Source organism: Bos taurus, chromosome 8 (genome assembly GCF_002263795.3).
Source record: "Bos taurus isolate L1 Dominette 01449 registration number 42190680 breed Hereford chromosome 8, ARS-UCD2.0, whole genome shotgun sequence".
In the NCBI taxonomy this organism is placed as follows: Eukaryota; Metazoa; Chordata; class Mammalia; order Artiodactyla; family Bovidae; genus Bos; species Bos taurus.
In genome coordinates, this window is record NC_037335.1 from 67,337,449 (window position 1) to 67,481,627 (window position 144,179).

The 144,179-nt window shown below is 47.2% G+C and overlaps 1 protein-coding gene across 2 annotated transcripts; it reads right to left on the reverse strand.

The window, feature by feature from the left end:
- Nucleotides 1-24,289: 24,289 nt before the first annotated feature.
- On the reverse strand, nucleotides 24,290-91,401 carry LZTS1 (leucine zipper tumor suppressor 1). 2 transcript variants are annotated; one of them, XM_024995895.2, is made up of 4 exons: nucleotides 91,172-91,401; nucleotides 33,628-34,105; nucleotides 31,473-32,261; nucleotides 24,290-28,071 (listed from the first exon to the last, which is right to left on the reverse strand). In XM_024995895.2, the coding sequence occupies exons 2-4, from the start codon at nucleotides 33,970-33,972 to the stop codon at nucleotides 27,418-27,420; spliced, it is 1,788 nt and encodes a 595-aa protein (XP_024851663.1). In that variant the 5' UTR covers nucleotides 33,973-34,105; nucleotides 91,172-91,401; the 3' UTR covers nucleotides 24,290-27,417. The 2 variants fall into 2 exon arrangements, with proteins under 2 accessions (XP_024851663.1, NP_001179216.2); NM_001192287.3 differs by lacking the exon at nucleotides 91,172-91,401 and having other exon boundaries at nucleotides 33,628-34,107.
- Between the last annotated feature and the right edge of the window lie 52,778 nt (nucleotides 91,402-144,179).

Below are 144,179 nucleotides of genomic sequence, written 5' to 3' on the forward strand. Positions count from 1 at the left end.
ACCGCAACTGGAAAAAGCCCACTTGCACCAACAAAGACCCAGCACAGTCAAATTAAAAAAAAAATGATTTAAAAACTCATGATCTCAAAACGAGGAAATATTAAGGATCCATGTTTCTTGAAAGAATTTCTGATCTTAAGATGCTTTAAGGGACTTCCCTGGTAGTCCAGTGGTTCGGTTCAGTTCAGTTGCTCAGTCATGTCCGACTCTTTGCAACCCCATGGACTGCAGCATGCCAGGCCTTCCTGCCCATCACCAACTCCTGGAGCTTACTCAAACTCATGTCCATTGAGTCAGTGATGCCATCCAACCACCTCATCCTCTGTTGTCCCCTTCTCCTCCTGCCTTCAATCTTTCCCAGCATCGGGGTCTTTTCAAATGAGTCAGCTCTTCACATCAGGTAGCTAAAGTATTGGAGTTTCAGCTTCAGTATCAGTCCTTCCAATGACTATTCAAAACTGATTTCTTTAGGATGGACTGGTTGGATCTCCTTGCAGTCCAAGGGACTCTCAGGAGTCTTCTCCAACACCACAGTTCAAAAGCACCAATTCTTCAGTGCTCACCTTTCTTTATGGTCCAACTCTCACATCAATACATGACTACTGGAAAAACCATAGCTTTGACTAGACGGACCTTTGTTGGCAAAGTAATGTCTCTGCTTTTTAATATGCTGTCTAGGTTGGTCATAACTTTTCCTCCAAGGAGCTAGTGTCTTTTAATTTCATAGCTGCAGTCACCATCTGCAGTGATTTTGGAGCCCATAAAAATAAAGTCTGTCACTGTTTCCCCATCTATTTCCCATGAAGTGATGGGACCAGATGCCATGATCTTAATTTTCTGAATGTTAAGTTTTAAGCCAACTTTTTCACTCTCCTCTTTCACTTTCATCAAGAGCCTCTTTAGTTCTTCTTCACTTTCTACCATAAGGGTGGTGTCATCTGCATATCTGAGGTTATTGATATTCCTCCCGGCAATCTTGATTGCAGCTTGTGCTTCATCCAGTCCAGTGTTTCTCATGATGTACTCTGCACATAAGTTAAATAAGCAGGGTGACAATATACAGCCTTGACATACTCCTTTCCCGATTTGGAACCAGTCTGTTGTCCCATGTCTAGTTCTAACTGTTGCTTCTTGATGTGCATACAGATTTCTCAAGAGCCAGGTCACGTGGTCTGGTATTCGCATCTCTTTAAGGTCTAGTGGTTAAGACTCTGCAATCCCAATGCAGATCTGGGTTCAATCCCTGGTCCGGGAACTAGATCACACATGCAGTAAGTAAAGACCCTACAAGCCCTGATGAAGATCTAAGGTCCTGTATGCTGCAACTGAGACCTGGGGCAAAGTTAAAAAAAAAACTACCAAAAAAAAAAAAAAGGAAGTCTTAAAAAAAAAAATACTTTGTGTATCCAGGGGAAGTTACACTGTACTGTGTCTATTATGTGTCTGTTGAGATACTTTCCATTTTGTTATGGTCAGTACTGAGGCGAGATACTAAATGACTTGCCCGAGGTCACAGAGATGGTATGATTGACTTGGCTATGACTCACAGCTTGTTCTTCAAAGACTTTTTTTCAGGATATAAAGGTCATGTCCAGGCCCTTAAGTCTTGTTATAGAAATGAGACCTCTAGCCATAAAGATGGGCCACACACAGACTTGGAAGAGCCCCATAGGGCTCCTGGAAATATTTGTTGTTCAGTTGCTCAGTCATGTCCAACTCTTTGTGACCCCATGGACTGCAGCATGCCAGGCTTCCCTGTCCTTCACTATCTCCCGGAGCTTACTCAAACTCATGTCTGTTGAGTCAGTGATGCCATCCAGCTATCTTACCCTCTGTCATCCCCTTCTCCTTCTGCCCTCAATCTTTCCCAGCATCAGGGTCTTTTTCAGTGAGTCAGCCCTTCGCCTCAGGTAGCCAGTACTGGAGCTTCAGCTTCAGCATCAGTCCTTCCAATGAGTACTCATGGTTGAGTTCCTTTACAATTGACTGGTTTGATCTCCTTGCAGTCCAAGGGACTCTCGAGTCTTCTCCAACACCACAGTTCAAAAGCATCAATTCTTCAGTGCTCAATCTTCTTTATGGTCCACCTCTCACATACCGTAAGCAAATCTGAGAGATGATGGGCTCAGGATTGCCATCTTTTCCAGAAAAGCAAAACAAAATAGCAAACCCTCCTGACCCTGTACTGCCTTCTCTCCTTATCCACCGTCACTGCTCCCAAATGGATCAGGAGAGAAGCCTCCAGAGGCCTGGTGAGAGGCTGGTCACCTGGCATCTGTGTGGTCCCATCCTTCTCGCCCACGGGGAGTATGTCTCATTTCTGCTGTGTGCTATCCACCCAGGAGTAGATCTCAGAGGACAGGGTGGCCGTGATGAGGGAACCCTTGAAGCCTCAGGACAAGACAGGTTCCCGTGCTTCCAAGAAGGCATAACCCTGCAGGCTACGGAGTCTCAGGGCACATCCCTGTCCTCTCCAAGAGAGGTTCCCTTGCCCAAGGCGAAGCTCAGGAAGACAGCCTTGGCATCACCCCTAGGCAGCAGCTGAGTGGAGAGAGGCATCCTGAGACAGGCACATCTGAGAGCTGAAGTGCTCCTGAACTCAGTGCCCCAAAAGCGGAGAGGGCTTGCCTCTCCTCAGCCCAGCCTGACCAGTTTATTGAGATGTAATTGACATACAGGGCTTCCCTGGTGGCTCAGTGGTAAGGAATCCACCTGCCAGTATAGGAGATGTAGGTTTCATCCCTGCATCAGGAGGATGCCCTGGATAAGGGAATGGTAACCCACTCCAGTATTCTTGCCCAGAGAATCCCATGGACAAAGGAGCCTGGCTAGCTACAGTTCCATGGGGTGGCAAAAGAGACACCACTTTGCAATTGAACAACAATTGACATATAACATTGTACAAGTTTCAGTTCAGTCGCTCAGTCGTGTCCGACTCTGCGACCCCATGAATCACAGCACACCAGGCCTCCCTGTCCATCACCAACTCCCAGAGTTCACTCAAACTCATGTCCATCAAGTCAGTGATGCCATCCAGCCATCTCATCCTCTGTCGTCCCCTTCTCCTCCTACCTCCAATCCCTCCCAGCATCAGGGTCTTTTCTAATGAGTCAGCTCTTCTCATGAGGTGGCCAAAGTATTGGAGTTTCAACTTTAGCATCAGTCCCTCCAATGAACACCCAGGACTGATCTCCTTTAGGATGGACTGGTTTAAGGTATAACAAAGTAAGAATTTATGTATCTATTGTAAAAACATTGCCACAATAAAAGATCCTTCACGTCACAGGGTTATAACTTTTCTTCCTTGTGATGAGAATTTTGAGAGTTACTCTTTAAGTAACTTTTTTTTTTTTTAAGCAACTTTCAAATATGCTGCTGTTGACTACAGTCATTGTGTTGCACGTCAGCATCCCCAGGACTTACCCTGAATGGGAGCTCAGACCCTTGGATCGCCTTCCCCCAATTCTCCCTCCCCACCCCTGCTTTTGGCAACCACCTTCTAGTCTCTTGCTTGTAAGAGTTCAGTTTTTTTTTTTTTTTTTCAATTCATGTATAAGTGAGATCATGAAGGAGGAAGCAGACAAAACAGGCTTCGTCTTGAAAGCAGGACCCCATCTCAGGCCAACTGTGGACTTTGAGCTATATGCCCAGTATCTATGGAAACGACATACTAACCGGAAAACCAGGCCCCCTGATGGAAGAACCCCAGGGATCGTACCTATACTCTCTGTTGCCTCAAAGAATACGCTAATTATCTGTGTAACTGAATAGAATCATAAATTCTATTATGCTTATTGGGGTATGACCACAGGCCTATTGATAATTGTCCACTGGTAACTACCTAGGCTTAAGGCATATGAATCATGGGTTAACTTTGATTGTATCTTTCTTTTCCTTTGTTCAGACTAGTTTCAGGGAGTTTAGGGAGGTGGGTTTGGGCACGTACACTTAGGGTATGTAAGGTTTTCAGAAAAACTGGTCGGGGTCCTTGGCTAAGAGGAGACTCTGCCTTGGGCCCGCCGGTGTAATAAACTGCACTCCACTATCTGCATTGTCCTGAGTGAGTTTGTTTCCCAGAACGCATAGCTAGAACAATCACACAATATTTGTCTCTTATTTCACTTAGCATAATGCCCTTCAACTCCATCTGCATTGTTGCCAAAAGAGCCTGGAATTAATTCTGAGATAGCTGTCTGACAACATCATAGCATCCCCGTGCGTGTGCATGCTGAGTGGTTCAGTTGTGTCTGACTCATTGCGACCCCATGGATGGTAGCCTGCCAGGCCCTTCCATCCATGGAATTCTCCAGGCAAGAATATGGGAATGGGTTGTTATGCCCTCCTCCTGGGCATCTTCCTGACCCAGGGATCAAACTGGCATCTCTTATGTCTCCTGCACTGGCGGGCGGGTTCTTTACCAGTAGTGCCACTTGGGAAGCCCATAGCACCGCAGGGAATACCAATTCCTTCACAGGTTTTCTAGAAAGGGTCAGATATATCCTTCTCAAGCTGTTCTCTCTTCACGTGTTCTCTCCTCCCCTCCTGTCTCCTTCTCCCCAATCTACACACTCGTCGCCAAACAGTTGAAGTGAGATGTCAGTTCTGACTCCACATTGGAACTGCTTCTTTGACTTGCTTTCCATTGCTTTTGTTACTACAGTCATACATGATGGCCTTCCTCAGAGAATCCTGCCCCTCTGCTTGACTGTTAAACTGCCTTTGTTCAGAACCCTGTCCACCTGTATGCACATGGCAGGAAGAAAGAAATTAACACATCTCCCGGCCTGAGGCTTGTCACTCTAGGAGATATTTGCAATAATTAAATGGTCTTTTTACTTTCTTTCCTCACCTCCCCCCATCTCTGATCTATAAAACAACTTGGCATCCAGACCTTGACAAGATGGTTATTTTGAGACGTCTGCTCAAAATAGTCTGCAATCTTCTCAGTCATCCCGCTTTCTGAATAAGGTCGTATTCCTTGCAGCAACACCTGGTCTCTCAGACTCATTGGTCTGTTGTGTGAGGCGAGCAGAGCAAGCTTGGCCTCAGTAACAAAATTAACAGCTGTGACCCACACTGCAGGCTTGGGAGTGCCCGTTCAGCCAGCGTTTCTTATGCTAGTTGGAGGGCATGAGGCAAGTAAAGTTCATATCAGGCAAGCAACTGAAACTTCTACTTTAGAAAACTCTCCAGAAAGCACTGACTCTTTTTTTTCAAATAGATCAGATCAGATCAGTCACTCAGTCATGTCCGACTCTTTGCGACCGCATGAATCGCAGCACGCCAGGCCTCCCTGTCCATCACCAACTCCCGGAGTTCACTGAGACTCAGGTCCATCGAGTTGGTGATGCCATCCAGGCATCTCATCCTCTGTCATCCCCTTCTCCTCTTGCCCCCAATCCCTCCCAGCGTCAGAGTCTTTTCCAATGAGTCAACTCTTCGCATGAGGTGGCCAAAGTACTGGAGTTTCAAATATATACAGTATTATTATTTCTTAATCTTAGTTTGACCACATTCCTTGGCATGTGGTATCTTAGTTCCCCAGCCAGGGATTGAACCTGCACTCTCTGCAGTAGAAGCAAGGAGTCTTAACCACTGGACTGCCACAGAAATCCCAGGAAGCACTGACTCTTTTCTGAAGCCTGTTCTGAGGCTGGCATGGCCTGGGTTGTGAGGAGAGGCTCCTCAGCTACAAACCCATCAAGAACCAGGACTTGAACTCCTCTGCACTTTGAGGTCCATGTAGGTCACTCAGCGTGTTAGTTGGGAAAACAGATTAGCCATATGCTATTAGAAGAGGTGTCTGTGAAGCGGTAAATGTCCTCTAAATGCCGTTACAGGAAGAAAAGCAAACTGGAAAACAAAAACAAAACCCTAGTGGTTCTTGGTGCATTTCCAGTATCCACCACAAGGTGGCAGTGGGCTACAGGAAAATAAGGGGCTCTTAAGGGCAGGTGTGCTTCCCTTGTGGCTCAGCTGGTAAAGAATCCGCCTGCAATGCAGGAGACCTGCATTTTGATCACTGGGTTGGGAAGATCCCCTGGAGAAGGGAAAGGCTACCCACTCCAGTACTCTGGCCTGGAGAATCCATGGACTGTACAGTTCATGGGGTCCCAAAGAAGCAGACACGACTGAGCGACTTTCACTTTCACTTTATGCGCTGAGCCTATCAGTCTGGATGTTATTGAAGAGCCCTACTGGGCACTCATATCCTTCTCCCTTCCCCTCATGTGGGAGTCATCCTAGGCCCCTCCTTCCCCTACCCTCATTCGACCCCTGGGTCTCACCACAGTCCCAACAATCCTACACCCCAAGCTCCCTTCTGTGTGCATGTTTTTTGTTTCTTGGTTTTTTATTTTTTTAGGGATTCATCTCCTCCCCTAGGACTGGGTAGCAATGGCTGAAATTTATATATTTACTCTGTGTCAGGCAGAGATGTAAACATTTACCCAACTCATTTAATGATCACAACAGTATGATGCTGGCATGAGTCACCCTGTTAGACAGATGAAGTGGGTGAATGGAGATTAAGAGCGGCTTTCTTGATCACATGGATTAAAAGCCCTGGGTGATTTCCCTGGTCGTCCAGTGGCCAAGACTCCATGCTCCCAATGCAGAGGGATCGATCCCTAGTCAGGGAACTAGATCCTACATGTTGCAACAAAAGATTCTGCATACTGCAGCTAAAATTGATGATCCTCATGCCACAACTAAACCCTGGAGCAGTCAAATAAATATATATTTTGTAAAAATGCCCAGAACCCAGGCTTTACCAGAAGCTGTTTCCCCAGAGGTGGAGCCCCAGCCACAGAGTAATCCACACCTTCTTTCACAAACTCTTAACTCTCTCACAGCAAAACTTCCAGGGGACTAACACAACATTGTAACGCAACTATGTGCATGCATGCATGCTAAGTCATTTCAGTCTTGTCCGGCTCTGTGCTACCCATGGAGCATAACCTACAAGACTCCTGTGACCATGGGATTCTCCAGCCAAAGATACTGGAGTGGGTTGCCATGCCCTCCTCCAGGGGATCTTCCTGACCCAGGGACCGAACCCACATTTCTTATGTCTCCTGCATTGGCAGGCAGGTTCCTTGCCTCCAGTACCACCTGGGAAGCTGAAAAACAACTATACTCCAATAAAAATGAACAAAACAAAACCCTCCCAGGAATTCTCAGTTACCATGTAACAAAACCCCAACACAAGCTGGCCTTCCATCCCTCCCCAAATGGCAGACAGTGGACTTAAGGCAGTGAATTTTCTGGAGGCAGCTCCTTCCCACCTCCTAGGCCCTGGGGTCCCAAGCGTGCTTAGTTTCCCTGCCTTTTCCCAAGTAGGATGCCTGCCTCTAGGCTCAGATCTTTATCTGGTCAAAATCCTATTCTACCCTCAAGTCCTATCATGGGATGAACAATGGCCTCTCGAGAATTCATATATTAAAATCCTAACCTCCAGAGCCTCAGAATGTGACCTTATTTGGGAAATGAGTTCATTGCAGATGTAATCAGTTAGATGAGATCATAGCAGAATGGGATGGGGGTCAGGGAGGCTGGCCCTAATCTGATATGACTGGTTCTTACCAAAAGAACGTGAACGTGTTAGTCCCTCAGTCCTGTCCCACTCTTTGCAACCTAGGCCCCTCTGTCTATAGGATTCTCCAGGCAAGAATACTGGAGTGGGTTGCCATGCCCTTCTCCAGGGGTTCTTCCTGACCCAGGGATCTATCCCAGGTCTCCCGCATTGCAAGCAGATTTTTTTTTTTTTTACCATTTGAGCTACCTGGGAAACCCGTCTTACAAAATGAAGGCCATGTGAAAGCAGTGATGTAAAGAGAATGTCTTGTAATGATTATGATGATGTAGCTACAAGCCAAGGGATAGTGAGACGGCCATCAAGCCCCCAGGATCTGGGAGAGAGATACAAAACAGATGCTCCCATACAGCCTTCAGAAAGAACGTACCCTGCAAATATCTTGATTTGGGGCATGACTTTAACATGTTGAATTTCTCACCCTCAGAAATGTGAGGCTGTACATATCTGTTCAGATGCACAGCTTGTGGTACTTTGTTATGGCATCCTTAGGAAAAGAATACAAGATTCCAATACTTCCTCTTCAGAGCCTGCAGGCATGTCCCCTGCTGTGGATCAGGACTGTCCTCCGGGGGGGCCCGAAGGGAAGGGGCAGTTATCAGCTGTAGGAAGCCTTTAGTCTGCAGGCTCCAGAGTCTTGGTGGCCCAGCCCTGTGCCCTCCCAGAAAGGTGCCCTCCAAGGAGTTGCCTTGGTAGCCTTGGTATCACCCCCAGGTCACAGCTGGGCATGCCCTCGAGGGGGAACCCCACATCCTGGCTCTGGCTGAGTTTTCAGACCACAGGCCAGCTGCCCCTGCTCATGGCTTGGTCACCAGTGACGTCAAGTGTCCGAGGGCCTGTCTACCTTCGGGCTGAGCACGGTGCAAGGACAGTGTCCTGTTAACCTGAGCCAAGATAGATCCAAACTGGGGACCTGAATGAAGCAGGGGACCTGGGAAGTGGCTGGGGCTGAGAAGGGCAGATCAGTGGGATAGAAGGAGGAAGAAGGAAGGGATTCCATATATATGCATGAATATATGATACTTGTTTTTCTCTCTGACTTACTTCTCTCTGTGTAATAAGTTCTAGGTTCATCCACCTCATTAGAACCGACTCAAATATGTTCCTTTTTATGGCTGAATAATATTCCATTGTATATATGTACCACAACTTCTTTATCCATTCATCCTTTGATGGACATCTGGGTTAATTCATGTTGATAGGTCAGAAACCAACACAACCTTGTGAAACAATTATCTTCTAATTAAAAATAAATAAAAATTTAAAAAGCCATGAAAATGAAAAAAAAAGAAGGAAGGGAATGATCAGATTTTACTTGGTCTCAGCACCAAGGATGGCCCTGAGGCTGCTGGGTCTGCAGTTCCAAGTTCCACACTGGCCTGCCTTCCCCAGGGATAGTGCTTTCTGAGGTCCCTTGGGTCCTAGTGGGGAAAGACCTTGTTTAAAAAAAAAAAAAAACACTTAATATTTATTAAAAAAGAAAACACTTAATATTTCTATAAAGAAAGCTGAGCACTGAAGAATTGATGCTTTTAAACTGTGGTGTTGGCGATGACTCTTGAGAGTCCCTTGGACTGCAAGGAGATCCAACCAGTCAATCCTAAAGGAAATCGACCCTGAATATTCATTGGAAAGACATGCTGAAGCTGAAACTCCAATACTTTGGCCACCTGATGCGAAGAACTGACTTACTGGAAAAGACCCTGATGCTGGGAAAGACTGAAGGCAGGAGAAGGGGATGACCGAGGATGAGATGGTTGGATGGCATCACCAATTCAATGGACATGAGTCTGAGTAAGCTCTGGGAGTTAGTGATGGACAGGGAAGCCTGGCATACTGCAGTCCGTGGGGTCGCAAAGAGTTGGATACTACTGAGCTACTGAACTGAATATTTATTTATTTTAAAACTTTATTTATTTATTTTTGGCTGCTCTGAGTCTTTGTTGCTGAGCATGGACTTTCTCTAGATGCAGAGAATGGGGGCTACTCGTCATGGCAGTGCGTGGGCTTCTCATTGCAGTGGCTTCTCTTGTTTCGGGGTATGGGCTCTAAGGCATACAGGTTCAATAGTTGCAGTGCTCAGGCTTAGTTGCCCCACAGCATGTGGACTCTTCCCAGACCAGGATCAAAACCGTGTTCCCTGCATTGCAAGGCAGATTGTTTACCATTGGACCACCAAGGAAACTCCCTGCTAAGTGTTATTTATCTGAGATCTACATACACATTCTATGCCCGGCCCTAATGACTGATCCAGGGGGGTATTGTGATTCCCATTTTACAGATGAGAAAACTGAGACTTGCATTCCTTAACTTGACCACAGTCTCATGGAGGCTGGGTTGACAGTAGTCACCCTATCTGTTCTATGATTCCCAAGCCCTGGATTATGGAGCAGAACCCTCTCTCTCCGCATGTTGGCTGTAGGCTGTGGCCTTGGTTTTCTTTTTCTTTTTAGCTGCACTGAGTTTTCATTGCTGTAGCGGGCTTCCTCTAGTTGCAGTGCTCAGGCCTCTCATTGCAGTGGCTTCTCTTGATGTGGAACACAGGCTCTAGGCACTTGGGCTTCAGCAGTTGCAGCAAGCAGGTTCAGGAGTTGCTAGTCCTGAGCTCTAGAGCATCTGGGCTTTAGTTGTTGAGGCACTTTGACTCAGTAGCTGTGGGTCCCAGGCTCTAAAGCACAGGCTCAGCAGTTGTGGTGCATGGGTTTAGTCAATCCACAGCACGTGAGATCATCCGGGATTGGGGATCAAATTGGTGTCTCCTGCATTGGCAGGCAGATTCTTTACCACTGAGCCACCAGGGAAGCCCTGTGGCCCTGGGATTTGAGGTGGAGTCACACGGTGTCACTGGACAGCCAGGTGGGACCCCCTTCTGCCACCCCGGTGCTCTGAACCTCCTTATCACCAAGCTTGCCCAGGGCCGCCTGGAAGTCAGCTGCCTTGAAACAAAGGGCCGCCCCGTGCCCTTCCTCCCCTCCCCCGTCACACACACACACAGCCCCGCGGGGACAGCAGGTATCAAAGCAAATGGGTAACAGGACGGCAGCTGCCGCCGAGCCTGGGCAACACTCGGTTTTCTTAATTCCCTTTCCCGCTAAGTGGTGATTACGAGACAGCCTGGGGCCTGATCCTTCCAGCCACCTGACTTCAGCCAGAGGGGCTGTGGGAGCGCTGGAGCAGCTGGCGGGGCGCATTTCCGGCGGCAGGGAGAGTGGCAGCAGCAGATGCCAGGCCCGCATTATCCCCGGAGGGGCCGCATTTGCACTTCAAAGGGGGTCAGGCCCCAGCGCCCCGTTCTAGGGAGCTGGGTCTATTCTGGGGAAAATCCAGTTGCTTTGAGTGAGTTCCCCACCCGGGTCCACCCTCTTTTTAACAGGAGGGCGGGTTTAAACAACCCAGGGAGTTACAGCCCACCCGCTGGGCCCTCTCAGGGACCCTCTGTCTGTCAGCTCTACTTCTGGTGGGGTCTATTCCAGGCTAAAGGGCTCTGGCGTTTAGCCCCCACTGTTTGAATGGCCTTTCATCTCAGTCCTCCCAACATCCCTCTTTAGGGGATAAATCACCAGCCCCCTATCCCCCACCCCACCCCACCCCCGCAATGTTGACGTCCTAACCCTCAGTACCTGGGAACATGAATTTATTTGGAAATAAGCTCACAGCAGACATAATTAGTTAAGATGGGACAGACCTCTAATCCAAGATGTCTGGAGTCCTTGCGAGAAGAGGAGCGAGACACAGATGGGAATGGCAGGCAAAGACAGAGAGGCGCAGGGAGAACACAGCCAGGGGGAGATGCAGGCAGAGATGGGAGTGATGCTGCCACCAGCCATGGGACACCAGGGAGGCAGAAGCTGGGAGAGGCGGAGAGCAGGTCCCCTAGTGCTTTCAGAGGGAGCATGGTCTTGCCAACACCTCAATTTCAGAAACAGACAAGACATGAACTTGCCCAGTTCTATCCCCCACTGCTAAAAAGCCACTGTCCTGGTTAGCCTCTGGGCAATGGGGCTATAACAGGCACACCAAGCTCAGGTGTGAGGGTCTTTGCATGCTGTAAATGCTGTTGTAAGCAGATAAGGATGTGGGGGCGGGGGGCGGTCCCTAGAGAAAGAGAATCAGACATGGCTCTCTCTCGACAGAAGAAAGGCCATTTTGGGGCTGAGTCATTTTGTGATCCAAGCCTCCCACAGTGACACTGTTGAACCATTTCAGTCGTGTCTGACTCTTTGTAATCCCATGGACTGTAGCCCATCAGTCTCCTCTGTCCATGGGATTTCCCAGGCAAGAAATCTGGAGTGGGTTGCCATTTCCTTCTCCGGGAGATCTTTCCGACCCAGGGATTGAACCCGCATCTCTTACATCTCCTGGGTTCTTTATGACTAGTGCTACCTCGGAAACCCTTAGGTCTCAGTAATTAGTGATTTTAAGGGAAGTAAGGGAATGGCAGAACAAAGGGAAAGTAGTCAAAGAGCAACAGTCCAGTGATAAAGCAGAGTCCTAGTTCCTCCTCAAAGAACATATGTATTTTTGAGTTCTGCAGGGACTAAGACCCACACCCAAGTAGAAGATGGAATGATGATGCTGACCCTCCAGACTCTCATCAGCTAAAGCCTGGATTCTGTTCATCTTTGCCCCAGTTCTATGCTGAATTCTCTTCTGCTTAAGCCCCTTAGTGAATATGCATGTATCTTTAGCGTAAGTGTTAGTCACTCAGTTGTTCCTGATTCTTTGTGACCCCATGGACTGTAGCCCACCAGGCTCCTCTGTTCATGGGATTCTCCAGGCCAGAATACTGGAGTGGGTAGCCATTCCCTTCTCCAGGGGATCTTCCTGACCCAGGGATCAAAATCGGGTCTTCTGCATTGCAGGAGATGTGATTCTTTACCTTCTGAGCCACCAGGGAAGCAAAATTTCCCCAATTTTGCTGTTCAGGGAGGCGCTGGTTTGGGAAACATGCCCAGTGTTCTCCTGACTTGCTGTTAGAAATGGGGCCTTCCTTCTCCTGCTCCTTGCCTCGGTTGCCTTTGGGCTCCGCATCCAGCAAGAGGCAAACCCCATTTTCAGGTAACACTGAGTCCTGTGAGACCCCAACCTACTCCCGGGAGTGGGTAACCTAACAGATGGGGTTGTGTCCCTACCCACAACCCAGCCCCCCACCCCCCAACCCCCTGGCTATGGCAGAACCGCCCTCCTCCTGGTCCTCCCCCGTCCTGGTCCTCCCCTTCCGGAGATGCTGGCCATCAGCTTTCCAGGGCAGGGCTAGTCCAGCACTCAGACCTGCAGAAGTTGCTAACATTTTTAAAATATATATATATTTATTTGTATTTATTTGGCTACATCTGTTACAGCATGTAGGATCTTCATTGCAACACACGGGCTTCTCATCGTGGTTCCCATGCTTGCCTGTGGCATGTGGGATCTTAGTTCTTGGACCAGGGATTGAACCCGCATCCTCTGAATAGGAGGGTGGACTCTTAACCACTGGACCACCAGGAAAGTCCCACTGCTAGCATCTTGGCAGGGTAGGGCAAGAGGCTGTAGAGCTAATATTTCTCAAAGTGTCTCTGCTGGCCTCAGAAGGTGCAGGAGAGATGAGGGGGACCGACAGACAAGCAGGAACCAAAGGGAAGTGTTGTTCCAACAGTCACTCGCCGTCTGGGTGACTAGACCTCATCCAGGGCACCAATGAAGTGGGGACAGCATTCCTCACAGTGCAGGGTCACTGTGCATCCTGGGAGCTATGGACCGGCAGCTGTACCACCAGCATACTTGCCCAGCAGAGTCTGCAGTCATCGGCCTCTCCCCACCAAGAGAAAGGAGGGCCAGTTATTGTGCTTGCCCTCACAGGGACACAGAGCAGGAGGACCCCGTCCCAGCTTCTTTGCAGGATGCTGCAGCAGCCTTAATGACCTCTGCCTCATTAGGCTGCTGAATGGACATTCGCTGCCCTCCCCAGGCCGGCCTCCCCATTGTCTGGCCATTTGTCCCCTGGCCTTTTCCCTTTCCGTTATGAACAGCACAATAGCCTGGAAATGGCCACTTCCTCTGTCATTTACTGTCTGGGACAGCCTCACCAGGCAGTCTGAGGATGAGAGCTTCGCCAAGTACTCTCCAGATCATCAGGGCCAAGGGGGTGGGGGACCCAGACCCTTGGAGGTTAAGGGGTTTGATCAAGGTCATTGTGAATTGTGGTGCTGGAGAAGACTCTTAAGAGTCCCTTGGACAGAAAGAAGATCAAACTAGTTGATCCTAAAGGAAATCAAACCTGAATATTTATTGGAAGGACTGATGCTGAGGCTGAAGCTCCAATCCTTTGGTCACTTGATGCAAAGAGCCAACTCACTGGAAAAGACCCTGATGCTGGGAAAGATTGAGGGAAGGAGGAAAAGGGGGCAACAGAGGATGAGATGGTTAGATATATCACCTACCCAATAGACATGAATCTGAGCAAACTCTGGGAGATAGTGAAGAAGAGGGGAAACTGGTGTGCTGTAGTCCACAGGGTTGAAAAGAGTCAGACCAGCTTAGTGACTGAACAACAACAAGGTCATTTAGGGGAACAGGCAATTGAGACCTGCGGGAAGTCTGACCCCCATCCAGAGCCTCCCTCTGAGCACTTGCTGTGGCCAGAGAAGTGCCCAGCCAGTTTCAAAGGCCCCTGCCCAGAAGTCACCTACAGCTGAACTGGTGGGCTGGCTCTTGGGCAACCCTCAAAACACAGAACACAGCACTCCCCAAACCCCCTCCCTTGCCAGCCCCAATTCCTCCCCATTCTGAAAGTCCCAACCCTGGAGATTTGATTGGGACAACCCAAGGGTCCTTAAAAGTGCCCACCATCAGGTACATCAGACATATCCAACCAGTTTTCCTTTTCTTCTCTGTAATTGACCCAAATGTGTAAAAAAGTATGGTTCTCGGCAGGCTTCCCAGGTGGCGCTAGTGGTAAAGAACCCATCTGCCAATATAGGAGACAAAAAGAGATGCAGGTTCTATCCCTGGGTTGGGAAGATCCCCTGGAAGAGGGTATCTCAACCCATTCCAGTGTTCTTGCCTAAAGAATCCCATGGACAGAGAAGCCTGGTGGGCCACACTCCATGGGGTTGCAAAGAGCCAGACACGACTGAAAAGACTTAGCACACATGTATGGTTCTCAGTAGTGAGTGTTGCTGAGCATCTACAGAGTTGTATTTTGGATGTGGAAAGAGCAGAGTTGTGGATGTAACCTGCACTTGAGCCTTGCCAGCTCAGGACTGTTGGCTTGATCTTGGTGGCATCCATGAGGGCTTGGAGGCTGTGATGGAATAAGCTGGGATGGAGGCCCCCATCCATGAAGCTTTAGTTGGTGGTACTGGTGTTGCAGAAAGGGAGACCCCTTCTAGGACCCAAAAGTGGCCTCTTGCCTGACACTTGGAAATAAATTGTCCGAGGAGACACACATGCTGACAAAACAAGAGACTTTACTGGGAAGGGGCACCCAGAGGGAGAGCAGGAGGGTAAAAACCCAGGAAAACTGCTCTGCCATGTGGCCCGCAGTCTCAGGTTTTATGGTGAGGGAACTAGTTTTGGGGTTGTCTCTGGCTAATCACTGTGACCCAGGGTCCTTCCTGGTGGTGCACACATTGCTCAGCCAAGGTGGATTCCAGCGAGTATTCTGGGAGGATGCCTATGGGGTCACACAGAGTCGGACACGACTGAAGTGACTTAGCAGCAGCAGCAGCAGCAGCAGTAGGAAAGGTGGCCTCTCCTTTTGATCTTTCCTGAACTCTTCTGGTTGGTGGTGGCTTGTTAGTTCTGTGTTCCTTACCAGGACCTCCTGTGTAAAGTAACACACACATGGTTACCGTGGTGCCCGGCCAGGGCGGGCTATTTCCGTCAGTGCTTTCTTTAACACAGGGTTCTGAGGTGAGGGCGGGCGGTGAGGATGCAGAAAGGGAGGGGGGAGAGAGAGAGGAGGGGGTGTGGTGATCTGGTAGCCCAGACCCCTCCCCCCACCCCCCACCACAGGAGGAGCCTCACCCCTGTCCTGTCCAGGGTGCAGTGGCTGCCAGGCTCAGCCGAGTCCTTCTCTGAGTCTTGCCTTGTGTCCACAGCTGCAGTTCAGCCCAGGAGTGGGAACAGGAGTAAAGGCCCAGCCCTCCTGCTCCACCATGCACTAAGATTAGCAGAGACTCACAATGAAGTCTCCCTCCATGCCATCCTGCTGGCTTTCTTCTCTGCCATGCAGCCGGGAGAGATTCCTCCTCCAGGGAGACCTCTAGGGGAAACTCGTCTGTGTCAAAGGCACTTTTTGGAGGTTGATCTGTGCCCAGATGAGAGGTGAGGGTGAGAGAAGAGACCTGCAGGGCCTTTCCCCATTTAGAAGTGGCCTCCATCTCAGCCTTTCCCCCACACACCTACATACTCACACCTCTCGAGCCTTAATTTTCTTTTCCTTCATTTTTTTTTTTTTTTGGCTGTGTGGCATGGGGGATCTTAGTTCCTCAAGATTAGTTCCAGGGATCAAACCTATGCTCCCTGCATTGGAAGCTCAGAGTCGTAACCACTGGACCACCAGGGAAGTCCTGGGTCTTAACTCGCTTTTTAAAAATATTTATTTATTTATTGGCTGTAGTGGGTCTTTGTTGCTGTGCTCGGGCTTTCTCTAGTCGTGGCGAGCTGGGGCTACTCCTCACGTGGTTTCTCACTGTGGTGTGTCGGTTTCTCATTGCGTTGGCTTCTTTCGTTGCCTCCAGGCACGCAGGCTCCAGTAGTCGCAGCTCTTGGGCTCTGTAGCTTGGACTCTGTAGCTGTGGCACACGGGCCACACGTGGGATCTTCCTGGACCAGGGATCAAACCAGTGTCCGTTGCATTGCAGGGTGGGTTCTTAACCACTGGACCACCAGGGAAGCCTGTGGGGTCCCAATTTTCAACATCAACTTTAAAAACATCTAGAAACCAGAGAAAAGTAGCACTGTTTTTTTGCTGCTTTAACCTTCTGCGTGTGTGTATTTGTGTGTTTAAGAAACGTAAATTAGCTTAGTAGGCATTTCCTTTTCTGTTTTTTGGGGGGGCAGTTATAATTAAATTTATTTATTTCTAATTGAAGGTAAATTGCTCTACAATATTGTGTTGGTTTCTGCCATACGTCAACATGAATCAGCCGTAGGAATACCTATGGCTTTTTCTTTTCTCATAGAGGTATGCCCTTTGGGAATCTGTAGAATTCCCTATGAAGCAAAGATATTTGAAAGAAGATGGCAGTGTGAAATTGAGCCTGAGAACGTCTACTTTTCTCGGGTTCAGGAAGAAGGAGGAGGGAGGGAGTAACCAGATTGAGAAAGACAGGCTTTGGGCTGGGGTGGGGGTGGGGGTTGGTTTACTTCAGTTTTCCCGGAGCTGTGTCTCTTTGCAGTGCCAGCTCTCGTTTGGAGCTGGCCAGTTGGCATCGCCGTGGCCCCTCCCGCTTTCTAAGTATAGTCTTTGAGGCCCAGCCAGCTGGGAGGTAGAGCCAGAATTTCCCTGGAAAGCATTTGCTTTCACAGGCCTGGGTAGGGGAAGCTGGTACAGGAGGCTGGGGGTCTGGATGGTTGGCAAAGGTGCTCAGACTCCTCCTGTTTCTTGTTTTCTTGGGTGGGCCTGGTTTCCTTGGGCCCCCTGTCTGTACAAGAAGGGCTTGGAGGGATGGTCCTGGGGCTCCTTCCAGGCTGGACCTCTGGGTGGGCAGCCTCTCCTCCCATCTGCATGCTTACTAAGTCACTTCAGCGACCATATAGACCTCTCCTCTGTCCATGGGATTCTCCAGGCAAGAGTACTGGAGTGGGTTGCCATGCCCTCCTCCAAGGGATCTTTCTGATCCAGGGATGGAACTCGTGTCTCTTATGTCTTCTGCATTGGCAGGGGGGTTCTTTAGCACTAGCGCCACCTGGGAAGCCCCTTCTCCCATCTGATGGTGACCAAAGCAGAGGCCAGGAATGGCCGTGCTCTGTGCTGCTCAGACAGGCATTTGCAGGGGCTGGGGGTCAGGTGGCCCCCAAGGGAGCCTGAGCCACTCAGATGGGAGTGAGGGAGAAAGGCAAGGTAGCCTTGAGCAGCTGACCCCCTTGCTGAACCCCTGTCCCATCTGCCCCCCATCCCAACCCTGAAGCCCAGCAATCTCACATGACCTCACTCATCTCCAGTTTGGGAAATACTTCAGAAACCAGTTCACTTCCTCTGGGGTCCCTCTCATGGGATATTGATACTTCTGAAAGCCCAGCCTAAGGACAGGCATTGCTAACAGTGGAATTTCAGGACTCTGTAAGGGACGAGCCTGATTGAGGGGAGGTGGGGAAGAGGAGCTCAGAACACAGCCTTTTATGGCGCTTCCAGATCTGCCTGCTGGTAGAAAGAAGGGTGAAAGGAAGAGACAGGCTCATGCCAGAGCGAGAGACTGGGCAGTGGCCACAGTCAGGCCTGATGCATTGGGGCAGAGGGTAGGGGGCTGGCTTCTCCGAAACACAGCTGGTGTGTGTGTGCTCAGTCATACTCAACTCTTTACAATCCCATGGACTGTAGCCTGCCAGGCTCCTCTGTCCATGGGATTCTCCAGGCAAGAATACTGGAGTGGGTTGTCATTTCCTTCTCCAGGGGATCTTCCCAACCCAGGGATTGAACCCGTGTCTCCTATGACTCCTGCATTGGCAGGCAGATTCTTTACCACTGTGCCACCTGGGATGCCCAAACACAGCTTCTTCATGTATAAAATGCAGCCTCCAGTGAGGGGCAAACTTCATGTGGATTTGGGAAGTCATCCAGCCCCCACCCAGGAACTGGTAACTTCCCTTTTGGGAGTGGACTGCACCCACTGGTCCCCACCCCACCGTCTGCTTGCTCCGTTGTTCTCCTCGTTCAGCCTGGAAGAACCAATTAAGCCAAGGGAACGCTGGGCCTTGAACCCTCCGGCTACATACTGCCTTGCACTTGGCCCCACAGCCCAGGAGGGTGCCACCGGGTGACGGATGCTGGCAGGCAAATTGTCCTGTTATTTTTTGGTGCAAGGAATTTAATTTGCCTCACCTGTCACTGGTTACAAAAGCTGGCGTGAGCCTACTTACCGCTCAATTAGCCATAATTAAGGCAGTGGAGTTGGGAGCATGGGGAGAGTGGAAGGGAGAATACGATGGGGACTGTGTGTGTGTCCATGGGGGCACATGCGCATCGGTGTGTGCAGGGTGGAAAGAGGGGAGGGGCTGTGAGAGCAGAGGGGCTGCCCTGGGGAAGGTGGTGAACTGCCTTCTAACTGGCTCCCTCCAGGCATGGGGTTTGGCCTTTGTCACAGTCTGGCTGGGGCTCAGGCCTGCTCCATCATCACCTCCTCCCCCATCATCACCCCCAACCCCCCGTGCCACCCCAGCAAATCCTTCTTTGTTCCTTTCTTCCCTCAGCTGCGCCCTCTGTCCCAGGAGCTTCTCCCCACAAGTCAGCCTTCTGGAGTTTAGAGCTGGGGAGACAAAGCTGCGGGGTGGTGGGGAGACAGCTGACCAGAGTAAAGTCAGCTGTTCTCCAAGGCAGGGAGCTTTGCTGGGGCTGCAGGAGCCTGGGCCACCACTGCAGTTTATCCCAGCTTGAAGCAGTGACATTATATTAACAAATAATAATAATTATGGTGGGCTTCCCAGGTGGTGCCAGTAGTAAAGAACCTGCCTGCCAATCCAGGAGATGAGTTGGGTTGGGTTGGGTAGATCCCCTGGAGAAGGAAATGACAACCCACTCCAATATTCTTGCTTGGAGAATCCCATGGACAGAGGAGCCTGGTGGGCTACAGTCTATAAGGTTGCACAGAGTCAGATATGACTGAAACGACTTTGCATGCACACACAAGCATGCAATAACTATGGTAACAATAAAGTATGATAGCAGTATAAAAATAATAGCAATGCTCGAGCTAACTTTTATTGGACATCATCTCACTGAATTGTCAAAACCACCCTTCAAAGCACAAGGAGGTTAAGTCACTTATCCAACATCACACAGCTCAGTAGCAGCAGAGGCTGGAGGTGAACTCAGCTAGCTCTGAGTCTGCATTTGACCCTTGCTGTGCTGCCTCCCATTGAGGCTCCTTGGCGGGGTCTCAGGGTAGAACACAGGACTGGGCAGCAAAGTGTGTTTTATTTATACACTTATTTATGGCTGTGCTGGGTCTTTGGTTGCTGCATGGACTCTGTCTAGTTGCAGTGAGCAGGGCCTACTGTCTAATTGTGGTGCACAGGCTCCAAGTTGCAGTGGTTTCTCTTGTTGTGGAACTCGGGCTCTAGGGCATGTGGGGTTCAGTAGTTGTGGCATGGAGGCTTAGTTGCCCTGAGGCACATGGGATCTTAGTTCCCTGACCAGGAATCGAACCCATGTCCCCTGCGTTGGCAGGCAGATTTTCAGCCACTGGACCACCAGGGAAGTCCGAATGGGTTTTTTACTTTTCGTAAATATTGTGTCTGACAAGAAATGTCTTCATGTTTATTGAGCTTATGATGGTAGTTGTGATGTTTTAGGGCTCTGCACTTTGACCTGTGGTTAGTCAGGTTTGCTGAGATAGATGTTGGAACCATAAAAGGCAGAGACTTAAAGCCAGCTAAGGGGGCTCAGCCTTATCCTGAGGTTTGAGGGGAGCCCCTGAAGGTTCTGAGCAAGTGGGGAACCTAGTGGGAGCAGCACTGGGAGTATAAACCCGAGTGTTGTGTGTCCCTGGACTTAATGGACCAGAGTTGGGAGGGAGAAACCAGTGGGCATCTGAGAGTCATCAAGGTGACTACGCTCTGTCATTCACTAGCTGTGTGACCTTGAGAAAGCCCTCTCCCCTGTCTGGCTAGCCTCTCTTTTGCACATTTGTAAAAGTGAGGTGGTTGGAACTAGAAGACGTCTAAGATGTCTTGGGCATTCTGTGATTCTTTGGATGACCTCTGCTGGGTCAGTAGATGTTGGAAGAAAAGAGGACAGGAGGAGGGCTTTAAAGAGGGGACTCTAGAGGATGTGGGATCTAACTGGATAGACAGGATGATGGAAAAGCGGTGGTGGGGATCAGTGATGGCTCCAACCTGCAAGGATATATTGAGAGAATAGGGACATTGTGGGAAAGCAGTTTGGATTATACAATAGGCTGATAAACTTCTGCTTTCACACCCAGTAAGGCAGACCTCTCCCACCAAAACAAACAGACCAAAAAATACATAAATACATAGAGAAAGAGATGGCTAAGTTAATTGGCTAAGTTAGTTAAAATTGAACATTTCTCTATCAAGTTACATGGAAAGATGCTCTTTTAGCACTTATGTAAGGATTGTGCTATTTCACAAAATTTGGTTTTTAACTTTTACATGTGGAAGAACAGCTTTTAATGCTTCAGACTTCTCAAGGGTCTTCATGGGACGTGCTGGGCGGAGTTGTTTTTGAGTGAAAGGAAAGGGAGGTTCAAGGTTCCTCAGGACTGGGGATGTTTGGGGCCAGTTAACAAGTGGATGCTAAGGTTATGGGAGCATGGTGAGCCACCTACCAGGAAAAGGTCTGCTGAGACCCTGCGAGAAGGTGAAGTTCCCAAGGGAGAGAAATTGGGGTGAAGAGGAGTCCTTGTTAGGAAAGGACAGTGGTTGGCACAGTCTCCCCAAATGTTGAAATGAGGGGATAATTTGGTTTTCTGATCTTCTTTTCCTGAACCAATTCCCCCCACCCTTCCAGACACAGTACCACCTGGGTCCCACTGGCTCAATCACCCTATTTACTTCCTTCATCTCATTTCTCAGAAAAATCACTTGATTTTATTAGTTTAGTTTTTTATTATTAGTTTAGTTCCAGAGTGTGAACTCCATCAGGAGAAAGAACCTTGACTATATTTGTTTGCGGCTGTATAATTCTTGGCCTTTAGAACAGGGCTGGGCATAGAGTTGGAGTTTGGTCAACATGTGTTGAATAGATACATGCATGCAGGCTTTCCAGGTTGCGCTGGTGGTAAAGAACCCACCTGTCAATGTAGGAGACATAAGGTTGCGGGTTCAATCCCTGGGTCTGGAAGATCCCCTGGAGGAGGGCATGGCAACCCACTCTAGTATTCTTGCCCGGGGAATCCTGAGGACATAGGAACCTTGCGGGCTACGGTCCATGGGATCACAAACAGCTGGACACAACTGAAGCAACTGAGCACAGCACAGCACAGCAGATACACGCACGCACACGTGAATAAACGCAATGGTGATATTTCAGGCCTTGAGAAGCCTGGGCTGGGAAGAAATTTAGGGCAGCATGACCTTCCTCATATAACTCAGAAGGCACCTGCTGCGGGGGCTGCTGGGGACTTTCGCTGGTCTGCCTCCCTCCTGATGGGCACAGCACACACAGTCTGTCTATGGCTCTGTGAGAAACTCTGAGAAGCTATATATATAGTTCCCCTTTTGTTCTATTTTTTCCTAAAATAATAAGGAGATGAGGTGTGTGTGTGGGTGCTCAAGGAAGGCTTACAGCCTTGACAGCACTCCAGAGGAAGTGGGGTGGGGAAAGTCTTCCCCCCCCCCCCTCACTTGGCTGCCCCAGCTGTAGCTGAAGCGGTTTCCCATGGCCCTGTCCCTTTCCAGACACCTGGCTTTTCTGTTAGCCCTTTGGGGCTTCCCAGATGGCTCAGTGGTAAAGAATCCACCTGCAATATATATAGGAGATGCAGGAGATACAGGTTCAATCCCTGGGTTGGGAAGATCTCCTATAGGAGGGTATGGCAACTCACTCCAGTATTCTTGCCTGGAAAATCCCATGGACAGAGGAGTCTGGCAGGCTACAGTCCAAAGGGTGGCAGAGTCAGACACGACTGAGCACGCGCACAAGCCCTGTGAACGGAGAGGGGGTTGCCACGAGATGTTTCTGTGAAGTGAAAGTGTAATTTTCTCAGTTGGGTCCGACTCTTTGCGACCTCATGGACTGTAGCCCACCAGGCTCCTCTGTCCATGGGATTTCCCAGGCAAGAATACTGGAGTGGGTAGCCATGCCCTCCTCCAGGGGATCTTCCCAACCCAAGGATCGAACCTACATCTCCTGTATTGCAGGTGAATTCTTTACCATCTGAACCACTAGGGAAGCCCACCCTTTTCTGTGCCACATGGTAAATCACCCCCGGTTTACTAAGAGGCTTAAAAACAGTGCCATTCCATGTGCTCTGGTAAAGACTCTAGAAGGGCTGAATGGGGGAAGTGAACCTCTGCTTCATGAGGGTTAGCTGGGTCCTGGTCACTCGCAGGACAATAGGGCCTCTCTTGCTCCAGGGGGTCTCCCAGCAGACTTGAAGTTTTCTCACATGGCAGCTTGGGGGCCCCGAGTATATGTAAAAGTGGAAGCTGCCAAGCTAGGCCGAAACTGGTGGAGCGTCACTTCTGCTGACTTGGATTAATTTAAGTGAGTCCCAGGGTTTGCCTGGACTAGAGGGGAGAGGGCTACACAGGGTCATCAGTGCGGGCATATTCCCATGGGTGTCACCAATGCAGCGGCCTGCCAGCCTTGGGCCAGGTCCAGGAGAAGGGGAGGGGTCACCCAGGCCTGACATGACATGCCCCAATACTGGGGTTCTGGATTTAGATGTGGGCTCCTGTCCAGGCTTGGCCAGCTGCCTGACCTTCTTTGCACTTTGATAGCTCACCCCCTACAACCCCCCCCCCACACACCGACCCCCTGCCCACTGGTGGGACAGGACATCACCTTTCTTACTTCAAATGCAGGAGCTCCAGGGAGCTTCCAGGACACAGCCAGGGGAAGGAGGGTAGCTTGCTTGGGAGGGTGTGACTGCCTCCCCCGCGCCGACCCCCTGCACATCCCCATCGGCCTCGTTGGCCTCATGTGCTCCTTGCTGGCCTGTCACCTATGCAGACAGGCAGGGAGACCACAGCTATGGGAAGGCCGCCCTGGGGTGCATTTCTTGTCTTCCCTCTCCTCTCCACTTCTCTAATGTTCCACTCATGCTACCAAAGCCCCCTCCACCCATCACCTTCCCGGAGACCCTGATCTTTCCCACCCAGAGGCACTTACATCTACCCAACACATGTTCCACAGGCTGCCTCGTATTTTTAATTCCCTCTTTACAAGTCCCTTCTGTCTCCTGCCACCTGAGTAGAAAAGCCCTTTGAGTTTCAAATCTGGGCCCAGAGCGGTAGGGATTGCTTGTCAGTGAACAAGGCAGGCTGGCACGGAGAAGGCTGGACAGATGGCCATTGTGGTGACTGCACCTTCCTAGCTGGGAGGCCCGGGGGTGGTGACAATAGCCACCCTGGTCTCCAGCCAATGAGGCCATATGTAATAGGCCAAGGAGCTGGCTGGCGAGGTGAGAGGCTGGAGGGAAGAGGCAGGGAGGTCTGAAGTTGGGGCTGGGGGAAGGGGGCTCTCTTTCGGAGAACCCTCTGCCTTTGCAGGGGACCACAGCCCTTGGTTTCCTTTCCACCTCCTCAGGTTCTCCCCAAGACCTGGTCACACAGATAAGGTCACAGGGTTGGTGAGGGGCAGGGACCAGCTGAAGGTCTATCTGATGCCAAGGCCCCTGCTTTCCTACCAGCCAATACAGCCACTATCAAAGCTGTCCCTACCCCTCCACCCCACCCCCAAACCCCTCCCCCAACCCGCTGCAAACCATCCCCACCACTGGTGGGAAGGGACATCACCTTTCTTACTCCAAATGCAGGAGCTCCAGGGAGCTGCCATGCCACAGCCAGGGGAAGGAGGGTAGCTTGGGAGGGCATGAGAAATGGCATTCTTTATTCATAAATAAAAACATAAAATTACCAGAAATAGTTTACATGGCCAAAAGGGGGCATCAAAAATAAATCAAAGCTGTCAAAAGCAGAGCAAACCAAACAAGACACAACCAAGAGAAAAATAACTCTGTACATAGTCTTCCAAATGCTAGTCCATCCATAGCCAGCCTGGGCCGGAGTTCCCGCTTAGCCTGCAGAGGAAGCGCAAGGGGGAGCACAGATAAATGAGGAAGGCGGAGCATGAAAGCACACAGGTGCATACACAGGTGCGTGTCCTCCTGGCAGGGACAGCTGCAGCTCTGACCACCCAGCCTGCCTGACCCCTAGGATCTCTCTCCCAAGAAGTGGCCCAGGCTAGGCCGGGAGTCGAGCAGGGGCAGAGGCTCGGTGGGTGCTTCTCAGGGGAGAGGTACCCCCCAACGCAGTCCCCATGGAACTCGGTATTCATGGGGACCGACTGTGCCCAGCAGGGGTTAATCCAAATGCAGAGACCAGAGGATAAATCCAGGGTGGGCGCCACATGAGAGTCTGGTCACTCTAAAGCCCAGAGGCAGAGCCCCCCTCGGTGTGGCTGCCTCCTTGCTCACAGCAGAGAGCTTCACCATCCTTTGGCTAGCAGAGCCGCAGCTCTGATCCAGCGAGCATGCGTCTTAGCAGCCACTCTCGGGGGAAGAGGCGGCGAGCTCCCGCTGGCCCTGGGCCAGGCCGCCTGTTCCGAGGCCTGCGTGGCCGACTTCTCCAGTCCTGCTCAGCCTCTGCTGCTCAGAGGCTCCTTCCGGAGAGAGGCTGGGTCTGGCAAGGTCCAGGAATAGCATGGAGGTTTTAGCACAGCGAAGGGAAGGGAAACCACACCGCGGCGAGGTCGCTATGTTATAGGACACTCTCATTCTGGTGCAACTGGGCCACCCTGGAGCCTTGGGCTGGTGGCAACCCAGGGAGGGCTCCATGGGTTGGCCTGGGGCAGAGATGGGGACAGGGGTGCAGGGCACTATCACACTGAGGTGGAGCTGCTGTGCCCCTGAGCGCCCTCCCCTGGGGCTTAGCACCCACCTCTTTGCAGCGAGGTCTTGAGGGCAGAGCAATGGGCTTTTGGCTGCCCTTTGGGGGGGTGGTCTCCAGCCCGAGGAGGGGGCAGCAGCCTCTTTCTATCCATCAGGACAGCCTCTGGGAGGAAAGGACTCAGACAAGGCACAGGCTGGTAGAGATGAAGCAACCAGGAGACAAGGGGTGGGAAGTCTTTGACTTGGGGAGTGGGGGTGATCTGCCTGTGTCCTGTGGAGGGGACTGGCCTCCAGGCAGAGAGGGAGCTCTGGGCCTGTGGATTCCGGGTTTAAGTCTAGCCTATGACTAAGAGTAATGGCTTGAAATTCCAGAGAGGCTCCTCTGTCACGTGAAGGCAGGACAGGCACAGCCTAGCTTGGGGAATGGAAGGCAGAGCCAGCATCCGGGAAGGCGGCCCTGCTCTCAGTCCAGGCTCAAGGAGGGACTGTGGGGGGACCCTGGCAGGATGGGAGGCTGGAGGAGAAGCAGCTCCCCACTACCACCTGGGGCCTGGAGGGGTCCACAGTCGGGGACAGAACTGGGGAGCAATGGCCTGGGGCTGCTGCATACTCAGACATTCAGTTAACCCCCCTCAGCATGCGGGCGTGAGCCCAGGAATCCAGCCGGGGCTGGCTGTCCCAGGAACAGCAGCTGCAGCTCGAGGCAAAAATAGAACATGGAACAGCCTGGCTGCCTGCGAGATCTGGCTTGTGTCTGAAAAGACAAGAAAGGAAAAAGAAGAAGAAAATTCCCTGAACCAAGCAACTGAGAAACAATCTTTTCTCCGCACATCTTTGAAAAGGAAAACCAGCCTTCTGCAGGCCAGGAGTCCTTGATTATGGGGCTCAGGTGGGGCTAATGCAAGCAGAGGGGGGTGCAGCCGGGGGCCCCAGGGCTGTTCAGAGGCTGTGTTTGAGCCTCTTACTGTCTTTGGACACTGGCACTTTGGGGCCCCTCCCTGACCTGTAAAGGCTCTGTCTGTACTTAGCCCTGGAGGTGACAAGGGACATGACCGGCAGCAGGATGGAGCTGAAGGTGAAGGGGGAAGGCCTAGCCCAGATGACCCTGTGCCATCTCAGTGGACAAAGGTTATTCTGAGTTCAAGCAAAGACTTGGTTCTTAGGAATCAAAACCAATGCTGAGCAACTTGAACAGGAGGGGAAATCCCTATCTCTGGTCTCATGATGAAAAGATCTGGGGGCTCCCCTGGGGACAGCTTGGAGTCACACACTCCCTGCATCATCTTTCTTCCTCAGCACCCATCCCAGGGCCTTGGGGCTATGGCTTTAAGAAGAGATCAAAGGCCACCAGTCATCCCGAGGCTGCTCACGTCCAGTCAGCAGGGCTAGAGGGTCTGGCTGTCACCACCTAGCTTCTCCTTCAGACACCCTCTGGTCTGGCTGAGTCTCGACATCCGCCGGGTAGCCCCAGCTCTCCCCTCCTTTCTGAGACCTACAGTGTTGGGAAGCTCTGATTGCTGTTCAGCCAAGTTCTCCACATCCCACTCCAACCCCTGTCTCTCCATGGCTGGTGGGAATAGATGAGGTATGACCAGGTCAGATTCCAAAGCTTCTGGTCATAAATGCTTGTGTTCTGTTCCCAAGGGGCAAACCCAGTGTGTTGGGAGCGGGGGTGGGAGTCAAGAAAAGTTGTAGGAAAAGAGGTGGAAGGGAGCTTCCGTCAGTCACCACCCTCTCTGGGAGAGCATTTAGGGAACCCTCTAAATGCTTAGAGGGTTCAAAATCTCTAAGCATTTTGAACAAAGACCAAGTTTTAGGAAGCCAGTAACCAAATCTTGATGATCCCAGGACTCCTCTCTTGGCAAAGCTGGAGGTCTGGCCGGCTGCAGGGTTGCTAAGCGCTGGATCTTGGGAAAGGCCAGGAGAGGCCCTGTAGCAGCAACCGTTCCCCACCCCCACCCCGCAACCAATCTCCTCGCCTTGAAGTCTGTACTTCTCTCTGAGGCCTGAGCAGGGAAGCAGGGCAAGGGAGCCCCCATTGACAGACTCAGCACCCCTGCCTCCCAATGCCAGGTCCCCGGCCCTCTCCCAGGAGGCCCCTCAGATCTCGGTGGCGATGATGTCCTCGTAGGGGATGTCAGCCCCTTCAAGGTCGATCTCAAAAGGCTCCCCTGCGCCGTCCCCCCGGGCCAGCTGCTGCAGTGCCTTCTCCAGGCGCTGGTTCCGTTGGTACATGGCCAGGTAGCTCTGCTGCAGCTGCTTCTGGTACTGGATCACTTTCTCCTTCTCCTCCTTCCACACCAGCCGCTCGTGCTGGAAGCCAGAGGACATCTGGTCATGCCCCTGCCGCTCCTCCTTGAGCTCTGCGCGCAGCCTCTCCAGCTCGCGCTGAAGGGCGGGCACGTCGTCCGCGGAGGCGGGACCCAGGGCAGCCGCGTCCCTGCTCCGCTGCAGGGCGGCCTGGGCCCGCAGCTCCAGCAGCTCCTGCTCCAGCAGGTTCACCTTCTCCCGCAGGAGCTCCGCCTCGTTCTTCTTGCGCTGCAGCTCGTTTTCGCACACCTCCAGCTCCAGGCCCTTGGTGCGCAGCGCGTTCTCCAAGTCCTGCGTCTTCAGCTCCAAACTCTCCAGCCGGCCCCGCGTGTCCTTCAGCTGAGCCTTCAGGTTGAGGATCTCGCTGGCCTTGGCGTTGATCTCTGTTTGGGACTCCTTCAGCTGCTGCTTCAGGAGGGAGATCTCTCCGGACTTCTGGCACACCTGCCACGAGGCAGGGCAGGGCAGGGACAAGAGAGAGCCAAAGGGTGAGAGTCCGCACGTACGGGGCACCTGATTGCTTAAAAGCACTTAATCCTATGTGATCCAGTGATTGGGACTCGTGGTTTTCACTGCCGAGGACACGGGTTCCATCCCTGATCGGGAAACTAAGCTCCTGAAAGCCACCCAGCCCCGCCAAAAATAAAAAGAACTAAACTAGTCCTCACACAGTGCCTGGAAAGAGCCCCCAGCATGGTGGTCTGGGCGACCCACGAAGGCCAAGCCCTGCTGTGAGGCTCCTTTCATTCTGAATCTGGCTGGGTCTGTCCACAAGCCTGCCTCACCCCCCATTCAGTCTAAATCTCAGTCCATACCCAAACTCGTGTCCCTGTTGTTTGGTCGCTAACTCCTGGTTTTGAGACCTCATGGACTGTAGCCCGCCAGGCTCCTCTGTCCATGGGATTCTCCAGGCAAGAATACTGGAGTGCCATTTCCTTTTCCAGGGGATCTTCCTGACCCAGGGATTGAATCTGTGTCTCTTATGTCTACTACTTTGGCAGGTAGATTTTTTTTTTTTTTTTTTACCACTGGGGAAGTCCACCCAAACTTATAGCTATGTATATATTAAGGGCCAGTGGTTTAATCTGCTCACAGCCGGTAGCTCCACTATCTACATTAACATCGATGATGTCAATTTTGGGTCTAACTTCTATCATCTGTGTATATGCTCACACCCTCTGGCCTCACCCCTGCACATATTCTCTTCTCTTTCCTCTTGGGATAAAGACAATATTCACACAATCATGGCTGCACCCCAGCAACCTATTGGGCTCAGAGACAGTGCCCAGCTGGCATCTGCCAAATGATGAGCCGCTGTTCTCCCCAGTGCCCTCCACCATTTCTGCTTCAGTCTCCATCAAAAGTTGGCTAAGAGCAGCAAACAAAACTAATGACACTAATGAGACTGACTCAGACCCGTGTGTCTATGGAGTCCTGGCCACTGGGGGTCACGTGTCCAGGGCCAGTCTGGCTGGCTGTGTCACAAGAGCATTTTCTGCCAGCCTGCAGGAAAGATGGCCAGAATGAAGGCCAGGGTCTGGGCCTCCACAGAATAGATTCTTTGAGCAAGACTGGAAGTATTAATATTTCCTCTTTTCTTCTTGAGGCAGAACCACCCCTTTTTCTCATGCACCACCTCTGAAGTGTGCACAGCCCTACCACCATGCTTGGCTGGGACTGAAACAGCCTTCCGAGGGTGAGCCTGGATTTGCGTCATGCAGGGGGCAGCAGAGCCGTGGCTGAGGATGGGGCCTCGCTTTGAATCCTGGCTCTACCAGAGTGACCCGGCCAATTCTGCATCCATTAGCACAGTAGCATTATGAACATAAAACTCTGAACTCTGGGACCTAATTCAGGATCAGATCCTGCCTCTGATATCTGTTATGTGGTGACTTTGGCAAGTCATCTAACAAGCTCTTTGCTATTATAATTGTTCTCCGTGCTTCAGTGTCTTTAACTCTAAATTGAGTTTCACAGGGCTGTTGTAAAGGTTAAATGAAAGAACCTGAGGCCTGGCATTAATAAACACTCTATGAATTATTGTTGTTATGTTTGTAATATATTTCTATGTTTTTGTGAAAATTTACTTCATTTATTGTTTTACTAATAGTCTGACTGGACAACCTGGGAATGAGGTCACAGCCATGTCCAGGTTAGTTCTGGATTAGACAAGCAAGAATGGATGCATAATGCTAGCGTTGGCTTATGTTCTGAGATGGGCCAAAGTGTTCCCAAGTCCTGGCTGAGAAACCATGGCTGGGAAAGGGTCTCCTGAACCAACACTGATGAGAAGAAAGGCACTGGTCCCATGGATGAGGTCCTTTCCTCTTTGGGAAACCTGGCAAACAGAAAGTGACACTCCCTGCCCACCTGTCTAGCGCCTCTATCCATCACTTCCTCAGAAAGGATCTTTTTTCTCTACCCTTGATAACACCTGTCACTCTAATTTCCAGAATAAGTACAGGAGATCAGTTCAGACAGATGGCTGCATGGCTGATGGTGTGTCACCCCTACCTAGGGATGATGCTGGTCTAACCAGACCCAGTGAGTCCTCAGCCCCTTCCCAGGGCAGCCCCTTCCCAGTCTTTGAGGTGACTGCCATGTACACGCCTCTTCTGGTCCTTGAACCATCTTTAGAGGCCCATCAGGTGAGAAAAGTGAGCAGGATATGGGGGTTAGGCTGTTCTCCAGTGAGACCAGGTGCAGCCACCTAATTTCCAGGTGTGCCTGAGGATGTGCATGTGTACATGAGTCCTCTTTCTTCCTGTTCTATGCTTCCATCTCAGTCCACCAAACAGAAGCTCCACTTGCACTTCTATGAGGACTGGCCAACTCTGTCCCTGAGACCTGCACAGATGTGACCACTCCCACCAGTGGGTGAAGTCCCCTTCCTCAAATGTCACAGATGAGGGACTTCCCTGGTGGTCCACTGGTTGAGACTCCATGCTCCCAATGCAGGAAGCTTGGGTTCGATCCTTGGTCAGGGAACTAAGACCCCACATGCCGTGTTGTAGCCAAAAAGTTAAAAAAAATAAAAAATCCCACAGCTTTGGAACTGTGATGTTTTCAGAGTGCACACAGAACCTTCCATAAAGAAAACAACAACAAAAAGATGAAGAAAAAACATCGCAAATAGTGCTATGGTCTCTTGTGGCTTTGGGACCATCAGGAACCAGGGATGGTTTGCGGTCCTGCAGAGCCTCTGCGATGCACAGAGGTGGCCCTCAGACAGCCTGGCTGGGACTTGGTTCTCTTGTTCTAGTTTCTCAGCCAATGACTCAATTAGTAAATTCAATTCTGGCCATGAGGCATGGGGTTGGGGAGATGAAGAAGCCCAGGCTAAGAAAATCTTCAACATGGTTTACTGGGAAGCCCTTTCTTTGGGTCAGGGAGCCATCAGTCCAGCCCAGTTTTCCGGGGCAATTGTGTTCCCACCCCTGTTGCTCCGGTAGCTCAGCTGGTGAAGAATCTGCCTATAATGCAGGAGACCCCGGTTTGATTCTTGGGTTGGGAAGATTCCCTGGAGAAAGGATAGGCTACCCATTCCAGTATTCTTGGGTTTCCCTGATGGCTCAGATGGTAAAGAATCTGCCTGCAGTGCAGGAGACCTGGGTTCGATCCCTGGGTTGGAAGATCCCCTGGAGGAGAGCATGGCAGTCTGCTCCAGTATTCTTGCCTGGAGAAGCCTGGTGGGCTACAGTCCATGGGACTGCAAAGAGTCGGACATGACTGAGTGACTTCACACTTCTCCCTGTTGCTTAGAGCCTGGAGGAGACCTGGAGAAAGTGGTGGGGAATGCAGGCACTGAACCCCTGCCCGTCCCCTGCCCACGCCCTCATCCTCACCTCCCACTGCGTCTCCTCCAGTGCAGGGGCAAAGCTGGTCTTCTCTTTCTCGTAAGACCTGAGTTTGGTCTCCAGCAGGTCCTGCTCCTTCATGAGGCTCTCGAGTTCCTGCCGGAGCTGCCGTTTCTCCTGCTGAAGCTGGAGCACCTGGAGATGCAGGACCTGCTGAGCGCGCTGGCTCTTCTGTGCGGCCACCTTCATCTTGCCCTTGGCCTCCAGCCCCTCCAGCTCGTCCTTGCAGCGCCGCGGCCGCTCCTCGTAAGGTTGGCTGGCGGCCAGCTCCTTCTCCTCGAAGCTGCGGTGCAGCCTCTGCAGCTCGCCCTCCCTCTCCAGCAGCTGCTTCTCCAGCTCCTGGATGGTGCACTGGTCCGTGGAGATGGGGGAGCGCACAGAGCCCTTGTCTTTGCTTGCGTGGGCCAGCTTGCTGCCCCCGTCAGAGAAAGACAGGGCCTTTAGGCTCATCATGTTGCTGTCTTGGAGGACAATGCCCTGTGTGATGTTGTGGGCTGAGCCCCCAAACCGGCTGGCGGGCCCCACAGGAGTGACCAGCGGGTCCAGCTGGTAGCTGCTGCTGGTACTGTGGGTGGGCAGGCTGGACATGGAGTTCCGGCCGGAGTCGGACAGTGCCCCGGAGCACAGGCTGGGCTTCAGCTCCTGCTCCTTGGGCTTGTCCAGAGGCGCAGGATGCAGCTGGTGGCCGGCGCTCTCAGGGGATGAGTGGAGGATGGCGCCTGACCGTGGCAGCACCGGCTTGAAGGCCGTGGGTCTCACAGCACCCTTCTCAGAACCCTGGGGAGGAAAACAGCCATACTGACCCTGTGTCTCCCTGCGATGAGCCCTGAGTCAGGTATGCAGGCCAGCTACATGGCACCTTCCTGGTCAGGGGCTGCAGGTGACCTCACCTGTTACTCTGAAGGGACCAGAAGTGGTGAATCTCCCTCAAGGAGGAGGAATTTCTCCATGCCTGTCCTTAAATATCATTAGGCCCTTTGTTCTGCAAACTGCCAACCAGTTTGTCACCAGTTTCTCCGAGATGACAGCCCTTTTAGGTTCACTGGCTGAGACCCCTGTGCCAGGGTTCTGGGGCTCGGTGTGCTGCAGGTAAGGATGCTGGACACACTTTCCTCGGGGAACTTCATCCCTGCTTCTTCCCCATTACTTCCAGTTGGCCAGCAGCTGGAACTCTGGCTGTGGCCTCCCCCAATGGTTGGGAGAACCACTTGAAATAACAGTCTTTTCCCTAAAGCCATCATTTTCTTTATTAGAGGACTTCAAAGTTTACAAGCTCTTTACTTTGAAAAGTTGAAACTCTATCCAACATGTGGGCTGTTTCCTAGCATATCAATGCATAGATTCATCCTCCCAGGTGAGGCCAGGGTGCTGAATAGGAACAATACTTCTAGCACCGACTGGCAGGACCCATGAGAACTTAAACTGGGACGTGGGCTGGATTTCTGAGCACCTGGGACTCTCTGCCCTCATCCTTGCTAGATTGGTGATGATAACAAACCCGAGGGACTTCCCTGGTGGTCCAGTGTTTAAGACTCCATGCATCTACTTCAGGGGGTGCGAGTTCCATTCCTGGTCAGGGAACTAGGATCCCACAAGTCACGCAGCATGGCAAAAAACTAACTACCAAACTCACAGCTCTTATCCCAACAAAGATGCTTTAGGGCTGGTTTGAGTGAGAGCTGCTGTCCCACCAGAGAAGCAAAGGAGGAGAAAGCCCACCTCTGTGAGTCCTCTAACAAGAGAGCCTATCAGATCTCTTCAGGTGGGCTCTCCCCCTGCTTTTCCAGATGGTAAGGGAGCCCTTCCTGCTTCCCATGCACTTGAAAACATGGCTATGGGTCCTGCCTTGGCAATCCTGAGTTATAGCCCAGCAGAGTTCAGAAAGGCTTGCATTCTCTTATTGCTCTGTGCTAAAAAGCTCACCCAGGACTTTTGCATTATGAGACTGATCAATGTGTTCATTCCTTTGTCCAATCTTGCTCTCTGGTGTGGCTAAGTACTCCTGCCCTCTCTGCATCATTCAGTAATGTAAGCGTTCTCAGTGATGTAAGCACTTAAGACCTTCCCCACCACCGCTCTCAGCCCCAGGCCTCTTCCCTGCCTTTCCAATCCAGCCACCCACACCAGAGACCCCTCCACTTACCATCTCTAGCTGATTGGAGAAGGGCATGAGCTTCGGTGGGGTGGATGGGTCAAAGTCCACTCCTGCCTGGCCCCCTAGGTCCCCACTGGACAGTGCCGTGTAATCAGGGCGGTGGGAGCCCCGGGCCTTCTGGCTGACCTTGATGTAGAAGAAGTCTTCGCTCTTGCCCATTTTGGAGCTGGACTTGCCATGTCCCGAGTCTTGGGAGAAGCCGAACCTCAGCAGCCCGTCTGAATAGCGGTTGAGCTTCTTGAGGTGGGAAGACTTGCGCAGCTTGTACTGCGAGGCCCGGCAGTGCTTGCTGTGGAAGCCGTGGCCAGAGATGAGGCTGCTGACGCTGCCCATGGCGACACGGGGGCCGAGGACAGGTGGGGCAGAGTGGGGACCTGGCGTGGCAGGGGCGGCGAGGGGCAGTCCTGGCTCCGAGAAGAGACTGCAGTCATAGCAGAAGCCTCACAGAGCCTGGGAGAGCTGAGACCTGGAAGAAGACATAAGCAGAAGTCAGCCTGGATGGGGTAGTCATGGCACGTCCCCACTGGTGACCAACCTCGAGATCTGGGCAGCAGAAAAATGCATGTTTCCCTTAACAGAGGCTCAGCCCTGTCTCTGTCTCAATGAGCCCCCCTCTCATTCTTCCTTTGTTCTCTAATTCAGCAAACATCTGCTAGAAGCCTACTATGGGATGGCTCTCTTCTTTTTTTTTTTTAATTTTTATTCTTTTTTTAACACCCAAAACATTTTGTATTGGGGTACAGCTGATTAACAATGTTGTGATAGTTTCAGGTGAATAAAAAGGGACTCAGCCATACATATGCATGTATCCCTTCTCCCCTCAAACTGCCTCCCATCCAGGCTGGCACATAACACTGAGTAGAGTTCCATGTGGTATACAAAGGTTTTTGTTGGTTATTCACTTTAAATATAGCAGTGTGTACATGACCTTCCAAAAGTCCGTAACTATCCCTTCCCCCCAGCAACTGTGAGTTTGTTTTCTAAATCTGTTAGCTTTTTTCTGTTTTGTAAGTCAGCTCGTTTGTATCGTTTCTTTTTGGATTCCACATAAAAGGGATGTCATGATATTTCTCCTTCTCTGTCTGATTTACTTCACTCAGTATGATACTCTCTAGGTTTATCCATGTTGCTGCAAATGGCCTTATTTCATTCTTTTTAATGGCTGAGTAATATTCCATTGTATCTATGTACCACATGTACAATCTTCTTTGAGATGGCTCACTTCTCAGCACTGGGATGCAGGGGTGAACAGTTACAGTCCCTGCACTCATGGGGCTTGTGTGTGGTGTAGTGTGGACTGGCCATAAACAGATCAACGTATGTGACCTCAAGCGATCTGTGTGCTACAGGGGAAATAAAGCCAAGTGAATGGGATGGAATTCTGTTGTTGTACTAGTTGCTCAGTCAGACTTCTTGTGACCCCACAGACTATAGCCCGTAAGGCTTCTCTGTCCATAGACTTTTCCAGGCAAGAATACTGGAATGGGTAGCCATTCTCTTCTCCAGGGGATCTTCCCAACCCAGGAATCGAACCCAGGTCTCCCACACTGCAGGCAGACTCTTTAGAGTCTGAGCCACCAGGAAGAGGAGGTGGTTGTTTTACGCAGGAAATACAAATGAAGCCTCTCTCTGTTTGGTGTTATTTGAAGAGAAATGACACCAAGAAAATGAAGAAGAAAGCATGTGGAGACCTGTGGGGAGAAATAGGAAGCTCAGGGGTAGACCCAAATGCAAAGCCCTGAGTCCCTGAGTGCAATGTGTTGGGCATTTGTGAGATCAGTAAGGAGGCCAGTCTGGCTGGAGGGTAGTTAGCAGTGGGGGTTTGGAGGATGCAGACGTCAGAGAGATAGTAGGTGCCAGGCAACAGAGAGCCTAACTGGCCATAAAGGTTTTGGCTTTAGTCTGAGATAAGAAACCCCCAGATGGCTTTAAGCAGCTGACAGCTTGATCTGACTTGGGTTGTGGAGGGTCGTTCTGGCTGCTGTATGGAAAAGAGCCACTGGAGAGCTTGGGTGGAAGTGCTGGGCCTGTTATAGCAGGTGAGTGACTAACATGGCTAGGCTAGTGTGGTAGCTGTGGATTCCATTTTTTTTTCAATTGTATTTATTTATTCTTGACTGTGCTGGGTCTTCACTACTTTTCTCTAGTTGTGGAGAGAGGAGGCTATTCTCTAGTTGTGGTGCACGGGCTTCTCAGTGCAGTGGCTTCTCTTGTTGTAGAGCATGGGCTCTGGGTTGCACAGGCTTCAGTAGCTGTAGCACATGGGCTCAGTAGTTGGGCTCCTGGGCTCTAGAGCACAGGCTCAATATTTGTGGCACGTGGACTTAGTTGCTCTGCCGCATGTGGGTTCTTTCCAGACCCACATGGGTCCAGGAATTGAACCCATGTCTCCTGCACCACTGAGCGAGCAGGGAAGAATTAAATTTTAGATGTAATTTTAAGGTTGAGCTGATGGTACTAGTTAAAAGACTGAATGTAGGGAGGGAAAGAGTGGAATCTAGGATGACTTCAATGTTTTTTATCCAAGTATCCAGAAGAAGTAAGTTGCCATTTATTGAGATGCAAAAGACCACAGAAGGAACCAGTTTAGGATGAAGAGGGGGTGGAAATAGGACTTTGGCTTAAGACATTAAGATTGCAAAGCCCATTAGAGATCCAAGCAGTGATGTGGAGTAGGATGGGTGTGGAGCAGGGCAAGCTGCAGATTTCCCTGTGTGAGCTGTTTGTGCATAGTCTCGGAGCTAGGTCTGAGACTAGATGAAAAAGCAAGGGCAAGAAGGCAAGAGAAATGTGAGGACTGGTTCACTGAGGCCGGGAAGATGAGTGGAAATGAGGAAGAGACACTAAGGGGTCTTTGACAGACATGCAGGAGATGCGTGAAAGGTAAGGATGAAGATGGTGTCAAGTGATGCTGAACTAAGATGGCGACTAAGAATTGGTCAATGGATGTGGCTATGTGGAGGCACCAGTGACCTTGACAAGAGTGGTTTTGGTGGAATGGTGCGAACAAAGGCCTGACTGGAGAGGGCTCACAGGAAGAAGAGAGAAACAACTGTACCCCTGAACAATAAATAGTAACTTGGCTGACTTGGTTTGGATTCCTAGTTATGCTCCCTGCCAGCTATGATGTGGGAGGTAAACTCTCTTACGTCTTTACCTTCTGTGTCACAAACCAATTCTAAAATACACTTAAAGTTTTTTTTTTTTTTTTAAGTAATAGGACTGCATCTTATAATCAATGCTGAAAACAATAACAATGGCCTTGCCGGTCACCAGACAGAGGAATGCGATAGAAGGCAATGTGGGCACCCTCGTGGATGTAGGCAAATCGCTCAAGCCTGGGTCACCTGATTGTCAGAGCTTGGAAATGCTGTGTGATTGTCATGCATTGAGAAGGAGTATTTCTTAGTCAGTCAAAAGACAGATGATTCAATTAAGAAGCGGGGGGAGGGGAGGCACACGGCAAGTTTAATAAAATAGGAAATGCAGAAGGAACCCTGCATTCTTTATTCTGCTCTAAATTACCCTGTCAACTGAAAGGGGCAGAAGACATCCCAGGTGGGTGATAAGGGGGTATTATGACTGAGGGAGCCAGAAGACTCTTCAGACTCTGAAGATGAAGGCTCAGATTCAAACATGCATTGTCATCTTGAAGAATAAAGTAGCTATGACATGAATAAATACATCCTATATTCCAATCATAAGAGCAACCACACAACAAAACAGCGTTCCATAAGTGTAATATATACTTTTCTATGAAAAGCTTTTATTATATTGATGGTCTCTTAGAATCAGGGAAACATGATGATACCTCATGGGGCCATTACAAGCAGTTTATTGGATCTTACTGGAAGCTAATAGGTCTGATACATTTATTTGAAGCCTAGTATATAGTAGGCACTCAGTGAATAGGAGGTATTTTCACTGGCATCTATGATTTATATTATCATTATTGTTCTCTCCAGGCATACATCAGCCCTGTGTTATCTTCAATGGCCACATCTCATTTTCCAGAACTAGTTCTCTCCTCTCCAAATGCAAGTTTCCTGCATCCCATTCCCTGACAGCACTACTTAGGTGCATGAAGTTCCTCTGCTAATTTAACAGCTGACAATGACAAAATGTGTTTCTCATGCCCCAGGTCATCCATCTCTTGCTTAGTTGAGGCCCCAGGGGCCTATGAGGCAATATTTTACTGCTGTCCATATATTGGGAAGCTATTTTTGGCCAAAAGACTCTTGCGCACTCTGCATGCTCTACCAGTTGGACAACTGGTGACTTACTTTTTGCTCATCCAGTTACACATTTATGAACATCTGCATGGACAGTGTTGTAGAGATAATACCATAGGCTATGGCATCAGAGAGACTTGGATTTGAAAATTAACCTCTCTGAGATTTCTTTGCCACAAAATGGAAATAATCAGAATTTCACAGGCTCAGTATGAGGATGAAGCAAACTCACAGAAGTCAAGTGCAATGCCTCACACATGGTAGGTACTGTCCAGGGAGTCCATGATCAACTGAAAGACAGGATTAGGGTGCCTTCTAGAAGTATAATAGCTGGAACAGAACTATAATACCAGGAAGACATGTGAAATGAATCTGTTTGCAGCTCATATAATTCAATAATAAAAAATGAACAAACTTAATTGAAGAATGGGCAGAAGATCTAAATAGACATTTTTCCAAAGAAGACATACAGATGACCAACAGGCACACAAAATGATGCTCATCATTGCTAATAATCAGAGAAATGCAAATCAAAACTATAATGAGGTACCACCTCACACTGCTCAAAAGGACCATTATTAAAAAGTCTACAAATAACAAATGCTGTAGTGGATATGGAGCAAAGGGAATCTTATACTGCTGATGGGAATGTAAACTGGTGCAGCCTCTATGGAAAACAGCATGGACGTTCCTCAAAAAATGAAAAATAGAGTTGCCATATGATCCAGCAATCCTGTTACAGGATGTCTATCTGAAGAAAACCATAATTTAAAAAGATACACACACCCTGGTGTTCACTGTGGCACTATTTACAATAGCCAGGGCATGGAAGCCACCTAGATGTCCATCAACAGATAGGAATGGTTAAAAAAGAGGTGGTACATATATACAATAGAATATTACTCAGCCATGAAAAGGAATGGAATAACGTCATTTGCAGTAACATGGATGAACCTAGAGATTATCATCCTAAATGAAGTAAGCCAGACAGAGAAAGACAAATGACATATGAATAACACTTATGTGTGGAATCTAAAACATGACACAAATGAACATATCTACAAACAGAAACAGACTCTCAGACATACAGAACAGACTTGTGGTTGCCAAGGGAGGTGAGGGAAGGATAGATTGGGAGTTTGGGATTAGCAGATTCAAACTTAGTATGTATAGGATGGATAAACAACAAGTTCCTACTGTATAGCACAGGGAACTATATTCAATATCCTATAAACCATAATAGAAAAGAAAATGAAAAGAAAATAAATACAGATAACTGAATCATTTTGCTCTACAGCAGAAATTAACATTGTAAATCAACTATACTTCAATAAAGTTAAAAAAAAAAAAAAAGAATCTGTTTGCAGCTCTCCTGATGCACCGCCATCTCCTTTCACTTGGACCCTGAGACAGCCTCCAAATTTATCTTTTCCCCATCTGCTCATCCTAAGCATCTGAAGTGTCAAAGTTCTTCCGCTCACAGGTGAAAACCTTTCAAGGCTTCCCATTACTCGTAGAGTGAAGCAGGCTCCTCATGAGGTCATTGGGTTTGGCTGATTTGCCCACCACTCCAGACTCCTCACCTCAGTGACGGCCACACTGTTGCTTTTCTGCTGGTGGAACACACCAAACCTCTTCTCATCAAGGAGCTTTCATGCCTGCTGTTGCCTCTGCTGACAACTCTCTTCCCTTAGCTCTTCCTCTTCACACAAATTTCCCTTTCTCACCCTTTAGTTTTGAATTTGAATATCACCTCCATGGCTTTCCTAGTTACTCATAGAAAAATCCATTTCTCCCCTTCCTCTCTGTTAGAACCAGTCTGTTTATTTCCTTCACAACACTTGATTTAATCAGTCGATTCTAAAGAAAAATCAGCCTTGAGTATTCATTGGAAGGACTGATGCTGAAGCTGAAGCTCCAGTATTTTTGCCACCTGATGCAAAGAACTGAATCATTGGAAAAGACCCTGATGCTTGGAAAGATTGATGGCAGGAAGAGAAGGAGGTGGCAGAGGATGAGATGGTTGGATGGCATCACTGAATCAATGGACATGGGTTTGAGTAAACTCTGGGAGATGGTGAAACACAGAGGAGCCTGGCATGCTGAAATCTGTGGGGTCTCAAAGAATTGGACACTGAGCAACAACAAAATCTTTTAAAACAAAACTTTTTATTATATATTGGAGTATAATTGATTAATAATGTTGTGTTAGTTTTCAGGTGTATAGCAAAGTGATTCAGTTATACATATACATGTATTTATTCTTTTTCAAATTCTTGGCCCAATTAGGTTGTTATATAATATTAAGTAGAGTTCCCCGTGTCATACAGTAAGTCATTGCTGCTAACCTATAATAATCTGCTGCTAACTTATAATAATAACCACCAGAATTTCAGCTCTGTGAGAGCAGAGACTTTGTCTCTAGACTCCTAGGGTGAAAATGAAGCAAAACACAGAGGGGTTAGATGACTTGGCCTTTGTCATTCAACTGGCCAGTGACCAAGGTGGGATTTGAACCCAGACCCAAATTCCATGATATCCACATGTGAGCAGATTGCTGAGGACTATAGGTAGAGGCTCAGAGATAGGGTGCCTAGTTACCCAGTCGCTGACTCTTTGTGATCCCATGGACTGTAAACTGCCTGGCTCCTCTGTCCATGGGATTTTCTAGGCAAGAATACTGGAGTGGGTTGCCATTTCCTGTTCCAGAGATCTTCCCAACCAAGGGATCGAACCTGCATCTCCAGCAGCTCCTGCATTGCAGGTGGATTCTTTACCACTGTGCCACCTGGGAAGCCCCCAGAGATGTTAGGGATCCTATCCTGGAAGGCAGGTCAGTTTCAAGGGTTGACAGAAAGAAAGTCAGGAGGGGAAATTAAGCTCATGGCCTCCAGCCATAGCTTCATTTCCCAACTGGGCAGGAAACAAGGTTCTAGGTATGGGTGAGCTCCTTCACTGACCTGAACGGCAGCCTGGAAGATGTGCGAAGGGCAAGCACTGTGCTGGGTCCCAGGGGACCGAGAGGGAGAAGACAAATGATGCCAGGGAGCAAAGGCATGGAGTGGGTGAAGGATGCTGGCTCTGATCCTGAGAGCATTTCTGTCCCTTAGCCCTGGAGCCTCTGCTCTCCATTCCCCAGGTCTTAACACACAGAAGAGCTTTGAAGTTTGAGATTCTCCCCCAGATATATTTGAAGCTAACCTAATTACCTTTAAATGTCTAGACTTGTTTGGTTTTCAACTTGGAGAGAGCATCACAGAAAACCTGGCCATGATCCACCCTAGTTCCCAAATCTGGGGTCTTCCCACCCACCCCCTACAAGACTCATTGTCTCTGCCCTCAGGCAGGCAAGGGGAAGGGCACATTTTTCTTCCTGGGAAAGAAATCCTCACTGGCCCAGAGTGTGGGATACGGGATGAAAGTGAGCAACCACACAGATCTTGGAGACTGCAGGAGGGGAAAGGAAGAGGCAAGAAGGACTGGAGAGGAAAAGGTAAAGAAGCTACAGCTCCTCAGGCTGGGCTCAATTACGTGAGCTCCATGATCTCCATGGATGTTACAAAAGAAATCCAGCAAACATTAGACTTTATGAGAGGAAAGAGAAGGACAGCCAAGAATAGGTGGTGGTAAAGGAGCCCCTAGGATACACGTCTCAGAATCTGGCCCCAGGGAACTGAGGGGACTTGCCTCTAGGAGTGCCAGCGCCTCCCCACCCTGCCACGTGACCTTCCCCACCGAGGATGGCTTCCCCACCAGGAATGCAAGGACCTGGAAGCCCTGGACTTTGAGCTGCTGCTACTCCCACGGCAGCTGCTCCCTCCCCATCCATCTTGTACTCTTTTAACCAGGGCTCACACCAGGGTGACACATTCCTCCCTTTCTGGAATATGGAGCTAGAGACACAAACATGAAAAGGGGTCTGTCAGGACTCAGGAAGGTGAGTATTACTGCATCCCCCCTCATCTCACACCAAAGGGAGAAGCAGATATGGCCTTTTGTTGTTCAGTTACCATGTCGTGTGGACTCCTTGCAATCCCATGGACAACAGCACACCAGACTTCCCTGTCTTTCACTGTGTCCCAGAGCCTGCTCAAACTCATGTCCACTGAGCCAGTGATGCCATCCAACCATCTCATTCTCTGTCACCCCTTCTCCTCCGGCCTTCAATCTTTCTCAGCATCAGGGTCTTTTCCAAAGAGTCTATTCCTCACATCAGGTGGCCAAATTATTGGAGCTTCAGTCCTTCCAATAAATATTCAGGATTGATTTCCTTTAGGATTGACTAGTTTGATCTCCTTGCTATCCAAGGAACTCTCAAGTCTTCTCCAGGACCATAGTTTAGAAGCATCGATTCTTCCGCTATCAACCTTCTTTATGCTCCAACTCTCACATCCATAAATGACTCAGGAAAAACCACAGCCTTGACTATACGGATCTTTGTCCACACCAAACCCAGACTTCCTGCCTGGGGAAAGTGAGGATACACAGCTGCCCTCTTGTTTGCCCTCTTTGTCTGGAGAGATCACCTACAAGATCAGGATGCTAGCCTCCAGCCACCCTGCTCCTTCTCATGCCTCGCTCTTTCTCAGTCCAGGTCATTCCCTGACTTCTTTCCTTCCTTTATCCTCTCCCCATCACCACCCAGGCCAAGCTATCGGGCATCTCTATGTTCTCAGCACTCTCCCACCAGGTGCATCCATCTGGGGCATCCACTGGGCTGTGCTGCTGCTGATGGAGCAGGGGAAGCCCTTGCTGAACCCTGAGGAATTCTGCTCCAGCACCCATGGAGAGGGGGAGGGCGCCCACACCAGAACACACTCCATGGGGTGTTTCCTCAGTGAGCACCAAGTAATCTCACCTGTGGCCTGAGCTGACGGGGTTGCTGTGTAGGGGTTCATTGGGTCACTAATTCAACAAATATTTCTTCCTCATCTGACAAGGGCCAAGTACTATGCAAAGTGCAGGTGGAAGAGGGTGAGGAAGGAAGGAGAGGAGAAAATGCATAGAAGGAAAAAAAGAAAAGCCAGGGATAAGTGTCAGTCGTGTGCGTCTGTGTTCATGTGTGTGTGTGCATGTGTGTGTGTGTGTTCTCCACTTTAGTTGCAGCATCCAGGGAAGATCTTGGAGAAGATGGTATTTAGGAAGAGCCAGGCTGATGAAGGTTTTGGTAGAATGGCCCCTCGGCTCTGATGCAGGAATGGGCATAGGGGTTTAGAGCAGAGGGGTCTCCAGGGTGGTGACCTGGCAATATGTGAAGAAAAGACTTCTTTGACTGTCATGACCAGGGGTGCCACGGGCATCTGGTGGCCAGAGCACAGAACAACTCTCAGGACAAAGAATTATCTCACCTGAACCCTCAATAGTACCAAGGTTGAGAAACCTGGATTTAGAGGAAAGGAAAGAAAATATGAGATTTAGAGCCTCAGGTCTGCCACTCTTGCGGTGTGACTTTGAGTAAGTGGTTTAAGCTCCGTGCCTCTGTTTTCTCACTTGTAAAATGGAAGTGGCCACATTTGCCCTGCCACAGGGCTTTATCATGAAAGGAAGTGAGAGCTTAGAATATACCAGAAAAATCACCAACGCTGGTTATTGTATGATTTCTCACTGTCATCCGGGACAGTTCTCTGAGATATTCTATTATACAATATGGTTTATTTGAGAAGCACCATGGAGCTGCACCCCCAGTACAGACCCTGGCCTGGACACAGAAGTCTCATCATGATGGCTCGTCTTGCACAGCACCCATGAACTGGGGTGTAGACAGAGACTGGGCTGCAAGATGTAACAATCCTCCCCTCAGTTGGTGCAAAGCTGGGCTCAGTTTCCAACCAGAACAGGAGGGGCTGGATTCAGTTCAGCTCTTCTCTGAGATCTGAGAATTTAATCTCCTAAAATCTCGTGAGAGCTATCCACACCCTCCTCACAAAAATGTCACCTCCCACCCCGACTCCCCCGCACTCCAACATTTTGACTATCATGTCTTAAAATTCCTTGACCCCAAACACCTCTCGATGGACCTAGTTTAGAAACAGATGAATACATCCTGCTCTGGGGGATCAAACATGAGCTTTGGAGTTCCAGGTAAAGGGGCAATTGCTAAGTCATGGCCAACTCTTTGTGACCCCGTGGACTATAGCTCTCCAGGCTCTCTGTCCATGGAATTCTCCAGGCAAAAATAGTGGAGTGGGTTGCCATGCCCTTCTCCAGGGGATCTTCCTGACCCAGGGATTGAACTCAGGTCTCCGGCATTGCAGGCAGATTCTTTACCATCTGAGCCACCAGGGAAGCCAGAATGAATACTTTGCCTTGGATCATTGACTTAACTAATGACTCCCTGCTTCTCTGTAGAAGCAGGGGAGGAAGTGAACTAAAAGGATTGTGTGTCACCTCAGGGCAGCCCCCCACCTCCTACACTCAGGACCCATGACTTGGACATATCTCAGACCTACTACAAAGGGAGTCATAAGGTAAAAGGCTAGTTGTAGTGGGCAGCTACCTACCTACCTACCAGGGGATGAACAATGCTCCCCCAGGTAAGATTTTCACCAAAGCTTACCCTAGTTCCTGATGGGCCATTATTAAAACTTTCTTCTATTCAATTCTAATTTTAATTGATTTTTACAGTACTGAAATCCTATAAAAATCACCTAAGTAACTCATGCAGAACTAACAACTTTGAAAATGTTGTCATATCTGTTTCAGAAATAAAATATCTGCAAGTGGAAATCCCCGTTCCCTGCTCTTTTTCCTGCCCCATCTCTCTCTCCCCAGGGGGAATCCTTATCGTGACTTCTGTGGGTACATTTGTTTATCATTAAATGCATTCTTCACATAAGAGAATATGTCTATGTACTGCTTTGATTTTTGCTTTATAGAAATGTTATCCTGGGACCTAGCCGGTGGTCCAGTGGTTAAGAATCTGCCTTCCAATGCAGGGAGTGAGAATTCAATCCCCGGTGGCAGAACTAAGATCCCACATGTCACGGAGCGATTAAACCCGTGCGCCACGACTACTGAAGCCCAAGTGCTTGCTGCTGTTGCTGCTAAGTCACTTCAGTTGTGTCCGACTCTGTGTGACCCCGTAGACGGCAGCCCACCAGGCTCCCCTGTCCCTGGGATTCTCCAGGCAAGAATACTGGAGTGGGTTGCCATTTCCTTAGTGAAGCCAAAAGAAATCATCTCCTGTTGTGTGTGTCACTCTGAAACCGTGGTTGCTTTATTCAGTGCTTTATACTCGGGATCCATTTGTATCTTTCCTTTGGGTTTCTATGTGGCTCAGATGGTAAAGAATCTGCCTGCAGTGCAGAAGACCCGGGTTCGATCTCTGGGTCAGGAAGATCCCCTGGAGAAGGGCATGGCAACCTGCTCTAACCTTGCCTGTGGGGGCAGTGATCCTCACATGTCCTTCACCAGTCTCTGCTTAGATGTTCGCATTTCATTACAAGAACCCTGTTAGGTGATTACTTCTCCACATGTGTGGGAATTTTTCTAAGGTTCATTTTTCTCTGAGTCTTGGAAGCTATTTAGTTTTTAAAGCCACTCCCCACCCCCTTAAGTTGAAATCCTGGAGGAGAGGAAGCATCTGAGACCCTTATGGGCCAAAATATCAGAGGAGGGCGCCAAGAGTGGGAGGAGCGCCTCCAAATCACACTTGGAGTGTTACCCTGGGGTGGGGGAGGGGCACACCCGCTGTTATTAACAAGAGAGTGTCACCAGCGCAGCTGAGGCGGGGGAGAGGGACCTGGAGGAGCCTTGGCCAAACAGACAGGTCCTCCGCTGCAGGTGATGAAGCTGCTCTTCCTCGCTCAGAGGCAGCCTGGATGCCAAGGGTAGCATCTTCCCTGATCAAATCCCAGACTCTGGAGCCACATGGGACATTTACCCCAATTCCTTCACCGCCCAAAGGTGACATGGAAGTCCCAGAGCAGGGAAGGGTCACGTCACAACTTCCGGACCTGAAACTAATATCCTTTCCATTCTATCCAGAGCGCAGGACCAGTTGGAATCCATTTTCCAGATGAAGGGTGGGCAGTTCCTGCTTTATGTGGGCCACGTGTGTAAGGAGGAGGTATGGAGTGAGTGTGTGTGTGTGTGTGTGTGTGTAAGGCTGCCTGATACAAATGAGATTCTGTCCTGTGGGCGGGCGGCATGCTCCATTCAGAGATGCCCAGCCCGTGGGTTCAGTGCCGGAGAAGGCAGAGCCTCAGCCGTGGGTGGCAGGGCTGGCTGGCCTCCAGGAATAGCTGGAATAGCTGGTAGCTGCTGGGCTGGGACTGGAGCTCTGCCTGCATCACCAGCCCAGGACAATTGCTAATCTTGGGAACCACACCTTTGCGTTCTTATGTTCCGTTCCATCTGTGGGACTTAGCAAACTTCACACTCACTATTATTCATCCACATGGTCCTCAGGGTACACCACGTGCAAGCATTGAGTGCTGAGAAGGAGGGGACAAGTCCTCTCACAAAGAACTTGAATGTGGTTGTGAAACCTCAGCTTCCTTTTCTTTTTTCCTTTTTTTTTTTAAGGCTGCAACATGCAGCATGCGGGATCTTAGTTCCCTAACCAGGGATCGAACCCATGCACTCTGCATTAGGAGCATGGAGTCTTCACCACTGGGAAGTCCCAACCTCAGCTTCCTTTGAAAGGAAGACTTGGTTTCCAGACCTGGCTCTTTTCTCTCTACTGTGAGAAGCCCCACTGACCACCAGAAGCCCCCCACTCTGGGCCCAGAGCTGCTACTCAGCTCACTTGGCACTCAGCCTGTAGAGCCTGCAGACAGCTCTTGCATTACTGAGTTTTTCAGAATCTTAGGGTCTTTAAACTTCCTTAAAGGCTGGGATGGCACCCCAAAGCTTCCTTGTATCTCACATGGTATGGTGAACAGTGCTGAGAACACAATACATATTTTTAATGAAATCAGCTCCCAGAGGGCTCAGGCTTTACTGGCCAAGCTCAGTGGGGAGGATAGGTGACTTCAGCTGGGGTCCCATACCTGCAGACTGGAAGCCAAGTCTATAAAACTAGAATCCAAGTCTGTTTTCAACCCAAACTTCCATCTCTTGGACTTCATTGGAGCCAACTGGTCACCTTGGGAAGAAGGAAATTTACCCTCTCATTGACCTCCCAGTCCTGTTCAAACCTAGGGCCAAAACAAAGAAATACTGGGTTGCCCAAAAAGTTCATTCAGGCTCTTCTGCAATATGAACTTTTTGGCCAACCCAAGAAAAAGCAGAGTTATCTGGTTTCAATTGTTGAGTTGAAAGATAAGACAGAGACACTTAAAGAGAATTTAAAAGGTAGCACCAGTTTAACTAAAGATGCAAGACAAACCAGCAGGAGTTTGCTGGATTAAAGCCAGCTCTCTGACTCCAGCATATGATAAATTTTAAATGTTTTCTCTTATATAGGAGTGAGATAATTGTCTGCTGTGAATGCTTGTGTGCATGCGTGCTAAGTCGCTTCAGTCATGTCCAATTCTCTGTGACCCCATGGACTGCAGCCCACCAGGCTCCTCTGTCCATGGGATTTTCCAGGCAAGAATACAGGAGTGGGTTGCCATTTCCTTCTCCAGGGGATCTTCCTGACCCAGGGATCAAACCTGGGTCTCTTACATCTCTTGCATTGGCAGGTGGGTTCTTTACCACTAAAGCCACCTGGGAAGCCCTTATGAATGTCTGTGTCCCACTAAAATTCATGTTGAAGCCAAAAGTGATGGTGTTGGGAGGTAATTAGTTTTAGATGAACATGTGGGTGGGGTCTTTAAGATGGGATTAGTACCCTTATAAGAAAAGAGAGAGTACCTGTTTTTGTCTCTTTCCCATTCCCTTGTCCCCCACCACAACCAACGTGAGGATACAGTAAAAAGTCAGCCATCTAAAGAAAAAAAAAAAAAAAAGCCATCTATAAGCTAAGCAGAGAGGTCTCACCAGAGACAGAATCTGCCAATGCCTTGATCTGGGACTTTCCGGCCTCCAGAACTATGAGAAGTAAATGTCTATTGTTTAACTCCCCCAGGCTTTGGCTACTTCATTCTAGCAGTCTAAGCTAAGATGGGCTTCCCAGGTGGCACTAGTGGTAAACAACCCACTTGCCAATGCGGGAGACATAAGAGATGTGGGTTCAATCCCTTTGTGGCAAAGATCCCCTGGAAGAGGACAAGGCAGTCCACTCCAGTAGTTTTGCCTAGAAAATCCCATAGACAGAGGAGCCTGGAGGACTATAGTCTATAGTGTCACAAAGAGTCAGACATAACTGAAATGACTTAGCATCCATGCACAAGCTAAGCTACTGTCCCTCTCCCTACCCTCCAGACACCCTGGCAGAAGGTGCTGTCTGGGCTGTCAGGTCACCCCATTTCTGGCATTGTCCTTTCCTTATATTCTTCCCTCCTGCTTCGCGGTTCACATGGTGCTGGCAGCCTCACAGCCTGCAGACATGCCATGCTCTGTGGGGAGCTCCATAATGGACAGACACTTGCTGAGAAGTTCAGGTACTCTAATCCTGGTTCTGCACTCCACACCCCTCCACCCCATCCCCAGCTCTCGGACTCCAGCAACCAGGTTACTGTCTGGCCCCATCTGCTATGACTTGCCTGCCCCTTCAGGTTGTGGGTCCACAGGAGAGAACCTCATATATGATAATATATGATAAATACACATTTATCAGATCCCATCCATGGAGCCTGTTCTACTTGCATTATTGTGTTAGGCCCTCAACAGAGAATCACAGAGTGATGGGTCTGTTTTGTCATCTGGCAGAAGAGTGAACCTTTCAGCATCTCTACTTCCTTCTGTTAGATAAGCACAGCTGATTCCCACACCTCACAGAGCAACCGTCAGGATTAAATGAAACCACATTTATGAAAATGCTTGACCACAGTAAAAACAGTACACACAGGATGAATTTAAACCAAGTGCTTGTGGAAATATAAAGCAGTATGGAAAGGTGCTAGAACTAGATTCTCTGAATCTTTAAGTTAAAAGGGCGAATCTTTAGGGAAGGACTACAGCACCCCCACCTTCCACCTCCCACCCCCACCCCCACCTCCTGCTATCTCCCTGTGGCGACAGGCTGGTGTCCTGGGGACCTGGCAGCCGCCAGACCTGCCTCTCAGCCTCCAGAAGGGCAGCTGGGGCTTGCAAGGATGTGAGAGCAGTCTCGTGGCATCTGCCAGCTGGGGCTGGGAGGTGGCGGGGGGAGGGGGCAGCGGGGTGGGGGGCGCGGTTGCAGGCTGCACCAGGCTGGTGGGAGGGCTCCCAGCCAGCTCCCCAGCAGAGGTCTCTCGGGGCTAAATGGGGCACGTGCCCAGGATTAATTGACTCCCCTTTTAAGATGCCTCTCCCCCTGGCCCCTCTGCCCCTCCCCACAGCATGTTGCCTGATTCAGCTTTCCTTATCTGGAATTCCAGTGCTAGTATTCCTGTCCTTGACCTCTCCTCCCATTTGTCACTCCTAAAGGAAGGTTGGGCAGGGGCTGGGGCCAGCGCTGGGGCAGGGGTGAGCCAGGGTGCTGGTTAATCATCTCAGCCCAATCTGTAAACCTCCCAGCACTCACTTGGTTTCTTCTTGCCTGGAGGGCTCCATGTGCAAAGCACAGTACATCTTTTTTTTTTTTTTTTTTTTGAGTGAATGGATGAATGAAAGAGAGGTGAGGATGAAGGAGGGAGGGGGTGGCGAGTGTGGGCAGTGAGACGAGAGGTTGAGGGGGAGCAGGGGCCCACGCAGCTCTCAATTAAGTGTACTTGGGTTCCGTGGAAAGGCAGAGAGTGAAAGAAAAATCGCTGGCAGGCTGAGTCACACCATCGGGGTGAACAATCGGAAGCAATTCTCCTTCCCACTGCCGGGGAGGAATCAAAAGCCATTTTGCCCCGCCGCCTTTTGTGTGCAGGCTGGGGCACTGCAGCTGAGCCTTCCTCCGTCCTCGGTGGGCAGCTTGTGTCTTAGCAGTGCTGATTGACGGTTCTCCCCAGGAACCAGATTACCCACCAATCCCAACCTGCCCTTCTCCCTTCCAAAAATAAAGCCACAGTTACATGCAAAGCTCATGCAAATTTAACCCCACAGCTGCTAGAGCAGTGGCTGCTCCCACGTGAGGGAGCAGAAGGCGAGCCTCATGCACATTCATGACTCGGGTACCACCGAGCCCCAGGGCCCTGTGAGCTGGGCAGTGCAGGGGTGAGGGGAGCCGCTTTTCCTCTTGGTCAAGGGGGTGGCATGTAAAGAACCAGATCTTAAGTAGAGGAGACATGAGACATCCAGGAGGGCTGGGAATCTGGCTAGACTCCTTCCCGTCCTCTCTGGTCAGAGATTAAAAATCCAGGACCAGTTGGGCTTTGGAGGCCTGAACGAAAGGGACAGATGGGTCCCCCTGTCTGCCAAACCCTTGCCAGCCTAGAGTACAGACTAAGTGGGTACCTCCTAGAAGAGTAAATTTGAAGGTACTAGGTCTGTGTCAGAACCAACTGGGTCTTGGACAGGCATTCAAACTTAGGTTTGACCTATTTATCATCTCCGAAGTGTTAGTCAGTTGTGTCCGACTCTTTGGAACCCCATGGACTGTAGCCTGCCAGGCTCCTCTGTCCATGGGATTCTCCAGGCATGAATATTGGAGTGAGTTGCCATGCCCTCCTCCAGAGGATGTTCCCGACTCAGGGATCGAACCTGAGTCTCTTACGTCTCCTGCATTGCAGGTAGATTCTTTACCATCTGAGCCACCAGGGAAGCCCTACCTCCCATCTTGGTGGCTGTCTAAAGGATACTGAGTCAGATTCAGGTTCAGTATGGACAGATCTGTGTTAAATCAGCCACGTGGGTCACGGGCTTGGAAAAGGGCCGTGGGGACACGCTGTTAGCTACGTGACACCCCCGGTACATGTGCCAAAGTTGGTACCTGGTTGCTGCTGTTGTTCTTTACTTGCTGACTTCTGTTCAGTGCTTTTGCAACCCCATGGATTGTAGCTTGCCAGGCTCCTTTTTCCGTGGGGCTTCCCAGGCAAGAATACTGGAGTAGGTTGCCATTTCCCTCTCCTGGGAATCTTCCCAACTCAGGGATCAAAACTGAGTCTTCTTCATTGCAGGTAGTCTCCTGCATTACAGGTGGATTCTTTACCACTGAGCCACCTGGGAAGCCCTGGAACCTGGTTAGTCTTTGGCAAATCAGGTGACCCAGCATCTTGAGTGGGAGATGTCTCGAGTTCTCTCAGGATCTCTGACACTGTGGAATGCCTTTGTGGCTCCACCTCTCCAGAATCATGACCCTTCCTTCCCCTGGCCCGGCTCCACACTGTGGTCCTCCTTCACTCTCCAGACCAGGTTCCTGGGTTCTGAGGAAATCAGCAAGGGAGTGACCTCACATTCCATTTCATCCCAGGAGCCAGGGAGAGGGAAATGCAGGGAGCCTCTCACTAGAGGTGCCATTTGAGCAGGAAAAGGGCTTCCGGGGCATCATAGATATACCTACATAATCACTCCACCTGTGCATGAGGTCTATCCTAAGACAGTGGGAGCCCCCAGGGAAATTGGTAGGACAAGAAACAAGTTGGTACCAGACCACAGAATGAAGAAAAGCTTTTAGAGACTAGAGGTGCTGCTTCAATGCTCCCCAGTAAGAGGCCAGAGAGGTGGGGTGACTTGTCCAAGGAAACACAGCAAGGCAAGTACAGAGCTGGGGCTCAAAGCCTGGCCTCCTAACTCCCCAGATGGCTTACTTCCCACTTCCAGCTTTCTCTATCAAGAGAGAAGGAAGGGCAGGAGTGAAAATATCATTCTGTACTGAGAGGTACTGATTTAAAAATACTCAGATTAGGGACTTCCCTGGTGGTCCAGTGGTTAAGAAGCCACCTTCCAATGCAAGGGATGCAGGTTCAATCCCTGGTCAGGGAACTAGAATCCCACGTGCTGCAGGGCAACTAAGCCCACCTCCCACAACTAGAGAAAGCCTGTGGTGTCACAATGAAGACCCAGCACAAAACAAAAAACAACAAACTCAGATCAAAGGATCCAACTAAAGATGAGATGAAGTTCCCCACCCCACATCCCAGCAACCGGCGATGCGTCACCATCAGCCATAAACAGGGGCTGAGGGCAGGTAATAAGTGGTATTTCTCCATGAAAAATCAATGGCAAACTGGAACTTGTAAGTTTGGCTGGTGCAGGGCTGTGACAAGGACTTCCCTGGGGGGCTCAGTGGTAAAGAGTCTGCCCTGCCAATGCAGGAAACACAGGAGATGTGAGTTCAATCCCTGGGTTGGGGAGATCCCCTGGAGGAGGAAAAGGCCATCCACTCTAGTATTCCTGCTGGGAAAATCCATAGACAGAGGAGCCTGGTGGGCTACAGTCCATGGAACTGCAAAAAAGTCAGACACAACTGATCACACACATACAGAGTAGAAAGATCTTGACCACCTACAACACCCTAGGGAGAGCTCTGCCTCAGGAATAAAAGAGGGAGATCTTACAACAAAAGGCTCTGAGTCTTCTAGAAGGTTGGTAGGTGTGAGAGAAGGATGGAGGGTCAGTGCAGGAGGAGACTGCTTGATCTAAATAAGCTCCCCTTCCCTCCTCACCTCTCCCCTCATCCCCACCACTGACTGGCTTTTATACCCATTGAGTGAATTCAGTACATGGGCTTCCCCAGGTGCCCCTAGTGTTAAAGAACCCGCTGGCCAATGAAGGAGATGTAAGAGACGCAGGTTCAATCCCTGGGTTGGGAAAATCCCCTAGAGGAGGCATGGCCACCCACTCTAGCATTCTTGCCTGGAGAATCCCATGGACAGAGGAGCCTGGTGGGTTACAATCCATCGGGTTGCAAATAGTTGGACGTGACTGAAGTGACTTAGCATACACAGCACTGAGTGTATTCAGTATGTGTGAGTTTATGCATGGGGTGGGAGTTGGGGTGGGCATCTGATAAGTTTCAGAACTCAGGAAGGAATTGGAATTGAGGAAGCCCTTGTTCTGGATGCTGGAAATGACCTAGAGGAGCTTGAATAATTTAACCTGGTCCCTTAGGGAATGTGCCCCTCAGTATTTGGAGTTGTCTGTGGGCATCTGACTGTTCTTTGTGGGCTCAAAGGAATGGCCTGTCTGTTGAGATCTCTGTGCATAGCAGGGGAACCTCCCCAAACCCTGATCATTTCTGACGAGTCTCTACAGGTCCTGAGTTAATCCTTTCTTCAGAGCATCTGATGTGTCTGGCTGGGGAGTTTTGACTTCTGCGTCAGTTCTGCCCTGATCTCTCAACCTTCTGCTTCTTCCTCCTCCAGGGCACATTCCTGGCAGTGAACTAGGAGCCAGAATAGGAGCCTCTGGTGAGCATGAAGCGCCCCCATACCTTCTTGGAGCCCCTGGCCCACACTGGCCCTGACATTGAGATAGGTAATCTCTCTTCAAAGCCCAGGGATCCCACAGGGCTGGCCCATGGCCGCCCCCTAAGTCTTCATTACTGTCCCCCCCACCACTGTGACACTGTACCTGGTAGACGTTACCACCTGACAGCCACAGGTGTGCAGAGAGGCTCCAAAGTACCACGTGGCGATGCTGAGCCTTGGGGGTCTCTTCCACTGCGCTTACGACCCTCTTTGCCCTTTGTGCCCCAGAGATGTTGCAGAGCTCCTGGTTGTCCAACTTGCCCCTTAGGGCTTTCTAGCATGCTCCTCCCTCTGCCAGGAGGACCCCCCCCCCCCACCCAACCTTGGCTGCTTCGAGGGGAAAGATGGACAAGCACCCTTCCTTCCCCACTGCCTTCCTCAAATTGTCTGAAGGAAGCAAGGCCAGTTCTGTACCCTGCTAGGAAATCACATTCAAGGACACAAATACCCACCCCCTGCACTCTGGGAAGGAGGAGGGCTGGGTACCTGATTGCTGCTGGGGATGTCCTAGCAGATGCTGAGATCTGGGCTGGGGAAGGGATTTAGATCAGGAGTTTAAGATTATTGCCCCTGCCCCAGGACTGTCATGAAGACTTCTCAGGCTGAGCTGTCCTCTCAAAATGCAAAACTGGGGCACAGGGTTCTGAGTCCCATTTCCGCAGCCCACAGATTCCTTCCAGGGTATCCCTGAGCAGCCTGTGTATTGTAACCCACTGCACTGTACCCAGGTGGAAGAAAGCAGAGGGTATCCGGACTTCCCAGTCCCCACTGGGGCTTTGGGGCTCCTTCCCTGGGGCCTGTGGGCAGTGTCACTGAGAGACCAGGGTGACTACACCCGAGGAGACTTGTATGCAGCAAACATGCCAACCAGACTTGGTTCTCTCTGTATCCAACTAAAGCCACTGACCTGCAAACATAAGCTTTCCCAGGGACACGCAAACTTTGAACAGAGCACAGGCTCTAGAGAGGGTAGCCATATAATCTGGACACTTTCATAGTTAGTGGTTGGGAGGGAGGCTCTAGAGGGAGGGGCTATATCTATACTTATAACTGATTCATTGTTGTACATCAGAAACCAACACAACATTCTAAAGCAATCATCCTTCAATTAAAAATAAAAAAATAAATAAACAAATAAAACAGATAACAATGACAAAAAAAGTTAACGGGATCACTAGAATTAAATAGACTACAACAATGTAACTAGGATGTGTTTACCTATCAACCATATTTCTCATGAGGGCCAGACCAGGGGTAAGGATGTCAAGCAGGAAGTCTGACATCTCTTGACCTCCTGTCCCCTTGCCTTAGTCACTTGAAATTTTGTTGACTACATAAGGGACAAGGAAAGGGAAGCAGCTAGGAAGCAGAGTCCCAGCTAAATGGACCACTTACCAGGTGCTTTGCATACAGTGGTCTGTAGGGAGCTATGGCCCCTGATACTTCAAGCTGCTTTGAATTGGGTCCTGATCTCATCTGTCCTTCACGGCCCTATACAATCTCCCTTCTCTCTTTACCTCCCGTTATAGCACTTCCCAACTGGTCAGGGCACAGGGTCGTTGACACTCAGGGGTGCATCTGACATTGAGAGTGACCTCCTCGCCAGCATCCCTGATGCCCTAGAAATTTTCCTGTCTCCATGCCTTTGCTCATGGGGCTTCTTCCTATCTGAGGTTCAGATACACACACACACACACACTCTCTCTCTCTTGGGTCCAGTCCTCCCTGGTTTCTCCTGTTCAGTAGACTTTGTACTTTTGGGCAGTACTTTTGTCAACCAGATAGTAAATGCCTTTTGAGCCCAGATTCTCAGAGACACACCAAAGAATCAAGATCTCCTAGCAAGCCTGGACTGTGACTACTGCCTTTTGAGCTTCTCAAGTTACATCTATTAAAGCTTCTCTACTCCAAGCCCTGTACGCACTTCTGCATCTTACTACCTGCAGGCAGCTTCATCTCTACAAGCACTGGGAGGAAACTCCATCAAGTTCTTCAACTCCTAAACTTACATGCGATTGACATGATTCTTGCCTGTCTGTGTCTGTCACAGTGAACTTACATCAGGCTAATCTTTCCAGCCCTACTATGATTCCACCAAATCCAACCATCTCAGAGGTCCGCCTCTAAGAATCATGTCCTTTTCTTCTATTTCTTCACATTCTTGCTTTCTGTTATTCTTAACAAAGAGCACTCAAATATGCAGAAGTCTGCCAACTCCAAAGCAACATCTGAACTCCATTTTCCCTCCCCAAATCATCATCTTTCCTCCTGTGCACAGCCAGCTTCTGCTACTTCTTTTGTGAAAACATTTATTTCTTTGGTAGCACCAGGTCTTATTTGTAGCACAGAGCATCTTCCATCTTCGATGCAACATGTAAGATCTTTTAGCTGTGGCATGTGGATTCTTTAGCTGCAGCACGCGGGATCTAGTTCCCTGACCAGGGATTGAACCCAGGCCCCTTGCATTGGGAGTGCTGAGTCTTAGCCACTGGACCACCAAAGAGGTCCCCAGCCAAGCTTCTTGAGAAAGAAGGTTATTCTCTCTTTTTCCACTTGTTCCTTCCCACTTGGCTTTAGTCCACAAAAGCTTGGCTTCTGTCCCTCCCAATCCACTAGAATTTCTCTTCAGAGATGTTGCTCATCCAGCTGATACTTTTCAATAGTTATCAAACTTGACCTCCCAGTCACTCCATATTATTTTTTAACTCCATCCTTTTGGGAACACTCTTTCCTTTACTTGCTGTGCTCAGTCACTCACATGATATTGTATCCCTTGACTTGTCTCCTATCACCTTCGGCTACTCCCTCTGTCGGTCACTTTTATTTCTTTCATCCTGAAAAGCTGGTGGCTCTTAAGGGGTCCACAGTGGACCCTGTTCTCTGCTCCTGGTTGGCCTGTCTTTTACATGGTTTCAGCTGCCCCCACACCATGATTTCTGGATTCAGGTCTGCAGCCCAAACATCTCTCCCAAGCTTCTGACTTGGAACATCCAACTGCTCACCTTCACTGGGATGGGCCAATGCATCTGAAACTAACGTGTCCACAGTGGAACTCGCCACTCTCTCCTCCCTGCTGCTACCCACCTCCCCACAACAAATAGGTCGCTCCTTCTGAGTTGCTAGGCTTGAAGAATGGTACAACCCACCCAGACCTCTAATTCTGAGAAATCTGACCAAGACGGGAACCCTTGATCCCTTCTTCTCCTTTCATCTTGTATCTGAGCAGTCACTATGTCTTATTTAATTTTTTTAAAACTTAAAAAAATTCATTGCACATCCAGGTGGGATCTTTAGTTGTGGCATGTTGGATCTAGCTCCCTGACCAGGGATTGAACCTGGGCCCCCTGCATTGGGAGCTCAGGGTCTTAGCCATTGGACCACCAGGGAAGTCCCAATCCCATTTTTATTATTGATTTTCCTCAAAACCATCATTTCCCTCCAAATCCACAGCATTGTCTTAGTCTGTTTCCATTATATTTCCCTTGGGATATTGGTAGGCCTGTATTTTGCGCTTTTCCAAGCTTTCCCAAGGATTCCCTATTGCCCAAAGTTTAAATAAAGTCCAAAGTAGCAGAGAAGCCCTTTGTGATCAGAACTATCTATCTTGTATCTTCATATTATATAGCACCATGCCCTTCCTTCCCTCACCTCCATCCACTTTCTATGGATTTGTTTTGGAAACGTATAGTATTGTCCAATGACCTTCATCCAAGTTTTCCCACACTGATCCCTCTACCCAAGTACCCAGGACTTTGCTGAGCTAGGACTTCCAGTCTGAGGCCTTCCTGCATATCCTCAATGTGTCCATATTCCTATCACGGCTTCAATCACCCCACAATGCAGGTCCTCTTCATTCATGTCTCTTTCTCAACAGACTTTTAAGACTATGTTTCATTCAATGCTGTATTCTTAACTCCTAGCATTGTGCCTGATCCAGAGCTTTATAAACATTTTCTGAATGGAGAAGCACATGTTTGAAAATCAAATTCTAGGGACTTCTCTGGTGGTCCAATGGCTAAGACTCTGTGCTCCCAAAGCAGGGGGCCAGGGTACAGTCCCTGGTCATGGAACTGGATCCTGCATGCCTCAGCTAGGAGCCTTCACGCCACACTAAGACGTGGTGCAGACAAATACACAAATAAAATAAAAACCATATTCGATTTCAGTGCATGGATTCTGTGAGCTGCAACACCACAGAACATTTCACAGTGATGTTTATAAACATTTTCATCCTAAGCCCGACCCTGGGGGGCTCCCTGGAACACACTAGAGCAGTCTGGAACACAGCTGTGACCATCCCCGCTTGGCCACACTCCAGAGAAGGCTCCTTTGGATGGCACTAGTGTCTCAGAGGCACCACGTCTTGAGTGTCTGGTGGGTACATTGGAGTGTCTTGACCTGCTAGGCCTAAGTGTGTGCACCATATTCAGTGCCCCTATTGGCATCAGGTTTTTCTAAGTCATCTGCACTCTGAACTCCATTTGTGAAGACTGTGGGATTCACAGAGTGACCACCCATCCTGTTGTGCTTGGAACTTCCCTGGGAGGTGAGACTGCAGCACTAAAACCCGGAAAGTCCCAGTAAAACTGAGATAAGTTGGTGGTCTCATCTAGTCTGGAGGGTGGGATTAGTACAAGAGAAGACTGAATTAGTCCTGGCGACACCCTGAGTTTCCGCTTGGCCTCTCACTGAGTGGCTGCTGTCTGGGGTGATGTGACAGGAAACCAAGGAAGGACAGCTGCCTCAGTACCTCTCAGGGCTGCGATCTTGGGCTCCTGGAGGGAAGTGTCTATAGGGAGGGCTGAGTCATGAATTGGGGTGGGGATTGGCAAAGAAGAATGTACGTGGATGGGATGGGTGATTCATTACGTTGGAGGGAGAAAGAAAGGGGAGAATTGAGCATATGGGTTAGCCCTCATGCCCAACATTCCAACAGACCTCGGAGAGACAGGGAAGCGGCAAGTGGAGGAAGGACCTGAGAGGGGAAGAAAGGGTGATGAGGAGGAGGTCCAAGAGGATCTGAGATGGGGAGGGTCCAAAAGGCTGAGGGGGACTCTCGAAAGGGGAAAGAGCATGGAAAGGAGACGATGGAGAGGGCGGGAGTAAGACGGGAGTGCCAGTTGGTCCAGTGTGCAGCAGCAGAAGGAAGGACCAGACAAAGCTGCTGGGTGAGGGTGGGGCCTCATTGTGATGTAAATGCAGCGATGGGGAGGGGGAGGCAGCTGCGGAAGGAAGGGGGAGGGTCCACTGCAGAAACAGCAGTGGAGATGAATGCAGAGATTATATCAGAGCTGCTGCTTATGGAGATCTAATTTCTTTTGTGCAGCTGTCACAGGCCGGGTGAGCTGTTATTAACTAAAAGAAGTCAGGGCTTAGCAGAAAGGAGGTGTGTGGTTGAGTGTATCTTAGTATGGCAGGAGAAATCATGTAGCCTGCAGAAACGAAGCTTTCAGGGACAGAGGCACATTTTAATAGCAAGAGACTTCTGAAAAGCTAGTAGCTACTACTCTCTCCCCCACTGCCAAAACCCAAAACATTTAAGAGTAAAAAATAAAGAATAAAGTCAAAATGAATCTTCAAAATCCCCTAAATTAAAACAATTTTTAAATTAAAAGATAAAATAAATTATAGAACCCTTGAAGATACTTGTTTTATTTGGTTTAAACCACAAAATGACTTAGACTTCCTTGGTAGTCCAGTGGTTAAGACTTCATGCTTCCAATGCAGGGGGTGCAGGTTTGATCCTTGGTCAGGGAAGCAAGATCCCACATGCCTCAAGTGGTGTGACCAAAAAGAAAAAAAAAAAATACAATGACCTGATAAGTAGATAACTATTAAAGGTATTTCCAATACTGGACATCAGAAATGAAGGTAAGTATACAAAAGTGGTGTTTTAACAGGACAAAACCAAGAAAAGAATGGTTTAAGAACAAGGCTTTTACCTGGGGGTTTTCATTCTTGAAAGTCGTTGGGTCAAAGAGAAGAGGGAAGAGCACTAGAAAAACCCCAGGAGCCTTGGAATGGCAAACTACTAAAAGCACCATTTTCCTCTTGGGCTTCCCTGGTGGCTCAGAGGATAAAGAATCTGCCTACAATGCAGGAGACCTGGGTTCGATCCCTGGGCTGGGAAGATCCCCTGGAGAAGGCAATGGCAACCCACTCCAGTACTCTTGCCTGGAAAATCCCATGGTCTGTGAAGCCTGGTAGGCTACAGTCCATGGGGTCGCAAAGAGTTGGACACGACTGAGAGACTTCACTTCACTTCACTTCTCCCCACTGAAGAGCCAAGAATCTCACGCAAGCTCCCAAGCCACAGGATGTGTCAGGGCCATCTGTGTCTACTGCTAATCCTGGTTTAGCACAGAGTTTGGGGATGCTGGGGCTGGAGGGAAGAGAGCAGTAAGAGGTTATGTGTGAGAGCCCCTCCGTAAACCAGGCGGGTTCTGGTGCCTTAGCAAAGAAGGGTAGGAATAGCCCCACTGACTGTGAGTCCCTTGGAATGTGTCACCACTGTGTCATTGAGCATAGTCCCTGGCACACAGTTGGAGCTCAATAAATGTTCAATGAATATATACATAAAACAGATAACCAACAAATACCTACTGTATAGCACAGGGAACTATACTCAGTGTTTTGTAATAACCTATAAGGGAAAAGAGTCTGAAAAAAGAATATATATACATATGACATGACTGAATCACTTTACTGTATACCTGAAACTGACACAAGCTTATAAATCAAATATACTTCAATAAATTAAAAAATAAGTTTAAAATAACATGTTTTCAAAAAGTTCAATGAATGAATGAACTTCCTACCTTAGAACTCTCCTAGTGCAAATGGATCTTCCCCATTCTAGCAGCTTAAGTTTCATTTCTAAAACACAGACCTGATTGCTTCAGGTTGAGATTCTTTACAGCCTCTCCCCCTTGGCAACAACTGTCCTAATTTCCTTCCTCGGAGACTTGCACTCCCAGGGCACTCACGATTCCACACGACCTACTCCCAGCCCCGCTTTCCAGCTCTGTTTTGCACTTCACCCTCCACTGACTGCTCACCATTTCCTCCAGACACCTCTCAGTACATCCTACACCCAGGGCTTTGCTCAGGCTGTTGGCTCAACCTAGAATCTCTTTCACCACTTGCCCCTGTCTCCCCAGCCTTCAGCCTGTGAGAACCGCCTCTTCAAGGTCCCACTCAAATATCACCTCCTCAGGAAGTGCTCCTGTGTCTCCCTTGCTACTTTGTCTGTCATTTCACAACGGGGGTGCCTGGAGGAAGATGAAGCCCTGCACTGGTTTCCTTCTTTCTCTTTAAGTCCTTTATTCTTTACTTACATTCTGCCCTAATCTTTGGGCTTCTTGAAGACTAACACTGTTGTCTTTGTCTCCATAGACTCAGCTATATGACTCTTAAGAAAGGAGGGAAAGAGAAAGTGTCAGTCGCTCAGCCATGTCTGACTATTTGTTACCCCATAGACTGTAGCCCACCAGGCTTCTCTGTCCATGGAATTCTCCCAGCAAGAATACTGGAGTTGAGTTGCCATTCCCTTCTCCAAGGAATCTTCCAGACCCAGGGATCAAACCTGGGTCTCCTGCATTGTAGGCAGATTCTTTACCATCTGAGCCAACAGGGAAGGAGGGAGGGAGCCAAAGAGGCTCAAAGAGGTTGGAAGAAGAAATGTTAATGGGTTGGTGTATAAAATGGCAGATTTCCCAGACTTCTCTGATAGTCCAGAGAACAATAAGACTCTGCATTCCCAATGCAGGGCCCCGGGTTTGATCCTTGGTCAGGCAACTAGATCCCACATGCCGCAACTAAAGATTCCGCATGCCATAACAAAAATCAAAGATGCCACATGCCACCAAGACCTCGTGCAGCCAAATAAGGAAATAAATATTTTGTTTTAGGGACTTCCCAGGTGGTCCAGTAGCTAAGACTCTGCCTTTCCAATGCAGGGGGCTGGATTTTGATCCCTGGCTAGGGAACTAGATACCACATGCAGCAACTAAGAGTTGACATGCCACACCTAAAGATCCTGCATGCTGCAAAAAAATAAAACAAAAATAAACCTCAGGTACTTATTCACCTCTAAAATATATAAATATTTAAAAAATGACTAACTCCCTAGCTTTTTGCCGCAGAAATTGCTGTCATCGGCACTGAACTTCCTTCTCCTGACACAACTTCCATCCCAAGAGGTACAATTACTACTGAGGGGAGCCGGAGGAGGCATGGACCACCCTCCTATCAGGGCAAGAGTGAAGATGCTCTCATTGCCTTAGGCACCCACCTCCATTCTGAGTTTCATCAGAGAAAAGATGAGGGTGGATTTCCCTCCTTTTCTCAGTTCTTTCTTTGGAAGAATTGGCTGTGATCTTCTTAGAGCATCCTACAGCTGGCCTGTGCCCTTCTTCTTGCTTTAATCTAGCCAGTAATAGCACTAATTGGCAGGACTTGGGCTCTTTCTCCAGTCTTGTTTTGTCAGGCGTAAAAGTCCTCTCTAATTTTCTGGTCGTGGACACTGTTCCCGCTGGCACTCTTCCTTGGGAGCTCCATTGTCACTTGGGCCTCATGAAAGGCCCCTTGCAGCTCGCTCATTTACTGTACCTCATTGTCCACATCCATTCATTGACATTCTTCAGGATAATTCCTTCTCCCTGCTGCCACAGGCAGGGCGGCACGTGCACATGTGTTCAGATCCCTGGTCCCATTAGCAGCAGGGACACTTGAAGCAAAGGACAGTGCTGCCTGAATGGGGAACGGCCCTCCCCCTCTAATAGCTGAGGAGTCCTCTGTGCTTGTGTGATTTCAAGAAGTATCGGGAGGATTGGTATCCTCTGCAGAGCAGGCTGGGAGGAAGGGGCAGGGGGGCTCCTAATCTCAAACACTGTCAGCTACATCAGTCTAGACAGATAGCTTTACCCTCCCATTCCTCCCAGAACCAGCTAGTTCTGTTAGGGGAAACATTGAAACTGTCCACCCTGGCCAGGCACCATAGTAACTTCTCGCCCGAGTTATCTTACAACAGGAGGTTCAGGTAAAGAACACGGAACTAAAAGCTACCACCAACTAGAAGAATTCGGCAAAAAAGAGAGGAGATGCCAGTCCCTATGTCCTACCAAACTCCCAGAATCCTCCTCGCTGGAGTCTATCTTGCCTGAGAGATGCACACACCACCAGGAAGGACCCTGAGTCAGAGTGGTTGACCAAAGATGACCTGGAAACTAACCCCATCACTATAAAACCTGAGACTGTGAGCCATGTGGCAGAGCAGTTCTGGGTTCACTTACTCTGCTGCTCTCTGCCCAGGCCCCCTTTCCCAATAAAATCTCTTGCTTTGTCAGCACGTGTCTCCCTGGATAATTCATTTCTTAGTGTTAGACAAGAGCCCACTCTTGGGCCTTGGAAGGAGTCCCCCTTCCTGCAACAGTTCCAGAGACTCAATCTTCACCTCCCTCTTGGCTGTCAGCCTGGCATTCAAGGCTCCAGAAGACAGCTCTCAAGTGCCTTCCAGGCTTTTCCTCTGTTTCTTCCCTACACTGAATTCCATTCCAACCCAGTCAAGTCTGCTTCTAGGATCTGTGGCTCATACTTGGCTTATGCATTCTCTCCAATCACTGCTTAGGGACCGGGTGGTTGTGATGGCAGAATGGCTGTTCTATCTCAGTAACTCAGCAAAAACAGTCTTTCAACAGTTTTTAAGGTAATGGGTAACAAGATGGTTATTAGGACTGTGGAGAAAGTCATTAGAGGAAGCAGAGCAAAAGTAAATCTCTTATATAGGAAATAAAAGAGAAAATAATCAGTGGACCGGAAGGGCTTTCATTATGACCTAACTCTGTCACCTCCCCAGCAAACTATAGGCCCAGCCCCTCCTGACCTGAACCCGGAATCAGGCTTGTTTCTCCCTAATTAGGACAGCAATACTCCCCTGAGTACTGAAATCCCACCACCAGGCCTTCCAGGACCTACTCTAGGCCTGCCGTTTCATGAAAGAACACACTGTTCTGTTCCCCACCAGGGCCTGCAGTCCTTCTGGTGACTGTGGGCTTCATGGCAGTGCCCTCACGCAGCACTCAGAAGGGTCCTGCTTGTGCTAACTGAGTAGGACCCTATGGGGCCTGCCCCAGACAGACCTTCCCGCTTATCCTCGGCTTTAGCTCGTCTGGGAAATACCTAGATAATAGTATTTGATGCACATTTCCTGAGTTGTTTTACTTATTCGAAGCCTCTGTTATTTTACTGCATAATAAACTTGTGAATTAGTTGGAGAAGGCAATGGCCCCCCACTCCAGTACTCTTGCCTGGAAAATCCTATGGACGGAGGAGCCTGGTGGGCTGCAGTCCATGGGGTCACTAGGAGTCAGACACGACTGAGCGACTTCACTTTACAGATGTGACCTGCTCCCCTCCCCCCAAATGGAGGAACTGCTTGATGACCATGAGCACATAGCCCCAGGCGTCCTGGAGCCCAAGGACAGAAAATGCTAAGCCCCATGACATCACCCTCGCCATCAGCCAATCAGAAAACTGTGCACAAGCTGATCAAGCAGCCTGTGACTCCCCACCCCACCTCCACCTGGCTTTTAAAAATGCTTTGCTGAAACCTTTTGGAAGCTCAAGGCTTTTTAGGGCATGAGCCATTCGTCTCCTTGCATGCATGCATGAGAGTATATCCAAATGCTTCAGTCGTGTCCAACTCCTTGCCTCCCCATGGACTGTAGCCCACCAAGCCCAGAGGTCCATGGGTTTCTCCAGGCAAGATTACTGGAGTGGGTTGCCATTTCCTTCTACAGGGGATCTTCCCAATTCAGGAATCAAACCCGTATCTCCTGCATTGCACTCAGATTCTTTAATACTGAGCCACCAGGGAAGCCTGTCTCCTTGCATGGCCTTGCAATAAACCTTTCTCTGCTCCAGACTCAACATTTCAGGTTGTTTGGCTTCTCTGTGTGTCGGGTACATGAACTTGTGTTAACACATGTGCACACATAGCTATTCAGATGACAGCCCTGATGTCTGGAGGGAAGAAGCAGGGGCTCATAGCTCTGTGATTCCCTAGAGAACCCTGTGGGAAAAGTCTGCACCACAGCAGCTGCTCCCAGCCTCCCTGGCTGGCGGCGCAGATCCGTGTTTGCTTGCCTAGAGAAATGATGACGTTTGTTCTGCTGGAGATAGGACCTGGTGGGTCACTGCTTTTGCATAGGGGCATTTTGTAGTCAAAAGATCACAGGCTTTCAGATCACACTGATGTGGACTGTACTGTCCCTGGCCATGGACTACTAGCTGTAAGGCCTTGGGGAAGCTCCTTAACTGCTTTGAACCCCCAGTCTTTCTGTTTTTGAAAATTGCAGTTGAATTTCTTGGGCTAAAGAATTCTTTATTATAAGCTGCAGTCCCATGTATTGCAGGAAGTTTAGCAACATCCCTGGCCTCTATTTACTAGATGCCAGTTGTACTGGCTCTCTGCCCCACCTCCCCTGCCCAGGCATGACAATGAAAAATGTCTTAGGGACTTTCCTGATGATCCAGTGGTTGAGAATCCACCTTCCAATACAGGGGAGTAGGGTTCGACCCCTGATTGGGGAACTAAGATTCCACAAGCTTGGGGGTAACTAAACCTGCATGCTGCAGCTAGAGAAGACTGTGTGCCACAACAAAGACCCTAGCACAGGAGGAAAAAAAAAAGGCTTAGATAGTGCTAAATATTTCCCATGGGAGGAAAATGGATCCCAGTAGAAAAGCACTGATATATACAGCCTAGGGTTGTTCTGAAGTTTGTGCTTAACTGCTCAGTTGTGCCCAGCTCTTTTCGACCCTATGGACTGTAGCCCACCAGGCTGCTCTCTCAGTGGGATTCTCCAGGCAAGAATACTGAAGTGGGCTGTCACTCCCTTCCCTAGGGCATCTTCCTGGTTCTGAAGATTAGATGGTGTGATAGTGAATGTAAAATAAAGTATCTGCATAGAATAGGTGCTCAAAAAACTTTAGTTCCATTTGCCATTGTAAGTAGAATTTGGCATTTCCCTTCCATCCTTTGGGGCTTCAGAAGTGGGTGGAGTGGGGATGGCTCAGCTAGGTGGAGGATGTTTGAGCCCAGGGACCTCCCCCAGAAGCTTCCTAGGTCTCAGAGGAGACCTTTCATGCATGCTCAGGTGTGTCTGGAAGTATCTGATGGGAAAGGGGCGGTAGACCCGGAGGTCCAGAGATGGATGTGGGTTCAACAGTTTTCTCTAGAAGACTTTTCCAAGGAGACAGCCTGTTTCGGCTTCAATTTCTCCTCCCCACCTGGTTGTTCTGGGGAGACACATGGTCAATTCTAGACAAAGGACCACAGCACACAAAGAGAAGCAGTTCATAGCAGGAAGGACTGTGGAAGTACTGCTGAGATGCTACATTGGGTGGGGCACAGGAAGGCAGGACTCGGAGCCTCCTGGCTGTACTGCAGACCCCAGAGGACAGACTGCCAGCCTGCCTTGGCCTCAGCACATCTGGCCAGTGCAGCTACCAAGTCCTGCCTGCCCAGCTCCAGGCCTTTCCATGGAGGCAGGAAGACAGAGGAAGGAGAGAACTCTCTAGAGGCTTCACTTCCTTCTGGGCCAGAATCCATGGAAATCTTTCAAGTTCACAGTTGGGTTCCCATGGCAGGCAACACTGACCCAATATAGGGAATTTCAGAGTTGCTCATTATACATACCCCTACCACCCGCCTCCCCCCAACTCCTGTGAGAGTTTTTTGGATCTTTTGTTGATGTTGTTGTTTAATGGTGGAGTAGTAAATATTCATCAGAAGGAGTGAAGCTGAAGCTCCAATACTTTGGCTATTTGATGCAAAGAGTGACTCACTGAAAAAGACCCTGATGCTGGGAAAGATTGAGGGCAGGAGGAACAGGGGGTGACACAGGATAAAATGGTTGGATGGCATCACTGACTCAATGGAGATGAGTTTGAGCAAATTCCTGGAGATGGTGAAGTCAGGGAAGCCTGGCGTGCTACAGTCCATGGGGTTGCAAAGAGTCAGACAGGACTTAGCAACTGGACGACAACAACAGCAAGTAATGACAATGGCCTAGAGGCTTAAACTTGCTCCCCTGGGCTGTTGACTAGTGAGGTCTTGCGCGTGGTTCTGAGTGAGTAATTCTCTCCGAGGCTCCTCTCCATCCTCTGCTCTTGGGCATCGAGGTCAATAGTCTCTCTGATACAGACACTTTAAGAGAATCTGATGAGATCAGAAACCAAAGAGGCTTTCAGTGGAAAGACTGGACTGTTGGTGTATACCCACTGCCAAGTTCAGCCTCATGCTGAGAGCAACAGCCTGCAGCAGAGCCATTTAAAGAGAGTCCTGGGATGAAAGAACCAAGTTAAAAGAGTGAGCACAGACCACAGCTGGCCATCTCTGAGAGACCAGAGCAGACTGTCCTTGGAAGATTAACGAGGTCAGTGTGCTCAGAGGTGGGAGCCCACAGCCTTCTGCTGGGAAAGGGGTCCAGCAGAGCAATGGGCAAGGTGGGGAGAATTTATTGTGTTTGGATTGGCTTTAATCATGAGAAGGGCTTTCCAGGTGGTGCAGTGGTAAAAAATCTGTCTGCCAGTGCAGGAGATACATGAGATGTGGGTTTGATCCCTGGGTCAGGAAGATCCCTTGGAGGAGAAAATGAGAACCCACTGCAGTATTCTTGCCTGGAGAATCCCATGGACAGAGGATTCTGGTGGGCTACAGTCCATGAGGCCACAAAGAGTCAGACATGACAGCACAAAACACAGCAACAACAAGAGAAAGGGTAAAAGAAAGGGACATTACACAGGTTTTTTTAAAAATGGGACACTGAGCTTCAGAAGCCCCAAAGGTACTTTCTACAAGTGGATCTGTCCTACGCAGAGGGAGCTGTGGATCTGACTGGGTGGGTAACTGACGCATCCTCACTCTGTACCCACTCTGCCCTCCTTGAGCATCTGCATCGTCTCTCCCTGGCACGTGGCATGACCTTTAAGAGGGCCTGCTCAGGGACTTTCCTGGGGGTCCAGCAGTTAAGATCTCATGCTTCTAGTCAACGGGCTCAGGTTTGATCTCTGGTTGAGGAACTAAGATTCCACATGCCACATGGAAAGGCCAAAAAATAATAATAATAACAATTGTTAAAAGGACTTCCCTGGTGGCACAGTAGTTAAGACTCCACACTTCCACTGCAGAAGGTTTTGGTTCAACTCCTGGTTGGGCATGTTCTGTATGCCATGTGGTGTGGTTGGGGGTGGGGGGAGGGGAGAAAGAGGACCTGTGTCTCTTTCAATTAACCCATCTGAACAAAGGTCTTCTAAACACAGATTTCAACACTCACATCTTATCTTCCTGATAACCTTTTCCTACTCCAAAGGCTTATCTCATCAAGACCCACAGCACCATCTGATAGTATCAGCAAACTTCTGCCTTAAGAGGGGAAATCAAGACTTGTGCTTGATGCCTATCTTCCCACTGACTTCCTCATGGACAGAGCTTGGCCAAGAGTCTTAACTCTCTGAGCCCCTTTCTTATCTTTGAGAAGGACAGAAAGATCTTAGTCAGTCTAGTTCAGTCCCTCAGTCATGTCCGACTCTTTGTGGCCCCATGAATCACAGCACGCCAGGCCTCTGTCCATCACCAACTCCCAGAGTTTACCCAAACTCATGTCCATCGAGTCAGCGATGGATCCAGCCATCTCATCCTCTGTCGTCCCCTTCTCCTCCTGCCCCCAATCCCTCCCAGCATCAGAGTCTTTTCCAATGAGTCAACTCTTTGCATGAGGTGGCCAAAGTACTGGAGTTTCAGCTTTAGCATCATTCCTTCCAAAGAACACCCAGGACCTGTCTCCTTTAGAATGAACTGGTTGGATCTCCTTGCAGTCCAAGGGACTCTCAAGAGTCTTCTCCAACACCACAGTTCAAAACCATCAATTCTTCAGGGCTCAGATTTCTTCATAGTCCAACTCTCACATCCATATATGACCACTGGAAAAACCATAGCCTTGACTAAATGGATCTTTGTTGGCAAAGTAATGTCTCTGCTTTTCAATATGCTATCTAGGTTGGTCATAACTTTCCTTCCAAGGAGTAAGCATCTTTTAATTTCATGGTTGCAGTCACCATCTGCAGTGATTTTGGAGCCCCCAAAAACAAAGTCTGACACTGTTTCCACTGTTTCCCCATCTATTTGCAATGAAGTGATGGGACCAGATGCCATGATCTTAATTTTCTGAATGTTGAGCTTTAAGCCAACTTTTTCACTCTCCTCTTTCACTTTCATCAAGAGGCTTTTTAGTTCCTTTTCACTTTCTGCCATAGGGTGGTGTCATCTGCATATCTGAGGTTATTGATATTTCTCCCGGCAATCTTGATTCCAGCTTGTGCTTCTTCCAGCCCAGCGTTTCTCATGATGTACTCTGCATAGAAGTTAAATAAGCAGGGTGACAGTATACAGCCTTGACGTACTCCTTTTCCTATTTGGAACCAGTCTGTTGTTCCATGTCCAGTTCTAACTGTTGCTTCCTGACCTGCATGTAGGTTTCTCAAGAGGTAGGTCAGGTGGTCTGGTATTCCCATCTCTTTCAGAATTTTCCACAGTTTATTGTGATCCACACAGTCAAAGGCTTTGGCATAGTCAACAAAGCAGAAATAGATGTTTTTCTGAAACTCTCTTGCTTTTTCGATGATCCAGCGGATGTTGGCAATTTGATCTCTGGTTCCTCTGCTTTTTCTAAATCCAGCTTGAACATCTGGAAGTTCATGGTTCACATATTGCTGAAGCCTGGCTTGGAGAATTTTACTAGCGTGTGAGATGAGTGCAATTGTGTGGTAGTTTGAGCATTCTTTGGCATTGCCTTTCTTTGGGATTGGAATGAAAACTGAACTTTTCCAGTCCTGCGGCCACTGCTGAGTTTTCCAAATTTGCTGGCATATTGAGTGCAGCACTTTCACAGCATCATCTTTCAAGATTTGAAAGAGCTCAACTGGAATTCCATCACCTCCACTAGCTTTGTTCATAGTGATGCTTTCTAAGGCCCACTTGACTTCACATTCCAGGATGTCTGGCTCTAGGTCAGTGATCACACCATCATGATTATCCGGGTTGTGAAGATCTTTTTCGTACAATTCTTCTGTGTATTCTTGCCATCTCTTCTTAATATCTTCTGCTTCTGTTAGGTCCATACCATTTCTGTCCTTTATCGAGCCCATCTTTGCATGAAATGTTCCCTTGGTATCTGTACTTTTCTTGAAGAGATCTCTAGTCTTTCCCATTCTGTTATTTTCCTCTATTTCTTTGCATTGGTCGCTGAGGAAGGCTTTCTTATCTCTCCTTGCTATTCTTTGGAACTCTGCATTCAGATGTTTATATCTTTCCTTTTCTCTTTTGCTTTTCACTTCTCTTCTTTTCACAGCTATTTGTAAGGCCTCCCCAGACAGCCATTTTGCTTTTTTGCATTTCTTTTCCATGGGGATGGTCTTGATCCCTGTCTCCTGTACAATGTCACGAACCTCCGTCCATAGTTCATCAGGCACTCTATCAGATCTTACATCCATGAAATTAAAAAGATCTTACATCCATGAAATTAAAAGACACTTGCTCCTTGGAAGAAAAGCTTTGACAAACCTCGACAGCATATTAAAAAGCAGAGACATCAGTTTGCCGACAGAGGTCCGCATAATCAAATCTCTAGTTTTTCCCGTAGTCACATATGGATGTGACAGTTGGACCATAAAGAAGTTTGAGCATCATAGAATTGATGCTTTGGAGCTGTGGTGTTGAAGAAGACTCTTGAGAGTCCCTTGGACTGCAAGCAGATCAAGCCAGTCAATCCTAAAGGAAATCAATCTTGAATATTCATTGGAAGGACTGGTGCTGAAGCTGAAGCTCCAATACTTTGGCTATCTGATCAGAAGAGCTGTCTCATTGGAAAAGACCCTGATGCTGGGAAAGAGTGAAGGCAGGAGGAGAAGGGGGTGACAAAGGATGAAATGGTTGGATGGCATCACTGACTCAATGGACATGAGTTTGAGGAAACTCCAGGAGACTGTGAAGGACCAGGAAGTCTAGCATGTTGCAGTCTGTGGGGTCACAAAGAGTTGGACACAACTTAGCAACTGAACAACAACGACATAGCTATGCAGTGAGGATCAGTTACTCAGTGGATAAAAACTGTAAAGTGCAGTACCAACATTACATCCTGTTCAGGCCTCTGGGACCTTTCTCAAGGTTGATTCAAGGTGGTGTTCTGGACTCTTCTTGTGTCCCAGTGGCAGTGAATCCACCTAACAATGCAGGGGACTCAGTTTTGATCCCTGATCCGGGAAGATCCCACATGCTGCAGAGCAACTAAGCCCATGCACCACAACTACCTCTAGAGACTGGGAGCCTCAGCTACTGAACCCACATGCCACAACTACTGAAGCCCGAACGCCTTAAAACCTGTACTCTGCAACAAGAGAAGCCGTCAAATGAGAGGCCTGAGCACCTCTACTAGAGAACAGCCTCAGTTCACCACAACTAGAGAAAAGCTTGCCTGCAGTAACGAAGACCCAGCATAGCCAATAAATAAATAAATAAAATTAGAAGGTAGTTTTCTTATGGTTCTTGTGTTATTTCTCTCCATATGGATTCACCTTCCTTCAGTTGGCCCAGCAAATCCTGCCCTCGAGAGCTCACTGACTTTCCCAACCTGATGGCCTCATCCCCTTACTAAACGTACCCTTAGTAGCGAGTCCCTCACCCGCCTCATCTTTGGCACACAGATAGGAGTTGGCTAGCTCCGACAATGTGCTGGCGGTTTACCCATTATCTCATTTAACCCTTGCAATAAATTTAGAAAAGTCTCTGGATACAAAGCCAGTATGTAAAAAACCATTGACTTCTGTATACTAACAATAAATAAAGAAAGAAAAATTTTAAACATTTTAAAAAATGTGTATGCCTGGAAACAACAGAAGGTATACATGACCTCCACACCACAAACTGTAAAGTATTATTGTGATAAATTAAAGAAAGTCTGAATGAATGCAGACATATGTCAAATTCATGGATTAGAAGAGTCAGTATCGCAAAGATCCGAATTCTTTCAAAACTGACTGATACGATCCCAGTCTAAACTCAGCAGTTATATATATCAGAATGCAAAAGACCAAAAATAACCAAGACTACCCTGAAAAAGAACAAAGCTGGAGGGTGCATGCAGCCAGATTTCAAGATTTACAAAATAACAGTAATTAAGACAATGTAATTGACATAAAGGCAGGTAAATCAACAAATAGAATAGAGTGGAAATATTCTTGCACATGTACAATTACGTGATTTATGACAAACAGGACAATGCAGAGCAATTGAAAAATAAAGATCATTTTTAAAATTGCTGCTGGATCAGCTTGTATCCATCTATTTAAAAAGTGAATCTTGATTCCTACCTCATACTGCACACAAATAATTTCAGATGAACTGTAGATATAAACGCAAAACATCACACACTAAAGCATCTAGAAGGAAGCAGAAGAATAACTTCTTGGCTTTGGATAGGCAAACATTTCTTTACCAGGACAGAAAAAACAGTAACCATAAAGAAAAATTACTGAAAAATGAAGAATCCATCTTCATCCAAGGTCTCCACTGACAGTGAAATGGCCAACCAGAGAGTGGAAGAAGGTATTTATAATACACTTAACTGACAAAGAACTGCTATCAAAACACAGAAAAAAACTCGTACAAATCTCTAATAAAAAGACAGAAGCCAGGGGCTTCCCTGGTGGTCCAGTGGTTAAGACTATGCCTTCCAATGCAGGGGACACAGGTTCAATCCCTGGTCAGGGAGTAAGAACCCACATGGTGTGGAGAAACAAAGCCCACGCACTGCAACTACTGAGCCCACGCACGATAGAGCCCGCACACCACAACTGGAGAGAAGCCTGGTGCCGCAAACCAGGAGCCCACACTGCAGTGAAGACCCAGCCCAGCCAGAAAAATAAAAAAACAGCAACCAAATTAAAAATTAACACCAGATTTGAATTAGGCACTTGATAAAATAAGATATGGAAATGGCCAAAATGTATACACAGGTGCCCACCATGACTGGTTCAGGAAAATGCAAATTAAAACCATAATTGCGTGTGTTTAGTCACTCAGTTGTGTCTGACTCTTTGTGACCCTTAAGACTGTAGCCCACAAGGCTTTTCTGTCCATGGAAATCTCCAGGCAAGAATACTGGAATGGGTTGCCATTTCCTCCTCCAGGGGAACTTCCCAATCCAGGGAATGACACCTCTCCTGGTGTCTTCTGCATTGCAGATGGATTCTTTACCCATGCACTATAAGTGAAGTGAAGTCGCTCAGTTGTGTCTGACTCTTTGCAACCCCATGGACTATAGCCCACCAGGCTCCTCCATTCATGGAATTTTCCAGGCAAGGGTACTGGAGTGGGTTGACATTTCCTTCTCCAGGGGATCTTCCTGACCCAGGGATCGAACCTGGGTCTCCCACATTGCAGGCAGACGCTTTACCATCTGAGCCACCAGGGGAGCCTATAAAGGCAAATGAAAAAGTCCTCCTGACAACATCAAGCATTAGTGATGATGTAAAGCAAGTGACATCTCCTATACCATTGGTAAAAGTGCAGATACGTTTAGCCACACTTGAAAAATACTTGGCAAGGTCTATTTAAGTTGGACATATGCACACCTAATGACCCAGAAATCTCACTTCTAGATGCACACCCAGTAGACGCAATCACATGTGTTTCCTAAAAAGTCCTAGCAGCACTGTAAGAGTCCCAAACTGGAAATACCTGGAAACCTACATTCTATCCAAAGTAGAATAAATGAGCCATGACCTATTCTTACAGTAGAATGTTATGGAGCAATAAGAATGATGGAATTACTGCTATATGGACCTGTCCCTCAGAAATGAGTGCATACTATTTGATTCTATTAATAAGAAGTTTAAAAAGAGGTACCAATTATGGTGCCATGGTGAGTGACTGGTAGGGGGACCAGAGGTGTTTCTAGAATACTTCTAATGCTCTATATTTTAACTTGAGTTATATTTGTATGAAGTTTTTGAAGTTCACCTAGTTGTTCATTCATGATTTGTGTACACTTCTGTATATAAATTATACTTCAATAAAATTTTCACTTAAAATTATTCTCATAATAACTTCTCCAAGATGGTTCTTTCTTTCTAACTCACCAATGAGGAAATGAAACTTGGAGAAAACAAAGAACTGGTCCAGTGTCACATGGGGATGAGAGGCAGATGAGGATTCAAATCCACCCTGTGTGCATTCCTGATTTTACATGCAGTGCTGTTCTCTTCCAAGTGTTCCTCACTGGGGCTTTGTCCCCTCAGAGGCAGGAACCCTCATTTCTACTGGTCTTGTGCTCCAAAGGCTGGACACTACAGCCCAACATACGCTCAGTGCTATGGACTGAATATTTCTGTCCCCTAAATTCATGCATCAAAGCCATAACCTCACATGCGATGGTATTTGGAGGTGGGCCTTCGGAGGTGATCAGATTTAGATGAGCTCATGAGGGTGGGGCCCCCATGATGGGATTAGTGCCCTAATAAAGAATAGAAAGATATTAGAGCTTCTCCTTCTACCACTCAAGGACACAGCAAGAAGGTAACCATCGGCAAAGCAGGAAGTGAGCCCTCACCAGACACCAGATCTATAGGCAACTTGATCTTTGACTTCCTGGCCCCCAGAACTACGAGAAATGAATGGTCAATTTTTAAGCCATCTACACTATGGTATTTTGTTATAGCAGCCCCAGCTGACTGAGGCACCCAGTGAGAAAGAGAGGAAGGCCAGAAGCTAAATCTATAAACCTGGCCACCTACTCTTTTTCTCTCCCTCCCTTCTACTCTCCTTTACTTCCTGGTTCCCCAAAGTGCTCCCGAGCTTGCCTGGTTCTTGACTTGGCCTCCCTACTTGGCAGAGCGATGTCATCTTTAGGACATGGGAGGCAGGGTGACCTCAGCAGAGCTCCACAGTTGGAGTGGTGGGGGAGAAGGGGGAGGAAGAATGCTGTCCTGGCTGCCTGCCTCTCCCTCAGGCCACCTGCACCTCCCACCACCAGGCAGGATAGGGTCTTTTCCACTCAGCTGCTCCCGGGCGAGGTCCTCAGGGTGAGGGGAGGGGCTGGACTGACCTGCTCAGCTCCCCTTTCTGGGCCTCCAGCGCGTGGCCCTGCCTCTTCCACCTCCAAGTCAGCTTTTCTCTTCTGCCCACAGAGAAGAGGGAGTGAAGCTGCTGTCTGTGATGGCAGATTACCAGAGCAGGGATTCCTTCCCTCCAGCTCCCTCCCTCCCCTGCACAGTTTGGGGGTGTTTGAGTTTCTGCCTCGCTGAAGAATCAGGACCTGGATATAGTCAGGAGCCTCCTCTGAACAGACTGATCACCAGCCTCCCACAGCTTAGGAAGGGAGTCGCTGCCAGGAAAGGCTGGGGGTGGGGGACAGCCGGCTTCTCCTTCCATTTCCTCTGGCCAGAGGAGAGCGCTCAGCTGACATGCAGAGTCTGAGGATGTCCAGCAGGAGGACTGGTTTCCTCCCAAGCTCCCACTGCTGTCTCCTCAGGTCTTGGACTAAGCACTATACATACATGATGGGCTGCAAGCTGCACCCCAAGGTGCCCTGAGAGGGCACCATTATTATCCCCATCTGACAGAGACAGAAAATGAGGCCTTGGGTTTGAAACCTAGCAAGTGGCCATGCCTGACTTTAAACCTGGCTGAGGCCAACAGAGCACTAGTTCTTTACCTCCAACGGCGTCAGGGTCGAGCATGCAGGGCCTGGCTCAGGGCAGACCTCACCGCCAGTCAGGGAAGCCAGCTCCCACCCAGGCTTGCAGGCTCCTCTAGACCTCACCTTAACTATGTTTGCTCTTTCACCAACCCCTGTACCCCGGGTTGGTCTATAATCTCCTTTAACCCCTTTCATCCCTAGTCTTGGGACCTTGCTCTAAGCTTCTTCCTTGCTTGTAAACTGAGGCTGACCTTAGTACCTACTCCATAAGGTTTCTGTATGTACTGACTGACTTTTTTTTTTAAAGATCAAATGAGAGTTTGTTACAATGCAATTGACAAGAAAATTTAGTTACTTCTGTGTCACACAACATTATAGGATAATAAGAATTACAGTAACATTATACCAGGACATATCATATGTTCTTAAATTTCATGTAATTTCTAAAATACTTACATTAATAATGTTCATCCATACAATATAACCTAAGACTTTTTCCAGGTAATATAAAGTACCAGATAAACCTAATTAACGTAATATGTCTCTTTCTCTCTCTTGTGATGTTTTATTTGCAAATTAGTCAGGATATAATTAAAAGCTTAGTAAATGGCAGCTAGTTTTTGTTTTTGTTTATTCAACATTCAGGATTTGGTAAATCAAGATACTTTGGGGGGTCTAACCCTAGGCTCAAACTCTTGATATATTTTTCTCCAACTTTCCCTGGGCTCTATTTCTTTTCCTTCATTATCTAAGGAACTGGAGACACTTCCATTTTGGACCTTTGGAGACTGTGTGTGCTGTGTTCAGTTGTGTCTGACTCTTTGCAACCCTGTAGACTGTGGCCCACCAGACTCCTTTGTCCATGGGATTCTTTAGTAAGAGTACTGGAGTGAGTTGCCATTTCCTCCTCCAGGGGATATTCCTGACCTAGCAATCCAACCCACAAATCCTGTGTCTTCTGCATTGCAGGCAGATACTTTACCTCTGAGCCATTAGTTTTTTTTTTTTTTTTTTAAGGTGAGTAATCAGTATCCGTTGTTAGTCAATATTGTTCTTAAAGTGCTTAGAAATCACGGATCTGACCAATAGATAGTAAACTCCCGAGGACACTGATATCCCTGGGGACTTAGAGTCTGCCAGGCAGGAAGAACTCAGCATATTCAAGGAGAGGAGGAGAGTCAAAACATGGTTCAGTATGTCCAGCATCTTGTTAGGGTGATACAGAAGGCCAGAGGTTAGGGTGCAGCTGGAGCCACCTCCTTGTGCCCCCTGTAAGCCCCCTGAGTCCCAGCCAGGAACACCTGCTCAGGCCCAGGGATGGATGAGATGAGACTTCTCTGCCTCCCCTGGAGGCATTTCTGGGGTCTCTGGCTTTGATGTTCCTTTGGGCCACCCCTTATCTTTTGCCTCCATGTTCAGCTCAGGTTGTTTTCATCACCACCTCCTTGTTGTTTAGCACGAAGTTGTGTCTGACTCTTTGCAACCCCATGGACTGCAGCACAGCAGGCTTCCCTGTCCTTCACCACCTCCTGCAGCTTGCTCAAACTCATGTCCATTGAGTCAGTGATACCATCCAACTATCTCATCCTTTATCTCCCCTTCTCCTTTTGCCCTCAATGTTTCCCAGCATCAGGGTCTTTTCTAATGAGCTGGCTCTTGGCATCAGGTAGCCAAAGTATTGGAGCTTCAGTTTCAGCATCAGTCCTTCCAATAAATATTCAGGGTTGATTTCCTTTAGGATTGACTGGTTTGATCTCCTTGCTAACGAGAACCCTTGTGGGTTTCCTTTTCACCTGAGTCCAGGGAGGGGAGAGGGGAGGACAGAGCTGAGGAATCCAGGGTACCACCCCCACTTAGCAGCTGAGGGCACGGAGAGTGACATGGAGCAGTGCCAAGGCTGCACCCAGCAGCAATGCTCAGTTTCCCAAGGGATCTGGTACATGCTGAACACCCTGAGATGAGATTTTCTGGCCAAAGAAACCTTTACAGTTACCTCTCTTAGAAACCAGACTCTCCCTCGTGGTGGCAACATATTTGTCGCAAAGATTGAGATCTTAAAAGGCCTTTCTGGTCCTCAGAAGCGGCTGATCACTGGAGTCCCTTTGCTCCTGTGGCCTCAAAAACGCTGAGCAGCCTGGACAGGCCTGTGCAAGGCAGGGAGACAGTGCTGTTGCTCCCAGAAACCGCCATGGCCTCCTTGTCCCTATCATTCAGCCATTCCTGGGCCAGGCAATAGAGCACGGTCCTTGTTGCTGGTGGAAAGGATGGCAGGGAAGAAAGTGAGGGAAGAAGGGTTCTGGGCTAGTGTTGTCATCTCTTCATCTTAACTTCCTGTCTTAGGACACATTTCCCTGTGGCCCTGCTGGGTGGAGAATCTTAACATACACCACTATATCCAACTCTTGGCAGACTTCCCTAAAATCACATCATGCCAATGAGACAAGACCTAATTTTGGGTTGCCTCATGTGGCTTTCACAAGCTCTACATCTCAGCTTCTGAATCCAAGAAGCAAGGTCAAGTGGGAGTTTAATAGCTGCCGGCCGGGATGGTGCAGAGGGCAATCCTTTGAACTACGTCTCCAAGGTTCAAGGGAGGTTCCCACCATCCCTTAATTTAAAGGAGGAGACAGAGATAGCCTGGAGGCAAGTCCCATGGTTTCCTTTGTTCTAGGCAGCTCACTGAGGTCTCTTCACGTTCTCTAAGTCTTAGCACTTGCTGGCCCCTCAGCTGAGTTAGCATCCCCTCTCCCAAAAGCTCCTAAAAACCAGGTGCTCTGTCCTCAACAGATCCCAACATGCTAGAATGGAGAAATTGCTGGACTCTGAAGATAAGACCTAATGTCAGATCAGGTACAGGAAGTCACCTCAATTTTCTGGGTCATGCCATTACCACGGGAAAGCTTTCTTCACTAAACACACACACAGGGACTTTCCTGGTGGTCCAGTGGTTAAGAATCTGCCTTTCAATGCAGGGGACCAGGGTTTGATCCCTGGTTGGGGAACTAAGATCCTACAAGCCTCAGAGCTACTAAGCCTGCACCATAACTAGAGAGCCCAGGCACTACAAGGAAAGATCCACAGGACACAGAAAAATCTTCATGACAAAACTAAGACCTAATGCAGCTAAAAAAATGAATATTTACACACAAACACACACACACAACCACAGAGGAGGAGGATAAAGAAGGCAATATTGAGCTCTCCTGGAAGGAGCATGAAACACCAGTTTGCTTGTTTCACTAGAGAGGACTCAGGTATGGGATCCTGAAACTGACTCTGTCCCAAAAAGGAGCCATTTTTCCTGGGTCCCCCCAGGCTGCCTGCTCCCATCTTAAGTGCCATTTGCGTGCGTGCATGTTCAGTCACTTTAGTCATGTCCGACTCTTTGCAACTGCATGGACTGTAGCCCACCAGGCTTCTCTATCCATGAATTCTCCAGGTAAGAATATTGAAGTGGGTTGCCATGCCCTTCTCCAGGGGATCTTCTCGACCCAGGGATTGAAACTGCATTTCCTGCACTGGCAGGCAGTTTCTTTAACCTCTGAGCCACCTGGGAAGACCTAAGTGCCACTGCTGCTGCTGCTGCTGCTAAGTCACTTCAGTCGTGTCCGACTCCGTGGGACCCCAGAGACAGCAGCCCACCAGCTTCCTCCGTCCCCGGGATTCTCCAGGCAAGAACACTGGAGTGGGTTGCCATTTCAATAAATGTCCCTCAGATTCTCCAATGTGGAATTCAACCCCCTCAGCCTTTTGCATCCTCTTATGGGAGTCTCTGCCAGACCTGGACCGTCTTGCAGCTGTGCATCTCCCACGGACAGAGTGCAGAGACAGAAGTTTCATTTTATTTGTTTTTCTTTCTTCCCCCTTTCCTGACCATACGTGCTATCTAATCCAGAAAACATCCAGATCGTAAAAACATTGCCTTTGAAGCCAGAGGCAGGAGAAAGAAAGGGATGCAACCTAAACTGCTTCTCTCCAGCCATTCACCCTGGGGAGAAATCTTCCTCTCCTAAACTCTGCCCCACACACGTGCACAAGATGGCTTTGTGGGGTCTTCCTGAGGCAGCAGAAAATCCCAAGGTTTCTGAGTACCCCCCTCGCCGCTCATCCTCCTCTGCACACACATTTGGTACACGCCAATGTGAGCATCAGGGCTTACCTGGTGGCTCACAAGGAGAAGAATCTGCTTGCAATGCAGAAGAACCGGGTTTGATCCCTGGGTGGGGAAGATCCCCTGGAGAAGGGCATGGCAACTCACTCCAGTATTCTTGCTTGGGAAATTCCATGGACAGAGGTGCCTGAGGGCTATAGTCCATGGGGTCTCCAAGAGCCAGACACTATTAAAGCGATTTAGCACAATGTGAACAAGAGATTTACTTTCAGTGCTGAGCCTTGATGTCGGAGCAGTCAAAGATGTCCTGTTCATCTGTTCTACATAATTTTATAAGTCAATTTTAATGTAGTCAATTTGACAACGGCGGTGGAGATCCAGAGTGACAGAGGTGGTAGGGATTCCCTCCCATCTGTTTTCGGTTACAATTACCCCCTTTCACCAGAGTGAGCAGACAAGAGGGAAGCTGTCATAGGCATCATTGCCTGACCCCTTGGCCATGTACCTGGGCCAACGGTTCACGACGCTTCTGCATGGACAACTCAGCCTCCTGCTGGGTTTCTGCCGTTGGAGCTGATGGAAAGGGGATGAGACTGACATAAATTGAGCTCCTACTATGTTTCACATGCTTTGACTTATACTCACTCTTGTAATTTTCATAAAAATTCTATGTGGGACACAAAAAATCTTACAGATGAGACAACTGAGGCTCAGAGAGGCTAAGTGACTTGCCCAATATCACACACAACTCTTATGTAGCAGAGGTGAGATGTGAACGCTGGTCTGATTCCCAAATATACATTCTTTCTGCTGTCCCCTCCCAGACTCATCCATAGTACTGGCAAGCATGAAAAAAATCTATGCTTTACCTCTATTAGGATTTACCTACTCTCTCTACTAGAGCTGAAGGTTGCCATCCAGGTGAGAAAGAACTGCTTTGGGAGCCTAAGAGCAGGTGGCATAGGCTGGAGTGTTTTGGGAGAAAGAATCTGTGTCCCGGTGACACCTCACTGGAGACGTCACAGGACACTGCCACAGCCTTGCCCCTCCCTTGGCTAGCCAGGTTTTAGCAGGTAAGAGGTAGCTAGCTCTTGGGTAGATATCTTGCTTGAGGAACCTTCCAGAGGAAGATGGGGAATGGTGTTCCAAGAGCTTCAGAGATAAGGGCAGGGGACCCCTGGCATCCTGTCCTTCTGAAACTGAAGGAGGTCCCTGATTGATGAGACCGGCCTCTCCAGGCCCTGGAATGCACACCTGCCTCCTGTCCAGGAGTCTCTCCTGATGTGGCATCAAACATGCTGGGTGGCTACAGTGACTGGTGGCACCTGCAATCTTCCCATTTAAATGTCCCAAGCTGAAACTGAGCTCCAATCCTTTGGACACCTAATTCGAAGAGCTGACTCATTGGAAAAGACCCTGATGCTGGGAAAGACTGAAGGCAAAAGGAGAAGGAGGCAACAGAGAATGAGATGGTTGGATGGCATCACCAACTCAATGCACATGAATCTGAGGAAACTCTGGGAGATAGTAAAGGACAGAGGAGCCTGGCGTGCTGCAGTCCATGGGTTGCAGAGTCAGACACGACTTAGCAACTGAATAGCAACAACAAATCTTCTCATTTAAACTGAGCACATGTGAGACAGAGGCAGAGACCTCATTTCTCATTTTTGAAAGACGGCAACTGGTAACTACAGCCAATGGCCTCGTAAACCTTACTCTCATGTTAGCCAGGAGCCCCTCAGAACTTTTAAGACAAAGGAACCATCAGAGGAAGAGAAGGAAATAAAGCAGCTGAAGCACTCAGAGAAACAAGACAAGAGAGAAAAATGGAGACTGTGGGTATCAGCTGTCTCTGGCATACAAGGAGAAAGCCTCAAAGACTGAGAGCATCCCACTACTGATAAGCTCTCAGACGTGCCCTTGGGCAAACCTTCCTGACGCCCCAGGTTGGAGGACCTGATGCATCCTACTAGCCCCCAGTCCTTGTCTACAATTAGCAGTGGGTGAATGAAAGGAGTCTGAAGTGGGAGCACCAGTCCTGGTTCTACACAAACTAGCTGTGGGACCCTGAGCAAGTAAGTCCCTTTCCTGCCTAAGTCTCTGTCTCCATCCATTAAAAAACAACAACAACAAAAAGCCCTGGGCTTCCCTGGTGGTCCTATGGTTAAGAATTCATCTTGCAATGCAAGGGACACCGGTTCGATTCCTGGTCTGGGAAGATACCACATACTGCGGAGCAACCAAGCCTAAGGGTCGCAACTACTGAAGCCTATGCACAGAGCCTGTGCACTGAAAGAAGAGAAGCCACTGCAATGAGAAGTTCGCACACTGCAAAGAAGAGCAGTCCCTACTCGTGCAACGAGAGAAAGCCCTCATGTAGCAATGAAGACCCATCACAGCCAAAAGATCCCTCCCCCTCCCCCACCCACTCCCTCATCCTCCTTGATTTCTTCCAGGTCCAAAGCTATGAGGTGTTGCCTGTATCTTCTGTCATAAATAAGGCCTAGACCCTGCACACTGACCTCTGACCTTTGAACCTGGACTAGGAACTCCTCTTTCCTTGAAGCCTCGGCCACACTATGTTTCCAGACTGCGTGGGATCTCTGGGAATGTGTTCCATCAACTGGGACATGGGAGGAGACTAGAAAAGCATTCTAATAAATGTTATTTCTAGAAAGAAGCCTCTCTACCTCAAATCCATCCTACACTCCGTTGCTAGATGAACTTCTCAAAACCAAGGTCTGTTCAATGTCACTCTTCTCCCTAGGACTTCAGTGGCTCCACGCTGCCTGCCGAACTCTGAGCCAGGCACACAAGACCATTCTTGATCTAACTCAACTTGCTTTTGTCTCCCTGCCATTTCGGGTCCCTATCTGTGCCACCCACTCCCCCATCTCTTTGAATCACACCCAACCCACAGGGTCCTTCTCAAATCTTCCAAGATGATTTTAGACCAGCTGGGCTTTGTACTGTGGTTTTGTAAAATGTGTCTGTCTCCTGTCCCAATACAGGATGCTCCAGGATTCAGCAGAGTATTTGACACGAACCTAGCATTCTGTGACTTTAAAAGAATGAAACTAAAAGAGAATGAATTGTGTTCCTGGATTCTGATACAGCAGCTCTTAGGGGTAAGTAGAAAAAAGACTTGAGGAAGGTTTTGTTGCAGATAGATTGGGATTTAAGGAGATTCCCTAGCGGTCCATTGGTTAGAACTCTGTGCTTTCACTGCCAAGGGCACAGGTTTGATCCCTGGTCAGGGAACTAAGATCCCTGTAAGCCCTGTGGTGTGGTAAAAAAAAAAAAAAGATATTTAAGGGTCCTTTCCACCCAGAGACTTTGTGTTTTATGCAGAGTAGGTTGCACTTCTTCAAAGAAGGCTCTTTAATTTCCTAATAAATCTTGGAATGCTGGCCTTGATGGTCCTGTGACAGCTCTACCTAGAAGTGAGTCTATCATCTAGAGAAGGTTCTAAGTCAGCAGATGGCTGAGGCAAGGCTAGGAGGCCTGGGGACACTGACAGCCCTGCACTCCTGGTTATCCTTGTAGATGAGACATCGGCTCGGGAAAAGCCAAGCACCCTGTCCTTGCCTGACTGCAGCTGGCCCAGAGCCTTTGAGCAGGGCAGCTGCAGGCCCTCTGAGGGGAGGGGCGCCGGCAGCTGGGGTGCCTTCCTGGGTCCCTAGGCTGGGGCCCTCCCTTCTCTGTGCAGGTGGAGGGCTGGGGACTCTGCCCACTGGCTCTTGTTTTCCCCACCTGCCTGCAGTGCGGTTTGCCTGCCGGCGCCGACAAGGCGTAGGGGCTGGGGGAATTTGATCAGCAAGGAGGGGGAGGTTGTCTCCCTGAGATATGAGCACAGTCTAATCCCTCCCTCCCTCCTCCAGGGCAGGCAGGCTTGCTGCTGAGATGCTGGGCAGGCAGGGGAGCAGACAGGAGCTGAGGCTGAATTAGCTGAAGGTTACCATGGGTCAAGAGGTACCCTGGTTGCCTAACTGTCCTTCTGAACCTGTGCTGCCCTGACCTCTTGACTGCTAAGGTGCTGAGGCAGATGTGGCCCAGGCATCCTCCAGGCGCTGTCTCTGAGCGATTGGTGGAAGGTCAAGGGCAGGTTCAGGGCTCCTTCACCCAGACTTATGCCCTTTGATATTCTCAGCATGGTTCCCTGGTGTCCCTACCTCCCTAGCTGTGCAGAGGCTTCTGTTCACAGGGTTTTCCCATTATCTTTCTTGAGAAAAGGGTGGGAGGGAAAGGAGGCCGGGTCATGGGCCCACCAGGTTTTAAGCCAGCTGGGGTTGGCACTGAGTTCTTCCAACCTCTCCCAAGAGACCAAACAAATGTTATCAGTGACTCAGAGAGCCTCCTGTCAAGGTCACTCTGTTCTGCCTGATGCTGTCTCTGCTGTTTGACGAGAACTGACTCTGCTGTCCGCCTCCCACCAGCTCCAGTGCACTGCCCAGGCACTGGGTGGCCTCTCTCCATGACAGTCTTGACCCCTGGCTGGAGATCACGGGGCCTTCCATGCCAGGGCAGAGGGCCTCCAGCTTTCTGCTTCCTTCGCTCTTCTGTTCTTTTGTGGTATTAACCCTTTCCCTCCCTGAAACTTCCTCACCCAGATAGGAGACCAAGCCCTGAAAGCTCCCTTGGGATTCCTCCTCTTCTCATGTGCCTGAGATCCCAGACCCTATGGTCCTAGGGCAGCAGGTAAGGAAGTGTTAGTCTCTCAGTAGCCCCCCATACTCCTCTGTCCATGGAATTCTTCAGGTAAGAATACCTGAGTCGGTAGTCATTCCCTTCTCCAGGGGATCTTCTCCACCTAGGGATCAAATCTGGATCTCCTGAATTGCAGGTGGATTCTTTACTGTCTGAGCCACCAGGGAGGGAGACCTGAAATGGCTGGCTAGGAAGGACCACCATAGCCCTCACTACCCTCAATCTCGACTATGTGGGGCTCAGCCCCGAGTATGTCCAGGGCCTGGTGCTAGGCACAGGGGGCATGACACACTTTCCTTTTCAAGAAGTTTATCTCTGAGAATTCCTGGGCAGTTCAGTGGTTAGGACTCCAGGCTTTCACTGCTGAGGGTCTGGGTTCAATCCCTGAGTGGGGAACTAAGATCCCACCCTTGCAATATTGCTAAAAATAAAATTTTAAAAGTTTATCAACTAGGCAGGGAGGAAGGATATATAAGTTACATTTTAATTCATGGGAACAGATGTTCAAGGGAGAAATAAAGGACCAGACTGGGCAGGGCAGCCCCAGTAGTGAGCATACCCCTCTTACCCTGGAAGGCCTGGGTCTCCTAATAGTCCAGCACCCACTCACCTATGGCCCATTGCCCCACCACCCAGGGTGGCTGGGGTCACAGGGACAGGTGCTGGCAAGCCTGAGCTTTGTTCTCCTGCCTCCCTTGCTTTCTCTTACCTCCTTCCCTCTCCCCTTTCCTTGCATGCCTATGCTCAATTCTCTCTCTCTTCAGCAGGAATATAATGTTCGGCTGCTTTCCACCCACTCTCTGAATGCTGCCAGCGAATAATGACTAAGGTGGTGGGTGGAAGTACAGCAAGTTGAGACCAATTTAGCAGTCCGGGGTGCCAGGAGGAGGGTGATTTAGCAGCAAATAGCTTTGCAAACAGCAAGGAGAGTGAAGATGCCCCCAAAGCCAACAGACCAGTGAGCCAGGTGCACAGCCCTGCCCAGGTGCCTAGGGCAGGGACTGCCTCAGCTGCCTGGCAGCCTGTGCAGGGAGGTTAGGTCATGTGAGGGGCAGGACTTGTCCTGAAATGCCAATTCATTTTCAGAGTCATGCCCACCCCCGATCTCAGCTCTATTTTGGACGTCTTTGAGGGGTCCACGTTCCTGTACACCCCTGGGGCTGGCAGTTTCACTAGTTAGGTCCTTCTTCTAATGGATGCTGGGGCCTCAGAGGATCTACAGCCCTGAGGGGCTGATGGGAACTGGAAAGACTGCTCTGGGCATGGAAGAAACAGAGGTCCTGTGGTTTTGGGGGAGGGGGCTGCCCCCAGCATGCTGTGGACCATGCCCCAGAGAGAGGCCAACCCAGGTGGACACTGGTGTGGGGCTTGCAGGGCAGGCCAGCTGGGAGTCTTGAGGACTGGTATTATGGGATATGACTGCAAGTGTGGTGGGTATCAGAGGAGAGCTTACCTGAGATGAAGAGATGATGAGAATGCATGGGATGTGTGTGTGTCTGTGTGCGTGTGCGCGCGCGCGTGCATGTGTGCACATGTCTGCCCACAGTCATCTTAAAGGCAGTTCTCTTCTTCCACAGTGATTAGCTGACATGGAAGCAAATCTGTGGGTGATCTGGGGAGGGCGGCTCTTTCCTGCCTTTGTTCCAGACGCTGGACGAAACCCACATCACATCTGTTCAGACACCAATTTGGCCTGTCACTTATGAAGAAAAATCACCTCTCTGCTGGACTGATTAGGACAATTAGTTTTAGCTGTTAGGGTACGTATGCACCCGCACATAAACACACACACTCACTCTCTCCTCTGTCTCTTTCACCCTCTCCCCATTCCCTGCCCCGCCCCGCCCCCCCCCCCCCCCCCGACTCCCTTGCCTCCCCTACTTGGAGCCCCACTGCACTCTCTTGCCACCAACCCTCCATCCAATTCTGTCATCTGGGAGGCAGCCTCCGTATGTGACCACCCCTGAAGTCTGGTTTCCACACGCTGCTCACACTACCAACGAAGAGACCGCTAATCCCATTTTAGTTTAGGACTTTGTTGCATATGGATAAGGTGGGAACACTGAATTAGATTATAGATGAAAACTCGGTATTCCAATGAAACGTCATTAATTCAGACTCTGTGAAGACAAAATCTGCATAATTTCAACATGGCATGTACTAAACCTTATGAGTTGACTAGCTATAAAGAGAAAGAACCGACATAAAATACATTTCATTCCTTAAAGTGCATCTCAAGTAGAGATGCCATTATGCCAGATACTTGTTTCTTGTTTATTGAGCTTAAGCTATATGCATAACAAGTGCTTGGGGATAAGAAGGGGGCGAACAGAAAAAGGGGAGAAAAGTCTAAGACTTTCAACAAGCTTAAATTATAATAAATATGGAAGTAAACAAGTTCTTATAATTTTAAAAATCTTTCTTCTTTCCGTACGTTAAACACTTGACAACAATTCACTGAACCTAAATCTATTTACTTAATTCGGCTGCGTGGTTACTGCTCGGATTGGGAGTCAAGATAGAGCAGTTCAACCCTGAGCATTCCACTTAAAGTCTTGGGTAAAACTCCTTTACTTCTCATCTAATTTTCTCATCTGTCAAATTGCAGAAGAAATCTCAGAGTTGTAAATAATAATAATAATCCTTTTGAAGTTAAAAAGTGCTATTAAAATCATTACAATAGGAAACCCAGGGATGGTCAGGCTGTCTGGTGGGAGCCTATCATCTGGCAGGAAGTAAGAAAGAGAAGTAGGATGAAGATTGCAGGTACACAGGCAACTATGCAAAGCAGCAGCAGCTAGAAGCCCAACTCACCCCACCTGACTCTGGATGACAGTCAGCAGGCCGACTTTTCCGCACCCCTGGAAGAGCCCATCCGTGGCTAAGCTATACACTCACTCTGCTGGAGGCAGTTGTAAAGAGCAGAGTTACCTCCCACCCGGCATTGCCCAGTTTTGTCTGGTCTGCATGGCTGGTCAAGCCAGTTAAAAGGAGGTAACAGGCTCCCTCCAGGGGCTCCCCTTGGAGAGAGAGACTCATCTCCTGGACTGTGAACTTGCATCTGGGAGCTATGACCTTGTTGCTGCTATGCTTCCTCTCTATAGGAAAGGTATAAATTCCTTCCTTAGGTTCAACTTCAAGGTCTCATTCACAGCCACCTCCACCCTAGAGTCTTCTAGCTTACCTCCCTCCTGGGGAACAGCTGCCATATTCAAAGTTGTCCCGATCTAGTTTTCAACGTACTTGTCACTGACTCATGGGGGCTGGCTCCTCCTCAATCCTCATCACAAGTTTTATTTAGCAAGACCATTATTTAGTCATTTTGTTTATCCTCCATCACCTTGGCACCTTGCATGGATAAGACTTTTAATAATGAAGCAACTTAGGACGCATGCACCTCCATATAAGGTGCCAGGGAGATGAGGGATAAACTGGGCTTCCCTGTTGGCACAGTGGTAAACAATCTGCCTGGTAATACAGGAGATGCGAGTTTGATTCCTGAGTTGGGAAGATCCCCTGGAAAAGAAAATGGCAATCTATTACAGTATTCTTGCCTGGAAAATTCCATGGACAGAGGAGCCTGGTGGGTTATAATCCATGGGGTCATAAAATAGGCAGACATGACTGAGCACAAGAATGAAAGAACGCGACACATGAGATTTTCAAACTTGGGTGATGATCTTTGAAAGGAAAATGAAAATCATCAAGGATCCCTGAGAAAGCATGTGAAATACTGACATGAGGAATAACGGGGTGGTGCAAAGAGCATGGGAAAGGAGTCACCGGACTCTGAACCGTGTGACCTTGGGCAAATCACAGCCTGATGACCTCCCCAAGCATGGGAGCAACTCATACTCCCAGCAGAACTGTGAGAGTGTCCATTCCAGAACAGTGTTTTTTAAACTGCAGCAGCACAAAAATCTATTCAAAAGCCAGATCAGTGACCCACCATGTAAATCGTCTAAAGATGTCCCAGGCAGTTGGAAAGATTTCCCAGGTTTGTTGGCCAGACCCCAGAAACACCTCATCACTGCCCTGGAACCACTGCCCCCTGGGGGTTCCAACTGCAGGATTTTGAAACCTCAAATCTAGATCACACCTATCACCTCCTACTTGTATAATTATACTTCTCGGTCGAAGGACCTGGAGATATAGTGCGTAGGCTGGCAGGGTGGGTGGAGGCTGGGTTTTCTTTAGGCTCCCAAACTACTGGAGGCAGGAATCAGGATGGAGGAGCTCCAGTTAGACAGAAGCCCTGAAACAGCTGGCCCAGTAATACAGACAGGAAAATCAGAGGTCATGCCAGTCAAGTGTCCTTCAGCAGAAACCTGATGCTGGGAAAAGTGCTCCCACCAAGTCTCTGATACCTCTTTTATGTCCAGTTATTTTATTAAACACGCATTTCCTAAGGACTTCCTCCTAGAAGCCAAACACTACTCTGAACTGGGAATTGATGACACAATCTCTGCCTGTAGGAACTTTGGAGGCTCTTCAGGAGCCTGTGGGTAAATGCCAGGAGAGCAAGGAATGACGGGAAGGCAGGTGACCCAGACTTAAAGAGAGAAGGGACAAATTGTTGGAGGAGTTGCTCCTGTATGGTTAAAACCTGAAGTACAAACGGGGGCTAGTTGGGTGGAGGTAGAGGAAGAGGGCAAGAATATTTTGCACAGAAGAAACATGTTCAAAAGTAACAGAAGAATGTGCAAAGAGCCAGGGTCAGCGCTAAGCTGAGCTGAGACCCTTGCTTCTCCATTTCCTATCCTAGCAATGGGATTGACGTCGCCTCCTCTAATAATCATACATACCCTGTGGGGCTGTGCTGAGAATTAAAGGAGATAATGAGCCAAAAGTACTGGGCACACAGGGTACTTAGTGAAGGGTATTAAATGTTGCTAAATATTTCCCACTACACTAGTCTGTAAGCTGTGTAACCACTGGCTTGCCATCACAGGTTTATTCATCCTTGTAGACTCACTTTCAGGCCCAGGGCCTTGCCTTTTGTAGACACCGAATGAATATTTTTAAAATGAATGTTGAAAAAGTGCAAAGGAGTATATCTATGTTTTGGGGATCAAAAAGCCATTTTTCCATAGCTAGAGCCCATCTATCTCTGTGGCCATATAGGCAGATGCATGGTTTCTCGAAATAGCTCAGCAAATTTTCCCCTCACATGGTCCCAATGCACTGGCTCTCCCCAAGCCACACTACCTAGCCGCCCCCCTTCAACGGCAACTATCCTGACACATATCCACAGGGACACATGGGCAGACAAGGGGCTCTTCCTATAGACAGACAGGAGCAGAAGCCGAACTATTAAAACAGGTTCTACCTTGTGAAGCACAGAGGCTGCCATCAACATTCAAAAACCCCACCATCTCAAATGTCCCATCCTCCCTCTTGCTCACATGCTGGAACCTTCAAAGAGACACCCTTCTTTTCCAACCTGAGTTTCTTCTCATCACCAACAGATGAGTGTCCCCGGCTCACATCCACCCAGCCCTGATCCCTTCTGCTTGGACTCCTATTTGTTATGCCTGACTTTGCTCCCATGAACTGTGGACCTCAGGAAAGTCCTGCCGCTCTGTGGCCTCACTTTTTTCACTGTCAGAACACAGAGAGTCAGCGATGCTCCATGCTCACCTGGTAGTTATGTCTCAAGGGTAAGGGAGATAACAAATGAGATAACGTCTATGATGCACAGAAAACACCTCAAGAAGAAAGGCTCTGGATAAATACAAGGTGTAAACGCCACACCTGATTAGCGTGTATGCCTCTGTCCACAGACTTCAACCATAGATTCCTCTCTCCTCCATCCCTGAACATAAACACCCTTCCTGCCTGTAATCACTGTCTCTGCTACACATCTTCACGTGCGTACATATACCCACAGACTTTCAGCACCTATATTTCCCCCAACATGCCCAGGGAAAATTTTTTTTTTTAACTCAGAGGAAGCTCAGTTTACAAACGCTCCCTTGCCCCTACACACAGGCTCTTTTTCAGGACACAGGAAGAAGTGCCAAGCAGACAGCTTATCTCTCAAGCAGGGCATTTCAGCTCCCACCATGTGGCTTCAGGAGATCCTTACCTGGCACAGCTCCTGCCAAGGGCTTTCCAGGACGAGGTAACTCCTTACTAGTTTGCCAGTACCCAAGACCAGAACAGAGCAGCTGATGGCAGCGAGAGGATGTGGCTGGAAGGCCAGAGCAAGGACCCAGACACTTTAGATGCTCAGCGCCCTAAGTACTGCTCATTCCTGGGAAATTAGGGCCCCGAAATCAACGAATCAGGAGCACTTTCCTAGGCACGACACAATCGTGAGCAAGCAGACCGCTCAGGTCCTCCCAGTTTAGTCCTTTCCACGTGGAGCATCAACCGGAAAGCCTGTAGTGGTTGGTGCCTGTTGCTGCTGAGTTCTGTGCTCTAAAGGCTGGAGTTAAGCGTGTGGAAGGGTGAGTGTGTGTGTGTAGGGGAGTGGGGAGAGAGTGAGGGGCTGGCTGCCTGTGGTGGGTGAGGGAAAGAAATGAATGTGATATGTGTGTAGGTGGGAGACTGTGTGTGTGTGTTGCTTTGGCTGAATGAGTCCAGGCAGTGCTAATTTGCTTCACTCGTGTCCGACTCTGTGAGACCTTGTGGACTGTAGTCCTCCAGGCTCCTCTGTCCATAGGATTCTCCAGGCAAGGATACTGGAGTGGGTTGCCATGCCTTCCTCCAGAGGATCTTCCTAAGCCAGGGACCGAACCGGTGTCTCTTACCTCTAACCTGCATTGGCAGGGAGGTTCTTTACCACCAGCGCCACCTGGGTAGCCCCAAGCAGGCAGGGGGCCACTTAAATACCCAGGTTCATCACCCACCTTCTCTATCGATCTCAGCCCCTGTGACCTATTCCTTCAGTGGAACATTCTAAACCTCCAGCTGCACCCGTGTCCCCGCCACCAGTGCAGACACACACAGCCCGTCTCCAAAGTTCCAGACAGCAAAGTTCAGTGGCCCGGCCGCGGCTGTCAGACCCTGCCTGCACATCTCCCGCTTCCTCATTTCTGGACTTCAGTGTCACCCAACAACTCTGCCCTCGTAGATCAGACTCGGGACGGGGAGTAGATAAACCCGGTCTGTAGGAGACAAAGCCGGAAGGACGGGCGCACCCTCCTTTCTTCCAGGCGGGGACCAGACTCGCCGCACGAGCCCGGGCAGAGGGGAGACCCTGACAGTTACATGCGGAGACAAAGACACCTGGACAGACGCCGGCACAGACAGACAAAGACCCACTGACGCGCTGGCACGCCGCGGGGAGCGCAGTTTCCCGGGAGCCCGGCTCCCTCCTTGGGAACTGAGCGAGACCCCTGTCCACCTCACCTTATCTGTCCCTGCTCCTGGGGCTGACTTCAGGTTTTTTTCTTTTCTTTTCTTTTCTTTTCCAGTGTGTTTGGCGATGTGCTCCCGTCTCTCTTCTCGCGCTGGCCGGGCGGGTCCCGAGATTGCTCTCGGCTCCGGCTCGCTAGATGAGGCGAGCAGAGAAACTTTCTACCTCGCCTCCCGCCCGGCGCCGCCCGGCCGCCTGCCCGCTCGCTGGCTCCCTGAGCGCCGGCCCCAGCGCGGGTCCGGGAGCCTCGGGCAGGCGGGAGGGCAGGGCGGGGCGGGCGGACCGGGGCGGGGTTGGGGCCGCTCATTGGCCGGGGCGGGGCGGGGCGGGGCGGGGCGGGGCCGGCGCCGGCGCCGCTCGTTGGCTAGGGCTGCCGGCGGCTCTTCCCAGCGGCTCGGCGGCCTTTGTTCCCAACTGACAGCTGGGGTTGCCCTCCACCTCCCGCTCGCCTGCATCCGCCTACCGCGCGGGGTCCCGACTCCCCCAACTCTTCGATCTCACTTTCAGCAGATCCCTCCGGGTAGCCCCGTCTGCTCGATCTTTTTCTCCCCTCTCTTTTTCTTCCCCCATTCCTTTTTTGTCTTTTTCTTATTTCCCCCTTCTTTTCACAGCCTTCTTCTTACAATGTTTCATTTTCCCCAGCACCATCTCCCCACTTCAGTCCCCTGGATTTCTAGGTTCAAAGAAGGCACCAGCAGCCTGGTAAGAGGCATTGGCTCGCCAGGATTGCAGGTTGGAGCCTAGACCACTGGCACTCCCACTCCGAAAAGTTTCAGGTGAAAGTTGAGGACTGTTTATAGCTAGTAATCTTACCCAGTACCTTTCTAACACTATCATTTTCTCCACCACCCACTTCCAACTTCTAGCATTTGAGGTAGGAGAGGACCCAAGTTTACAAGATTTGGTTGGACAAAGGGCCAGTTTATTGGGTTTCCAAGGGTTGGATGAGGCTGGGGTCCTGAAGATGCGTGGAATCTAATTCATTAAAACCAGGCATGACCCTGCCCAGGGAGTGTCGAGGGCGGGAGCGGGGGTGGGGGTGGGGAGATTGAAGTGCCTGGCTTCTGATTATAAGTAGAATGATGAGGGAAGATGGCCTGAAGGGAACCACACCATATTGTTTCTGCCATTTCTCCACCTGAAACCCTGTAGAGGATCCTCACTGTCTCCAGTTCTTGATCCTAAAGACTCCATCTTTCAATCCTTGGCTTCCTGGGAGACAGCGAGGCATGAGGTTTAAGGGGTCAGTCAGACAAGCTCTGCTACTTATCAACTCTATGACCCTGAGTCACTGCCTTAAATTCTTTATATCCCAGTTCCTTCCTTTATAAAATTGGGATAACAATTCCCAGAATGTAAACTCCCTGAGAGCAGGGACTTTCTTTTTTATTCATGAATGAACAACTTGATCCCTTTTGTTCACATATATCCCCAACACTCAGAACTTGATACATAGTAGGCACTCAGTAAATAATTGTTGAATGAATGAATGACTTCTTTATGGATTTGTTGTGAGGATTTAATAAAAATCCCAGTATGTGGTAGGTATGGGCTTCCCAGGTGGTACTAGTGGTAAAGAATACACCTGCCAATGCAGGAGACATAAGAAACGTGGGTTTGATCCCTGGGTTCAGAAGATCCCCTGAGGAGGAAATGGCAACCCGCCCCAGTATTCTTTTCATACTGTCATGAGGTTCTCAAGGCAAGAATACTGAAGTGGTTTGCCATTGTCTTCTCCAGTGGACCACATTTTGTCAGAACTCTCCATTTTGATCCGTCCGTCTTGGGTGGCCCTACACAGCATGGCTCATAGTTTCATTGAGTTAGACAAGGCTGTGGTCCATGTGCTCAGTTTGATTAGTTTTCGTGATTGTGGTTTTCATTCTGTCTGCCCTCTGATAAGGATAAAAGGCTCATGGAAACTTCCTGATGAGAGTCACTTAGCACACATGCAAACGCGTGGAAAGCACATATGTGTGCATGCTAAGTCGCTTCAGTCGTGTCTGACTCTTTGCAACCCTATGGACTGTAGCCTACCAGGCTCCTCTGTCCATGGAATTCTCCAGGCAAGAATACTTGAACAGGTTGCCATTCTCTTCTTCAGGGGATCTTCCTGACTCAGGGATTGAACCCACATCTCTTATGTCTCCTGCATTGGCAAGGGGGTTCTTTACCACTAGCGCCATCTGGGAAGCCCTGAAAGTGCATATACATGGCAGCAATTATAAATCTTGGGGTTGACACAGAGAAATTGTAGCATTGTTTATAATAGCTGCCATGAAAGTACATATACAGAACAGCTATTATAAGTAATACTACAATTTCTTTGTGTCAACCCCAAGACGGGTTACTCAGCTTTCTCAGACAATACTTCCTACCCACCTTTGTATGTACTCATCCCTCATTGGAAAAGTCATTCTCTATTTGTCAAAATTTAAGACCTAAAATGCATTCTAGGGTTTGATGTACAGCCCACTTAGAAGGACTGAGTTAGGCAAAGGGTCTGGGCAGAGCAGTGATGTGTGTGAGAGGTGAAAGCCAGAAACAGTATGGAAGAATAGAAACACCCTGTGCAGGGAAGCTTCAGAGATAAAGTGGGGTGTATGGAGAAAGGGGGCAGAGTAAGGATGAAGAATGAGAGAGGAGAGCCATGATGGTACAGTGTGTGTGCATGTGTGTGGTCAAAAAAGCCTCAGGAATGTGGTCTCCTGAAGTTCGAGGCCATAATTAGCTTCCTGATTCAGCTGTTGGGTATGGAAATGCAATGCCTGGGTGTGTCTGCCTCCGAGACCTCTGGTGGGAGTCTCACTGTGGCTCCTCTCCTGTTGTCTAGTGACGGCGTGTCATCCTTCTAGGTCCTGGCTATCCCCCTGCCTCTCTCAGGCTCTCCCTTGCTTGAGGTGAGTCTAGAAAACTGGGTCACGAACTATGCTCTTATAAAATATTCCCTGCCATCCTCATCAACTCATTATCTGAGGCTCAAATGGCTTACTGTTCTAGCTTATTCTGTTACTTATTCTGTTACTCAGCTCTAGGACCTCAGACTGGCCATGGAGGACCAAGCCCATGGCCCAGTAACCCGACAGCTGGTCTGAGCTAGAAGCACCTCTGCTTTTTTCAATGTACTTTCTCCTATCACAATTTAAATAACCGCCTGACTTGTTTGTCTTCAACTCTCCTGTGAGTTTCTTATTCAAAGCCCAACATCTTTCTTATTTGACATTGAATCCCCAGCATATTGTTAGTATGTAGCAAGCACTCAAAGAGTACTTAAATAAATTATATGGTGGAAGGCAGGATGATGTTGCAGAGAGAGGAATGAACTCGTATACAAAAGATTCACATCTATTCCCACTTTTTCAAACTTGTAACCTTGTAGTCACCGTATTGAGACTCAGTTTGCTCATCAGTAAAATGGGCCTAGTAATATTTGCCCTGTCTGTGGCACTGATGCAAATATGAAAACCAAAATATGAAAATATGAAATCAAAGTGGTAAGAAAAGTAAAAAATGTTAAATAACAGTTTAACGTTATTTTGAGTCTAAAAATTCAGGGCTTTGTGTTGGGAGGTAAGAAAGGATGACTGTATTTAACTGAGGCTGGGTAATCTCTGAAAGCAGGTGAGAAAATATTATTATGCTAGAGCATGTGGCGCTAGTGGTAAAGAACTCACCTGTCAGTGCAGGAGACATAAGAGACATGGGTTCGATCTCTGGGTTGGGAAGATCCCCTAGAGAAGGGCATAGCAACCCACTCCAGTATTCTTGCCTGGAGAATTCCATGGACAGAGGAGCCTGGCAGGCTACAGTCCATGAGGTTGCAAAGAGTTGGATAAGACTGAAGTGAGTTAGCATGCAGCAGAGCATTGAGAAAAGCTTTAACAGATCAACAGGCTTCCACTACTCCATCTATCTTCCAGCTAGCCTAGGTAAGTGGGGGTAGGTTGATTTTCCTTCAGGCAAAGCCAATGCCTCCTGATCTTAGAAGATGCCCAACCAATGTCCTGTCTCCCTCCAGGATGTGAAGCTCTTAGAACCAGAATTTACATTTCTTGTACATCTCTGGGCACCTTACATCTCTTATCTCTGGATATCACTAAACTCCTGTGCTTTGAGAGGGCCATCTCTTCCCTTGACTTCTCTACCTGTTAAGAAAACAAGTTAGATAAAATGCAAATAGTCTTTCTCCTCTCCTAGAAAGTACTACACAACTTCCAGAAGTTGTTTAGCATTATTGTTATCACCACCATTATCATCGGTGACATTATTATCTGACATTATTATATTATTACTCTGAATTCTTAACCTATATTCCCATTCAGGAGACCAGGGAAGTTGTGGAGGGAACAAACACACCTCCAGGCCCTGGGGAGAACGTGCTGACCTCAGAATTCCTATCCTGGGATGACTCATCTCCAGTAAGATGTTCAAGTCACCTTAGGAAATATGTCCACCCCATTCTTTCATCTAAAGGAAAACTGAGTCAAAGAGCAAGATAAGAAATTGGCCCAGTTTCACTGGGATGCCAGGGTCTAAGGCATGGCTCCTGTGCCTACCTCAGCAACCGTGTGACTGATCCAGTGCCTGATGTGCTTTGGTTTGGGCAGTGGAGACCACAGGTAGGCAGCCTTCCCCTGAGCAGAGAATAGTAAAGCAGTCACCTTAGCTAAAGCAAAGGGTTCAAATGGTGATCATGCATTTTAAGTTGCTTCAGTTGTGTCCAACTTTTTGTTACCCTATGACTGTAGCCTGCAAGTCTCCTCTGTCCACAGGATTCTCCAAGAAAGAATACTGGAGTGGGTTGCCATGCCCTCCTACAGGGGATCTTACTGACCCAGGGTTCAAATCCACAGCTCTAACACTGCAGGATTCTTTACCGCGGAGCCACCGGCAAAGCTTGCTCAAATGGCACTAACTAGCTTTAGTGTGAAGAGGTTTTTTCCAGCCACCAGCCACCAAAACTCACAAGATAACTGTTTAGCAAAAGCTTCAATGTAAATGCAAGGTTAAACTAGATTATGGAAAAACTGAGAAGAAAATATTCTGACTTGATTCCTCGTATCCCAACACCATTTTCAATAGGAGGTGGTTGGTTATTTCTCATTCAGCATCCTTGCTTTGAAAGGTTCTGGGCTATATCACTTGTTAGGGAATCTGTCTCTTCCAGGGTTTGGACTAGTTTATCTAAAAGTCTGAAGCAGGCAGATGTTTCCATTTTGTTTCTATTTATAGTATTAGGAAAGCTTGAATCAAACTGGGTTAAACAAAAGGAAGAAAACCACTCATGAATGAATAAGTGAAGAGATCAGCTCCCAGGTTAGTGCATACCGTGGATTCACAATATCATCAGAGAACAGGTCTCCATTTCCTGGTTTGGTATCTTCAGAGTAAGTGCTTTGCCCTCACAATGATTGTTTAGGACTATAGGCTGGATCTTTCTGTCCCATTGGTACACCCAAAATCCAGCAATGGTCTGAGGATTAAAGTACTTTTGTTTCTGAATCTCTTTCCTAGGATCAAGAAAACCTTTCCTGAAAGGTGAGAAAAATCTTTCCTGCTGACACTGAACAAGCTTAGCCACATCAGCAAGCAGGCATTGGCAAATCCAGTGAGATTATTTTGATTGGCTTTTACCAAGGGATTGGAAGTGGAATAGATATTGGGACATACCTGTATCTCTTGTCTTCAAGTGAGAAGGGGGAACCTGTGGCGAGAATTGACAATCATTGCTTGTCTATTTCATCCCTCTACTTTGCTGGGCATTTTATCTACATTATCTTACTTAGTTATAGAAATCATTATTATTTCTATTTTCCAAGTGAAGAAACTGCAGCTAAGTAATTTGCCCCAAAGTGTAAGTGAAAGTGAAGGTGTTAGTCACTCAGTAGTGTCCAACTCTTTGCCACCTCTTGGACTGTAGCCTGCCAGGCTCCTCTGTCCATGGGATCTTCCAAGCAAGAGTCCTGGAGTGGGTAGCCATTTCCTTCTCCAGGGGATCTTCCCAACCCAGGGATTGAATCTGGGTCTCCTGCATTGCAGGTGGATTATGTACCACAGAGCCACCAAGGAAGCCCTCCACCATCAGGATTAAACTTCTTTCTTAGCATCTCTGCCGTATGCCTCTTTCTCACCTATGCATTCCTTTTCCTCCCTCCTCCCGATATGTCTTTTTACTTCCACACAACTTCCCCACCTCCATCAAGGCCACCACCATGCCCTTGCCTTCCTTCAGGGCAGAATGGAAGGAAGTATCTTTCAAGGCCCTCCCCAAGCCCTGACCCCGCCCTCTTGTATCCCCTACTCCCACTCCATGATTGGAAGTCCTAGCAAATGTGTCATGTCCGTGTCCTGCTCTTCTTTCCTTCTTGCACACTTTGTGACTTGCGCTTTCTTGTTTTAGGTGAATGCACCTTATTTTCCTACTAGATTTTTCAGTGGCCAGCTCCATGCTTGGTCCATGAGAGGGCCTTCCACAAATAGTTAATGACTAACCGAGGTCAGCGACCACCTCTTACTTCTCTATCTCTCTCGTAACCCTCAGTCTGCTGCTGCCCATGGATGGTGACTAATGGACTAATTGGCTTTGGGCTGATTCCTCCCCAGGGCTGAGGAACGACAGGCAGACAAAGAAGCTGGCATGGCCTTTGTCAGTACTGAGAGAGGCCTTGGGTAAATGGGCCCCATCAAGCCCACATTTGCTTGTAGCCCTCAACTCATTTAAGCAAATAGAGCATATGAGACCGTGACTTCTGGGTAATCATTTAGTTCCCCTATGGAGCATGTTGGCAGGCTCATTTCCCGTGCCCAGGGGGGAGGAAAAAAAAAAATAGCAGAGAGGCTTTTGAGACCCTTTGTGCTGAAACAGAATTTACACATTTACTCAGCTCTTTCTGAAGAAGCAGTTCAGGGAGCCCTAGACTGAAAGGCTGATGCTGTCCCCTAAGAGTTGGTGACATCAAGACTGGTCGCCTGGGACCTGCCCTGGACTTGAGCTCCCGCTGGCCTGCCTGGCTTTCTTTTTTTTTTTAGAGGGGGGGATGTATGTACTGGATCTTCATTTACTGTTGTGTGTGGGTTTTTCATTGTGGCATGTGGGCTTCTCTAGTTGTGGCACTTAGCTGCCCTGTGGCATGTGGGATCTTAGTTCCTCAACCAGGGATCAAACCCAGGCCCCTGCATTGGAAGATGGAGTTTTAGCCACTGGACCACCAGGGAAGCCCCCTGCCTGGGTTTCTAACTGAATCCTCCAGGTCACTCCACTCCTCAAGTAGCATTGCCATTCTTCCCTCCCATCTTCTGGGACTAACTTCACTGACTTTACTTTGTGTATCGAATTCTCTAGGTGTTCACCCTGTATTTTGCCTTTATTCCCCGACTCACTGTATTTGCTCCATGCTGACCATTTCTTTTGCTTTCATTCCCAGAATGATTGAGAAGGCCTCCATCTCACCAGCTCCAAAAATAGAGGGCAGAAAAGGGGCAGAGAAGGGAAGGTGGTGGGTGGCTGTACCAGGTGATCTCTGAGGTTGCTCCTGGCATTTTCTGACTCTTTTACCTAAGGTGGCTGCTGCTGCTGCTAAGTCGCTTCAGTCACTGGGAGCAGCAAAAAAGGACAGCTGCAGGTGCCACTTGAGCACTTTGGCAAGAAGAGGCTCTTGGTGATCTTGAACTAACTTTTCCTGTGAGAGAGCCTCAGTTTGCTTGAAGTTCCCTATTACACCTGCCTTGCAGAGTCGCCTTGAGTGTTTAATGCATCAACACTTGTGACAAGCTGAGCCCAGCATCCAACCTATAGGAAAACCCTTCAGCTGCTCTTGTTCTCTGTGCAACCTCTCCTCCCCCCATCAGAAACCCAGGGCCTTTTCTGCCCTATTTCTTCCAATTAAAAAATCCTCACGATTTGGCCCAAAACCCATTCAGCATGGTGAAGTGGAAAAGAGAACATTTTTAAAAATTCATTATTTATTTATTGTTTTTGGCTGTGCTGGATCTTTGTTGCTGCATGCTGGCTTTCTCTAATTGTAGAGACCCAGGGCTATTCTTCATGGTGGACGTGGGCTTCTCATTGCAGTGGTTTCTCTTGTTGCAGAGCACAGGCTCCAGGGTAAGCGGGCTTCAGTAGTTCTGGTGCACAGGCTTAGCTGCTCTGAGGCATTTGGGATCTTCCTGGTTGAGGGATTGAACCTGTGTCCCCTTCATTGGCCGGTGCTTTCTTATCCACTGCACCATCAGGGAAGTTCTGAGAACAGCATTTTGAGTCTATCGATTGCAGCTGCAGCCTTGAGTTTGAATCAGACTCTGCCCTCAGTCCCTATGTGATCTCAGCCAAATCTCTTGCTCCCATATCCTCTGCTTCTGGCACTTTTGAGTGATTTTAACACTATAATCTCACAGAGAGGGATGCAAGAAAAAATTACAGGTGATTAAAATAATATCTACAGAACTTCCCTGGTGGGCCAGTGATTAAGATCTGCTTTGGGGTGGGGTGGATTCGATGCTTGGTCAGGGAAGTTCCACACACCTCAAGGTGCGGCCAAAACAAACAGCTACAATTCTGTGGGTACTGTGATTGTTATTTTTTTTTTAATTTTTATTTTTTTGGTCTTAGTTGCAGCACACAAGGGGCTTCCCAGCTTGGCACTAGTGGTAAAGAACCCATCTGCCAATGCAGAAAATGTAAGAGGGGAGGGTTTGGTCCCTGTGTCAGGAAGATCCTCTGGAGGAGAGCATAGCAACACACTCCAGTATTCCTGCCTGGAGAATCCCATGGACAGAGGAGACTGGCGGGCTACAGTCCATGTGGGTCATAAAGACTTGGACAAGACTGAAGTGACTGAGCACACAGCACACAAGATCTTCCCCATGTCATGTAGAATCTTTCCTTGTGGCACATGGCCTTTCTAGTTGCCAAATCTGAGCTCCAGAGCCTGCAGGCTCACTTCTGCTTCATGTGGGATCTTAGCTCCCCAACCAGGGATGAAACCCCTATCCCCTGCATTGCAAGGTGGATTCTCAACCACTGGACCACCAGGGAAGTCCCCCATGATATGAAAGAGCCCTTCACACCAGAGTGAATATGATTCGTCCTCCACAGATTAGGACTGCTCCTTTTCTGTTCCACTTCGTGCCCACCCACTGCCCTAAGGTCTGAATTTTATCACAGAAGATAATCAGTCTCAGTGAATACAGCAGAGGGCACTTCCTGGCAGTGGGTGGACGACACTCATCTGTCCTTGAGCTCCTAGCGAGGTTCTGAGCAGAGAGCTGTAACGCCCAGTGGGAAAGAAGTAGCTGGAAGTCAGGAGGGCAGCCCGGGGAATGAGTCCAAAATGGCAGCTTGAGAGGAAGTAGCCGGCTGCTGGTTCTGGAACCTCGCAGAGCAGTGTTTAGAATGTTCTCTCTCATTAATCCTATTTAAAGCCTGGCTGCTGAGAGGGGAGGGGGGAATCCTGTTTCAACTAGCAGTGCTGAGGTTCCCCGCCACCCCCGCACCACCGCCCCGCAGTGGGAGGGGAAAGGGGTTCAATGGGGCCACCCTGCCGGCTCTCACAGCCTCTCAGAAGAGCGTCTCCAGCTTCCCCTCCCCCGAGACCTGCATTTATTGGCCTGCCCCTGGACCTAATCTGTGTGGAAGGAGCAGCTGCTTGCTAAGAAGGCGGGAGGTGTGGACTGGCAGGCTGCCCTGCTGGTGATGAAGGGGTGAAGGGGTGCTGGAGAAGGTAAGGAACCCTGCACTGAGGTGCAGAGGGAGGGACAAAAAGTGGGGGCTCTTGTACAAGAGGGATTTCTGGGAAAGTCCTGCTCCCTCTGGCATGGGGAAGTCTCTCACTGGTTTAAAAGCTAAGAACAAACATTCCCAGCTTGTCTCTTCGAGATTCTCATGGAAAAGCCAGGTCTAGGGAAAGGGGGCCTCCCTGGCCTTGAAAGGAAAAGTGTGAGTGAACCTACCGTTTATAATGCAGGATCAGTGGCAGCCTGGATGGGAGGGGAATTTGGGGGAGAATAGATACAGGTATGCTGTCCTGTGCTCAGTCACTCAGTCTGTCTGACTCTTTAAGACCCCATGGACTATAGTCCACCAGGCTCCTCTGTCCACGGAATTCTCCAGGCAAGAATACTGGAGTGAGTAGCCATTCCCTTCTTCAGGGGATCTTCCCAACCCAGGGATCAAACCCAGATCTCCTATACTGCAAGTATGTGCTTTACTATCTGAGCCACCAGGGAAGCCCCAGATACATGTATATGTATGACTAATACATAATAGGACTAATACTAATACATAGAACATATGTTGCTCCTGCCCAGTCACAACACTGTTAATCAGCTATCCTCCAATATAAAACAAAAAGTTAAAAAAAAAAAAATAGTGCAGAGTCAGCCTTTTGCAGAGAGAGAGAATAACTGACAGTGTTTCCCTCTGTGGTATTATTCCTGGGAGACCAAAAAGAGCCTTTCCAAATAAATCCCTGTAAATGTGAGTCAATCCTTGAGATTTATTTGTGAACAAAACAGCATCTTCTAGTGTTGTTTTCCAAAGGCCAGAGTTCATGAGTATCTCTATCTAGCTGCATGACCATTAATATCATTTAACCTCAGATGATTAGCTGTAAAGTGGAGAGATTCCCCCTCCTCCTGGTCAGCCCTGCCCCTCACCCCCATCTGACACACATCTCACTGAGTTATTACCAAGACCAAATCAGGTGACAGTGTGAAAGTGCTTTTGAGTTGAAAGTCACTGTCTACACTTGAAGGGCGCATCTTTTTAACTCAGAGTTTCCTCCTGTCTCAGGCAGACTTTAAGCCCCTCGCTGGTGCTTGTTGCCCAGTATTCTGATCAGCTATAAGAACCAACACTGAAATTTCACAGAAGAGACAAGTCTGCTCTCCTGGTTACTTTCTCTTGTTCTGAGACACTTTCTTTGCTTGGGCCTCTCTTGGGTTGTCTGAGAAGGTGCCGTGAAAAAGGTCAGAGCCTTTCCTAGCAAGACTGGTCAGGATTGAAAAGTCTGCATGCCATGATCCTAAGAGTGGATTGGAAGTACAGTCAACCGATGGGAAAGGCAGAGTCATCGAAATGTGTCTGAAGATATAGGAATAAGAGTACTGGGCCAATAGGAAGCCAGATTTGTAGGTTTAGGTCCAGCCTTGCTAGGATCCAGGTACTGTATTATTGTTTAGTCTCTAAGTCAGGTTCAACTCTTTTGCAACTCCATGGGCCGTAGCCCGCCAGGCTCCTCTGTCCATGGTATTCTCCAGGCCAAAAGACTGGAGTGGGTTGCCATTTCCTTCTCCAGGGGATCTTCTCGGTCCAGGGACCAAACCTGGGTCTCCTTCATTACAGGTGGATTCTTTACCACTGAGCCACCAGGGAAGCCCAAGGCACTTTACAAAGGCATTTAATTGTTTTGTACCTTAGTTTTCCCTCTCAATTTAATAGGAATAATAAAACCTATCTTGTGCATGAAGGTTACAGGGAATTGTGAATAAAAGGCTGCAAATGTATGGTTATTTGGGATTGTCAGGCTGCCCTTGATAAATGCCCATTTGGCGGTGCTGTTGCTATCTTGAAGAACAGTCAACTTCACTACAATTTGTTAAATTCCCACCATGGCAGGCAGTATTCTCATTGCCTTGAAAGCAGTAAAGTGGTGGGGTAGAATATGCTATTTTTAGCACTTAAAACTGAAAAGCAAAAAAAAGAAAAAATCAATGTGTGCATAAAGGGATAATTTAACAGGATTGTGCTCATGAGGGAAGGGAAGACATTATGTATTAACTTCTACCCAAGTGGAACTTGACATTTATGTAGCAAGTGAAATCACCACAACTAAAAAAACAAATTAACAGCCCTGTTATCACCAGGCAGGGAGACAGAGAGAAGTGCAAACTATCTCTGAGATGTCTAGGGGGATTTGAGGAAAAACACCCTTGTTTTAGATTGACAGAATCTTGGCCCAGGCGTCAGATGTGGGACTTTAAGATTTCCTTTTTCTCAACAGAGCAGAGACTTAATCTATTTGTAGAGCACTTCATACTTTTGAACTTCAAACATTCTCTTGTTTGATCTTTGCCAACCTTGTAATGTAGGAAGGGTAGGTATTATTTTTTAAAAACATATTGACGTAGAGTTGACTTACAGTCTCATGTTAATTTCTGCTGCTGCTGTTGTTGCTCAGTCACCCAGTTGTGTCCGACTCTTTTTGACCCTATGGGCTGCAGCACGCCAGGCTTCCCTTTTCCTTCACCATCACCCAAAGTTTGCCCAAGTTCATGTCTGTTGTATTGGTGATGCTACCCAACCATCTCATCCTCTTGATGCCCCTTTCTCCTTCCGCCCTCAATCAGGGACTTTTCCCAGCAGCAGGGACTTTTTCCAATGAGTCAGTTGTTCGCATCAGGTGACCAAAATACTGGCGTTTCAACTTCAGCATCACTCCTTCTGCTATACAGCATAGTAATTCATTTGTACATATATACGTATATATATATATATATATATATTCTTTTCATATTCTCTTCCATTCATATTATTTTCCATTATGGTTTATCACAGGATATCAAATATAGTTTCCTGTGCTATATAGTAAAACTTTGTTGTTTATCCATCTTATATATATGAGTTTGTATATGCTAATCTCAACTCTCAGTCCATCCCTCTCCCACCTCCACCCTCCTTGGCAACCATAAGTCTGTTCTCTATGTGTGTGAGTCTGTTTCTGTTTCCTAGTATGTTCATTTCTGTTGTATTTTAGATCCCACATATAAATGATATCATATAATATTTGTCTTTCTCTTTTTGACTTACTTCACTTAGTATGATAATCTCTGCATCCATCCATGTTGCTTCACATGGCATTATTTCATTGTTTTTTATGTCAAGTCAGTCATTTCAACAAGGATCCCTGAATCCTTTTATTGGAGAGTGGTAAACCAGCATTTGCTCTAATCTCATTGTTTTGAAATTGGAATGTCATTGCCTTTAGGCCCTGTCAGTGCTAGAAAGTAAAAAAGAAAAAAAAAATTAAGTCATTCAGTTGTGTCCAGCTCTTTGCCACCCCATGGACTGTAGCCCACCAGGCTCCTCTGTCCATGGAATTCTCCAGGTAAGAAAACAGGAGTGGGTAACCATTCCCTTCTCTAGGTGATCTTCTCTACCCAGGGATCGGATCCAGGTCTCCTACATTGCAGGCAGATTCTTTACTGTCTGAGCTAGAGAGTAAAGGTATGTATTAATATGTTAAACTGTGTATCCATACAAGTCTATGTTATTTCTACTATTACTCACCAGTTCCTAAGTTAAGCTAAATAAGAATTTCCACTGATGTCACAGACTGTAGTTCAGAACTACATGGTTCATTTTAGTCTTTGCCCCTTATCTGTAACCTCCTACTCCAACTATGAGAAATGTAGCTTCTACCATTCTCTATCCTTTTATTTATTTTTTCAATCCCAGTGTTCAGAACTCAGAGTTCTGACTACTAGTCCAGTACTCTAGTCCCTACCATGCTCATTCTGCTCATTGAGCAACCCAGGTAAACAAATTCCCTTTTCCACTTGAAAATCTTGCAGATTTTTAAAAATCAGAATCTGGTCCATTTTGAACTACTCATTTCCAAATTTAACGTTCCCATTTTTTCCCCCACCATTTTACTCATGTAATATGATTTTCTTATTTATTCAACAAATATTTCAAGAGAACCAGTCATGCTTTTCACTGTGCTGGGAACAGGGCAGTGAACAAGACAGATACGTCCTTGTCTTCATGAAACTTACAGTTTTGGTAGGGAATATGGTCATTGAGTAAGTAAAAGAGGGTGCAGTAAATGTGATGCTGTAGGAGGTACAGGGAATCCAGGAACTATGTTGAGGAGGCTGCCTAATCTATGCCATCACTAATCTTTCTTATATCTGTGTGTCACACCTATCTAATTAGGGTCACCATGAAGTGTGAGGCCCTGAAGAGGTCACATTAATTCAAATATTTTTTTATTGGAGTATAATTGCTCTACAATGTTGTGCTAGTTTCTGCTATACAACGAAGTGAATCAGCTGTATGCACACATATATGCCCTCCCTCTTGGATCTCCCTCCCACCCTCTTCCCATCCCACCCATCTAGGTCATTGCAGAGCCCTGAGCTGAGCTCCCTGTGCTATACAGTAGGTTCTCATACATATGGCAGGACACATACATCAATCCCAATTTTCCAATTTCCCCCCCATCTCCGTGACCACATATCTGTTCTATATGTCTGTGACTCTATTCCTGCCCTGCAAATAGGTTCATTGGTGCCATTTTTCTACGTTACACGTATATGTGTTAATATACGGTATTTGTTTTACTCTTTCTGAATTACTTTACTGTGTAAATACTCTACTGTGACAGACTCTAGGTCCATTCATGTCTCTACAAATGACCCAATATTGCTCCTTTTAATCACCGAGTAATAATCCATTTTGTATATGTAGCACATCTTCTTTATCCATTCATCTGTTGATGGACACTTAGGTTGCTTCCATATTTTGGTAATTGTAAGTAATGCTGCTGTGAACATTCTGGTGCATATTAGTGTTTTTGTATTTTGTTTTATTTTTTCAGATATATACCCAGGAATGAAATTGCTGGGTTTTATGGTAGTTCGAGTTTTAGTTTTTTGAGAAACCTCCATACTGTTTTCCACAGTGGTTGTACCAATTTACATTTCCACCAACAGTGTACAAGTGTTCCCTTTTCTCCACATCCTTGCCAACACTTCTTACTTATGTTTTTTTTTGATGATAGCCATTCTGACAGGTGTGAAATGATACCTTACTGTGGTTTTGATTTGCATTTTCCTGATGATTAGTGATGTTGAGCATCTTTTCATGTACTTATTAGCTATCTGCATTCTCTCTTTGAAAAAATGTCCATTCAGTTTTCCTGCCCATTTTTAAATTGGGTCTTTTTTTGATTGTTGAATTATATGAGCTGTTTGTATGTGATAGATATTAACCACTTATCAGAACTGATATATTTTTATTTTTTATTTTATTTACCTATTTTTTCAGTTGCAGCATGTGGGATCAGGTCCTTGACCAAGGATCAAACCCTGGCCCCTTGCGTTGGGAGCACAGAGTCTTAGCCACTGGACCAACAGGGAAGTCCCCAGACTTGATTAATTTTTAAATGGAAATTAAACCATTTACAGTTTTCCCACATATTTTTGGTTTGGGCCCAAGATTCTAGTCTGTAACAATTTCTTCTTGACTCTGTTTCTGTTAACAAAGATATCTTTGAAAAAAACTAGAAACCTGCTCAGGTTATGTCAACTTATGGGAGCTTACTGTAAAGACAAGAAAAGCTTCTCCAGACCTCAGTCAGGGTTCTCGGAGGAGGAGAGGGAGGGGCCACAGCAGCTGCATAAGGTGAACAACCCTGGGGCCCGCCGGCCACTTATGCATCCTCACTCCTCCACCTCTTCTTCCTTCTCTACTTCCTTTTCTTTTCCTGTATCTGCCTGTAGTTTCTTTTCATTCTTGTTTGTTTTTTTCTTGTTGCCTTTTCTCTGTGCCTTTCTACTTCTACACTGTTCTGTCAGCTGCACTGGCTGCCTTTGAACATCCAGAAGATAAATCAGCCCCATCTCTCCAGAATCAAGTGCCCACATGGGCCTGGCTATTTGGATCAGGCAGTCCTCCTGATCTAATCAGCTATGGGCAGGACTGTGGCCTTCTGTGGGAGCAAGTACACTTGCCTGCACATAAGGAATATCTCAGAAGAGGTGTGTGGATGCTCCAGCTCCAGAGTACAGATTCTTAAAGACCCTAAAAGTTACTGAGTGCTTCATAATTGTCTCCTCACCTGCATAAGGATTCCTGTTTTTTGAGCTTCATCAACTCGTGTCTCAGTTTCAGACCTGGTACCTCTTTACAAAATGAATACTTTCAGGGACTTCCCTGGTGGTCTAGTGGCTAAGATTCTGAGTTTGCATTGCAAGGAGCCTGGGTTCAATCCTTGGTCAGGGAACTAGATCCCACATGCTGCAACTAAGAGTTCACATGCTGCAGCTATGATCAAAGATCCTGTGTGTGGCAACTAAGATCTGGCATAGCCAAATAAAAAAATACAAATAAAATATATCCCAACCATTTGTCAATTGAACAAGAGATTTTTTTTTTTTCTTCTAAATGATGCCTGTTATAACAGGAATGTCTTGAAGTGAAAGTGAAGTCCCTCAGTCGTGTCTGACCCTCCGTGACCACGTGGACTGCAGCCCACCAGGCTCTCCCGTCCATGTGATTCTCCAGGCAAGAATACTGGAGTGGGGTGCCACTGCCTTCTCCAAATGCTTATCTCAGTTATGTTAAAATATTCATGAAAAATAGTCATAGTAAAATATGCTATGCTAAGCTAAGTCACTTCAGTCGTGTCCAACTCTGTGCGACCCCATAAATGGCAGCCCACCAGGCTTCCCCGTCCCTGGGATTCTCCAGGCAAGAACACTGGAATGGGTTGCCATTTCCTTCTCCAGTGCATGAAAGTGAAAAGTGAAAGTGAAGTCGCTCAGTCGTGTCCGACTCCCAGCAACCCCAACGACTGCAGCCCACCAGGCTCCTCCGTCCATGGGATTCTCCAGGCAAGAGTACTGGAGTGGGGTGCCATTGGCATCAACAAAGATATTATCCAAATCTGTGGTGGAATTGGCAGCCATTCCATTTCTCTTCTTGTCATTACATCCAGCCTTTGAAGGCCAACAGGGAAATGAGACTCAGAGGCTGATTTTCTGAAGGGATGAATGCATCTGTGGCCTAACACTGTCTGTAGAACTTGAAGCTGCCATTCAAAATGATACCTGGCCAAGTATTCATTGGCTGTTGCCTACCTCAAACATGGGATATGATTCCTCCTTCAGTTGAATGAAGGTGAAGTATACCAGTGGCTGCTGCTGCTGCTGCTGCTAAGTCGCTTCAGTCGTGTCCAACTCTGTGCGACCCCATAGATGGCAGCCCACCAGGCTCCCCCATCCCTGGGATTTTCCAGGCAAGAGTACTGGAGTGGGTTGCCATTGCCTTCTCCAATAAGACTTTATAATATATGTTAAAGATTGATAAGGTGAGAGAGGTCCTTAAAGTATGAAATCAAAGTGTTATCCAAGGATAGATGTATCTGTGGGATCAATATGCTCATCTTTTGTCCTGTCATTTTCTAAGTGTGGGACCTCATTCAAGATGCAGATTATTAGGCACCACCCTCTTCTATTGGATCAGAAACTCTGGGGGTGGAGGCCACTAATTTGTGTTTAACAAGTGGTTTTGATTCACATTCAAGTATGAGAACCACTGCTTTCAGTCTGAGAACTGGAGTCATTTTTACTTTTGCAAATAATACTAACCAAGGTAAGAATCAAAATAGATGGACATTTCTAAACATTTATAATGGTGAATAATGAAGCTGTATGTGTGTGTGTATGTATTATAGTGTATATATATATTTAAAATATGTTACATATTATATTTATATATATCATATGTTGGAGAAGGAAATGTCAATCTACGCCAGTATTCTTGCATGGGAAATCTCATGGACAGCCTAGCGAGCTGCACTCCATGGGGTCCCAAAGAATCGAGCACGACTTAGCAGCTGAGTACATCATATGTATTTCTTACGTATGTTTCCTGTATGCCAATATTTACTTTCACATTTTATGAAATTATTTTGCATAATGTATGGAACCATATGGAAAAATATAAAATATATTTTATTGATAATATTTATAAAATTCATATTGTATAGTACACACATGTGTGTGTGAATACAAATAATAAGCCTTGTAAACTGCTATGCAATTTGACGATGATGTTCTTTTGGGGATTTGAATAGCATCATTCTTTTTTACTTCACACTTACAACCAGTTAATAGGACAAAAAGAAAGTGAATGTGGTTGAGAAATCGACATACTACCTTTATGCCTAACAAAGAATAGATTGGAAAATGATGATTGAGTCAGTGGGCAAAGAACCTCTTAATATACCAGGAAACCTTCCTATGTAGAGATAGAACACTTCACGTTTAAGGAAGTATCAAGAATGGGGACAAATAGGGAAGGATCAACCGTTGAGACTGGGATTACATATGCATACTACTAGGCTGCGGCCAGCACAGCAGGTAGGGATCGAAAGTGGTCGACACACAGTTTGGGAAAAATAAACTAGAGACAGAATTAAAGTTTTAAAGATGGGACCAGGGGACTCAAGACCTCTTGGGTCAAGAACCTTGTTTCTCGGAGTCCCATCATTTTATTTAGTGTTTTGGCAAGCAGAAAGTATCTGTTGTGTTATGATGAAGTCAGCCTCCTGTGTCCCTGGTCACATCTCCCATTTTATTGATTACTTTAAACTATCTTTCTTATTTTCTTGCACAAGGGCTATCACCTAGCTGGAGATCATAGACCCACATATGCTTTGGGAAAACATCTTAGTGTGTGCACAAGCAGTGTTCTGCACTGGCACTTACCTGGTGTTAAAAGGTCCACACTGTTTTTCCTTAGCTTAGCAGGGCATGACAACCCCAACTGAGAAACCTGATGTACTTTTATTTGGGTTATGCTGTATTGCTATATTTTGTTTTTATTCTTTTCTCATGGTGATTTTCTCATGGCTTAGCCAGAGCAAGTGGCTATTAACCCCTGCACTACTATATATACAATAGAGAACTAATAAGGACCTAGGAATCAGCGAACTGAAATGGACTGGAATGGGTGAATTTAACTCAGATGACCATTATATCTACTACTGCAGGCAGGAATCCCTCAGAAGAAATGGAGTAGCCATCATGGTCAACAAAAGAGTCCGAAATGCAGTACTTGGATGCAATCTTAAAAACGACAGAACGATCTCTGTTCATTTCCAAGGCAAACCATTCAATATCACAGTAATCCAAGTCTATGTCCCAACCAGTAATGCTGAAGAAGCTGAAGTTGAATGGTTCTATGAAGACCTACAAGACCTTTTAGAACTAACACCCAAAAAAGATGTCCTTTTCATTATAGGGGACTGGAATGCAAAAGTAGGAAGTCAAGAAACACCTGGAGTAACAGGCAAATTTGGCCTTGGAATACGGAATGAAGCAGGGCAAAGACTAATAGAGTTTTGCCAAGAAAATGCACTGGTCATAACAAACACCCTCTTCCAACAACACAAGAGAAGACTCTATACATGACTATCACCAGATGGTCAACACCGAAATCAGATTGATTATATTCTTTGCAGCCAAAGATGGAGAAGCTCTATACAGTCAGCAAAAACAAGACCAGGAGCTGACTGTGGCTCAGACCATGAACTCCTTATTGCCAAATTCAGATGTAAATTGAAGAAAGTAGGGAAAACCACTCGACGATTCAGGTATGACCTAAATCAAATCCCTTATGATTATACAGTAGAAGTGAGAAATAGATTTAAGGGCCTAGATATGATAGATAGAGTGCCTGATGAACTATGGAATGAGGTTCGTGACATTGTACAGGAGACAGGGATCAAGACCATCCCCATGGAAAGGAAATGCAAAAAAGCAAAATGGCTGTCTGGGGAGGCCTTACAAATAGCTGTGAAAAGTAGAGAAGCAAAAAGCAAAGGAGAAAAGGAAAGATATAAACATCTGAATGCAGAGTTCCAAGGAACAGCAAGAAGAGATAAGAAAGCCTTCTTCAGTGATCGATGCAAAGAAATAGAGGAAAACAACAGAATGGGAAAGACTAGAGATCTCTTCAAGAAAATCAGAGATACCAAGGGAACATTTCATGCAAAGATGGACTCGATAAAGGACAGAAATGGTAGGGACCTAACAGAAGCAGAAGATATTAAGAAGAGATGGCAAGAATACACAGAAGAACTGTACAAAAAAGATCTTCACCACCCAGATAATCACAATGGTGTGTTCGCTGACCTGGAGCCAGACATCCTGGAATGTGAAGTCAAGTGGGCCTTAGAAAGCATCACTATGAACAAAGCTAGTGGAGGTGATAGAATTCCAGTTGAGCTATTCCAAATCCTGAAAGATGATGCTGTGAAAGTGCTTCACTCAATATGCCAGCATATTTGGAAAACTCAGCAGTGGCCACAGGACTGGAAAAGGTCAGTTTTCATTCCAATCCCAAGGAAAAGCAATGCCAAAGAATGCTCAACTACCGCACAATTACACTCATCTCACACGCTAGTAAAGCAATGCTCAAAATTCTCCAAGCCAGGCTTCAGCAATACGTAAACTGTGAACTTCCTGATGTTCAAGCTGGTTTTAGAAAAGGCAGAGGAACCAGAGATCAAATTGCCAACATCTGCTGGATCATGGAAAAAGCAAGAGAGTTCCAGAAAAACATCTATTTCTGCTTTATTGACTATGGCAAAGCCTTTGACTGTGTGGATCACAATAAACTGCGGAAAATTCTGAAAGAGATGGGAATACCAACCACCTGATCTGCCTCTTGAGAAATTTGTATGCAGGTCAGGAAGCAACAGTTAGAACTGGACATGGAACAACAGACTGGTTCCAAATAGGAAAAGGAGTACGTCAAGGCTGTATATTGTCACAATGTTTATTTAACTTATATGCAGAGTACATCATGAGAAACACTGGACTGGAAGAAGCACAAGCTGGAATCAAGATTGCCGGGAGAAATATCAATAACCTCAGATATGCAGATGACACCACCCTTATGGCAGAAAGTGAAAAGGAACTAAAAAGCCTCTTGATGAAAGTGAAAGTGGAGAGTGAAAAAGTTGGCTTAAAGCTCAACATTCAGAAAATGAAGATCATGGCATCTGGTGACATCACTTCACGGGAAATAGATAGGGAAACAGTGGAAACAGTGTCAGATTTTATTTTTCTGGGCTCCAAAATCACTGCAGATGGTGACTGCAACCATGAAATTAAAAGACGCTTACTCCTTGGAAGGAAAGTTATGACCAACCTAGGTAGCATATTCAAAAGCAGAGACATTACTTTGCCAACAGAGGTTCGTCTAGTCAAGGCTATGGTTTTTCCTGTGGTCATGTATGGATGTGAGAGTTGGACTGTGAAGAAGGCTGAGCGCCGAAGAATTGATGCTTTTGAACTGTGGTGTTGGAGAAGACTCTTGAGAGTCCCTTGGACTGCAAGGAGATCCAACCAGTCCATTCTGAAGGAGATCAGCCCTGGGATTTCTTTGGAAGGAATGATGCTGAGGCTGAAACTCCAGTACTTTGGCCGCCTCATGCGAAGAGTTGACTCATTGGAAAAGACTCTGATGCTGGGAGGGATTGGGGGCAGGAGGAGAAGGGGACGACAGAGGATGAGATGGCTGGATGGCATCAACGACTCGGACGTGAGTCTCAGTGAACTCTGGGAGTTGGTTATGAACAGGGAGGCCTGGCATGCTGTGACTCATGGGGTTGCAAAGAGTCAGACATGACTGAGTGACTGATCTGATCTGATCTGATTTGAAGGACCTTCTGTATAGCACAGGAAACTCTATTCAATACTTTGTAATAACCCATATGGGAAAATAATCTAAAAAAGAGTAGATGTGTGTGTGTGTGTGTGTGTATATATATATATATATATATATACACATACACATAACAACTTATTCACTTTGCTATATAGCAGAAACTAACAAAACATTGTAAATAAACAATTTGTTGTTTGTTTATTGTTTAGTCACTCTGTCTCTTTGCAACTGCATTGACTGTAGCTTGCCAGACTCTTCTGTCCATGGAATTCTCTAGGCGAGAATCCTGGAGTGGGTTGCCATTTCCTTCTCTACGGGATATTCCCCACCCAGGGATCAAATCTGTGTCTCCTGCATTGGCAGGTGAATTCTTAACCACTGAGCCAATTATCAGTTCAGTTCAGTTCAGTTGCTCTATCATGTCTGACTCTTTGCGACCCCTGGACTATAGCACGCCAGGCCTCCATGTCCATCTCCAACTCCCTGAGTTGGAATCAAACTCATGTCCATCAAGTTGGTTATGCCATCTAACCATCCTCTGTCATCGCGTTCTCCTCCTGCCTTCAGTCTTTCCCAGCTTCAGGGTCTTTTCCAATGAGTCACTTCTTTGCATCAGGTGGCCAGACATTGGAGTTTTAGCTTCAGCATCAGTCCTTCCAATGACTATTCAGGACTGATTTCCTTTAGGATGGACTGGTTGGATCTCCTTGCAGTCCAAGGGACTCTCAAGAGTCTTATCCAACACTACAGTTCAAAAGCATCAATTCTTCAGTGTTCAGCTTTCTTTATAGTCCAACTCTCATATCCATACATGAGTACTGGAAAAATCATAACTTTGATTGGACAGACCTTTGTTGGCAATGTCTCTGCTTTTGAATATGCTATCTAGGTTGGTCATACCTTTTCTTCCAAGGAGCAAGTGTCTTTTAATTTCATGGCTGCAGTCACCATCTGCAGTGATTTTGGAGGCCCCCAAAATAAAGTCTGTCACTGTTTCCACTGTTTCTCCATCTATTTGCCACGAAGTGATGGGGCCGGATGCTATGATCTTAGTTTTCTGAATGTTGAGCTTTAAGCCAACTTTTTCACTCTCCTCTTTCACTTTCATCAGAGGCTCTTTAGTTCCTCTTCACTTTCTGCCATAAGGGTGGTGTCATCTGCATATCTAAGGTTATTGATATTTCTCCCGGCAATCTTGATTCCAGCTTGTGCTTCATCCAACCCTGTGTTTCTCATGATGTACTCTGCATGTAAGTTAAATAAGCACGGTGACAATATACAGCCTCCTTTCCCTATTTGGAACCTGTCTGTTGTTCCATGTCCACTTCTAACTGTTGCTTCCTGACCTGCATACAGATTTCTCAAGAGGCAGATCAGGTGGTCTGGTATTCTCATCTCTTTAAGAATTTTCCACAGTTTGTTGTGGTCCACACAGTCAAAGGCTAGTCAATAAAGCAGATGTTTTTCTGGAACTTTCTTGCTTTTTCAATGATCCAGTGGATGTTGGCAATTTGATCTCTGGTTCCTCTGCCTTTTCTAAATCCAGCTTGAACATCTGGAAGTTCACAATTCACATACTGTTGAATCCTGGCTTGGAGAATTTTGAGCATTACTTTACTAGCGTGTAAGATGAGTGCAATTGTGTGGTAGTTTGAGCATTCTTTGGCATTGCTTTTCTTAGGGATTGAAATGAGAACTGACCTTTTCGAGTCCTGTGGCCACTGCTGAGTTTTCCAAATTTGCTGGCATATTGGGTGTATCACTTTCACAGCATCATCTTTTGGGATTTGAAATAACTCAACTGGAATTCCATCACCTCCACTAGCTTTGTTCATGGTGAATCTTCCTAAGGCCCACTTGACTTTGCACTCCAGGATGTCTGGGTCTAGGTGAGTGATCACACCATCATGGTTATCTGGGTCATGAAGATCTTTTTTGTATAGTTCTTCTGTGTATTCTTACTACCTCTTCTTAATATCTTCTGCTTCTATTAGGTTCACACCATTTCTGTCCTTTATCGAGCCCATCTTTGCATGAAATGTTCCCTGGGTATCTCTAATTTTCTTGAAGAGATCTCTAGTCTTTCCTATTCTATTGTTTTCCTCTATTTCTTTGCACTGATCACTGAGGAAGGCTTTCTTATCTCTCCTTGCTATTCTTTGGAACTCTGCATTCAAATAGGTATGTCTTTCCTTTTCCCCTTTGCCTTTAACTCTCTTCTTGTCCCAGCTATTTGTAAGGCCTCCTCAGACAACCATTTTGCCTTTTTGCCTTTTTTTTTCCTTGGGGATGGTCTTGATCCCTGTCTCTTGTACAGGTCATGAACCTCCATCCATAGTTCTTCAGGCACTCTGTCTGTCAGATCTAATCCCTTGAATCTATTTGTCACTTCCACTGTATAATTGTAAGGGATTTGATTTAGGTCATACCTGAATGGTCTAGTGGTTTTCCCTACTTTCTTCAATTTAAGTCTGAATTTGGCCATAAGGAGTTCATCTACTCCAGTAAAAAGAAAATAAAATGAAGAACCCTATATTGCAATAAAAAGAATCGGGACAAGTATTTCCCTCCAGTCACCCTAGATATTTAACCATGGTGCTTAACCATTAAACCAAGAGTCAACCAAGAATATGGTCCTACCCACCAAGGCTGGGAATCAGCACTAAATTAGGTCAGTGGTGCTTCCTCGCTTCAGTCTACTTCCCAGGGACCAGCTATGGCTTCTTTGAGAACCTTGCTGGAACTTCTGGGCAGTTTAAAATTTATCCTCAAAAGCTCTGAAATGGATTAGAACAATCCCCTTGTTGTATAAGCACAAGACTCCTCTGTACCTCTGGTTGACAGACAACTCCCTTTCCCATCCCAAATTATGTCTGACCATATTTTCTAACAAAGCATATCAGAGGTTCTTTAATAAAATTACATGACCCACTAAGACCTTCCAATTATAAGTTATGTAAAGACAATTCAATAACAAAATGTCAACAATTTAGGAATGCCTCAGATTTGAATATAAATGTCCTTCTTTATCGAATTCCCAGGGAGAATTTAAAGTTCAAAAACTAAATTTCCTCGCCAAGTCAAAGTTCAAAGAAGCTGATCTCCATAATCAAATTCTCTTGCTTTTATAAGTTACAGTTCACAGAAATTAGACTCATCCTCTTCTAGCTCTTGCTCTGCCTAAACTCAGCCAGAGGATGGTTGTGTAAATGAGGATTCCTTCAGCGAATGCACCCTGGACTCTCCCTGGATGGTGGATTTCCTTCAGAGCCTCAGGAGTTTTATTAATCCAATGCCAAGCCACAACAATCTCACTTTTAAAAAAGCTTGTTTGCTTAATAAAGCACATAGGTTGTCACAGTGGAAGCTCCATGTATCCCACACCACTGACAAAGGTTGTCTCCTGTTTTTTTTTTTTTTGATGGTTTACTTATTTGACTGCCTCGGGTCTTAGCTGTGGCACGTGGGACCTTTGTTGTGTCATCACCAATAGGTTTCAGCAGTTACTGCATGCAGGCTTAGATGCTATGAGGCATGTGGGATGTTTGTTCCCTAACCAGGGATCAAACCAGCGTTCCCTACATCACAAGACAGATTCTTAACCATTGGACCACCAGGGAAATCCTCAAAGATTCACTTCTTGACCAGACTTTAATCAGTTTCCTCTGAGCTCTTTCTCAACTAATCCTGGTCCTTGGCCATGTTCTCAAGAGCCCAATTTTAGCATGAATCTTTCTGAGTCAGTTTAGCTGGAATCCCCCATCCTTAATATATGATCACCCTAGCCAGCCTTCAGCAAGAATCCTCTTAGGATAATTTAATGAAAATCTCCCCTTCCTCCTGACGTTTCCTTTTAGTAATTTTCCATTCACTGACACCCTGACCCTCTACCCCTAGTCCTGCTCTTTGGCTATAAATTACCACTTTTTCTTCTTGTATTCAGAGTTGAGCCCAGTCTCTCCCTTACTGCAGTAATTCCTATAACCTATTGTGAAAGTTCCTCCAAACAAAGTCTGTCTTACCATTCTTTAACAACCAATCTGAATATTTTTGTCTTTCAGATCAGATCAGATCAGATCAGTCGCTCAGTCATGTCCGACTCTTTGCGACCCCATGAATCACAGCATGCCAGGCCTCCCTGTCCATCACCAACTCCCAGAGTTCACTGAGACTCACATCCATCGAGTCAGTGATGCCATCCAGCAATCTCATCCTCTGTTGTCCCCTTCTCCTCTTGCCCCCAATCCCTCCCAGCATCAGTCTTTTCCAATGAGTCAACTGTTCGCATGAGGTGGCCAAAGTACTGGAGTTTCAGCCTCAGCATCATTCCTTCCAAAGAAATCCCAGGGCTGATCTCCTTCAGAATGGACTGGTTGGATCTCCTTGCAGTCCAAGGGACTCTCAAGAGTCTTCTCCAACACCACAGTTCAAAAGCATCAATTCTTTGGCACTCAGCCTTCTTCACAGTCCAACTCTCACATCCATACATGACCACAGGAAAAACCATAGCCTTGATTAGACAGACCTTTGTTGGCAAAGTAATGTCTCTGCTTATATCTCCGATTAAGAAAACCAGTCAAGGGACTTCCCTGGCAGTCCAGTAGTTAAGACTCTGTGCTTCACTGCAGAAGAGTTCGATCCCTGGTTAGGGAAATATGATCTCATATGTCTCCTACATTGCAGGCCAATTGTTTACCCATTGAGCCACCTGGGAATGAATCTCAATAAAGCTGTTAAAGTGCAAACTTGTGTGCTTCAAGAAAGCAGAGGCTCATGCTTCTTTGTACAGTGAGTATGAACGAAGGAGTGGGTGTCCTTGATTTTGCCTTTGGTTGCACTCCCACCTGACAAGGCTTGATAGCGTTGAAAACAGTGAAAAGATTCCATTTCTTTTTTCTTTTTTTTGCTTGGCCTTGCTCAATTGCTTCAGTCATGTCTGACCCTTTGTGACCCCATGGACTGAAGCCTGCCTGGCTCCTCTGTCCATGGGATTTTCCAGGGAAGAATACTGGAGTGGGTTGTCATTTCCTCCTCCAGGGGATCTTCCAAACCCAGGGATTGAGCTCCAGTCTTCTGCATCTCCTGCATTGCAGGTAATACACCTGCAATATTCTGCCTTACCATTCAGCATATAGGATATTAGTTCCCTGACCAGGGATCAAACCCATGTTCCCTGCACTTGAAGCAGGGAGTCTTAACCACTGGACTGCCAGAGAAGTCCCCCAAAAGGTTTCATTTCTTAATGACAGTTCTGAAGACTGCTTAGCGAAGTGGAGTTCCCTACCCAGCCTCATCTTTCTTTTGCAGATTTTTTAATAAAGATTTTTTTTGATGTGGATCATTTTTAAAGTCTATTGAATTTGTTACAATATTGCTTCTGTTGTTTCTGTTCTGGATTTTTGATCCCAAGTCATTTGGAATCTTAGCTTCTAGGCCAGGGATCGAACCTGCATCCTCCAGAATTGGAAGGCGAAGTCCTAACTACTGGACCACCAGGGAAATCTCCTCTTAGGAGTTTCATTAAGGAGTTTGAGGGAGGCTGGGTCCAGAAATACCAGGAACAAGCACTGGAAGGCCGGCCCCCTCCTGTGTGTGCCATGGCTCTTGCACAGTCCATTGCAGTTGAATTGGACCTAGCCCTGACCCTGTTGGTCACTATCATTCACAGTACAGGGGTGCATGATCAGTGCCTCAATTCTGTCTAGACAAGTGAGGGACCCTCCATGCAGCCCTGAAGCATGAGCTCTCACAGGGTCTGCTGGTGGCCCTCCATTCCTGGAGAACCTCTGCCCTCAGACTCGTCCACAGACATTCCCCTATCTCCTTGTACTGAGCACTGACCCTAATACCACCTCCAGAAAACCAAGCCCGAGGCTCTTACCATGTTGAACCCAGAGCATCAGTTCCTTCTTCTGGCTGCTTCCACCATCATCATCTTCCCTTCTCCACCCTCTTCCTAGAGTTTCCAGCTTCTTTTTTGCCAAGTGGAATCAGGTATGACTTCACAGAATTTGAAGTCAGAGAAACCCTAATCAGCACCTACCCTCCTCCTGTTATCTGTGTAAACTCAGTGAAGTTACTTAACCACTCTGAGCCTTTATTTTAATTATTCTTAAGTAGTGATAATTACAACTTCCTGGGGTAGGGGGACTGAGTGATGATGGTGCGATGATTAAGTAAGATCATGTAACTAAGGCATTTAGCATAGTGTCTGGCCCGTGGGAGGCGGTCCAAAATTGGTAGCAGCTGTTATTATTTGTGCCTTGGACTTGGGCCGGAAACTCACTCCAGATAGTGGGTGTGGAGGCACCCTAGGGTGCTCAGCCCCACGAACCTCTTTGTCTGTGTTGTTCCCAGGGGACTGGGCTTGGAGGATCTTCCTTCCCTCTCTTTTTCTTTTAATACTTATTTATTTGGCTGAGGCATACAGGATCTTTAGTTGCAGCATGCGAATTCTTAGTTGTGGCATGTGGGATCTTGGTCCCTGACCAGGGATCAAACCCAGACCTCCTGCGTTGGGAGTCTGGAATCTTAACCACTGGACCACCAGGGAAATCCCTTCCTTCCCTTTCTTTATGAATTAGCACCCCCCAAGTGCTTTGAGAAGGAGAGGCAGTTTGCCCAACCCCCACATACAAAACAATGCTTTCCCAAGTTTGGCATTTCTAGGTTATTCCTGGGGTGAGAGCTGGAACAGAGCAGAAAGGGCTCACAGCTGTCACCCCATATTTCCACTGCCCTGCCTCAGGACACTCATCTATACCCTTCAAATCATTCAAAGTTGGAGAAAAGCCAGCTGTTCTTAGGACATGTTTGCATATGCAGGGACTTCTCTGGTGGCCCAGGGCTAAGACTATGCTCCCAAAGGAGGGGGCCTGAGTTCAATCCTTGGTCAGGGAACTAGATCCCATTCCACAACTAAGACTTTGCACGCCACAACTAAAGATCTTGCGTGCTGCAGTGAAGATTGGAGATCCTGAGTGTGGCAACTAAGACCCGGCACAATCAAATAAATAAATATTTTCAGAAAATGCATTTATGCACTGAGACCCTTTGGTCCTAGGCACTTTCTAGCAACTTCCCATCCCAAGCCTCTCTCCAGCCCCACACCCTCCAATTTGGCCAAAAGTGTTCTTTCCCAGGGCTAATGGGGTCCTTGCAAAGTCCCCAAGCAGCTCTGAAGCCCTGGACTTGAGATATTCCTTCTTGTTTCCTCCTACTACACAGTCCTTGGGCTGTGCTCAGTAAATATTTCTGAACTGATTAGTTAGCGTGGGCTACTTTCCTTCCCTTTCCTCCCCTTTCCTCCTCTGAGAGCCCAGCTGAGTATGGAATGAAAGGGAAATGAAATAAACATCTCAGGCCCTGCAGCCCACTGGGGTCAGGATATTCACAGTGCTGCTGTGAGTCAGAGCTGACCCTTCTTTTTCATCTACTGAGTCACCAGAACTGAGAGCATAAACAGAGGCAGAAGAGGAGGAGGGTTTCAGAACAGGGGGATTCATCCCTGGGTAATGCTCTATCAAAACCCACAGCTTTCAACAATAAACTTCTAGGAGAAATGCTTTTTAGGCCAGACCAGTTGGCCAGTGAGCTTTTGAACACAGCATCCCATGAAATCTTCATAATGCCTTTGCAAGGGGCAGTTTTTGACAGTAATTCAGTCAGAGCCATGATTGTGTTTTGTGCTAAGTTGCTTCAGCTTTGTCTGACTCTTTGTGACCCTATGGACTGTAGCCTGCCAGGCTCCTCTGTCCATGGGATTCTCCATGCAAAAATACTGGAGTGGGTTCTTCTCCAGGGGATCTTCCTGACCCAGGGATCGAACCTATGTCTCTTTCATCTCCTGTGATGCCTGGCAAGTTCTTTAACACTAGCGCCACCTGGGAAGCCCAGAACCTATGATCAAGTCCTTCAGATGACTTTCTCCTTTACCTTATTTTCAAAGAATTTCACTGCATTAGAAAGGGAGTTATGCACTCTGTCTAGTCAGGTATGTGGCCAGGACTTGGGAAAGGGGAACAGATGCTTCACTATTAATTGTTCCTCATTGTCTGGGGGTTCATGATTCAAAGTTAGGCTTTCAGTTTTGTCCACAGGCATTTAATGGAGGCATTTTAGGGCCATTTCCTTGGGGACTTGTAATAAATGTTGAACTGAAAGCTTTTCTTGAATTGAAACCTTTTCTTACACTTTTTGGTTTACAGATGCCTGTCAGCTAGAGTTAGAAGCATTTAAGTGACTTGCTCAAAACACTACAATAAGTTGTGATGTGATGAAGTGCTAAGTTGCTTCCATCATGCCCAACTCTTTGTGACACTATGGACCATAGCCTGCCAGGCTCCTCTGTCCATGGGATTTTCCAGGCAAGAATACTGGAGTGGGTTGCCATTTCCTTCTCCGGGGCATCTTCCTAACCCAGGGATGAACCCACGTCTCTTACATCTCCTGCACTTGCAGGCAAGTTTTTTTTTTTTTTTAACCACTAGTGCCAACAGAGAATTACAATAAATTAGTGTCAGTAGTAAGACCAGAACCAAAATTTTCTGGTTCCCAGTTCATGACTCTTTTCAACTTATCAAGCTGGTTGCTCCAGAAGTCTGTGCCTTATTTCGCCTTCAAAGACTGTGAGCAGAGACTTGGAATGCTTGCTGGCCTCTCCTTCAAACTTTAGACTCAACTAACTGGGTTTAAGGGGGTGGATGAACAGAAAAGAGAAGAGTTTAAATCTCCTGCCAAGGTCAGCTTTGAAGAACACAGATTGTGGCAAATGGCTCAGAAATGCAGGGTTCTGTTGATCTGGCTACCGCCAAGTTTCTATAACAAATAATCCCATGCAATAAGCGATTCTCTTGGCCCATGTCTATGTAGTCTTACAGTGAAATAACATATACGTGAACACTTGCATCTGATGAGAGATATGTTTGTAGTTAGTCACTGACCTGGTATGGTTAATATCACCTATAGATGATATTTCCTGATTAGATCATAACTTTCTTAACAGTGAGGACTATTCCTTACGTTCCTTTGTAATTTCACAATATCTAGCAATGCTGAATGTTATGATCATCATATTGTTAAGTGCTAGAGTATGTTGCAGGCTTCCCAGGTGGCATAAGTGAGTGGTAAGGAACCCACCTGCCAATGCGGGAGATGTAAGAGATGTGGGTTTGATCCCTGGGCCAGGAAGATCCCTTGGAGGAGGGCATGGCAACCCATTCCAGCATTCTTGCCTGGAGAACTACATGGAGAATCCCAGGCTCAGAGGAGCCTGGCAAACTACAGTCCATAGTGTTGCGGAGTCTGAGCGACTGAGCACACATGCAGAGTGTGTTGTAGAGTGGATGCTGAACAAACATGAATTAAATGGGAGTATAAACAGAGCTGGGATGAGCTCTCCTGGGTCCACTATCAATTTGTGCCAGTGCTTCTGCTTGCTTAATCTCTCACCTCTTCAAACATTGCAGACAGTAGACTGGCCACTTACAGATCAATTTTAGAAACCATGAGCTAGGTTGGAGGAGAAAAAAGGAAGTTCTTGACTGCATATGGAGATTTAATAACTGATAAGATGTTAAAGGTATGAAGACACCATAGGGATGAACTAGCTAGAAGCTTCTCATTATTTTTCTTCTGAAGCCAAAGCAGAATAAACATCTCCCCAAGAATGGTACATATACATTTCTTTGAATTGATGTGCTTTTTATTTTAAAAATCATGTATCTATGCCTGCTGACTTTCTGCACCCTCTGGGCTATAAGGCCTGCCTCCAAGCAAAGTGAGAGAAAGTCACTTAGTCATGTCTGACTCTTTTGAGTCCCCATAGACTATACAGTCCATCGAATTCTCCAGGCCAGAATGCCGGAGTGGGCAGCCTTTCCCTTCTCCAGGAGATCTTCCCAACCCAGAGAAGATGAACCCAGGTCTCTCGCATTGCAGGCGGATTCTTTACCAGCTGAACCTCAAGGGAAGCTCAAGAATACTGGAGTGCGTAGCCTATCCCTTTGCAAGCAAATCTTGCCAACCCAGGAATCAAATCGGGGTCTCCTGTACTGCAGGCAGATTCTTTACCTACTGAGCCATCAGGGAAGCCTCCAAGCAAATTTTTCACTTAACTAATGCATTGGCAGACCCCTTGTCCAGGCCAGGGTATTCAGATTCAGTCTATTGGGGAATTCAGAATTTAAACCAAGACAGACTAGGAGTCTAGAAGGACTTCTGCAGCTGAGGTTTTCATATTTGCCCTGGCTCCTACCCTTACCAATGCCACAGTGTTCAGACAATGAGATTCTCCAATATCCTATCAATACTTCCCTTTTGTTCTTAAGCTAGTTTGATTTGAGTGGACATCTGTTCACTTGCAAGTACAAGCTCTTTAACAAATATATGTCTGTTTTATACTCAGTACTGTTCTCCCAAACAATTATTTCTGACATTTTAATTTAATTAATGAAATCTTTTCCCCCTGATTTAGATAATCTATAATTTTTACTAGTGTAACACACTTTGCTAAATAGCAGTTCACAAATAAATGGAGGAGAAAGTGTATCGGACTGAATCATATTAAATTGCTGATATGTGACTATTTTTGAATCTCTAGCAATTCCAGATAGTTACAACTAATATATCTTAAATTAACTGGAAAGAATAACACGGGATGTATGAAAGCACCCAGTCATTCATCCTCTCAATAAATATTCACTGAGCATCCTTCTATGCAGTTCAGTCCATTAGAAGCTTAAGGATCACAAAAAGGAATGATATATGGACTCTACGCTCTAAAGGTTTATAGAAGGTAGACAGTGATGTATATGATAAGTGAGGTTTAGATTAAGTACTTGAGAGAGGAGAGGAGGATTTTTTGAAGAATATTGAAGTTTTCATGAATGTGATTGTGTCAGAATTGGGCTTTTAAAGATAGGTAATACTTCTGAAAGTGAAAGTGTTAGTTGCTCAGTTGTGTCTGATTTTTTGTGACCCCACAGACTGCAGCCTGCCACCAGGCTTGCCTGGGATTCTCCAGGCAAGAATACTGGAGTGGGTTGCTATTCTCTTCTCCAGGGGATCTTCCCAACACAGGGATCATACCCGGGTCTCCTGCATTCCAAGCAGATTCTTTATCATCTGAGCCACTAGGGAAGCCCAGGTAATAATTTTACATTTAAATATTTTGGATAAGAAAAGTATTCCAGAGACAGGAAAGAAAGTATGAGCTGGGAGAGAAAGAAGAAAACTGTGAAATTATGGTTTGTACCCAAGAGCCAGAAATAAATGTCTTGGATAGAACACAGGAAAGGAAAATCATGGTGCAAAACATCATAAGAGAAGATTGTAGCCAAATCATGGAGAACTTTGTAGCAATGAGGAATTATAAAGGTTTTTCAATGACAGCATGCTGTAATTAAAGTTGAATTACAGTAAGTTCCCTACATACAGCAAATTTCTTTCTGAGAGTACATTAATTTGTAAGTCCAAGTTAAGTCCAACAAAGTTAGCCTAACTAACTAGCCCAACTAACATTATCAGCTATGGAGTACTCTACTGTAATAGGTTTATAATACTTTCCACACAAATAATACATGTGAAACAAACACAAAAGATAAAACATTTTTAATTTTACACTACAGTACCTTGAAAAGTACAGTAGTGCGGTACAACAGCTGGCATGTAGGGGCTGGCCTCAGGTGAACAGGGAAGAGTTACTGACGGGAGGAGGGAGAGGACGTGGGCGGTGGTGGTGCGAAGGATCGTCAGCAATAGGGGATGGAGGGCAAGCTGCAATTTCACTCACACCTGACACTGATGGAACACATGTTTGCATTTTGAAAGTTCACAACTTGAAGATTCATATATGGGGACTTACTTTATAGGAAATAGTACCAGAAAGCATGAGGAGGTTGAATTGGAGTGGAGATGACCCATGGCAATAGTCCAGGAGCACGGCGATAGGAAAGAGCTAAGGCCACAGCTCTAAGATAGGCTCTTGAGACTTTGCCTGGTCTCACTAGACCAAAGGGACCATGCACAGTGTTGATTCTCTTTGATGCTTTAGAAATGAAGATCAGTCATATGGCCTCCAATCTACGAGATTCTTAGAGAAGGGACTTGCCTCCAACAGGCTTTTTGCATTAACCTGAAGTCAGCTGACAGTCAAAAGGACTTGTGTTAAACAAGAAAAAAATACCAATTTGGAACTCATTTATTATAACTTTAACTACATATTTAAATATGCATATATATATTTTTATATCTAGAAAAATAAAAGTTAGAACTCACAGGGTGTGTGTGAGCTCAGTTGTTGCAGTTGTGGCCGATGCTTTTCGACCCCATGCCCTGTAGCCTGTCAGTCTCCTCAGTCCACGGGATTCTGCAGGCAAGAATACTGGAGTGGGTTGCTATTTCCTTCTCTAGGGGTGAACTCACTAGTGAGGCCTCAATTCACTTCTTTTATTTGCTCTTAGGCGATTGCAATCCAGTGTTTCTCAGACCTATGAAAACCAATGTACAAAGAATTCTGAAGTTATAGCCAAGAAAAGCTCTCCAGGTGAAATAGGGTGACAATAAAATAGCTCTGAATGTTCCTCCTGTATTTAATCTTCTTGGAGGTCTCCCACATGTAGCCCTGTTGGCAGAGCCACACTGGGTGTTTGGATACTGTTCTGGAGCTCTCTGTTGCTCAAACCAAGGAAGTTTTGGTGGCTATAGACAATTAGAAAACTAGAAAAAAAGAATCTGAGACCATAGTTTTTTTACATTGCACAATAGATAGTACAGGACTGCGGTCCAAGAGAAAGAAAAAAAAAAAATGGTGAGCTCTAAGATTGTTCTAGCTTCCTGACTAAAGGCACTTTCTGGATGTCATCACAGGGAAATCATTCCAAATGGAACACAGTAGCCTTTCTGAGTGGAGCAAATAGAGAACACAATTTGGGAAAGCTAAGTAAGTCAGAATTTCTGGAACTATGTGCCAGAAATGAGTAAGCTGCTTGGCAAAAGAGACCCACAAGTCTGTATACTAGTCCCCTTAAATCTATATCTTAGTATTAGACTACACATGCATAGGTTGAAACAAAGACAGGCTAGTCAAAGGATAATTCAGGAAATCACTGACCTTAACACAGTCTGGAGGTGTTAGAGTTTGACCATGTGGAGAGGAGAGTCCTCACTGAGCACTCAGGGCTTCCTGTGGAAACTCCAGAGATGTCCTGCCTTAATAGTGAGGCTAAACTAATGATAATGTAAGGGTTTTTCTAAACCTGCTCTAATAAAGTTTAAAAACAAGCTTTGAAAGAATCAAACTGACCCACAGTGAACTGCCAGAATAAAGTCCAATACTCCCAATACCTTTAAAAATCCAACACATAAAATATAAAACATGATTTCTAGCATCCAGTTAGAGATTACTAGATATGTGAAGATGCAGAAATATGTAACCCATAATCAGGAAAAGAATCAACCAATAGAAATAGACACAGGAATGATGGAAAAATTGGGGTTAGCTGACAAGGACTTTTCAAACAACTAACACAAATATGCTCAGGAATTCAAAGGAGTACCTAAGTAAAAGAAAGAAATCTATCAGAAAGGAAACAAAAGGAATTTCTAGGAATAAAAAACAAAAACATGACTGTAAAGATCCACTCAATGGAATGGACAGAAGTTTAGATTCTCAGGGACAGGGAAGCCTGGCACGTTGCAGTCCACGGCGTCGCCAAGAGTCAGACATGACGTGGCAACTGAACACCAACCAAACAGAGATTGCAAAAGAAAAGATCAGTGAACCTGAAGATATGACAATAGCAACTTAGTCAAATAAGTTGGACTTCTACTTAAAAAATATAGAGGGGGGAAATGAGCAAATCAAACCTAAACTAAGTACCTAGAAGGGAAAACAAAGAACAGAAAGAAGTGAAATACGAAATCAGCAAAAATAAGGGAGATTTTTTTAAAAAGCACAGAACAAAAGCTTATTCTTTAAAAAGACAAATAAAATGTATTAATCTCTATTTAGACTTATCTCAAATAAAAAGAAGACATCAGTTAATATCAGGAGCAAAAGAGAATATGTCCCTACAGACACTGACAGTATGGGCATATTTCTTTGATGTATGGGCAAGACAATATCTGCCCTCATGAAGAAGCAGATTGAGAGGAGAAAGAGGGGACAACAGTGAGAAAGCGTTAGCTATATTTTGGATAACCCTTGCAGAAATCTTAACTTAGTCTAGTCATGGAGCTATGTTACATTTAAAGAGGAACAAGGAGGACATCAGCTTCTTACTGGTATCTCCCACAGTTGTTCAAAGGAGTGTAAGTACAGTCTGTTTCGCTTAGTCACTAAGTTGTGTCTGACTCTTTGTTACCCTATGAACTGTAGCCTCTGCCAGGCTCCTCTGTCCATGGGATTCTCCAGGCAAGAATACTGGAGTGGGTTGCCGTTTCCTTCTCCAGGGGGTCTTCCTGACCCAGGGATAGAACCTGCATCTCCTGCATTACAGGTAGATTCTTTACCGCTGAGCCACCAGGGAAGCCCACAGTCTGTACAGTCTCCTATTATGTAACATCCTCTGTCCTCACCTATTTTCTAGCATTTAGAAATTCTGGGAAGCCTCTAATTCACCTATCCTAGAAAATAATCTTACTCTCCAGGCTTTCTTGTCTTTACAATATTGCTTTCTTCAACTATCTTTCTTGATCTGTCCAAGTTCTACAGAAATATGTGCTTCAAATACTTGATCCCTCTATCCTGCTATGTAAAACTCCCTAGGGAGTGTGTTTCATCTTCTTTTTGATTACTTTTTATTTTTGGAATGAAAATTCTTTGGATTTTGTCCATGTCTTGCTCTTAAAATAGAGGAAAAGATGAAGCCCGTGGTATTGGTGCTGATAGTGGGATAAATTTTTGAATTCCCACACAAACATTTTTAATTGACATACTTGTAAAGCTTGGTTACTTAGTTCAGTGTTATTTTAGGCATTTATTTTCCCTTTTTATTCTTAAACTTTCAGAAATACTTTGTTGGAAGTTTTATCCTTTGTGCTATTAGAAAGAAATAAAATTTGTAGATAAAAATTAGCATAGTGTATCCCAAACCTTAAGAATATGCTTTTCTAAGAAAAAAAACTTAATGAAATCATTATGAAGTTGTGCAAGTAAAATATCTACAAGAATATTTCTATAATAATGTTTATAAAAAGTAATGTATTAGAAAAAACCCTGGGACTTCCCTGGTAGTCCAGTGGTTAAGAATCTGCGTTCCACCTCTAGTTGGGGAAATAAGATCTCACATACCTCAGTGCAAAACTAAGCCCTTGTGCAGCAACTACTGAGCTCATGGGCTCCAGAGCTTGTGCTCTGCCACAAGAAGGGCCCATGTGTCCCAAACGAAGACCCAGCACAACCCCAAAAAAAGTCTAAAAAGAAAGAAACTGATGTGAAAAATAGTGGAAACCATGTGGAAAAGGTTAATAAAATAAGTTATGATAGGCATCATCTAAAATTATGCTATGGAGTACTTCTTGATGGCAAGGTTTTAAAATGATCATAGAACATATTATTAAATAACCATGGAAAACAATAAAACATCTCACTCTTTAATTGAAGAATGTAGTTTATCTTTATTCAGAAAAAAATTGTCATGTGCAACAAAACATCATAGTAGTTGGGTAACAGATGATTTTTCACCTTTGTGCTTTTCTCTGTCTTTGACAATGTACATGTATGTATATCAGTTAGGAATATTCTTGGATTCCTATAAATTATAGATATCTGACTTTAGTGGCCTACTTAAGTAGATTCTCCTTTCTTTTATTAGAAGGCTGAAATGGATGGCTGCCAGTCCAGGTTCTTGACAGCTGGAGAGGACAATCTTTGAGATTCTTGTGACCTTTTCTTCACATTTGCCACCTGAACCACAAAATGGCTGCTGAAGCTCCAGTGGTCACGCCTGCATTCCAGCTAGAAAGAAAGAAAAAGGGGAACGTGGCTACACAACAGATCATCACTTCAGATTAATTGGCCACAATTTGAACGTGTGTCCTCTGCTCCTCCTCAGCTCTGCTTTAAAGTGAAAGTTGCTCAGTTGTGTCTGACTCTTTGCCACCCCATGGATTGTAGCCCGCCAGGCTCCTCTGTGCATGGAATTCTTTAGGCCAGAATACTGGAGTGGGTAGCCGTTCCCTTCTCCAGGAGATCTTCCCAACCCAGGGATCAAACCCAGGTCTCCTGCACTGTAGGAATCTGTAGGCAGATTCCAATTGCAGGCAGTTTCTTTACTGTCTGAGCTACCAGGGTAGCACTCAGCATCAAGGGATGCTGGCAAATTGAGTGTTTTAGCTTCTCCAACCTCATAACTACAGACAAGAGGCAATTGTTCAAGAATGTCTGGTTAAGCCAACTTCTGGTGTTTGTACTATTTTTCATGTGATATGTAAGTCTGTTAGTATGTATTACTTTGATAAAGAGATTAACTTTTAAAGAGTATACTAAAAATCAAATGGTCATTTTAAATGGAGACGAATAAATAATGTAGAATACAGAATGTGATATCTTTGAATGAGTTGTTTTGTTTATAACATTTGTTATATACACAGCATTGTGCAAAATGGTGTGAAGGAAAAGGACACAGTGGGAAATTGAAGACTTATAATCTAGCCTAGGAGATATGTCCTACACTCAGAAAATAATCTAGTATAGATATAACAGAAAAAAATGTGTCAAGCTGATGGTAAAAGCAAGTACCTGAACCTGAATTGTCAGCAAAAAAATGTTAGGTATGACCACTGGAGGAGAGACCACCTGAGCTGGGTTTTAAAGCATGTGAGAATTCAGAAATGTGGGTATAAAGAAGCAGTCCTTTTTTAAAAAAAACTATGACCTGACTTCTGGGGATTAAGCAGGTATATTTTAATAAATGTTTTTATTTATTTGACTTAGCACCAGATCTTGGTTGTGGCAGGCAGGATCTTTGATCTGTGTTGAGGCATGTGAATCTTAGGTGCGGCATGTGGGATCTAGTTCCCCGACCAGGGATAGAACCGGGGCTCCTTGCGTCGGTAGCTCAGACTCTTAGTCACTGGACCACCAGGGAAGTCCCAGGAAGACTTCAAGCAGCCCCGAGGAAGACTGGAGATGTCAATGGAAATGCCACATATGAGTCTGCATGGGAGTTGGGTGAATTTGAAGAGTAATGGGTGCTATGAGGGACTTGAAAAAGTTTTCAAACGCATATTAGAATATTTTCATTCCAAGGTGACGGGAAGGCCAGTTTGTGCTCCAGGGAGCCCTGACTGCATTCCTGGGACATCTGTCTCGCTGACTCAGCATCTCTGCAGGTCTTTTCCTGTTGTTTCCAAGGGGCTTGGATGCCAAGAGCTAACACCTGCCATCAGGCACCTGCCCGCTCTTTCTGTCTCCCCAGGGATGGCCCAGCTTTGGCCTGTGGCTCCTGGCCTCATGCACCTGCTTTGCCAACTCTGCCAACTCTGGTTTTCTACCATCCACCAGGAAGAGACCAGGCCAAGACTTTGTGAGGCTGCTTCAAGTGCCAGCATCTGGGGTTTGTGCTTTATGCTGTGTCACTGGGATCCTTGACAAGATGCTTGAAGAAGGTGATTTTATGCCCCATTGGAAATAAGAGATGAATGATAAGTGTAGTATTGACCACAGAAGTATTAGTGGACCTGTGTGCTCAGTCGCTCTGTTGTGTCCAACTCTTTGTGACCCTATGGACTGTAGCCAGCCAGGCTCCTCTGTCCATGGGATTTTTCAGGCAAGAATACTGGAGTGGGATGCCATTTCCTATTCCAGGGTATCTTCCCAATTCAGGGATCGAACTCGCATCTCTTGTTTCTCCTGCATTGGCAGGTGGATTCTTTACCACTGAACTACCTGGGAAGCCCTCTATTGGTTGTAGTGGTGGTGGGATTGTAATAAATGTGACTACCCTGAAAAGTGAAAATTGCTAAGTTGTGTCTGACTCTTTGTGACCCCATGGACTATACAGTCCATGGAATTCTCCAGGCCAGAATACTGGAGTAGGTAGCATGTCCCTTCTCCAGGGGATCTTCCCAACCCAGGAATCGAATCCAGGTCTCCTGCATTTCAGGCGGATTCTTTACCAGCTGAGCCACCAGGGAAGCCCAAGAATACTGGAGTGGGTAGCCTATCCCTTCTCCAGGGGATCTTCCCGACCGAGGAATTGAGCTGGGGTCTCATGCATTGCAGGCTAAGACTCTGAGCTCCTGCTGCAGGGGGTCCAGATTCAATCCCTGGTCAGGGAATAGATCCCACAAGCCACAACTAAGAGTTCACGTGCTGCAACTAAAAGAACCTGCTTGTCGCAACAAAGATGGGAGATTGCTCATGCCACAACTTAGACTGAATGTGGCAGTCTTAGTATTATAAATAAAAATAAATACTAAAAAAAAATACTGCACCTCAAGTTGCTTCCAAACTTGGAAGGAGGCAGACACATACGTTAATACTGAAACATAGTGAGGTTTCAGAGGGTTAAGTCAGGGAACTGAGAGCTCAGTGATTCGGGAGAGGTTCCATAGCAGAGAAGATGTCTGAGCTTAGCCTATTGTGAGGAGTAAGTGTTGAAAAATAGAGTGGTGATCAAATGTAAGAGACAGTTATTACCTAATAAAGCTGCCAGGGACACGGATCATTGACCATTAGCTACTGGAGACTGGCTCTACTCTGCTTCTGTTTTACTAGTTGCTTCTTTCACACATAGGTGAGCAGGAAGAATATGAGACATGGAATTCTCAGCTACTAGTAAGTGATGGTGTGACCTGGGCATGTGCTCCGTCTGTCTGCATTACAATTGTCTCTGCTGTGAAACGGGGCTGGGGGGTGGGGGGCAGGGGGGTTGATGGATGTTGCCATTGAATCTCTCCCTTGGTTGGGAAATCCCCCACCCAAAGACTCTTGGTCAGAATGGAAGCCCACATCTCACTAAAGACAGTAAAAATGTACTTGTTTCCTGTCCTCCTCTGCAGCCGGGGTGGAGACTGGTGACCGAGGCTCTCCTGGTCAGGTGTGCACTGGTCAGAATCTGATCCAAAGGAATAGAGGACAGAGGAGGATCCTCCTGGCAGCAGTAGTTTCGCAAACAGGACTGCTTCACCTGGCAGCAGCGGCCACAGTGAAAGCTGAGAAGTTCTGGGCCCAGGGAGTGGTCGAGGTTTTCTCATCCGATCCGGATGTTGGGCTTTGCTCCAGGCCTGGGTCTCCAGCTCTCCCAGTCTCTGTCTGTTTTGTCTTGTTTTTAGTATTTATTTATTAGGCTGTACCAGGTCTTAGCTGCAGCACTCAGGGTCTTTTAGTTGCAGTGTGCAGGGTCTTTGGGTCTTCCCAGGTGGCGCTAGTGGTAAAGAAATTGCCTGCCAGTGCAGGAGATGAGAGAGAACGTGAGTTCAATCCCTGGGTCAGGAAGATCCCCTGGAGGAGGGTACAGAAACCCACTCCAGTATTCTTGCCTGGAAAAATCCCATAGACACGGGAGCCTGGTGGACTACAGTCCATAGGGTTAGTCGCAGCCTGTGGGATCTAGTTCTCTGACCTGGGATTGAACCATGAGCCTTTGCATTGGGAGCTCAGAGTCTTAGCCACTGAACCATTAGGGAAGTTTCTACCCATTTTTTGATAGGTAAGAAGTAGATTTATTACTATCCTTCTCAAAGAGGTTGCAAAAAAATCAGTCAGTTCAGTCTCTCAGTCGTGTCCGACTCTTTGCAACCCTATAGACTGTAGTATGCCAGGCTTCCCTGTCCATCACCAGCTCCAGGAAATTGCTCAAACTCATGTCCATTGAGTCGGTGATGCCATCCAACCATCTCATCCTCTGTCATCCCACTCTCCTCCTGCCCCCAGTCCCTTCCAGCATCAGGGTCTTTTCCAGTGAGTCAGTTCTTTGCATCAGGTGGCCAAAGTATTGGAGTTTCAGCTTCAGGATCAGTCCTTCCAAAGAATATTCAGGACTGATTTTCTTTAGGACTGACTGGTTTGATCTCCTTGCAGTCCAGGGTATTCTCAAGAGTCTTCTCCAACACCACAGTTCAAAAGCATCAATTCTTCAGCACTCAACTTTCTTTAGAGTACAATTCTCACATCCGTACAGAAGATGTTGATGTTCCAGGTCTTGGGCGAGTTCCTGAGATGAGCCACCAAGTGAAAGGTCCTTGGCTTGGAGCAGGAAAAAATTCAAGAGCAAGCCATAGTAAAGTGAAAGCTGGTCTATTGAGAGAGATACAGATTCCATAGGCAGAATGCAGTCTGTCTCAAAAAGTGAGTGCAGACCTGGGAGATACATATTACTTAGACAGACTGTCTCCGTATTGTCCTTTTTTCAAAGGATTTTTTTCTTTTTTTGATGTGGACCATTTTTAAAGTCTTTATTGAATCTGTTACAATATTGCTTCTGTTTTATGGTTTGTTTTGTTTTGGCTGTAAAGCATGTAGAACCTTAGATCACCTGGGTTTGGATCAAGTTCTCTCCAAGGTTCCTTCCAGCTCAGTGTTCTGTGATGCTAGAATTTGTCTTCAGACCAGCAGATGTAGTGCTGGCCCCTTAGTGAATGCATATTGAACAAGGGACCAAATGGGCACAGGATCTCAGCCATTGACTTTCCCTTCCTCATGCTTTCACTATCTCACTCAGTGATCTAAATGATACCCACATGCAGGCAGCAGGAGTCACATCAGCAAGAAAGAGAAATGCTGAACCGCAAAGCCCTGTAATATTAAAAAAACTTTTTTTTTTTTTTTTTTTTGGCAAATCAGTCAACACAGAAACACTGTCTCCTTGCATGGTGCTCATCCCAGGAGGATGCAGAAGAGGTGGGAGACATGTGGTCTGTCCCCAAAGAGCTAATAATTAGAGAGATGTGTGCATGCTCAGTCAATCAGTCATGTCTGACTCTTTCTTACCCTGCGGACTGTAGCCCACCAGGCTCCTTTGTCCATGGGATTCTCCAGGCAAGAATACTGGAGTGAGTTGCCATACCCTCCTCCAGGGTCTCTTCTCTACTCAGGGATTGAATCCATGTCCCCTGCTTCACAGGTGGATTCTTCACTGCTGAGCCACCCGAGAAGCCCATTAGGGAGATGAAACTAGCATATTTTAAACTTTTGGTGCTGGACAATGTGAAAGAGACATAAAGACTCAGAGTGGAGAAATCAGTGAATGGATAGAGGCAGGGAGGAAAGGTCAGAGTAGAGAATGTGAAAGTTTGAGTAGTATTTAGATCAGCAGAATGGAGATTGTGTTTGGTGAGGAGTGCAGCACCAGCTGGGGTGGGTGACCCCCAGAGGCAAGAATGAGTCAGAAAACTATGCAGTTTGCATAATTGTGGGGCAGAGGGTTCACAATGCAAGGTGGCAGGGATAGAGGTGAAGTCTCCGGTATTCTTGCTTGGGAAATTCCATGGATGGAGGAGCCTGGTTTGCTACAGTCCATGGGGACACAAACAGTCGGACACAACTGAATGCTGTACTGAGCTTTCAAGTGCCTTGATCGCGCAATGATTTGGGGGAAAAAACACAGTTTACATATTTTCCTTCCTTCCTTCCTTTATTCTCCTTCTTTCTCTCTTTTTCTTTCTTTTTTTCCTCCCTCCCTCTTTCCCTCCCCCCTTTCTTTTTAAATTGAAGTATAGTTGACTTACAATATTATGTTAGTTTCAGGTGTACAGCAAACTGATTCAGTTATACATATACATCTGTATTTCAGATATTTTCCATTATAGGTTATTTCAAAATATTGAATATTGTTCCCCATGTTTTACAGTAAATCCTTGTAGTTTATTTTATGTCTTGATGTGTCTGTTAATCTCATACTCCTAATTTATCCCCTCTCCCTTTCCGCTTTGTTAACCGTAAATTTATTTTCTATATCTGTGGGTCTGTTTCTGTTTTGTAAATAAGTTCATCTGTATTATTTTTAGGATTCCACATATAAGTGATAGCATATAATATTTGTCTTTCTCTGTCTGACTTCACACAGTGTGATAATCTCTCGGTCCATCCATGAAAATGGCACTGAAAATGGCAATACGTCATTTTTTTTAAGGCTTAAAAAATTGTGTATGTGTATGTACATATATATACATACACACAGATATATATCACACCTTGTTTGTCCATTCATCTATTGATGGACACTTAGGTTGCTTCCGTGTCTTAGTTATTCCAAATAGTGCTGCTATGAACACTGGGGTACAGGTTTCTTTTCAAGTTTGAGTTTTCAGCTTTCCTAGGTATATGCTCACATATTGGATTGCTGGGTTATATGGTAATTCAATTTTCAGTTTTTTAAGGAAACTTCATACTGTTTTACATAGTGGCTGCACCAGTTGAGATTCCCACCAATACTGCAGGAGTATTGCCTTTACTTTGGCCACCTGATGTGAAGAACTGACTCATTGGAAAAGACCAAGCTGTTGGGAAAGATTGAAGGCAGAAGGAGAATGGAGCGACAGAGGAAGAGATGGTTGGATGGCATCACCAACTCAACAGACAAGAGTTTGAGTAAGCTCCGGGAGTTGGTGATGGACAGGGAAGCCTGGCGTGTTGCCTTCCATAGGGTCACAAAGAGTCGAACACAACTGAGCGACTAAACTGAACTGACTAACTGATTCCTTTTCTCCACATTCTCTCCAGCATTTATTATTTATAGATTTTAATGATGGTCATTCTGACCAGTGTGAGGTGATACTTCATTTTGGCTCTGATTTGCATTTCTCTAATAATTAGCAATGTTGAGTACCTTTTCATGGAGCACATTTTATTTATGGGTTCAGAAAGCAAATAAATAAAAACATCAGCAACAAAAAAGGAAATCACTAGACCTAGTTCAGAAGAAAGTTATTCAGAGACTAAGGAGGAGAATTTACTTCAATTCTATAAGTATTTTGCTTATACTGACCCTACTATGGGTCAGATACTGTTCCAAGCACAGGGGTACAGCCACAAACAAAATGAGTCTATTTTGGGGGAGCTTGTGTTCTATCAGGATCAGATAGATTTCTCTCTCACATACACACACATATTAGGAAGCCATGAGTGTCTGAAGAAATTAAAGCCATTCTAAGGGTATACTGAGTGCCACTGTGAGAAGAAGGTGACTTGTATATGGATTATTTGGATAACTTGTCTATTCTAGACAGTGGAAACAGGTGCAAAGGCCCTGAGGCAGGAGAATGCTTGTGTGTTCAAGGAACAGGTAGGAGGCTGGTGGGGCTGAAGCAAAATGAGCCAGGGCTGAGTGCCGGGAGAAAGGCAGAGAAGTAGTGGGGTGGTGGTTGGTGGGCGGAGGGGTTGATCCTAATGGACCGTAGGAAAGCACACTTGAGGAAAATAGCCCAGGCGATGCACCAGGGTGACCCTATCTGCATTTTGGTGATTCCCATCATTGTGTGAGGTCTTCCTCAGAACGTCCCACTTCTTTTGCTCTTTCACACCATCAGCAAATCTCAAACCATCAGGCAGGAAGCTGACTTGAGCTTATGCTATCTCTGGGCCTCTCCTTGTCTTTGACAACAGGAGATGGGAGCTGATTTTCTGCAGGTAACTACAGAACCAACAACTGGTGAAGGTTTCCTCAGGAGTTATGCTTTGGGAATCCATTTAGGCAGTGTCAGCAGTCTCTACCTGGCTGGGGCCCCGTATTTGGTCCACTTCATGCTTCACTGCTCAGCCATGACCGATAGCAGTGACTTCACTCTGCATCAGGGCACAACCCCAGCTGCACTTTCGACAGACCTCTGAGTTTCTCTCCACCTCCCGCTCTCTTTCTAACATACTTGTTTTTATTTGACTGCACTGAGTCTTAGTTGCAGCACACAGGATCTTCATTCCATCATGTGGGATTTTTCACTGCAGCCTGTAGACCGTCTAGCTGTGGCACGCAGGCTCCAGAGCACGGGCACTCAGTAGTTAAGGTTGCATGGGTTTAGTTGCTCCAGGGCATGTGAAATCTTAGTTCCCCAACCAGGGATCAAACTTGCATCCCCTGCATTGGAAGGCAGATTCCTAACCACTTCCCTGGAGGCTTCCCTGGTGGCTCAGATGGTAAAGAATCTGCCTGCAATGGAGGATACACAGGTTCAATCCCTTGGTGGGGAAGATCCCCTAGAGAAAGAAATGGCACCCCATTCTAATATTCTTGCCTGGAAAATTCCATGGACAGAGGAGGCTGGTGGGTGGGTCAGTCCAAGGGGTTGCAAAGAGTTGGACACGAATGAGCAACTAACACTTTGACTTTCTTTCCTAACCACTGGACCACCAGGGAAGTCCCTCCTCCCCCTCTTGAAGGGGACCCACCAGGGCCTTGGTTCCCTACTACCCGAGGGGTGGTGGTTCTTTTCCTGCAACCCCAGTCTCCTCAACAATTAATGCTAAGAGGGTCCACCCTTTCCTAGCACCTTCTGAAGATCTCCCCTATCCTCACTAGACTCCCCCCTTTTCTTTTCCACCACTTACTCACAGGACAGAAGAGACAGATTGTGTGGTTGTCACCAGGTGATTTGAAGGTTAGGAGGGAGGTGGCTTTGGGAATTTAATAGCAAGAGAGCGGAGTGGAATTGCACAGAAACTTAAAGTGGGGAGAGTCGGGGTTGGAGCTGTTAGGGTTTTCTGTTTTGGGAGCCTGGCTAATCTCAGGTAGGCAGGAAAACCAGACTGCCTCTCAGAAGTTCAATATCAGCTGACTCTGAGAGCTCGAAGGAGGGGGTCGGGATGTCCTTATAAGGAGAGGGATCCCAGAAGTGGGAGTGGTGGCTCTGATTGAAGTGCCTGGCACTCTTCAACCACTCCCCCTCACCTGGGCTCTGCAGTCTCTCAGTGACGTCATGCCCTTTCCTCAGTCCTTCCACCCTCAGGTACCCTGTGACTCTGACCTGAGATGCAGTACAGAGAGTGGAATGCTTAAACACACAGATGGCCTGGCTTCTATCTGACTCTGTAGCTTACTAACCTGAGACCTTGGGGAACGACTTACCTCTATGCCTCAGTTTTATTTCTACAAAGTGGGCATAATGACAGCCCCTGCTTCAAAAGACAGTTCATGTTGGTAAATACAGGCAAAACTCAGAATCACTGACACATGGAAAGAATCCAGTACTTATTATTGTTGTTGTTCATTGTTGCTCAGTTGCCAAGTCATGTCTGACTCTTTGTGACTCCATGAACTGCAATATGTCAGGCTTGCCTGTCCTTCACTATCTCCAGTTTGCTCAAACTCATGTCCATTGAGTCAGTGATGCCATCCAACTATGTTATCCTCTTATCCTCTATCTTCCAGCATCAAAAGGGTCTTTTCCAATGAGTCGGCTCTTCCCATCAGGTGGCCAAAGTATTGGAGCTTCAGCATCAGTCCTTCCAATGAATATTCAAGGTTAATTTCCTTTAGGATTGACTGGTTTGATGTCCTTGCTGTCCAAGGGACTCTCAGGAGTCTTCTCCAGCACCATAATTTGAAAGCATCAATTTATTAGCACTGAGCCTTCTTTTACTGATATAAATCACTCCACAGCACTTGTTGGTTCCATCTCAAGGTCTGAGGGGACCAGGGTTGTGCTCATCTCTGGCCAGAGCTCCCCCATCAGGAACTATGCTCACAGATACAAGTACTCGGCTCTCCTTAATGAACAAAAAGGTAAAGAACATGGAAAGCCTCAGATCTCCAAGCAAATGGATAAGTGCTCCTTGGAGCTACAGGTTCATTTTGCCTTTAACAGGAGAATCAGGGTGAGGGAGAGTTCAGGAAAGTGGTCTTGTGCAAAATGAGACCCTTCAGTTTTTATACTTGGCATTGGACTAGGCCACCGTAGAGAAGATTTAAAAACAAACCAGGGGCATCCCTGGTGGTGAAGTGGTAAAGAATCACCTGCCAATGCAGGAGACATGGGTTCGATCCCTGCTGGGAAGATCTCACACGCCATGGAGCAACTAAGCTCATATGTCGCAACTGCTGAGCCTGTGCTCTAGAGCCTGGAAACCACAAATATTGAGCCCACATGCTCTAGAGCCTGTGCTCCAAAACAAGAGAAGCCACAGCAATGAAAAGCCCACACGCTGCAATGAAGAGTAGCCACTGCTCGCTGCAACTAGAGAAAAGCCTGTGCAGCAACAATAATCTAGCACGGCCATAAATAAATAAAATTATAAAAAATGAAAACAAACAGATAGGATTTCTGCCCTCTAAGAACTTACAGTCTTATTAAAGGATAAGATGAAAGAAAATTAGCTATTGAATCACAGGGAGACTTAGAGATGAATATCTATGAGGATTAGAGTCATCTGGGAGAGGATCCTCATGGCCAACATGGAAACATCAGGGATGAGGATCGAGACATTTGAACAGATAGAAGAGAGATCATTTCAGGGGTAGAGCAGACACTAAGTCAAGAATGAACATATATTTATTCATGAAGAGAACCAGGAAAGCAATTTTACCTTCCAAGGATGGTGCCAAACTATAGGCATATACATCATTTACATTCCTCTCCAGGCTGTCCTCTTAGTTTGGGGTAGACCAGAAGTCTGGATTCTCACAGAGACCTTTTAACGTCCTCAGATTATAAACATAGTCTGAAGAATAAATTCAACTCATAGCTGTCGGGGCAGTCTTTTAAAGTTGACATCTGTAATACTCTTTCACAGTGACGCTGAAGTTGATTTTTCTGTATATGTGTATTTTACAGGTGGCATCAGGAGACAAAGGTATACATCCAGCCTGCAGAGCTGGTGAATGGCAGAACTGAGGTTTGAACCCAGGACTTTGCTGATGTGTTCTTCCTACAGCACCTCACTGCCTTAAATACCCAAGGCCTCTGACTTGTTGCAAAGTAAGGTGAGCAGACCTTTATGGTTACTCTCTCTCCCCCAAATGGTGAGTCCACAAACAGTCATCTCTGGACCACCTCCCACACTTCCCTGATCCTCTTAGCTGCCCTTCTCCTCTTTGCAGCAGAATGTTTCATGCTCCCAGAACCTGGGGCCGGGAACTACAGGGGTAATGAACTCAGGGTGAACAAGTTTGGCAGTGAATGTCAGCAGAAAATGAGAGAGGGGAACTTCCCTGGTGGTCCAGTGGCCAAGACTCTGCACTCCCAAAGTAGGGGACCCAGGTTCAATTCCTGATCAGGGAACTAGATCCCACATGTCTCTCGTCCTGCAACTAAAGATCCTGCATGCTGCAATTAAGACCCAGTGTAGCCAAATAAATAAATATTTGTTTAAAAAAAAAAGAAAAAAAAATGAGGAAGGAAAGCACAGGCCTGGGAATCAGGATGGTTGCTTGTTCTGGATCTGCTGTGAGTTGTGACTATGTCACCCTCATTGATGAGGTTCGGTTTTTTTACCTTTAAAATAAAAGGTTTGGACCAATGGAGCATGTGACTTATTACTATTATTATTTTTTGCTCTAGAATTTTAAGGCTGGTGAAGCTGTGTGGATGAAATTGCAGGATTCCTCTTTGCTTTATGCTCTCACTATGGGCTGGTAACACTTTCATTCAAGTTGGGGACTGGAGGCTTCCTCTTGGTTTCTGTTCCTTGTCCGTTTTGCCAGCTCTCTTATCAGCAGCCTGGGGGCTTCCCGGGTGGTGTTAGTGGTAAACAAAGCGGGTCCCATCCCTTGGCCCGAATGATACCGTGGAGGAGGGCACAGCAACCCACTCCAGTATTCTTGCCTGGAGAAGCCCACGGACAGAGGAGCCTGGTAGGCTACAGTCCATGAGGTTGCACAGAGTCAGGCATGACTGAAGTGACTTAGCATCAGCAGCCTGAACTGTCTCAATCCCCCAGGAGCTGTAGAATCAGGAGCCAAAGATGCCTTTCTTATCCTAGTGCAGATGCATTTCCCTGGGGTGAGGTGCAGGAAATCGGATTGGCTTGACGCTGGCTCTCTGGTTCAGGCAGGTGGGGGAAGGCAGAGAATTGCTGGTTATATTCAGTGTCAGGGGATTTAGGGAGGGGGGACCCGGGGGCCTGGCAGAATTTCCTCACAGCTTGGAGGCCCCTGGGACTGGGGGCACTGCCTGCTCAATTCCTAGCACTCAGGCACAGATGGCTGCTGTCAGCCCTTGAATGGGGGCTGGTTCTCACTCTGGTGAGTCTAGGGGGAGGGGTCTCCAGAGGCCTCTGGCCAGCTGGCTATCTCCTGCCTGAAACTGTTTAGTGTAGAAGGAGGAGGGAGCAGGACCAGATGGGCCAAAGGCTTTGGGCCTCAAGGTGCAAACTCTATCCCAATCTCCATCCTATTGAGGAGGGAAGGGCAAACACCTCATTGTTAGGCAGCTGTTTGTTTGGCAATTAACCTGGGGGTTTGGAGAGCACTCAGGATTAACACCAGAGTGTAGCAGCTAGCTCTGTCATTCAGATCTTAGTGGGGTGAGGTAGGGGTAAAGAAAAGTCCTTACAAGCTGGCTGGTCCATGCTGCGTGCCTGGACACCGCCCAGTGAGATTTCTGTTGTAGGTGGGAGGGCCATTTGGAGGGGATGCTTTGGGGAGGAAGACAGTGCTCAGGGAGAATGAGGAAGCACTTTTCCAGACTCTGTTCTGGCTCAAGGTTTCAGGGGAGCTATTCCTCCAAAGCAAATGGTCCAAGAGAAATTTCTTGGGCTTGTTAGTTGCTCAGTCATGTTCAACTTTTTGAGACCCCATGGACTGTAGCCCATCAGGCTCTTCTGTGTATGGAATTCTCCAGGCAACAATACTGGAGTGGGTTGCCATTCCCTTCTCCAGGGGATTTTCCCAACCAAGGGAAGGAACAAAGGTGTCCTGTATTGCAGGCAGATTTTCTACTGTCTGAGCCACCACGGAAGCCCAAAATAAGTTGTGAGCCTTAGTTTAGGGCTGAGATTAAAGCCCTGGAGGTGCTGGGAGTTGAACTTTGGGCTTAGTTGGTTAGAAAGCCCTTGACAGTCATTTTCCTCCAAGATTGCTGCTGTGATGTTTTGCTGCCTAAAGCCATTATTTTTTCTGCACAGAGGCTGATCCTCTGTCTCCTGAAGGCTCTTGGGACAGAACTGTCCCTACCACCAAGAGGGTTGTCCTTTCATGCTGGCATGGGGCCTTAGAAACCAGAGGGCTGGAGAGAGTCTGTGCCACCAAACCTGGGCACCTGCTTTGAGCTGTCCAGGAATTCCCCATTGCCATGGCTGTAAGGGAGGTGATGGACACGGGTGGGGGTGCACTCTGGGGAGCTAATGAGGCACATCTAGGGTTTTGCGTCTTTCTTTCCCACCTGGTGTGCAGTGGTAAAGAATTCGCCAGTCAATGCAGGAGATGCAAGAGACCTGGGTTCAATCCATTTCCCCCTGGAGGAGGAAATGGCAACCCACTCCACTATTCTTCTCTGGAGATCCCAGGGACAGAGGAGCCTGGCAGGCTACAGTCTGGAGATAAGGGGTCAAAAAGAGTCGGACATGATTGAACATGCATATACACACAGAGCTAAGGAAACCTGAGCAAGTTGCTTAAATCTCTCTGAGCCTCAGTTTTTTGAGAAAAAAATGACAGTAATAATATTCAGTGGGTAGATCTGAGGATGAAATGAGTCAATACAGATATATATGCTGTATAGACTGTCAGATACTAGAAAAATGTTGTTTTTTAGTGTTGTATCATTTTTTACTAAGTAAAGAAGAGATGGTGAGAATAACTTTGGGTGTGAGGACCAGAAGGTTGGGCAGTGCTGACTATGCTGGGGGTGCAATTCTAGCTTGTAGTAAACAAGAAAAGAAGAAAAGCAAAATATACCTTGCAAGTGCCGATTGCTCTGCTGGTTCAGCAGGTTAAGAGAGATTATGGGATGGAGATCAGGGTCCTTAGCTAGTCCAAACCCCTGAGGACTTCAAGGTAAATTATTTCAAGGGGTTTTCTAATTCAGAGGCACAGGGAATATTTTAGTCAGTGTGAATAAATAATGTTTCCCTGTAAAACTGTTTTTCCAAAGTGCATAGCTACTGTTGTGATGATTAAAATATAGATTCATTTAAAAGCATCATGGAGCTCATGGTGGCTTTTGGTTTGATGAATGCTCTTAAGTAAGAGAGAGCCTATTTGGTGGGGATAATGGAAGATTTGGTAACTCTAAAGGATGGCTGGGAAAAGACAAACAAAAAGGGTGGATGGGGACCACTGTTGCAGGTGTCCTCATGGAGATAAGAGAAGATGCATCTGAGGCTTCCCTGGGCGCTCAGTGGTAAAGAATCCACCTGCCAAAGCAGGAGACATGGGTTCAGTCCCTGTTCTGGGAAGATCCCACATGCTGTGGAGCAACTAAGTCCATGAGTCACAACTATTAAGCCTGTGCTCCAGAGCCCAGAAGCTGCAGCTACTGAGCCCACATACTGCAACTACTGCCGGTTTCGAGCCCTAAAATCTGTGCTCAGCAGCAAGAGAAGCTGTGCACAGCAAGTAGAGAGTAGACCCCACTCTCTGCAACTAGAGAAAAGCCCAAGGAGCAGTGAAGACCCAGCACATCCATAACTAAATAAATTATAAAGAGAGAGAGAGAAGATGCACCTAAAGAGAGAGGGGCTAAGGACCCAGGGCCTGGATGAGGGGTGAGGGTGGAGGCTGGGTGATAGATAACAGACTTGTGCAGTCACACCCTGGGAAAAGTCTGAGCCCAGAGGCTCAACCAGGACTGGCTTCAAATCCCAATTCTGCCCCACCCCCACCCTCATATTGGCCTTGGGTAACCCACTCCAGTACTCTTGCCTGGAAAATCCCATGGATGGAGGAGCCTGGTAGGCTGCAGTCCATGGGGTCGCTAGGAGTCGGACACGACTGAGCGACTTCATTTTCACTTTTCACTTTCATGCATTGGAGAAGGAAATGGCAACCACTCCAGTGTTCTTGCCTGGAGAATCCCAGGGACGGGGAGCCTGGTGGGCTGCCGTCTATGGGGTCGCACAGAATCGGATATGACTGAAGTGACTTAGCAGAGTAAACAAACATATGCTGTAATCTTCAGCCTTCATAGAATTTATAAGGATCAAATGGAAGACTATTTTAAAACCATACTAAAGCCTTGAAAGTGTGAGTTGAATAACAAAAAGATGGCATTCTCTCTTTGACAGAATACTTCTCTTATATTTTCTCTAGTTCTCTGTTCCCTAGATTAGGAGCTCAAAGAAGCAGCTCTAAACTTAGAGAGTTTAATTAAGAAGAAAAACAACCTACGGTGTTTATTTTCTCTCTAAGAAGCGAGGAAGTCCATTATTTAGCCCTTGTTTCCTTGAAGGAAGGAGCTGCACAATTTTCGATGGGTTTTCTGGCTGCATCTCAGTCGTCTGGTCAACAATGCTGGTCGTAGGGGTTCAAGACCTGGATTAAACATCCTCCCTACCATCAGGGGAGCTTTCCTGGTGGCTCAGAGACAACGAATCCACCTGCAAAGCAGGAGCTGCCGGAGAAGTGGGTTCGATCCCTGGGAGGGGAAGATCCCCTGGAGGAGGACATGGCAACCTGCTTCAGTACTCTTGTCTGGAAAATCCCAAGGACAGATAAGCCTTGTTGGCT

Coding starts and splice junctions, on each gene's coding strand:
- LZTS1 (XM_024995895.2), bottom strand. CDS start 33,972: ATGGGCAGCGTCAGCAGCCTCATCTCTGGCCACGGCTTCCACAGCAAG. Junction 32,262..33,627: donor TCTCCAATCAGCTAGAGATG/GTAAGTGGAGGG, acceptor TTTCCTCCCCAG/GGTTCTGAGAAGGGTGCTGT. Junction 28,072..31,472: donor TGGAGGAGACGCAGTGGGAG/GTGAGGATGAGG, acceptor GCCTCGTGGCAG/GTGTGCCAGAAGTCCGGAGA.